This window comes from Sceloporus occidentalis, unplaced genomic scaffold (assembly GCF_023333645.1).
Source record: "Sceloporus occidentalis isolate IW3139 unplaced genomic scaffold, rSceOcc1.0.p SCAF_150, whole genome shotgun sequence".
Taxonomy (NCBI): domain Eukaryota; kingdom Metazoa; phylum Chordata; class Lepidosauria; order Squamata; family Phrynosomatidae; genus Sceloporus; species Sceloporus occidentalis.
Window position 1 is genome coordinate 63,909 of NW_028317130.1, and position 131,524 is coordinate 195,432.

Genomic DNA, 131,524 nt, shown 5'->3' on the forward strand with positions numbered 1-131,524 from the left:
CATGCAGAGATACATACAATGTTTCTGTCGTGAAGGAATACATAGCATCCGTCTGCCATACATTGATACATTGAATGCTACTCCGATGCAGGTATACATAGAATACGTCTCCCATTCAGGAATCCATAGAATGTTTCTCCCATTCAGTAATACATAGTATTCTTCGCCAATGCGAGGATACGTCCAATACTTGGCCATACAGGGATAGATACAATGCTTCTGCCATGCAGGAATACAAAGAATGCTTCTCCCATGTAGGAATATATAGATTAAGTCTCCATGCGTGAATACATAGAATGATTCTGCCATACATTGATACATTTAATGCTACTCCCATTCAGGAATACATAGAATGTTTCTCCCGTTCAGTAATACATAGTATTCTTCGCCAATGCGAGGATACATCGAATACTTCTCCCATACAGGGATACATACAATGCTTCTACCATGCAGGAAGACAAAGAATGCTTCTCCCATGTAGGAATATATTGATTAAGTCTCCCATGCGGTAATACATAGAATGATTCTACCATCCATTGATACATTGAATGCTACTCCCATTAAGAAATACATAGAATGTTTCTCCCATTCAGTAATACATAGTATTCCTCTCCAATGCGAAGATACATCGAATACTTCTCCCATACAGGGATACATACAATGCTTCTGCCTTGCAGGAATACATAGAATGCTACTCCCATGTAGGAATACTTAGAATGCTTCTCCCACGTTGGAATACATAGAATACTTCGCCCATGTAGGAATAAGCAGAATGCTTCTGCCATACATTGATACATAGAATGCTACTCCCATACAGGAATACATAGAACGATTCTCCCTTGATAGGATACATAGAAAACTGCTTCCATGCAGGGATACATAGAATGTTTCTGTCGTGAAGGAATACATAGCATCATTCTGCCATACATTGATACATTGAATGCTACTCCAATGCAGGTATACATAGAATACGTCTCCCATTCAGGAATCCATAGAATGTGTCTCCCATTCAGTAATACATAGTATTCTTCTCCAATGCGAGGATACGTCCAATACTTCTCCCATACAGGGATACATACAATGCTTCTGCCATGCAGGAATACAAAGAATGCTTCTCCCATGTAGGAATATATTGATTAAGTCTCCCATGCGGTAATACATAGAATGATTCTGCCATCCATTGATACATTGAATGCTACTCCCATTCAGGAATACATAGAATGTTTCTCCCATTCAGTAATACATAGTATTCTTCTCCAATGCGAGGATACATCGAATACTTCTCCCATACAGGGATACATACAATGCTTCTGCCTTGCAGGAATACATACAATGCTTCTACCATGCAGGAAGACAAAGAATGCTTCTCCCATGTAAGAATATATTGATTAAGTCTCCCATGCGGTAATACATAGAATGATTCTGCCATCCATTGATACATTGAATGCTACTCCCATTCAGGAATACATAGAATGTTTCTCCCATTCAGTAATACATAGTCTTCTTCTCCAATGCGAAGATACATCGAATACTTCTCCCATACAGGGATACATACAATGCTTCTACCATGCAGGAATACAAAGAATGCTTCTCCCATGTAGGAATATATTGATTAAGTCTCCCATGCGGTAATACATAGAATGATTCTCCCATCCATTGATACATTGAATGCTACTCCCATTCAGGAATACATAGAATGTTTCTCCCATTCAGTAATACATAGTATTCTTCTCCAATGCGAGGATACATCGAATACTTCTCCCATACAGGGATACATACAATGCTTCTACCATGCAGGAATACAAAGAATGCTTCTCCCATGTAGGAATATATTGATTAAGTCTCCCATGCGGTAATACATAGAATGATTCTCCCATCCATTGATACATTGAATGCTACTGCCATTCAGGAATACATAGATGTTTCTCCCATTCAGTAATACATAGTATTCTTCACCAATGCGAGGATACATCGAATACTTCTCCCATACAGGGATACATACAATGCTTCTGCCTTGCAGGAATACAAAGAATGCGTCTCCCGTGTAGGATTATATTGATTAAGTCTCCCATGTAGGAATACATAGAATGATTCTCCCTTGATAGGATACATAGAATACTGCTCCCATGCAGGGATGTATAGAATGATTCTGTCATGCAGAAATACATAGAATGGGTCTCCCATGCAGGTATACATACAATGTTTCTGCCATGCAGGAATACATAGAATGCTACTCCCATGTAGGAATACTTAGAATGCTTATCCCACGTTGGAATACATAGAATACTGCTCCCATGTAGGAATAAGCAGAATGCTTCTGCCATACATTGATACATAGAATGCTACTCCCATACAGGAATACAGAGAATGATTCTCCCTTGATAGGATACATAGAATACTGCTCCCATGCAGGGATATATAGAATGATTCTGTCATGCAGAAATACATAGAATGGGTCTCCCATGCAGGTATACGTACAATGTTTCTGCCATGCAGGAATACATAGAATGCTACTCCCATGTAGGAATACATAGATTGCTTCTCCCATACATTGATACATCGAATGCTTCTCCCATGCAAGAATATATAGAATGATTCTCCCATGCTGTGATACATAGAATGTTTCACCCTTGCAGAAATACATAGAATACTTCTCCCATTCAAGTATACATCGAATACTTCTCCCATGCAGGAATACATAGATTGATTATGCCATGTAGGAATACATAGAATGATTCTCCCTTGATAGGATACATAGAATTGTGCTCCCATGCGGGAATACATAGAATGATTCTGCCATGCAGAAATACATAGAATGGGTCTCCCATGCAGGTTTACATACAATGTTTCTGTCCTGAAGGAATACATAGAATTCTTCTGCCATACATTGATACATTGAATGCTACTCCCATGCAGGAATACATAGAATACTTCACCCATTCAGGAATACATAGAATGTTTCTCCCATTCAGTAATACATAGTATTCTTCTCCAATGCGAGGATACATCGAATACATCTCCCATACAGGGATACATAAAATGCTACTGCCATGAAGAAATACAATGAATGCTTCTCCATGTAGGAATATATTGATTAAGTCTCCCATGCGGGAATACATAGAATGATTCTGACATGCAGGAATACATAGAATGCTTCTCCCATGTAGGAATATATAGATTAAGTCTCCCATGTGGGAATACATAGAATGATTCTGCCATGCAGGAATACAAAGAATGCTTCTCCCATGTAGGATTATATTGATTAAGTCTCCCATGTAGGAATACTTAGAATGTTTCTCCCACGTTGGAATACATTGAATACTGCTCCCATGTAGGAATAAGCAGAATGCTTCTGCCATACATTGATACATAGAATGCTCCTCCCATACATAGATTGATTCTCCCTTGACAAGATACATAGAAAACTGCTCCCATGCAGGGATACATACAATGTTTCTGTCGTGAAGGAATACATAGCATCCTTCTGCCATACATTGATATATTGAATGCTACTCCGATGCAGGTATACATAGAATACGTCTCCCATTCAGGAATCCATAGAATGTTTCTCCCATTCAGTAATACATAGTATTCTTCTCCAAGGCGAGGATACGTCCAATACTTCTCCATACAGGGATACATATAATGCTTCTGCCATGCAGGAATACAAAGAATGCTTCTCCCATGTAGGAATATATAGATTAAGTCTCCCATGCGTGAATACATAGAATGATTCTGCCATACATTGATACATTGAATGCTACTCCCATTCAGGAATACATAGAATGTTTCTCCCATTCAGTAATACATAGTATTCTTCGCCAATGCGAGGATACATCGAATACTTCTCCCATACAGGGATACATACAATGCTTCTCCCATGCAGGAATACAAAGAATGCTTCTCCCATGTAGGAATATATTGATTAAGTCTCCCATGCGGTAATACATAGAATGATTCTCCCATCCATTGATACATTGAATGCTACTCCCATTCAGGAATACATAGAATGTTTCTCCCATTCAGTAATACATAGTATTCTTCTCCAATGCGAGGATACATCGAATACTTCTCCCATACAGGGATACATACAATGCTTCTGCCTTGCAGGAATACATAGAATGCTACTCCCATGTAGGAATACTTAGAATGCTTCTCCCACGTTTTAATACATAGAATACAGCTCCCATGTGGGAATAAGCAGAATGCTTCTGCCATACATTGATACATAGAATGCTACTCCCATACAGGAATACATAGAATGATTCTCCCTTGATAGGATACATAGAAAACTGCTTCCATGCAGGGATACATACAATGTTTCTGTCGTGAAGGAATACATAGCATCATTCTGCCATACATTGATACATTGAATGCTACTCCAATGCAGGTATACATAGAATACGTCTCCCATTCATGAATCCATAGAATGTTTCTCCCATTCAGTAATACATAGTATTCTTCTCCAATGCGAGGATACGTCCAATACTTCTCCCATACAGCGATACATACAATGCTTCTGCCATGCAGGAATACAAAGAATGCTTCTCCCATGTAGGAATATATAGATTAAGTCTCCCAGGCGTGAATACATAGAATGATTCTGCCATACATTGATACATTGAATGCTACTCCTGTTTAGGAATACAGAGAATGTTTCTGCCATTCAGTAATACATAGTATTCTTCGCCAATGCGAGGATACATCGAATACTTCTCCCATACAGGGATACATACAATGCTTCTGCCTTGCAGGAATACAAAGAATGCTACTCCCATGTAGGAATATATTGATTAAGTCTCCCATGCGGGAATACATAGAATGATTCTGCCATGCAGGAATACTAAGAATGATTCTCCCTTGCAGTAATACATGGAATTCTTCTACAATGCGAGGATACATCGAATACGGCTCCCATACAGGGATACATACAATGCTTCTGCCTTGCAGGAATACAAAGAATGCTTCTCCCATGTAGGATTATATTGATTAAGTCTCCCATGTGGGAATACATAGAATTATTCTCCCTTGATAGGATACATAGAATACTGCTCCCATGCAGGGATATATGGAATGAATCTGTCCTGCAGAAATACATAGAATGGGTCTCCCATGCAGGTATACATACAATGTTTCTAACATGCAGGAATACATAGAATGCTACTCCCATGTAGGAATACTTAGAATGCTTCTCCCACGTTGGAATACATAGAATACTTCTCCCATATAGGAATCAGCAGAATGCTTCTGCCATACATTGATACATAGAATGCTCCTCCCATACATAGAATGATTCTCTCTTGATAGGATACATAGAAAACTGCTCCCATGCAGGGATACATACAATGTTTCTGTCGTGAAGGAATACATAGCATCCGTCTGCCATAAATTGATACATTGAATGCTACTCCGATGCAGGTATACATAGAATACGTCTCCCATTCAGGAATCCATAGAATGTTTCTCCCATTCAGTAATACATAGTATTCTTCTCTAATGCGAGGATACGTCCAATACTTCTCCCATACAGGGATACATACAATGCTTCTGCCATGCAGGAATACAAAGAATGCTTCTCCTATGTAGGAATATATAGATTAAGTCTCCCAGGCGTGAATACATAGAATGATTCTGCCATACATTGATACATTGAATGATACTCCCATTCAGGAATGCATAGAATGTTTCTCCCATTCATTAATACATAGTATTCTTCGCCAATGCGAGGATACATCGAAAACTTCTCCCATACAGGGATACATACAATGCTTCTACCATGCAGGAATAAAAAGAATGCTTCTCCCATGTAGGAATATATTGATTAAGTCTCCCATGCGGTAATACATAGAATGATTCTCCCATCCATTGATACATTGAATGCTACTCCCATTCAGGAATACATACAATGTTTCTCCCATTCAGTAATACATAGTATTCTTCGCCAATGCGAGGATACATCGAATACTTCTCCCATACAGGGATACATACAATGCTTCTACCATGCAGGAATACAAAGAATGCTTCTCCCATGTAGGAATATATTGATTAAGTCTCCCATGCGGTAATACATAGAATGATTCTCCCATCCATTGATACATTGAATGCTATTCCCATTCAGGAATACATACTATTCTTCTCCAATGCGAGGATACATCGAATACTTCTCCCATACAGGGATACATACAATGCTTCTACCATGCAGGAATACAAAGAATGCGTCTCCCGTGTAGGATTATATTGATTAAGTCTCCCATGTAGGAATACATAGAATGATTCTCCCTTGATAGGATACATAGAATACTGCTCCCATGCAGGGATGTATAGAATGATTCTGTCATGCAGAAATACATAGAATGGGTCTCCCATGCAGGTATACATACAATGTTTCTGCCATGCAGGAATACATAGAATGCTACTCCCATGTAGCAATACTTAGAATGTTTCTCCCACATTGGAATACATTGAATACTGCTCCCATGTAGGAATAAGCAGAATGCTTCTGCCATACATTGATACATAGAATGCTCCTCCCATACATAGATTGATTCTCCCTTGACAGGATACATAGAAAACTGCTCCCATGCAGGGATACATACAATGTTTCTGTCGTGAAGGAATACATAGCATCCTTCTGCCATACATTGATACATTGAATGCTACTCCGATGCAGGTATACATAGAATACGTCTCCCATTCAGGAATCCATAGAATGTTTCTCCCATTCAGTAATACATAGTATTCTTCTCCAATGCGAGGATACGTCCAATACTTCGCCATACAGGGATAGATACAATGCTTCTGCCATGCAGGAATACAAAGAATGCTTCTCCCATGTAGGAATATATAGATTAAGTCTCCCATGCGTGAATACATAGAATGATTCTGCCATACATTGATACATTGAATGCTACTCCCATTCAGGAATACATAGAATGTTTCTCCCATTCAGTAATACATAGTATTCTTCTCCAATGCGAAGATACATCGAATACTTCTCCCATACAGGGATCCATACAATGCTTCTACCATGCAGGAAGACAAAGAATGCTTCTCCCATGTAGGAATATATTGATTAAGTCTCCCATGCTGTAATACATAGAATGATTCTCCCATCCATTGATACATTGAATGCTACTCCCATTCAGGAATACATAGAATGTTTCTCCCATTCAGTAATACATAGTATTCTTCTCCAATGCGAAGATACAGCGAATACTTCTCCCATACAGGGATCCATACAATGCTTCTACCATGCAGGAAGACAAAGAATGCTTCTCCCATGTAGGAATATATTGATTAAGTCTCCCATGCGGTAATACATAGAATGATTCTGCCATCCATCGATACATTGAATGCTACTCCCATTCAGGAATACATAGAATGTTTCTCCCATTCAGTAATACATAGTATTCTTCTCCAATGCGAAGATACAGCGAATACTTCTCCCATACAGGGATACATACAATGCTTCTACCATGCAGGAATACATACAATGCTTCTACCATGCAGGAATACAAAGAATGCTTCTCCCATGTAGGAATATATTGATTAAGTCTCCCATGCGGTAATACATAGAATGATTCTCCCATCCATTGATACATTGAATGCTACTCCCATTCAGGAATACATAGAATGTTTCTCCCATTCAGTAATACATAGTATTCTTCACCAATGCGAGGATACATCGAATACTTCTCCCATACAGGGATACATACAATGCTTCTACCATGCAGGAAGACAAAGAATGCGTCTCCCATGTAGGAATATATTGATTAAGTCTCCCATGCGGTAATACATAGAATGATTCTGCCATCCATTGATACATTGAATGCTACTCCCATTCAGGAATGCATAGAATGTTTCTCCCATTCATTAATACATAGTATTCTTCGCCAATGCGAGGATACATCGAAAACTTCTCCCATACAGGGATACATACAATGCTTCTACCATGCAGGAATAAAAAGAATGCTTCTCCCATGTAGGAATATATTGATTAAGTCTCCCATGCGGTAATACATAGAATGATTCTCCCATCCATTGATACATTGAATGCTACTCCCATTCAGGAATACATACAATGTTTCTTCTTCGTGGTCTCTGCGAATCATACAAATGGGTTTCACTGCGCCTGCGCAGTGCTGCTCGGAACCTACTGGAATCACTGGGCAGAGTTTTACTCTGCAACATATTGAAACTTTTTGGCGGTAACTCCGCCCACCCGTTATAAGGCCCCTGCCTTCCCGCTCTTTTCCCCAGTTCCTTTTTTCCGCCGCGCTAGCTGCTTCAGAGGAACCTTCGCTTGCTTTGCTTGCTTGGAATCACTTTCCTGCCCCTGGTAACTTCGGACCTTCGGACTGTTGACTTCGTTTTCGGATCTCCCATCGACTTGGCGACTTTGAAATGCCTGCGGCTTTCAAGAAGTGCGACATTTGCAAGGGCAAGATGCCCGTTCAGGACCCGCACTCCACCTGCTTGCTTTGCCTTGGTCCAAGCCACGATCCCAAGGCCTGCGCACTCTGCAGATCCCTCTCTTCCCAGGCCCGGAAAAACCGTGAGTCCCGGCTTACTTCGGCGATTGCCCTGGGGAAATTGCAAGAAAGGGGTCCGCGGTCTTCTTCTGTCCCGCCTCTGCCACCCCCCGCTTCATCTTCTCGGGCAAGTGTCTCCAGCGTGGGATCGGGGAGAGCCGCCGTCCCCAGCGTGGTGTGCGTCCCGGCCGGGACTCCTTCCACCACCTCCGATGTGGCCCGTGGCTCCAAACCGCCCAGTGCCACCGACAAACCCTCCAAGCGCCCCCATAAGCCATCGGGGACTGAGGGTACCGAACGGGCCTCCAAGCCAAAGGAGGGATCGGAGTGCCCCCGTTCCAAGGAGGCTCCCAAACCGGAGGTCCATCTCGCCTCGCCTTTGTCCTCCAAGGCATCCAAGGGATCACGGCATGCGATGCCTAGCGACCATACCGAACCGGTGCAAGGAACAAGGTCCCCGAGGCCTTCGTCATCGACACCGACTGCTGTCCTCCTGGACCTCCCGGACAACCCTTTCTTCCCATCGGAGGAGACTCCCAAGCCTGGGAAGAAGAGGCACCATGACAAGGCTGACCGTGATCCGGCCCCTAAGAAGGCCAAGCCCTCCAAGGACCGGCCCACCACCGACCCGCGGAGGGCAAAGGACAAGGAGCGCTCCCACTCCAGACAGGCCCGCGCCTCCGCCTTGCCAGCTCCATACCAGGAGCCGACGCCGGTAGACCAGGGGACCCCAGTTACATCCCTGCCTCCCCCGGCCTTGGACTTCATCCACGGGACGGATGACGCCCCTCGCTCTCCTGATCATCGGTCTCCTTCCCATCCGGCGACCGATGATGAAGGTCACTCGGCCCACATACAGGGGATCCCGGACCTCTTCTACGACGTGCAGTCGCGCCGCTACTACATGTCGGTGCCGGAGGACAGAGCCCTGAGGGAGTTCACCAGACTGAACCCCCACCCCGTAGACCGAACCGACCCGGCCAGATCGGTTCCCACCGTGTCGGTCTACGAGAGGTCATCATCGCCGCCCCGTAGACGCGAGAGGTCGCCGTCTCCACTCCGTACTCGTGAGAGGTCGCCGTCCTCAACCCGCAGACGCTCCCGATCATCAGTGGACTTCGTCCGCCCGAGATCCCAGGTCAGGGTGACGGACCCCCTCTCCTCCGACCCGGATTCTGAGGACGAACCGCTGCCACCTTCGGAGGCACCCTCGGACGAGGATGTCCTCTCGGGTTCGGCCTCCCCTCAGAGGATGCACAACCCAGGGCCGTCTTCGCCGTCGGACGACGTCAGGGCCTTCACAGAGCACGTGGTCAGGATGTCACGGGCCCTCGACATCGAGCTCGCAGCTGCGGAGGACGACGCAGAGGACCCGGTCGAGCGTAGGGTGCATGGACGGGTCCCCACTCCGCCATGCCTTCCTCTCCTCCCCTCTCTCCAGACCATCGTAAAAAGGTCCTGGGATGCTCCGGCCGCCCTATCGGCACCCTCCCGCAAGGTCCAATCCCTCTATAGGGTCGCCCCGGCGAGTTGCTCCTGGTTGGCAGAACACCCCAGACCAAACTCGGCCATTGTGGAGGGGGCCCAGCACAGCTTCGTCCCGAAGCAGGCTACTTCCCCTGTCGACAAAGAGGCAAAGAAGATCGATGGACTGGCAAAAAAGGCTTATTCGGCTTCGGCTCTTGGGGTCAAGGCCGCCAACTACACCGCCTGCATGGGGGCCTACATTCAAACCCTCATGGAACGGATCTCTCCCATGGTTCCGGACGTCCCAGATGACATCCAGAGGCAGCTGGTGGAGATCAGAGACGAGGCGCACTCCATCGGAAGCTGGCTAATCACCACTTCCAGGAACATGGCGGACTGCTCCGGGAGGTCCATGTCAGCTGCCATGGCTCTTCGGCGCCACGCGTGGCTCAGGGCCTCCGACCTCAACCCGACGGTTAGAGCGGCCATTGAGGACATGCCGCTCGACGGGACCGGCCTCTTCCACGCCGAGACCGACGACCGCCTGAACCGCAAGTTCAGGATGAAGGCGGCGGCGAAGAAGCACGGCATGTCTTCAGCACCAGCTTCTCCGTTCCGGAAGCGACAGCGCCCGTGGCAGCCGCAAGGTCAGTCACAAGGGATCTTCTCCCGGGACCGACAGCCCCAGCACCAAGGCTCTCAGAGACAGCGCTTCCCTTCGCAGTCTTCCTCCTCCTCTGGCCGTCGCACCTTCCCGCCTCGGTACCGCAAGTCCCGCCGGCAGGATACCGACCAGGGGAAGAAGAGAGCCTGAAAGGACGCAGCGCGCTTCGTCTCCCCTTCACCCCTCTTCTTTATGGACATCTTGAGGCCCTATTTTAACGCCTGGGCCTCTATAACATCGGACTCATGGGTTCTTAACATCGTCCGTAGGGGTTATGCCCTCGAGTTCCAAGAGCTCCCTCCAACTGGAGCCTTCATGTCCACTCCCCCCTCGGACACCCTTCTCGACGAAGTGCGCACCTTGCTTTGTAAGGGGGCAATCTCCCCTTTACCGCCCGACCAACATCCTCGGGCCTTTTTCTCCAGGTACTTCACCGTACCTAAAGCTGATGGGGGCGTTAGGCCCATCCTGGACTTGAGACAAGTGAACTTGTTTTTGAACTACCGTCGCTTCCGAATGGTAACCATGGCCTCCATTCTGCCTCTCCTCCACCAGGGCCTGTGGTTCGCGACTGTCGACCTGAAGGACGCCTATTTCCACATCGGGATCCGAGAATCCCACCGGAGATTCCTCGCCTTCGCTGTCGGCTCCGACTCGTACCACTACAACGTGCTCCCGTTCGGCTTGGCCACGGCCCCACGAGTCTTCACGAAGTGCATGGCGCCGGTGGTGGCATACCTTCATCAGAAGGGCTTCATGGTTTTTCCCTACCTGGACGACTGGCTGTTTGCAGCCGAATCCCAGGAAGAGCTGCACGAGGCAGTCTCATTCGCCTTGCACCTCTTCGACTCCCTTGGGCTGGTTGTCAACAGGGAAAAGTCCCACTTCACGCCGACCAGACAGGTCAAGTTCATCGGGGCCATCCTCGACTCCGACAACTGCCTAGCCTTCCTTCCTCCGGACCGGTTTCAGGCCCTGGCTACATCCCTCAGGCCGTGCATCTCACACAGAAGGATAAGAGCCAGAGACGTCCAAGTCGCCCTGGGCCACATGGCATCGACGACATTCGTCACCCCCTGGGCAAGACTGCGTCTTCGTCCTCTCCAATCCTGGTTCCTCTCCGTCTTCTCTCCGTTGACGGACCCACCTTCAAAGTGGCTCACGGTACCCAGACCTATAGCCGCTTCCCTCAGATGGTGGCTAGACGGCTCCAACGTCTGCACCGGGATGCCTTTCCATCAGCCTCAGTCACAGCTGACGCTGACAACCGATGCATCCCTGGAGGGATGGGGCGCCCACCTGCTCGACCTTGTCGTCAAGGACAGGTGGTCCGCACAAGACAAGCTCCTCCACATCAACGCTTTGGAGATGCTCGCAGTGGAGAAGGCTTTGAGGGCATTCGAGTTTGCTGTCTCAGGAAGAGTGGTCCTCCTGAGGACGGACAACACCACCGTAATGTACTACATCAACAAGCAAGGTGGTACCAAGTCCAGGACCCTGCTCGACCTCACGCTCCGCATCTGGAACTGGTGCATCCAAAGACGTGTCCTCCTCCAGGCGATTCACCTTCCCGGAGAGGACAACGAGCTGGCAGACCGCCTCAGCAGATCTCCATCGGTGTGCCACGAGTGGAGGCTCCATCCCGAGACGGTCAGCGACCTCTTCGATCGGTGGGGAACCCCCCGGATCGACCTCTTCGCGACCAGCTGGAACAGCCACTGTCCCCAGTTCTGCTCCAGGAAGCGATTCGACGGATCCCTTGGAGACGCATTCGCTTTCCTCTGGACGGGGGAGCTCCTCTACGCCTTCCCTCCGTTCCCTCTCATCGTCAGGGTGGTGTCCAAAATGACAATGGACCGCTCGCAGGCGATCCTGATCACCCCGTGGTGGCCGAGACAACCATGGTTCGCATCCCTTCTCCACCTCTCCGGGAGATGCTTCCTCCGTCTCGACCCGCGTCCGGACCTGCTCTCGATCCAGGACGGACGAATTCTCCACCCGGACATCGAGAGCCTGCCGCTGGTGGCCTGGAAGATCCGGCCCTGACCGCCTTGCCGGAATCGGTTAGGACGGTGATCCTGGCTGCCAGAAAACCTTCCACCCAGCGTTCTTATGCCCTGAAATGGAGGAGATTTTGCCTCTTCCTTGACCAGAAGGGCTTGTCTCCTGCACAGGTTTCCACTCCAGTGGTGCTAGAGTTTTTGATGGCGCTTTTGAACGGAGGGCTGTCCCTCACATCCATCAAAGGCTACCTTTCTGCCATTTGTGCAAAATATCAGTTCGGGGGGAGGGTGTCTTTCTTTAAGGATCCCTTGGTGAAGGGCTTTCTGAAGGGTTGTGCCAACCTATATCCTCCTGTGTCGATACCAACACCGGCTTGGAGCTTGGAGTCGGTACTGTCCGCTCTCCAATCCAAGCCCTTTGAACCCATGGCCTCAGCGGACTTGAGACTGTTGACTTGGAAAACCGCTTTCCTTGTGGCCATCACCTCTGCCCGCCGTGCGGGCGAACTCTGTGCCTTACGGAGGGACGAACCATTCCTGAGGTTCCACAAGGACAAGGTGGTCCTCCGTATGGACATCACCTTCTTGCCAAAGGTGGTGTCTGCTTTCCACATGTGCCAGGACATTGTGTTGCCCACTCTAGCATCCGATCCGACGTCGGACGAGGAGCGACGCCTACACTCCCTTGATGTCAGGAGGGCGCTGGCGTTTTACCTGGACAGAACTGCTGCCTCCAGCCGGTCCGAGAGACTCTTTCAATGCTACTCGGAACCGAAGAAGGGGTTGCCCGTGTCTACGCAGAGGTTCTCCAAATGGGTGGCCAGTACCATCCACCTCTGCTATGAACTGCTGGGCAAACCTCTCCCTGGCAGGGTTCGGTCACATTCCACAAGAGCTGTGGCGGCATCCTCAGCATTCCTGTCTGGGATTCCTTTGGAGGATGTCTGTAAGGCTGCTGTCTGGTCCCAACCTCTCACTTTTATTAAGCATTACAGGTTGGACACCAGGGCCATCCGAGACGCAGCTTTCGGGAGGGCTGTGTTGGTTTCAGGGTTGCATTGATTGCACTACTGATGTATTTGTGTTATACAGTTTACACTGTTTATACTGTTGAATGTTGATTTGCACAACTCCTATGGGATCGGTCTTGCATGACCTCTGCTCCCTTCTCAGGTTTAGCAAAGTTGTTGCTATTTTATCTATGCATGAACAAAAAGACTGACTCTTTATGGTTCAGGATGTTTATTTGTAATAAATATACCTTTGGTTTACCATAGCTTTGGTCTCAGGACACTCCCTCCGCCACATACCTAAGCTTGTCAGTCTAAACCCATTTGTATGATTCGCAGAGACCACGAAGAAGAAGGACAGGTTGCTTACCTGTAACAGTATTTCTTCGAGTGGTCATCTGCGAATACATACAAATCCCACCCGTCCGTCCCCTCAGTGTCCTGCTCTCATTGGCTCTCTTCCTTCGCCTGCTTGGCGGAAAAATTGCGGAACTGGGGAAAAGAGCGGGAAGGCAGGGGCCTTATAACGGGTGGGCGGAGTTACCGCCAAAAAGTTTCAATATGTTGCAGAGTAAAACTCTGCCCAGTGATTCCAGTAGGTTCCGAGCAGCACTGCGCAGGCGCAGTGAAACCCATTTGTATGTATTCGCAGATGACCACTCGAAGAAATACTGTTACAGGTAAGCAACCTGTCCTTCTCCCATTCAGTAATACATAGTATTCTTCGCCAATGCGAGGATACATCGAATACTTCTCCCATACAGGGATACATACAATGCTTCTCCCATGTAGGAATATATTGATTAAGTCTCCCATGCGGTAATACATAGAATGATTCTCCCATCCATTGATACATTGAATGCTACTCCCATTCAAGAATACATACTATTCTTCTCCAATGCGAGGATACATCGAATACTTCTCCCATACAGGGATACATACAATGCTTCTACCATGCAGGAATACAAAGAATGCGTCTCCCGTGTAGGATTATATTGATTAAGTCTCCCATGTAGGAATACATAGAATGATTCTCCCTTGATAGGATACATAGAATACTGCTCCCATGCAGGGATGTATAGAATGATTCTGTCATGCAGAAATACATAGAATGGGTCTCCCATGCAGGTATACATACAATGTTTCTGCCATGCAGGAATACATAGAATGCTACTCCCATGTAGCAATACTTAGAATGTTTCTCCCACGTTGGAATACATTGAATACTGCTCCCATGTAGGAATAAGCAGAATGCTTCTGCCATACATTGATACATAGAATGCTCCTCCCATACATAGATTGATTCTCCCTTGACAGGATACATAGAAAACTGCTCCCATGCAGGGATACATACAATGTTTCTGTCGTGAAGGAATACATAGCATCCTTCTGCCATACATTGATACATTGAATGCTACTCCGATGCAGGTATACATAGAATACGTCTCCCATTCAGGAATCCATAGAATGTTTCTCCCATTCAGTAATACATAGTATTCTTCTCCAATGCGAGGATACGTCCAATACTTCGCCATACAGGGATAGATACAATGCTTCTGCCATGCAGGAATACAAAGAATGCTTCTCCCATGTAGGAATATATAGATTAAGTCTCCCATGCGTGAATACATAGAATGATTCTGCCATACATTGATACATTGAATGCTACTCCCATTCAGGAATACATAGAATGTTTCTCCCATTCAGTAATACATAGTATTCTTCTCCAATGCGAGGATACATCGAATACTTCTCCCATACAGGGATACATACAATACTTCTACCATGCAGGAAGACAAAGAATGCTTCTCCCATGTAGGAATATATTGATTAAGTCTCCCATGCGGTAATACATAGAATGATTCTGCCATCCATTGATACATTGAATGCTACTCCCATTAAGAATTACATAGAATGTTTCTCCCATTCAGTAATACATAGTATTCCTCTCCAATGCGAAGATACATCGAATACTTCTCCCATACAGGGATACATACAATGCTTCTGCCTTGCAGGAATACATAGAATGCTACTCCCATGTAGGAATACTTAGAATGCTTCTCCCACGTTGGAGTACATAGAATACTTCGCCCATGTAGGAATAAGCAGAATGCTTCTGCCATACATTGATACATAGAATGCTACTCCCATACAGGAATACATAGAACGATTCTCCCTTGATAGGATACATAGAAAACTGCTTCCATGCAGGGATACATAGAATGTTTCTGTCGTGAAGGAATACATAGCATCATTCTGCCATACATTGATACATTGAATGCTACTCCAATGCAGGTATACATAGAATACGTCTCCCATTCAGGAATCCATAGAATGTTTCTCCCATTCAGTAATTCACAGTATTCTTCTCCAATGCGAGGATACATCGAATACTTCTCCCATACAGGGATACATACAATGCTTCTGCCTTGCAGGAATACATACAATGCTTCTACCATGCAGGAATACAAAGAATGCTTCTCCCATGTAGGAATATATTGATTAAGTCTCCCATGCGGTAATACATAGAATGATTCTGCCATCCATTGATACATTGAATGCTACTCCCATTCAGGAATACATAGAATGTTTCTCCTATTCAGTAATACATAGTATTCTTCACCAATGCGAGGATACATCGAATACTTCTCCCATACAGGGATACATACAATGCTTCTACCATGCAGGAAGACAAAGAGTGCTTCTCCCATGTAGGAATATATTGATTAAGTCTCCCATGCGGTAATACATAGAATGATTCTGCCATCCATTGATACATTGAATGCTACTCCCATTCAGGAATACATAGAATGTTTCTCCCATTCAGTAATACATAGTATTCTTCTCCAATGCGAAGATACATCGAATACTTCTCCCATACAGGGATCCATACAATGCTTCTACCATGCAGGAAGACAAAGAATGCTTCTCCCATGTAGGAATATATTGATTAAGTCTCCCATGCTGTAATACATAGAATGATTCTGCCATCCATTGATACATTGAATGCTACTCCCATTCAGGAATACATAGAATGTTTCTCCCATTCAGTAATACATAGTATTCTTCTCCAATGCGAAGATACATCGAATACTTCTCCCATACAGGGATCCATACAATGCTTCTACCATGCAGGAAGACAAAGAATGCTTCTCCCATGTAGGAATATATTGATTAAGTCTCCCATGCTGTAATACATAGAATGATTCTGCCATCCATTGATACATTGAATGCTACTCCCATTCAGGAATACATAGAATGTTTCTCCCATTCAGTAATACATAGTATTCTTCTCCAATGCGAAGATACAGCGAATACTTCTCCCATACAGGGATCCATACAATGCTTCTACCATGCAGGAAGACAAAGAATGCTTCTCCCATGTAGGAATATATTGATTAAGTCTCCCATGCGGTAATACATAGAATGATTCTGCCATCCATTGATACATTGAATGCTACTCCCATTCAGGAATACATAGAATGTTTCTCCCATTCAGTAATACATAGTATTCTTCTCCAATGCGAAGATACAGCGAATACTTCTCCCATACAGGGATACATACAATGCTTCTGCCATGTAGGAATACAAAGAAGGCTTCTCCCATGTAGGAATATATTGATTAAGCCTCACATGCGGTAATACATAGAATGATTTTGCCATCCATTGATACATTGAATGCTACTCCCATTCAGGAATACATAGAATGTTTTTCCCATTCAGTAATACATAGTATTCTTCGCCAATGCAAGGATACATCCAATACTTCTCCCATACTGGGATACATAAAATGCTTCATCAATGCAGGAATACAAAGAATCCTTCTCACATGTAGGAATATATTGATTAAGTCTCCCATGCGGTAATACATACAATGTTTCTGCCATGCAGGAATACATAGAATGCTACTCCCATGTAGGAATGCTTAGAATGCTTCTCCCACATTGGAATACATAGAATACTGCTCCCATGTAGGAATAAGCAGAATGCTTCTGCCCTACACTGATACATAGAATCCTTCTACCATACAGGAATACAGAGAATGATTCTCCCTTGATAGGATACATAGAAAACTGCTTCCATGCAGGGATACATACAATGTTTCTGTCGTGAAGTAATACATAGCATCCTTCTGCCATGCATTTATACATTGAATGCTACTCCGATGCAGGTATACATAGAATACGTCTCCCATTCAGGAATCCATAGAATGTTTCTCCCATTCAGTAATACATAGTATTCTTCTCCAATGTGAGGATACGTCCAATACTTCTCCCATACAGGGATACATACAATGCTTCTGCCATGTAGGAATACAAAGAAGGCTTCTCCCATGTAGGAATATATTGATTAAGCCACACATGCGGTAATACATAGAATGATTTTGCCATCCATTGATACATTGAATGCTACTCCCATTCAGAAATACATAGAATGTTTCTCCTATTCAGTAATACATAGTATTCTTCACCAATGCAAGGATACATCGAATACTTCTCCCATACTGGGATACATAAAATGCTTCATCAATGCAGGACTACAAAGAATCCTTCTCACATGTAGGAATATATTGATTAAGTCTCCCATGCGGGAATACATAGAATGGTTCTGCCATGCAGGAATATATAGAATGCTACTCCCATGTAGGAATGCTTAGAATGCTTCTCCCACGTTGGAATACATAGAATACTTCTCCCATGTATGAATAAGCAGAATGCTTCTGCCCTACATTGATACATAGAATGCTACTCCCATGCAGGAATACAGAGAATGATTCTCCCTTGATAGGATACATAGAAAACTGCTCCCATGCAGGGATACATACAATGTTTCTTTCGTGAAGGAATACATAGCATCCTTCTGCCATACATTGATACATTGAATGCTACTCCGATGCAGGTATACATAGAATACGTCTCCCATTCAGGAATCCATAGAATGTTTCTACCATTCAGTAATACATAGTATTCTTCTCCAATGCGAGGAGACATCCAATACTTCTCCCATACAGGGATACACACAATGCTTCTGCCATGTAGGAATACAAAGAAGGCTTCTCCCATGTAGGAATATATTGATTAAGTCTCCCATGCGGTAATACATAGAATGATTTTGCCATCCATTGATACATTGAATGCTACTCCCATTCAGAAATACATAGAATGTTTCTCCTATTCAGTAATACATAGTATTCTTCGCCAATGCGAGGATACATCGAATATTACTCCCATACAGGGATACATACAATGCTTCTACCATGCAGGAATACAAAGAATGCTTCTCCCATGTAGGAATATACTGATTAAGTCTCCCATGCGGTAATACATAGAATGATTCTGCCATACATTGATACATTGAATGCTACTCCCTCTCAGGAATACATAGAATTTTATTCCCATTCAGTAATACATAGTATTCTTCTCCAATGCGATGATACATCGAATACTTCTCCCATACAGGGATACATACAATGCTTCTACCATGCAGGAATACAAAGAATGCTTCTCCAATGTAGGAATATATTGATTAAGTCTCCCATGCGGTAATACATAGAATGATTCTGCCATCCATTGATACATTGAATGCTACTCCCATTCAGGAATACATAGAATGTTTCTCCCATTCAGGAATACATAGCATTCTTCTCCAATGCGAGGATACATCGAATACTTCTCCCATACAGGGATACATACAATGCTTCTGCCTTGCAGGAATACCAAGAATGCTTCTCCCATGTAGGATTATATTGATTAAGTCTCCCATGTAGGAATACAGAGAATGATTCTCCCTTGATAGGATACATAGAAGACTGCTCCCATGCAGGTATACATACAATGTTTCTGCCATGCAGGAATACATAGAATGCTACTCCCATGTAGGAATACTTAGAATGCTTCTCCCACGTTGGAATACATAGAATACTTCGCCCATGTAGGAATAAGCAGAATGCTTCTGCCATACATTGATACATAGAATGCTACTCCCATACAGGAATACATAGAATGATTCTCCATTGATAGGATACATAGAATACTGCTCCCATGCAGGGATACAAACAATGTTTCTGTCGTGAAGGAATACATAGCATCCTTCTGCCATACATTGATACATTGAATGCTACTTCGAAGCAGGAATACAGAGAATACTTCTCCCATTCAGGAATGCATACAATTTTTCTCCCATTCAGCAATACATATTATTCTTCTCCAATGCAAGGATACATCGAATACTTCTCCCATACAGGAATACATAAAATGCTTCATCCATGCACGAATACAAAGAAGGCTTCTCCCATGTAGGAATATATTGATTAAGTCTCCCATGCGGGAATACATAGAATGGTTCTGCCATGCAGGAATACATAGAATGTTACTCCCATGTAGGAATACTTAGAATGCTTCTCCCACATTGGAATACATAGAATACTGCTCCCATGTAGGAATAAGCAGAATGCTTCTGCCATACATTGATAGATAGAATGCTACTCCCATACAGGAATACATAGAATTATTCTCCCTTGATAGGATACATAGAAAACTGCTTCCATGCAGGGATACATACAATGTTTCTGTCGTGAAGGAATACAGAGCATCCTTCTGCCATACATTTATACATTGAATGCTACTCCGATGCAGGTATACATAGAATACGTCTCCCATTCAGGAATCCATAGAATGTTTCTCCCATTCAGTAATACATAGTATTCTTCTCCAATGTGAGGATACGTCCAATACTTCTGCCATACAGGGATACATACAATGCTTCTGCCATGTAGGAATACAAAGAAGGCTTCTCCCATGTAGGAATATATTGATTAAGTCTCCCATGCAGTAATACATAGAATGATTTTGCCATCCACTGATAAATTGAATGCTACTCCCATTCAGAAATACATAGAATGTTTCTCCCATTCAGTAATACATAGTATTCTTCTCCAATGCGAGGATACATCGAATACTTCTGCCATACAGGGATACATACAATGCTTCTGCCTTGCAGGAATACAAAGAATGCTTCTCCCATGTAGGATTATATTGATTAAGTCTCCCATATACATGGAATTATTCTCTCTTGATAGGATACATAGAATACTGCTCCCATGCAGGGATATATAGAATGATTCTGTCATGCAGAAATACATAGAATGGGTCTCCCATGCAGGTATACATACAATGTTTCTGCCATGCAGGAATACAAAGAATCCTTCTCACATGTAGGAATATATTGATTCAGTCTCCCATGCGGGAATACATAGAATGGTTCTGCCATGCAGGAATACATAGAATGCTCCTCCCATGTAGGAATACTTAGAATGCTTCTCCCACGTTGGAATACATAGAATACTGCTCCCATGTAGGAATAAGCAGAATGCTTCTGCCATACATTGATACATAGAATGCTACTCCCATACAGGAATACATAGAATGATTCTCCCTTGATAGGATACATAGAATACTGCTCCCATGCAGGGATATATAGAATGATTCTGTCATGCAGAAATACATAGAATGGGTCTCCCATGCAGGTATACATACAATGCTTCTGCCATGCAGGAATACAAAGAATCCTTCTCACATGTAGGAATATATTGATTAAGTCTCCCATGCGGGAATACATAGAATGGTTCTGCCATGCAGGAATACATAGAATGCTACTCCCATGTAGGAATACTTAGAATGCTTCACCCACGTTGGAATACATAGATTACTGCTCCCATGTAGGAATAAGCAGAATGCTTCTGCCATACATTGATACATAGAATGCTACTCCCATACAGGAATACATAGAATTATTCTCCCTTGATAGGATACATAGAAAACTGCTTCAATGCAGGGATACATACAATGTTTCTGTCGTGAAGGAATACAGAGCATCCTTCTGCCATACATTTATACATTGAATGCTACTCCGATGCAGGTATACATAGAATACGTCTCCCATTCAGGAATCCATAGAATGTTTCTCCCATTCAGTAATACATAGTATTCTTCTCCAATGCGAGGATACGTCCAGTACTTCTCCCATACAGGGATACATACAATGCTTCTGCCATGTAGGAATACAAAGAAGGCTTCTCCCATGTAGGAATATATTGATTAAGCCTCACATGCGGTAATACATAGAATGATTTTGCCATCCATTGATACATTGAATGCTACTCCCATTCAGAAATACATAGAATGTTTCTCCCATTCAGTAATACATAGTATTCTTCTCCAATGTGAGGATACGTCCAATACTTCTGCCATACAGGGATACATACAATGCTTCTGCCATGTAGGAATACAAAGAAGGCTTCTCCCATGTAGGAATATATTGATTAAGTCTCCCATGCAGTAATACATAGAATGATTTTGCCATCCATTGATACATTGAATGCTACTCCCATTCAGAAATACATAGAATGTTTCTCCCATTCAGTAATACATAGTATTCTTCACCAATGCGAGGATACATCGAATATTTCTCCCATACAGGGATACATACAATGCTTCTGCCATGCAGGAATACAATGAATGCTTCTCCCATGTAGGAATATATAGATTAAGTCTCCCATGCAGTAATACATATAATGATTTTGCCATCCATTGATACATTGAATGCTACTCCTATTCAGAAATACATAGAATGTTTCTCCCATTCAGTAATACATAGTATTCTTCACCAATGCGAGGATACATCGAATATTTCTCCCATACAGGGATACATACAATGCTTCTGCCATGCAGGAATACAAAGAATCCTTCTCACATGTAGGAATATATTGATTAAGTCTCCCATGCGGGAATACATAGAATGGTTCTGCCATGCAGGAATACATAGAATGCTACTCCCATGTAGGAATACTTAGAATGCTTCTCCCACGTTGGAATACATAGAATACTGCTCCCATGTAGGAATAAGCAGAATGCTTCTGCCATACATTGATACATAGAATGCTACTCCCATACAGGAATACATAGAATTATTCTCCCTTGATAGGATACATAGAAAACTGCTTCCATGCAGGGATACATACAATGTTTCTGTCGTGAAGGAATACAGAGCATCCTTCTGCCATACATTTATACATTGAATGCTACTCCGATGCAGGTATACATAGAATACGTCTCCCATTCAGGAATCCATAGAATGTTTCTCCCATTCAGTAATACATAGTATTCTTCTCCAATGTGAGGATACGTCCAATACTTCTGCCATACAGGGATACATACAATGCTTCTGCCATGCAGGAATACAAAGAATGCTTCTCCCATGTAGGATTATATTGATTCAGTCTCCCATATAGGAATAAATAGAATTATTCTCCCTTGCTAGGATACATAGAATACTGCTCCCATGCAGGATATATAGAATGAATCTGTCATGCAGGAATATATAGAATGCTACTCCCATGTACGAATACTTCGAATGCTTCTCCCACGTTGGAATACATAGAATACTTCTCCCATGTAGGAATAAGCAGAATGCTTTTGCCCTACATTGATACATAGAATCCTACTCCCATACAGGAATACAGAGAATGATTCTCCCTTGATAGGATACATAGAATACTGCTCCCATACAGGGATACATACACTGTTTCTGTCGTGAGGGAATACATAGCATCCTTCTGCCATACATTTATACATTGAATGCTACTCCGATGCAGGTATACATAGAATACGTCTCCCATTCAGGAATCCATAGAATGTTTCTCCCATTCAGTAATACATAGTATTCTTCTCCAATGTGAGGATACGTCCAATACTTCTGCCATACAGGGATACATACAATGCTTCTGCCATGTAGGAATACAAAGAAGGCTTCTCCCATGTAGGAATATATTGATTAAGTCTCCCATGCAGTAATACATAGAATGATTTTGCCATCCATTGATACATTGAATGCTACTCCCATTCAGAAATACATAGAATGTTTCTCCCATTCAGTAATACATAGTATTCTTCACCAATGCGAGGATACATCGAATATTTCTCCCATACAGGGATACATACAATGCTTCTGCCATGCAGGAATACAATGAATGCTTTTCCCATGTAGGAATATAGAGATTAAGTCTCCCATGCAGTAATACATAGAATGATTTTGCCATCCATTGATACATTGAATGCTACTCCTATTCAGAAATACATAGAATGTTTCTCCCATTCAGTAATACATAGTATTCTTCACCAATGCGAGGATACATCGAATATTTCTCCCATACAGGGATACATACAATGCTTCTGCCATGCAGGAATACAAAGAATCCTTCTCACATGTAGGAATATATTGATTAAGTCTCTCATGCGGGAATACATAGAATGGTTCTGCCATGCAGGAATACATAGAATGCTACTCCCATTTAGGAATACTTAGAATGCTTCTCCCACGTTGGAATACATAGAATACTGCTCCCATGTAGGAATAAGCAGAATGCTTCTGCCATACATTGATACGTAGAATGCTACTCCCATTCAGGAATACATGGAATGAATACATAGCATTCTTCTCCAATGCGAGGATACATCGAATACTTCTCCAATACAGGGATACATACAATGCTTCTGCCTTGCAGGAATACCAAGAATGCTTCTCCCATGTAGGATTATATTGATTAAGTCTCCCATGTAGGAATACAGAGAATGATTCTGCTTGATAGGATACATAGAAGACTGCTCCCATTCAGGTATACATACAATGTTTCTGCCATGCAGGAATACATAGAATGCTACTCCCATGTAGGAATACTTAGAATGCTTATCCCACGTTGGAATACATAGAATACTGCTCCCATGTAGGAATAAGCAGAATGCTTCTGCCATACATTGATACATAGAATGCTACTCCCATACAGGAATACATAGAATGATTCTCCATTGATAGGATACATAGAATACTGCTCCCATGCAGGGATATAAACAATGTTTCTGTCGTGAAGGAATACATAGCATCCTTCTGCCATACATTGATACATTGAATGCTACTCCGAAGCAGGAATACAGAGAATACTTCTCCCATTCAGGAATGCATACAATTTTTCTCCCATTCAGTAATACATATTATTCTTCTCCAATGCAAGGATACATCGAATACTTCTCCCATACAGGGATACATAAAATGCTTCATCCATGCACGAATACAAAGAAGGCTTCTCCCATGTAGGAATATATTGATTAAGTCTCCCATGCGGGAATACATAGAATGGTTCTGCCATGCAGGAATACATAGAATGTTACTCCCATGTAGGAATACTTAGAATGCTTCTCCCACATTGGAATACATAGAATACTGCTCCCATGTAGGAATAAGCAGAATGCTTCTGCCATACATTGATACATAGAATGCTACTCCCATACAGGAATACATAGAATTATTCTCCCTTGATAGGATACATAGAAAACTGCTTCCATGCAGGGATACATACAATGTTTCTGTCGTGAAGGAATACAGAGCATCCTTCTGCCATACATTTATACATTGAATGCTACTCCGATGCAGGTATACATAGAATACGTCTCCCATTCAGGAATCCATAGAATGTTTCTCCCATTCAGTAATACATAATATTCTTCTCCAATGTGAGGATACGTCCAATACTTCTGCCATACAGAGATACATACAATGCTACTGCCATGTAGGAATACAAAGAAGGCTTCTCCCATGTAGGAAGATATTGATTAAGTCTCCCATGCGGTAATACATAGAATGATTTTGCCATCCATTGATAAATTGAATGCTACTCCCATTCAGAAATACATAGAATGTTTCTCCCATTCAGTAATACATAGTATTCTTATCCAATGCGAGGATACATCGAATACTTCTGCCATACAGGGATAGATACAATGCTTCTGCCTTGCAGGAATACAAAGAATACTTCTCCCATGTAGGATTATATTGATTAAGTCTCCCATATAGGAATACATAGAATTATTCTCTCTTGATAGGATACATAGAATACTGCTCCCATGCAGGGATATATAGAATGAATCTGTCATGCAGGAATATATAGAATGCTACTCCCATACAGGAATACATAGAATGATTCTCCCTTGATAGGATACATAGAATACTGCTCCCATGCAGGGATATATAGAATGATTCTGTCATGCAGAAATACATAGAATGGGTCTCCCATGCAGGTATACATACAATGTTTGGGCCATGCAGGAATATAAAGAATCCTTCTCACATGTAGGAATATATTGATTAAGTCTCCCATGCGGGAATACATAGAATGGTTCTGCCATGCAGGAATACATAGAATGTTACTCCCATGTAGGAATACTTAGAATGCTTCTCCCACATTGGAATACATAGAATACTGCTCCCATGTAGGAATAAGCAGAATGCTTCTGCCATACATTGATACATAGAATGCTACTCCCATACAGGAATACATAGAATTATTCTCCCTTGATAGGATACATAGAAAACTGCTTCCATGCAGGGATACATACAATGTTTCTGTCGTGAAGGAATACAGAGCATCCTTCTGCCATACATTTATACATTGAATGCTAATCCGATGCAGGTATACATAGAATACGTCTCCCATTCAGGAATCCATAGAATGTTTCTCCCATTCAGTAATACATAGTATTCTTCTCCAATGTGAGGATACGTCCAATACTTCTCCCATACAGGGATACATACAATGCTTCTGCCATGTAGGAATACAAAGAAGGCTTCTCCCATGTAGGAATATATAGATTAAGTCTCCCATGCAGTAATACATAGAATGCTTCTGCCATACATTGATACATAGAATGCTACTCTCATTCAGGAATACATAGAATGTTTCTCCCATTCATTAATACATAGTATTCTTCGCCAATGCGAGGATACATCGAATACTTCTCCCATACATGGATACATACAATGCTTCTTCCATGGAGGAATAGAAAGAATGCTTCTCCCATGTAGGAATATATTGATTAAGTCTCCCATGCGGTAATACATAGAATGATTCTCCCATCCATTGATACATTGAATGCTACTCCCATTCAGGAATACGTATAATGTTTCTCCCATTCAGTAATACATAGTATTCTTCTCCAATGCGAGGATACATCGAATACTTCTCGCATACAGGCATACATACAATGCTTCTGCCTTGCAGGAATACAAAGAATGCTTCTCCCATGTAGGATTATATTGATTAAGTCTCCCATGTACGAATACATAGAATTATTCTCCCTTGATAGGATACATAGAATACTGCTCCCATGCAGGGATATATAGAATGATTCTGTCATGCAGAAATACATAGAATGGGTCTCCCATGTAGGAATACTTAGAATGCTTCTCCCACGTTGGAATACATAGAATACTGCTCCCATGTAGGAATAAGCAGAATTCTTCTGCCATACATTGATACATAGAATGCTACTCCCATTCAGGAATACATGGAATGTTTCTCCCATTCATTAATACATAGTATTCTTCGCCAATGCGAGGATACATCGAATACTTCTCCCATACAGGGATACATACAATGCTTCTACCATGGAGGAATAGAAAGAATGCTTCTCCCATGTAGGAATATATTGATAAAGTCTCCCATGCGGTAATATACAGAATGATTCTCCCATCCATTGATACATTGAATGCTACTCCCATTCAGGAATACGTATAATGTTTCTCCCATTCAGTAATACATAGTATTCTTCTCCAATGCGAGGATATATCGAATACTTCTCCCATACAGGGATACATACAATGCTTCTGCCTTGCAGGAATACAAAGAATGCTTCTCCCATGTAGGATTATATTGATTAAGTCTCCCATGTAGGAATATATAGAATTATTCTCCCTTGATAGGATACATAGAATACTGCTCCCATGCAGGATATATAGAATGAATCTGTCATGCAGGAATATATAGAATGCTACTCCCATGTACGAATACTTCGAATGCTTCTCCCACGTTGGAATACATAGAATACTTCTCCCATGTAGGAATAAGCAGAATGCTTTTGCACTACATTGATACATAGAATCCTACTCCCATACAGGAATACAGAGAATGATTCTCCCTTGATAGGATACATAGAATACTGCTCCCATACAGGGATACATACACTGTTTCTGTCGTGAGGGAATACATAGCATCCTTCTGCCATACATTTATACATTGAATGCTACTCCGATGCAGGTATACATAGAATACGTCTCCCATTCAGGAATCCATAGAATGTTTCTCCCATTCAGTAATACATAGTATTCTTCTCCAATGTGAGGATACGTCCAATACTTCTGCCATACAGGGATACATACAATGCTTCTGCCATGTAGGAATACAAAGAAGGCTTCTCCCATGTAGGAATATATTGATTAAGTCTCCCATGCAGTAATACATAGAATGATTTTGCCATCCATTGATACATTGAATGCTACTCCCATTCAGAAATACATAGAATGGTTCTCCCATTCAGTAATACATAGTATTCTTCACCAATGCGAGGATACATCGAATATTTCTCCCATACAGGGATACATACAATGCTTCTGCCATGCAGGAATACAATGAATGCTTCTCCCATGTAGGAATATATAGATTAAGTCTCCCATGCGGGAATACATAGAATGGTTCTGCCATGCAGGAATACATAGAATGCTACTCCCATGTTGGAATACTTAGAATGCTTCTCCCACGTTGGAATACATAGAATACTGCTCCCATGTAGGAATAAGCAGAATGCTTCTGCCATACATTGATACATAGAATGCTACTCCCATTCAGGAATACATAGAATGTTTCTCCCATTCATTAATACATAGTATTCTTCGCCAATGCGAGGATACATCGAATACTTCTCCCATACAGGGATACATACAATGCTTCTACCATGGAGGAATAGAAAGAATGCTTCTCCCATGTAGGAATATATTGATTAAGTCTCCCATGCGGTAATACATAGAATGATTCTCCCATCCATTGATACATTGAATGCTACTCCCATTCAGGAATACATAGAATTTTTCTCCCATTCAGTAATACATAGTATTCTTCTCCAATGCGAGGATACATCGAATACTTCTCCCATACAGGGATACATACAATGCTTCTGCCTTGCAGGAATACAAAGAATGCTTCTCCCATGTAGGATTATATTGATTAAGTCTCCCATGTACGAATACATAGAATTATTCTCCCTTGATAGGATACATAGAATACTGCTCCCATGCAGGGATATATAGAATGATTCTGTCATGCAGAAATACATAGAATGGGTCTCCCATGTAGGAATACTTAGAATGCTTCTCCCACGTTGGAATACATAGAATACTGCTCCCATGTAGGAATAAGCAGAATGCTTCTGCCATACATTGATACATAGAATCCTACTCCCATACAGGAATACAGAGAATGATTCTCCCTTGATAGGATACATAGAATACTGCTCCCATACAGGGATACATACACTGTTTCTGTCGTGAGGGAATACATAGCATCCTTCTGCCATACATTTATACATTGAATGCTACTCCGATGCAGGTATAGATAGAATACGTCTCCCATTCAGGAATCCATAGAATGTTTCTCCCATTCAGTAATACATAGTATTCTTCTCCAATGTGAGGATACGTCCAATACTTCTCCCATACAGGGATACATACAATGCTTCTGCCATGCAGGAATACAAAGAATGCATCTCCCGTGTAGGATTATATTGATTAAGTCTCCCATGTAGGAATACACAGAATGATTCTCCATTGATAGGATACATAGAATACTGCTCCCATGCAGGGATACAAACAATGTTTCTGTCGTGAAGGAATACATAGCATCCTTCTGCCATACATTGATACATTGAATGCTACTCCGAAGCAGGAATACAGAGAATACTTCTCCCATTCAGGAATGCATACAATTTTTCTCCCATTCAGTAATACATATTATTCTTCTCCAATGTGAGGATACGTCCAATACTTCTGCCATACAGGGATACATAAAATGCTTCATCCATGCACGAATACAAAGAATGCTTCTCCCATGTAGGAATATATTGATTAAATCTCCCATGCGGGAATACATAGAATGATTCTGCCATGCAGGAATACATAGAATGTTACTCCCATGTAGGAATACTTAGAATGCTTCTCCCACATTGGAATACATAGAATACTGCTCCCATGTAGGAATAAGCAGAATGCTTCTGCCATACATTGATACATAGAATGCTACTCCCATACAGGAATACATAGAATTATTCTCCCTTGATAGGATACATAGAAAACTGCTTCCATGCAGGGATACATACAATGTTTCTGTCGTGAAGGAATACAGAGCATCCTTCTGCCATACATTTATACATTGAATGCTACTCCGATGCACGTATACACAGAATACGTCTCCCATTCAGGAATCCATAGAATGTTTCTCCAATTCAGTAATACATAGTATTCTTCTCCAATGTGAGGATACGTCCAATACCTCTGCCATGTAGGAATACAAAGAAAGCTTCTCCCATGTAGGAATATACTAAGTCTCCCATGCGTGAATACATAGAATGATTCTCCCATCCATCGATACAGAGAATACTTCTCCCATTCAGGAATGCATACAATTTTTTTCCCATTCAGTAATACATATTATTCTTCTCCAATGCGAGCATACATCGAATACTTCTCCCATACAGGGATACATAAAATGCTTCATCCATGCACGAATACAAAGAAGGCTTCTCCCATGTAGGAATATATTGATTAAGTCTCCCATGCGGGAATACATAGAATGATTCTGCTATGCAGGAATACTAAGAATGACTCTCCCTCTCAGTAATACGTCTCCCTTACAGGGATACATACAATGCTTCTGCCCTGCAGGAATACAAAGAATGCTTCTCCCATGTAGGAATATATTGATTAAGTCTCCCATGTGGTAATACATAGAATTATTCTGCCATCCATTGATACATTGAATGCTACTCCCATTCAGGAATACATAGAATGTTTCTCCCATTCAGTAATATATAGTATTCTTCTCCAATGCAAGTATACATCGAATACTTCTCCCATACAGGGATACATACAATGCTTCTGCCCTGCAGGAATACAAAGAATGCTTCTCCCATGTAGGAATATATTGATTAAGTCTCCCATGCGGGAATACATAGAATGATTCTGCCATGCAAGAATACATAGAATGCTTCTCCCATGTAGGAATATATTGATTAAGTCTCCCATGTAGGAATACATAGAATGATTCTCCCTTGATAATATACGTAGAATACTGCTCCCATGCAGAATCATAGAATGATTCCGCCATGCACAAATACATAGAATGAGTCCCCCACGCAGGTATACATACAATGTTTCTGTCGTTAAGGAATACATAGAATTCTTCTGCCATACATTGATACATTGAATGCTACTCCAATGCAGGAATACATAGAATACTTCTCCCATTCAGGAATACATAGAATGTTTCTCCCATTCAGTAATAGATAATATTCTTCTCCAATGCGAGGATACATCGAATACTTCTCCCATACAGGGATACATAAAATGCTTCATCCATGCACGAATACAAAGAAGGCTTCTTCCATGTAGGAATATATTGATTAAGTCTCCCATGCGGGAATACATAGAATGATTCTGCCATCCATTGATACATTGAATGCTACTCCCATTCAGGAATACATAGAATGTTTCTCCCATTCAGTAATACATAGTATTCTTCTCCAATGCAAGGATACATCGAATACTTCTCCCATACAGGGATACATACAATGCTTCTGCCCTGCAGGAATACAAAGAATGCTTCCCCCATGTAGGAATATATTGATTAAGTGTCCCATGTAGGAATACATAGAATGATTCTCCCTTGATAGGATACATAGAATACTGCTCCCATGCAGGGATACATAGAATGATTCTGTCATGCAGAAATATATAGAATGGGTCTCCCATGCAGGTATACATACAATGTTTCTGCCATGCAGGAATACTTAGAATGCTACTCCCATGTAGGAATACATAGAATACTTCTCCCATGTAGGAATAAGCAGAATGCTTCTGCCCTACATTGATACATAGAATCCTACTCCCATACAGGAATACAGAGAATGATTATCCCTTGATAGGATACATAGAATACTGTTCCCATGCAGAGATACATTCAATGTTTCTGTCGTAAAGGAATACATAGCATCCTTCTGCCCTACATTGATACATTGAATGCTACTCCGAAGCAGGAATACAGAGAATACTTCTCCCATTCAGGAATGCATACAATTTTTTTCCCATTCAGTAATACATATTATTCTTCTCCAATGCGAGCATACATCGAATACTTCTCCCATACAGGGATACATAAAATGCTTCATCCATGCACGAATACAAAGAAGGCTTCTCCCATGTAGGAATATATTGATTAAGTCTCCCATGCGGGAATACATAGAATGATTCTGCCATGCAGGAATACTAAGAATGACTCTCCCTCTCAGTAATACGTCTCCCTTACAGGGATACATACAATGCTTCTGCCCTGCAGGAATACAAAGAATGCTTCTCCCATGTAGGAATATATTGATTAAGTCTCCCATGCGGTAATACATAGAATTATTCTGCCATCCATTGATACATTGAATGCTACTCCCATTCAGGAATACATAGAATGTTTCTCCCATTCAGTAATATATAGTATTCTTCTCCAATGCAAGGATACATCGAATACTTCTCCCATACAGGGATACATACAATGCTTCTGCCCTGCAGGAATACAAAGAATGCTTCTCCCATGTAGGAATATATTGATTAAGTCTCCCATGTAGGAATACATAGAATGATTCTGCCTTGATAGGATACATAGAATACTGCTCCCATGCAGGGATACATAGAATGATTCTGCCATGCAGGAATACATAGAATGCTACTCCCATGTAGGAATACATAGAATGCTTCTACCATACATTGATACATGGAATGCTTCTCCCATGCAGGAATACAAAGAATGCTTCTCCCATGTAGGAATATATTGATTAAGTCTCCCATGTAGGAATACATAGAATGATTCTGCCTTGATAGGATACATAGAATACTGCTCCCACGCAGGTAGACATACAATGTTTCTGTCGTGAAGGAATACATAGAATTCTTCTGCCATACATTGATACATTGAATGCTACTCCCATGCAGGAATACATAGAATAATTCACCCATTCAGGAATACATAGAATGTTTCTCCCATTCAGTAATACATAGTATTCTTCTCCAATGCGAGGATACATCGAATACTTCTCCCATACAGGGATACATACAATGCATCTACCATGCAGGAATACAAAGAATGCTTCTCCCATGTAGGAATATATTGATTAAGTCTCCCATGCGGGAATACATAGAATGATTCTGACATGCAGGAATACATGGAATGCTTCTCCCATGTAGGAATATATTGATTAAGTCTCCCATGCGGGAATACATAGAATGATTCTGCCATGCAGGAATACTAAGAATGATTCTCCCTTGCAGTAATACATGGAATTCTTCTCCAATGTGAGGATACATCGAATACGTCTCCCATACAGGGATACATACAATGCTTCTTCCACGCAGGAATACAAAGAATGCCTCTCACATGTAGGAATATATTGATTAAGTCTCCCATGCGTGAATACATAGAATGATTCTACAATACATTGATACATTGAATGCTACTCCCATTCAGGAATACATAGAATGTTTTTCCCATTCAGTAATACATAGTATTCTTCGCCAATGCGAGGATACATCGAATACTTCTCCCATACAGGGATACATACAATGCATCTACCATGCAGGAATACAAAGAATGCTTCTCCCATGTAGGAATATATTGATTAAGTCTCCCATGCGGGAATACATAGAATGATTCTGCCATGCAAGAATACATAGAATGCTTCTCCCATGTAGGAATATATTGATTAAGTCTCCGATGTAGGAATACATAGAATGATTCTCCCTTGATAATATACGTAGAATACTGCTCCCATGCAGAATCATAGAATGATTCTGCCATGCAGAAATACATAGAATTAGTCCCCCACGCAGGTATACATACAATGTTTCTGTCGTGAAGGAATACATAGCATCCTTCTGCCATACATTGATACATTGAATGCTACTCCCATGCAGAAATGCATAGAATACTTCTCCCATTCAGGAATACATAGAATGTTTCATCCATTCAGTAATACATAGTATTCTTCTCCAATGCGAGCATACATCGAATACTTCTCCCATACAGGGATACATACAATTCTTCTGCCATGCAGAAATACAAAGAATGCTTCTCCCATGTAGGAATAGATTGATTAAGTCTCCCATGCTGGAATACATAGAATGATTCTTACATGCAGGAATACTAAGAGTTATTCTCCCTTGCAGTAATACATAGAATTCTTCTCCAATGCAGGGAAACATCGAATACTTCTCGCATGCAGGGATACATAGAATGCCTCTGCCATGTAGGAATATATTGATTAAGTCTCTCATGCAGGAATACATAGTATTCTTCTCCAATGCGAGGATACATCGAATACTTCTCCCATACAGGGATACATGCAATGCTTCTGCCATGCAGGAATACAAAGAATGTTTCTCCCATGTAGAAATACATAGAATACTTCTCCCTTTAAAGTATAGGTCGAAAACTTCTCGTATGCAGGGATACATAGAATGCTTCTGCCCTGCAGTTATACATAGAATTCTTCTGCCATGTAGGAATATATAGAATGCTTCTCCCATACATTGATACATGGAATGCTTCTCCCATGCAGGAATATATAGAATGATTCTCCCATTCAGGAATACATAGAATGTTTTTCAGTAATACATAGTATTCTTCTCCAATGCGAAGATACATCGAATACTTCTCCCATACAGGCATATATACAATGCTTCTGCCATGCAGGAATACAAAGAATGCATCTCCCATGTAGGAATATATTGATTAAGTCTCCCATGTAGGAATACATAGAATGATTCTCCCTTGATAAGATACATAGAATACTGCTCCCATGCAGAATCATAGAATGATTCTGCCATGCAGAAATACATAGAATGAGTCCCCGACGCAGGTATACATATAATGTTTCTGTCGTGAAGGAATATATAGCATCCTTCTGCCATACATTGATACATTGAATGCTACTCCCATGCAGGAATGCATAGAATACTTCTCCCATTCAGGAATACATAGTATTCTTCTCCAATGCGAGGATACATCGAATACATCTCCCATACAGGGATACATACAATGCTTCTGCCATGCAGGAATTCAAAGAATGCTTCTCCCTTTTAGGAATATATTGATTAAGTCTCCCATGTGGGAATACATTGAATACTTCTCCCTTTCAAGTATAGGTCGAAAACTTCTCCCATGCAGGGATACATAGAATGCTTCTGCCCTGTAGTTATACATAGAATGCTTCTGCCATGCAGGAATACACAGAATGCTCCTCCCATGTAGGAATACATAGAATGCTTCTGCCATACATTGATACATGGAATGCTTCTCCCATGCAGGAATATCTAGAATGATTCTCCCATGCTGCGATACATAGAATGTTTCACCCTTGCAGAAATACATAGAATACTTCTCCCATTCAAGTATACATCGAATACTTCTCCCATGCAGGAATACATAGAAATATTATGCAATGTAGGGATACATAGAATGATTCTCTCTTGATAGGATACATAGAATTCTGCTCCCACGCAGGTAGACATACAATGTTTCTGTCGTGAAGGAATACATAGAATTCTTCTGCCATACATTGATACATTGAATGCTACTCCCATGCAGGAATACATAGAATACTTCTCCCATTCAGGAATACATAGAATGTTTCTCCCATTCAGTAATACATAGTATTCTTCTCCAATGCGAGTATACATCGAATACTTTTCCCATACAGGGATAGATAAAATGCTTCTGCCAAGCAGAAATACAAAGAATGCTTCTCCCATGTAGGAATATATTGATTAAGTCTCCCATGCGGGAATACATAGAATGCTTCTGCCCTGCAGTTATACATAGAATTCTTCTGCCATGTAGGAATATATAGAATTCTTCTGCCATACATTGATACATGGAATGCTTCTCCCATGCAGGAATATATAGAATGATTCTCCCATTCAGGAATACATAGAATGTTTTTCAGTAATACATAGTATTCTTCTCCAATGCGAAGATACATCGAATACTTCTCCCATACAGGCATACATACAATGCTTCTGCCATGCAGGAATACAAAGAATGCATCTCCCATGTAGGAATATATTGATTAAGTCTCCCATGTAGGAATACATAGAATGATTCTCCCTTGATAAGATACATAGAATACTGCTCCCATGCAGAATCATAGAATGATTCTGCCATGCAGAAATACATAGAATGAGTCCCCCACGCAGGTATACATACAATGTTTCTGTCGTAAAGGAATACATAGAATTCTTCTGCCATACATTAATACATGGAATGCTACTCCAATGCAGGAATACATAGAATACTTCTCCCATTCAGGAATACATAGAATGTTTCTCCCATTCAGTAATAGATAGTATTCTTCTCTAATGCAAGGATACATCGAATACTTCTCCCATACAGGGATACATAAAATGCTTCTGCCATGTAGGAATACAAAGAATGCTTCTCCCATGTAGGAATATATTGATTAAGTCTCCCATGCGTGAATACATACAATGATTCTGCCATACATTGATACATTGAATGCTACTCCCATTCAGGAATACATAGAATGTTTCTCCCATTCAGTAATACATAGTATTCTTCTCCAATGCAAGGATACATCGAATACTTCTCCCATACAGGGATACATACAATGCTTCTGCCCTGCAGGAATACAAAGAATGCTTCTCCCATGTAGGAATATATTGATTAAGTGTCCCATGTAGGAATACATAGAATGATTCTCCCTTGATAGGATACATAGAATACTGCTCCCATGCAGGGATACATAGAATGATTCTGTCATGCAGAAATACATAGATTGGGTCTCCCATGCAGGTATACATACAATGTTTCTGCCATGCAGGAATACATAGAATGCTACTCCCATGTAGGAATACATAGATTGCTTCTGCCATACATTGATACATGGAATGTTTCTCCCATGCAGGAATATATAGAATGATTCTCCCATGCTGCGATACATAGAATGTTTCACCCTTGCAGAAATACATAGAATACTTCTCCCATTCAAGTATACATCGAATACTTCTCCCATGCAGGAATACATAGAATGATTATGCAATGTAGGAATACATAGAATGATTCTCTCTTGATAGGATACATAGAATTCTGCTCCCATGCAGGGATACATACAATGTTTCTGTCGTGAAGGAATACATAGAATTCTTCTGCCATACATTGATACATTGAATGCTACTCCCATGCAGGAATACATAGAATACTTCTCCCATTCAGCAATACATAGAATGTTTCTCCCATTCAGTAATACATAGTATTCTTCTCCAATGCGAGGATACATCGAATACTTCTCCCATACAGGGATAAATACAATGCTTCTGCCATGCAGAAATACAAAGAATGCTTCTCCCATGTAGGAATATATTGATTAAGTCTCCCATGTAGGAATAGATAGAATGATTCTCCCTTGATAGGATACATAGAATACTGCTCCCATGCAGAATCATAGAATGATTCTGCCATGCAGAAATACATAGAATGAGTCCCCCACGCAGGTATACATACAATGTTTCTGTCGTGAAGGAATACATAGCATCCTTCTGCCATACATTGATACATTGAATGCTACACCCATTCAGGAATGCATAGAATACTTCTCCCATTCAGGAATACATAGAATGTTTCATCCATTCAGTAATACATAGTATTCTTCTCCAATGCGAGGATACATCGAATACTTCTCCTATACAGGGATACATACAATGTTTCTGCCATGCAGGAATACAAAGAATGCTTCTCCCATGTAGGAATATATTGATTAAGTCTCCCATGCGGGAATACATAGAATGATTCTACCATGCAGGAATACTAAGAATGATTCTCCCTTGCAGTAATACATAGAATTCTTCTCCAATGCAGGGAAACATCGAATACAGCAGCCTCACTTTTGGTTTTGACTATTGCTACGTAAGAAAACCAGGTATGCCTGTCCCCAATCAGTAAAGTAAATGTGTTACCTCCTACACTCTTTCCTTGAAGTGGCCCTGACAAGTGTACCACCTGAAAAGGCCTTTGGGTTACGCATTTGCTCACCTTTTGTACAGGACTTTTACCTTCTTACACTCAGCACAGTCAAGGTAACTATAACAGTTCTCTATCCTGAACTCTGGGCATATCTTTTCCTAGTTTCTCAAACCTTTGAAAGTCATATGGCCCATAACTCGATGGAAGTAATGTGCACAACCATCATGGCTTATTTGTTACATTCCCACACTGCCCCTTTGCCACCATGTGGTAAATATGGTTTTTCTTGATGGCTTTACCACACACTACCCCCTCTTTGGATACAATCCCTTCATTCCCTTTGAAAAGGATCTCATACCCATCAGAGGTAAGAGAAGATACATTTACAAGGTTATTTAGCCGTTTTGGTGCACACAGTACATTATGAAAAACCTTTTTCAAACCTGGGATTAACACAGACCCTTGTACCTCCACATTGCCAGTCACCATCTGCAAACACAACAGTGTCCACTGTTGCTGGCCTTGGGCTCTGTAGTACATCCCTGTTAGGGATGCACTGTCCAAAATTCAGACAGACTGATCCTTTTTCCCACTGACTAAACTCCCTCCACAGAAGTAACAAGCCCTCTCCCATCTTGGGCTTATTCTTATGTGAAGTCTGTCCTTTCTTTGCCACAGAGACCTCCGGACAGTTCTTTCTCAGATGCCTGGTCTCTCTACAGGAATAACATCTCCGTGTCCTCCAGACAGCAGCACTCCCCTCCTCGGGCAAGGACGTAGGTTGGTTGGTTGGTTGTCGTCTCCAGCTGGTCGCTCCCTTGAAGCTCTCCTCAGAGTCTCTCCTCTGTACTTCCTCCAGGATCCGAGATGCAACAAGGTCCACATTCAAATCAGCTTCAGCTGCTCCCTGAAGGTTATACATTAGAAATTCCCAATCATTGTTTAGACTACTCAGAAGTATGTAGGCTTTCTGGGATTCCTCTATTAGGATGCCATGCTCACTGCACTCTGCAAGGTTATCCTGCATTTTCTTTAAATGCACAAGCACAGATTCACCTTCCTGTTGCTTGCAGCAGTATAATAAATAATAATAATAATAATAAATGTTTTATTTTTATACCGCCCTTCCATAGATCAGGGCGGTTCACAGCAAATATCAATAAAACAATTAAGAATACATAAAAACACCCCTCTCTCACTGACCCCTCCCCCCCTGGTAAAAAGCCACCACAGCGGCAAGATAGTCCTCCGCAGTTCTGGGGAGCTTCTTCCCAGGTGACATGGGGGGGGCAGCGGCAGAAGTAGTCCTCCACCAGCTCTCAGGCAGTCCCCGATGTTGCTGGGTCTGCCTGATGGCTCCCTCTGAGGCCGAGATGACAGTTGAAGAGGGAGGGGCCTCTTCCTTCAGGCAGACCTTGATGTTGCTGGGTCTGCCTGATGGCTCCCTCTGAGGCCGAGATGACAGTTGAAGAGGGAGGGGCCTCTTCCTTCAGGCAGTCCCCGATGTTGCTGGGTCTGCCTGATGGCTCCCTCTGAGGCCGAGATGACAGTTGAAGAGGGAGGGGCCTCTTCCTTCAGGCAGACCTTGATGTTGCTGGGTCTGCCTGATGGCTCCCTCTGAGGCCGAGATGACAGTTGAAGAGGGAGGGGCCTCTTCCTTCAGGCAGACCTTGATGTTGCTGGGTCTGCCTGATGGCTCCCTCTGAGGCTGAGATGACAGTTGAAGAGGGAGGGGCCTCTTCCTTCAGGCAGACCTTGATGTTGCTGGGTCTGCCTGATGGCTCCCTCTGAGGCCGAGATGACAGTTGAAGAGGGAGGGGCCTCTTCCTTCAGGCAGTCCCCGATGTTGCTGGGTCTGCCTGATGGCTCCCTCTGAGGCCGAGATGACAGTTGAAGAGGGAGGGGCCTCTTCCTTCAGGCAGACCTTGATGTTGCTGGGTCTGCCTGATGGCTCCCTCTGAGGCCGAGATGACAGTTGAAGAGGGAGGGGCCTCTTCCTTCAGGCAGACCTTGATGTTGCTGGGTCTGCCTGATGGCTCCCTCTGAGGCCGAGATGACAGTTGAAGAGGGAGGGGCCTCTTCCTTCAGGCAGACCTTGATGTTGCTGGGTCTGCCTGATGGCTCCCTCTGAGGCCGAGATGACAGTTGAAGAGGGAGGGGCCTCTTCCTTCAGGCAGTCCCCGATGTTGCTGGGTCTGCCTGATGGCTCCCTCTGAGGCCGAGATGACAGTTGAAGAGGGAGGGGCCTCTTCCTTCAGGCAGTCCCCGATGTTGCTGGGTCTGCCTGATGGCTCCCTCTGAGGCCGAGATGACAGTTGAAGAGGGAGGGGCCTCTTCCTTCAGGCAGACCTTGATGTTGCTGGGTCTGCCTGATGGCTCCCTCTGAGGCTGAGATGACAGTTGAAGAGGGAGGGGCCTCTTCCTTCAGGCAGACCTTGATGTTGCTGGGTCTGCCTGATGGCTCCCTCTGAGGCTGAGATGACAGTTGAAGAGGGAGGGGCCTCTTCCTTCAGGCAGTCCCCGATGTTGCTGGGTCTGCCTGATGGCTCCCTCTGAGGCCGAGATGACAGTTGAAGAGGGAGGGGCCTCTTCCTTCAGGCAGACCTTGATGTTGCTGGGTCTGCCTGATGGCTCCCTCTGAGGCCGAGATGACAGTTGAAGAGGGAGGGGCCTCTTCCTTCAGGCAGACCTTGATGTTGCTGGGTCTGCCTGATGGCTCCCTCTGAGGCTGAGATGACAGTTGAAGAGGGAGGGGCCTCTTCCTTCAGGCAGACCTTGATGTTGCTGGGTCTGCCTGATGGCTCCCTCTGAGGCCGAGATGACAGTTGAAGAGGGAGGGGCCTCTTCCTTCAGGCAGTCCCCGATGTTGCTGGGTCTGCCTGATGGCTCCCTCTGAGGCCGAGATGACAGTTGAGGAGGGAGGGGCCTCTTCCTTCAGGCAGACCTTGATGTTGCTGGGTCTGCCTGATGGCTCCCTCTGAGGCCAAAATGACCTTTCTGCTACAGAGCATCTTAGACAAGGCTCCAGCTGGCTGATTAACTCTTTCCACACATCAAATGCTGACCTCTTATTTCTGATGTGATTCAGTTAGTTTGGCTCTACAGCTAAAACAATTGCTGCTGTAGCCTTTTCTTCACCAGCTAACTTGTCTTCATTAGTAGGATCTGGCTGTTTCTTTACATAGTCCCATAAGTCCTGCTTTATCAACAAAGCTTTCATGTAGACTTTCCAGGTAAAATAATTTTTGTCATTTAATTTTTCAAATCTGATGGCCGTTTCCATGTTGTGCTGTCGGCGATTTGAACAGACGCAAACAAACACACCAAACAGACTGATAAGAGCAGAGTCCGTGAGTAGACACACTTAACTCACTTCTCTTCAGGACTTTTTCTAGCGCTCCAATAAGCCAAACACAGCTCACCAGTTGCAGAACTAGATCTCCCACAGCTTCTCTAGTGTTGTCCACGTGGCTACTGGGCCCGTAACCCTTGTTGTGGCCTGTGTGCTGCACCCATAGCCCTTGTTGGGGCGTATGTAAATGACGCGCAGTGTCCACCACGACCACCTGCAGAGTTCAACCACATCGACAGGACACCAAGAAGAAGGAATCTGTAAAGATGTCTTCAACTAATAACGACTCTTACAAGTCTTCAGTCTAAACGAGGGCTTTAATCTTCCTTTGCAGTATTTACAACATAGATATACACAGTGTATTGGATATCCGTCTCTGATACACACTGTTTACACCAACCAACAATAATAACACAACCTCTGAGGCAGCCACATTAACACACAACCATCTCACTGCCTCTCAGTAACAGACACAGCCCACTCTCTGAGGCACCAACGGTCTCTCTGTTCTTCAGTGACAGTTGAGCACTGACAGTTGACAGTTGCATCAACATTCTGATGATGCCCTGTTTGAATGCTGACACATTAGCTGCCACTGGAGCTGTAAATCATCTGCACAACAGCTCCCCCTTGTGGCCACACCAATTTCATTTCCTGACATTCCCCTCCAAATGACATGTGGCATGTCCCATGTGTCATTTACACTAGTTCCATGTGTGTTTCCATGAAGCTTCCCGTTCCACACATTACTTGATCTTCTGGATCTTTTCCACCCCTCCTGCTCAGTGCATGTCCCCCTGAGCTTTTCTTGGGTGTTCACAGATCTCTTAAATGTTTGATCTTTTACTGTCACTCCTTTTTTGTTTGAATTACCCCGTATTCCATTATTTAGTATTTCCAATGTTATAACAAAAAAATAATGGGGATAATGGACATTCCCATCTATTTCAAAAAATTGAGATCTTTCATTATTTATCAGTAATTGTGCTCTATTTTCTATCCAGTTAACAAAATTTAGTCCCATATCCATTCTTTTAATAACTTCTTATAGAAATGTCCATTTTACCTTATCGAATGCTTTTTCTGCATCTAACAGTACCATTGCGAGTTTTTTTTCCATTGTGGCATTCAAAGTATTCTATTATATTTATTACTGTTCATAGATTATCTTTGATTTGATGATTGGGTATAAATCCATTTTGATCATTATGAATAATTTGCTGTAATATTTTCTTTAGTCTTCCTGCTATTTACAGTCTATCCTGTAAATATCTTATAATCTGTGTTTATTAGTGATATGGATCTATAATTGCCAATCTCTAGTTTATCTTTCCCTTCTTTGGGGATTAATGTTATAAAGGCATCTTTCCATGAATCAGGTAGTCTGTTCTTTGATGTCTTTTAGCACATTAGTTATTGGTTCCACTATCACTTCTTCTATTTTCTTATAATAATTAGATGGTAATCCATCAGGTCCAGGTGTTTTGCCTGCTTTCATATTTCTAATTGTGTCAATTACTTAATTCTTGGAAATTTTTCAATTAAAATTATCTTTTTGTTCTTCATTCAGTTTTATTATTGTTTGTTCATCTAAGTAAGCATGTGTTTCTTTGATATCTTTTTCTTTCTCTAATTCTCCTAATTTATTCCCATATAAATTCTCAAAATATTCCCGAAATATCTTATGTATTTCTTCTTGGTTTACTTGATTTTCTTCATAATAAATTTCTGTTATTAATTTTTTCTGTTTCCTTTTTTAATTTATTGGCAAGTAATTTACCTGCATTGTTTCCATATTCAAAGTGTTTCTGTTTACAAATTCTTCATTTTCTTTGTATTTCATTAATTGCTATTGATTTTAGTCTTTGTTGTAGAATTTGTACTTCCATTTTAAGTTTCTTATACCCTTTTTTCTTCCATTCCTCTTCTTTTTCCTTTAATTCTTTCATAATTTCCTTCTTTTTTTGTTCTTCTTTTCTTTTTTCTGAATTTATTTTTATTAATATCCCTCTAATAAAAGCTTACATATATAGCTACTTTTTTTTTTTTGGTTTCTGTGGTTGATGTAAAACATTGTCCTAGCTTGGAGTTTCTTATGTATATGATTTCTTTATTCCTTATTTTGATTTCTTGGATATAGGTGATGTCTCCTTTTAGTTTTTCTAGTTGATGGAATATTATGCTTCATTTATATTTAGAATTTATTCCTTTTACGTTCCATAATAGGATATTTATCACCATTTTTCCGAATTATATTATTTTCCTTGTTATTATTGTTTTTTATTTCTATTTTTTTCCACCCCTATGGAAGGAAGTTCTGAGGGTGATACTCAGGAGTGCTGCTTCCTAGGGAAGAGGGGGATCCTACAATAAAGCAGGAAAAAATGAAATGCAGAGATACAGAATGAGTGAAACCTAGCTTGACAGTGCATGAAAAAGGATCTAGGGGTCTGAGTAGATGAGAAGTTAAACTTGAATCCACAGTGTGATGCAGCAGCTAAAGGAATTCAAGACAATTGTAGGCCCAGAAGGGTAGTGTCCAAATAGAGGGAAGTAGCAGGACCTCTCTATTATGACTTTATCAAACTTTACCAGGAATATTATACCCAGTTCTGGGCATCATGGTACTTGAAGGGTGTGGACAAGCTGGAATGTGTTCAGAGAAGGATGACCAAGATAGTAAAATATATAAAATCCAAACCCTGTGAAGAACAGTTAGGTATCTGGAAAAGACAGAGAAGTTACATGATAGCCATCTTTAAATATCTGAAGGGATCATCCAAGTATAGCCGTGTTAGCCATATAACAGATCAAATAACGTCAAAAATCTACTAAATGGTGATACCTTTATTGAGACAACCAAAATGCACAATACACATGTTGCAAGCTTTCAAAGCTCCACTGGCTTCTTCACCAAGCAAGGTGTTAAAAACCATACAAGAGAGAAAAAAAAATTAAGATGTTAGTCATAGGCCTGCATTTTGCTGTTTTTGTTCTTACTTCAGATGGTATGGAGGGGTATTTCTTGCAAGCTGGCAACTTCTCCCTCTGGCCATGTGGCTACTGGGAGTGGCTACTCAAAGTACAGGAAATTTAACCTCCATTTGCAACACAAAAAGATACTTCCTTTGCAAATCTGAAGGGATGTCATGTAAAAGACAGAGCAAGCTTGTTTTCCACTTACTAGGATCCAAACTTATGCATTTAAACTGCAAGAAAACAGAATCCATGGTGTTTATTACATGAAGGTTTTTGCAGCTTTTTGCAGCTCAGATCAGACGTGACTGTGGGTCCCATGATGCGAATTAACGTGATAACATAATGTATTATCACGTGATTCCTTTCTATGGGGGCTCCTTCCGTGGCGCTTCTGCAATGATTCCAAAGTGCCCCCCATTTTGGTGAAATTGGTAACAAGTGAATTCACAGAAATCGCTTCCAAGCTCACTCCAATTTCACTCTGAATTGGTCTGGTGTGGAATGCAACTTTGCTTCTGCTCTGGTACACCACCGCATCCCCCCTGGGTTGCAAATTTCCCATGATATAGCGCTGCAATTTCCCCCCATTTCCTTTCGGTGGTCCTTTCACTTTCAGGGCAAGTTTCAGGGCAACTCATTTTTTGGGAATATATATATATGTGTGTATGTGCGTGAATGTGAATATACAGATATGTATGTATGTCTATCTGTCTATCTTTGTGTGTGTTGAAATTGCTGAAATGGAAGGCGAAATTAAAAAAGGGGGATGAAGACGGCACAGAAATATTCATGAGACAAATATTCATGTAATCATGCAATTACGCAAAAGAGGAAACAAGAAGTTGCACCCCAGAAACAATAAGTTTTCACCCCAAGTTCATCATGCGTTCAGACTACCACTGAGTATGCACAAGGTTGCCGATTCGAATCATTGAATCCGCATGATATGCACCAGTGTGGTAATACAATTTGCATTTACTCCGCTTTGCGTGAATCCGCATCACGTGACTTGCCTTGGATTTGATTCCCCCTCAATTCAGAAGGACAACAGAAGGGCAACCAGGTTTGATAACACATTCACATTATAACGTGAATTCACATTGCTGAACCAGGAGTCACCCCGGATCTCAGCTGCAAAAACCTCCGTGTGATAAACATCCATGTAAACCTTAGGAAGAACTTAATGAGAGTAAGAGCTGTTCAACAGTGGAACAAATTTGCCTCAGAGGGTGTTAGAGTCTCTTTCTTTTGAGCGGTCATCAGGACAGGAGTCCTTTATTTGTGTCTTCCTGCACAGCAGAGCAGGACTAGATGCCCTTGCAATCTCTTCCAGTTCTACAGTTCACAGATTCTAACATGAAGGGGCTGTTGATAAGGTGCTCTCTGCCTGATAAAGTGATACTACTCATCCTGTTGTACTTTAGTTTAGTTTTACTTGGTTTTCCAGCTCTGTCCCTACTTGGGCAGAGACAGTTTGGCTTCATTCAGGCAGAGCAGTAGGGCAGAGGTGGGCAACATGTAGCTCCCAAGGCTTTTATTCCTCTCAACCCTTTCAGACTGCCAAGGCTGGTGGGTAACCTACAAACTCTCCCAGAGACCTCCAGCAGTGGCAAATAATTATTTAAATATGTTTTTGTGTTTTTTTTGGGCTCTGTCGCCATGTTCTAGAAAAGTTTTATTCCTGATGTTTCACCAGCATCTGTGGCTGGCATCTTCAGAGAATCAAGAAAGGTCAGGAACAAACTCTTCTAGAACATGGCTGCACAGCCTGAAACCCCCACAGAAAATACTATGGATGGTGGCTATGGAAGCCTTCCACTTCACACATCTTTGGAGACATTTTTCATTAGTATTTCATATCATAGAATTATAGAGTTGGAAGAGAGCAGAAGGGCCATCCAGTCCAACCCCATTCTGCCATGCAGGAACTCTTCTAAAAAAAAGGAAGAGGGCTACTCATAGGAAGAGCTATTGCTAAAGGTGCAGTAGAAGGGATGGGAAGAGAGATGGGGAAATAGCGGTGATTTCCCCCCTTCCCCCCTCTCTTCCTAAACAGAGGAAAAAGACATTTCCAGCAGTCCTGCAGAACAAAGTGATTTAACGTGTTTTGATAAAAGCTGCCAATGAATGAATTGCACTCTCAGCGCGGCCGGGGAAGGGAAGTGAAGGGCTGGCTCCGCTTCGAAAGGGAGCCGAGCGGGAGTCCCTCCTGGGCCGGCGAGGGCTGCCTGCGGAGGGGCCAGCTGGGGTGGTCTTTCCAGGGCAGAGTTCCCTCCGAAGGATCCACTCCAACTCAGGAAGAGTGGGAGGCGGGGAGGCCGGCAGAGGGGCGACTCTTGGCCTCCCGCCGGAGGGCTCCAGCGCCTCCTCGGAAGAGGTCTGGGACCCGCTCCCCAAACCCCAAAGGAGCCGGAGACTCAGAGGCAGCGGGGGGGAGTGGCCCGGAGCCATGCTGGCAGCGTGACCCGAAATGAACCCTGCCCTGGGTTTCTTTTTACCCCTGATCCCCCAAGAAAGCAGCAACCGGCGGCAAACACAGAGAAAGCCACGGCGAAGTCCGGCAGCATCTCCCTTCGGCCACGGCCCCGCTTTCCTTCCCCTCGGCTCCGGAAGGAAGGAGGGAGGGAGCTCCATCGAGCTTCGGGCTTCGGGAGCCAGGCAAGGAAGGAAGAGGAGAGAAGAGCTCAGGGAGGGAGCCCCGCGAAGGCCTGCTCCAGAGGACCGGGAGCAGAGCCTCCTCGGACCACGCTCGCCCCGGCGGCCCTGCGCCTCTGGGAGGGAAGGCGGGGGAGGCACCCCGGCGGCAGCCAAGGCCCCTCGCCTCCTCCTCCTCCCCCGCCTGCTTTCTCCGGCCAAGAGCCCCAGGAGGCGGCAGGGAGAAGCCTTCTTCCCCCGGAGGAGCAGCGCAAGGGGCGCCTTCCCTCCCGGCAACTTTTCGGGCGAAAGGAGGCGAGGAGAGGAACTCGGAGGAAGAGAAGAAGCAAGGGAGGGAGGGAGGGAGGGAGGGAGGAACAAGGAAAGAAGGGAGGGAGAGAGGGAGGGAGGGAGGGAGGGGAAAGAGGAGGGAGGCGAAGGCAGAGGCAGCCAGGGTCCACCATCCGCCAAGTTCCCGGGAGCTGAGCCTCCCGTCCTTCAGGGCCTCCTTCCCCTCGGAGCCCCGCAGCCCCAGGACACCGCCTCCGCCGGGCATCATCAGTTCCTGGAGGGAGCCAAGCGGCCGAGGGACCGGCGCCTTCCTTGCCTCCCTCCAGAGGCGGACCAGTGGCCTTGGCAGTGGCCGAGGGAGGAGCGAGAGAGCCCTGGCTGCTGCGGAGGGAAGGAGTCGGGAGGCGAGGCCTGGGCTGAGGAGGGGGCTGCGGGGGGCGAGGCTGGCCCCAGACCCTTCGGCCGCCGGCTCCTATGGGCATGAAACATTCCTCCCGCTGCCTGCTCCTCAGGAGGAAGATGGCGGAGAACGCCGCGGAGGGCGCCGAGGTAAGAAAGGGACCCCAGAGCCCTCTTCCCCAGAAGAGCCTCCGGAGCCGGGCAGGCGAGCCTCCGCTGGTCTTGGGCCAGAGAGAGACGGGGCAGAGGGCCGCGCAGGCTGGGTTTCCTGGCGGGCTGCCCAGGGAGAAGCAGGCATTCTCCAAGGACTCCCTGCAGGGAAGGCTATGCTTTCCCTCTGGGCAAGTACTCCCCAGTGATTCCCTCTGGGCAAGCCCCTTCCCTCGTCGTCGTGTCCTGCTCCTGGGCCTCTTTGGCGCCGCCACAGGAGCTGTCCAAGGTGCTGCTAGTGTCCGGCGAAGGAGAGCCGGAGGAGGCAGGCAGGCAGGCAGGCAGGCAGGCAGGCAGGCAGGCAGGCAGGCAGGCAGGCAGGCAGGCAGACCGGAATCACTGGCAAGATTCATCACCCAAATATCAACATCCACATGACATTTTGACACTAAATGCAAGCTTGCAAGGGAAGTGCTTAAAAGATTCCTTTGCCTGTGCCTCAGATATGACTGAAACAAATGTACAGCGCGCCTGGCTTGAGCATACGCGCTCAAGCCGTGGGGCGTGCGCGGGGCTGAAGGGGCGGCGCATCCCATTCAATTGAATGGGCGTGCGCTCCCATTGCGCCCTGCGCGCCACCGCGGCCACCGTGCACAAGCCCCATTGGAAACAATGGGGCTTGAGCATAGGCGGAATTCGCCTTACGCGGAGGGATCTGGAATGGATCCCCGCGTAAGGTGAGGACGCACTGTATTTACACTGAGGAAGATAATCTGAGACTTTACTTGTCTCTGAATTTTTGGCTGATCTGTGTTAGAGAAAGTGATGTCTATCATCCAGGGCCAGTCTGTGATTCAATAGATCACAGTCCATGTCATGTTTCCAGGAAACTATGATAATATTGTCAGGAAATGACATTTGTGTGGCCACTAGGGGAAGCTGTTGTGCAGATAATTTACAGTTCCAGTGGCAGCAAATGTGTCAGCATTCAAACAGGGCATCATCGGAATGTTGATGCAACTGTCATCTGTCAGTTCTCAACTGTCACTGAGAGACAGTTGGTGCCTATGAGTGGGCTGTGTCTGTTACTGAGAGGCAGTGAGATGGTTCTGTGTTAATGTGGCTGCCTCAGAGGTTGGTGTAAATAGTGTGTATTAGAGACGGATGTCCAATACACTGTGTATATCTATGTTGTAAATACTGCAAAGGAAGATTAAAGCCCTCGTTTAGAGTGAAGACTTGTAAGAGTCGTTATTAGTTGAAGACATCTTCACAGATTCCTTCTTGGCGTCCTGTCGACGTGGTTGAACTCTGCAGGTGGTTGTGGTGGACACTGCGCATCATTTCCATAGGTCCCAACAAGGGTTATGGGAGCAGCACACGAGCCACAACAAATATAATAATAATATGGCACAAATATGGTCCCAGCCTCTGACACATGGCAGCAGGGAGCCAGGTTGCCACAATAGAGTAGTTTGAGAAACATTAACTTATATTAAAAGTAATGTGTTGGGTTTCTGTTGCTGTAGGGAGGGAAGAGTTGAAGCCTAGAAATAAATGTTTTGAAATATGTGGTTGACTTCCATTAAAAAGAGAATTCTGGCTGTGCTTCACTTCATACTGGGAAGTAGAGACTTAAATAGCTTTTGGCCTCTATCTTGGCTTACACAGAAATACATGAGTGGATAGAAACAAAGTTGCTGCTCCTTCAGCCCACAGAAATTATGACCAAGTTAAAAATTAATTGCTAGAACCAAAACAAAATATAGGCAAACATTAGCATGACCAAACACTCTTCAGCATGTTTCCAAGTTCTCAGGTAGGGGATTTTTGATAATCTTAATTGCTTTCTTTCTTTCTTTCTTTCTTTCTTTCTTTCTTAACAGAAATTCTGGAAACTAAATGCTGATCCATGGGATTAAACATTGTTCCAATACAAATAATGGTAGTAATTGTAACTCAAGTCAAATATAATCAGCCAATATCTCCCAATAAATAAAGACCATAGCTCACATTTATGAAAGAAATTAATGCTACATATTTTAACAGTTCTCATGTTTGAGAAAAAAATTACAAATACACTATAACTGCAATCCTATATCCACTCATATGGGTTTATAGCCTGCTGAATCTTTCCTGAGTTTTAACTAAAGGTAATTTAGCTGGATGCCAGTAGGTAAGCAATAGCTCTATTTCTGATTTGGATCCTAAACATTCAGGTGTTTGAGGGTTATTGTTGGGGTTTGTTTTTTCCTTGACAAAGTCAAGGTGTGTACTATTCCAAGTGGAAGCAAAAAGCTCCATCATCATCAGGATGCATTTTGACAAAGGCGTTTGGAGATGACAGCGGAAAAAAGTCATTCCCAGGATGTGGTTGGGTCCTTAGTAGCAGCATAGTTTGCACTCTCTCTAATCACTTTGATTGGATGGCTGCAGTTGCACCACTAAGGGTATGAAATGCTGAGATTGGTAGCCCCAGGTCTGTCTGACAGAGGAGGCTAAATGTCTCACAAAACTACAATTTCCAGAATTCCATAGGCTAAATATCTCATTAAACTGCAGTTCCCAGAATTCCATGGCATTGTGCCATGACAGTTAAAATATTGTCAGTCTGGATTATTTCTACCGTGTGGATGTAGCCTCAGTTATGGGCAGAGTTGAATGAATTACATCCCCACATTACAATAGAAATGAGGGTGCAGTGGTAGTGAGAACTGATTCTGTAGATTATAGAATTGTCTCTACACACTGATCATTAGGAAAAGATCAATGGTTGATAGTTCAATGCTGATTTTGGGGTGGAAATAATAAGACTAAAGCTTAAATGTAATAATAAGTTTAAAGTGTGGCAATTAACCTCAAGCAGTCTGGTAAGTTCTGGTAAGTTCTGCTAAGTTCCTTCTTTCTCTCTCTTTTTCCCTCCCCCCTCTTTTTCTGTTCCTTAACATTATTGGAGCTAAACATATCATGAGCAAGTATCTCAGTCTGTAAAGAGCTTTATTGGAGGATGGGGAGACAGTTTCTGTCTGGTGGGATGTAGTCTAATAACACTTTGCCTAGATATCATGTAAAATATTTATATTTTTGTTTAAAAAATACTAATTTCCATCTGTTCTTATCAGATGGTAGCATGTTCAGGATTGTCTTCTCAAATGGCCAGTAGAGAAGATTGGCAGTAACTGTGGTTGGTTGCCATGGAGATGGGAGTTAATATGTCAGTCAACGTTTGGTAGTTATGACAAAGGAAGGGAAAGTGATGAAAGGTAATATTTCAGAAAGAGAAGTATTCCTTTCACATAAGGTGAGTTGCGAAAAAGGCTCATGTTATTTTTAAAAAGCTGTCTTATGCCTCAGAATTCTACTGATCATACAAAATGATGTCAGATGAACTAATAATTGGACACTTACTGTCACGTACAACTTGCCAAATCTCATCAAGAACACAGATCAGTACCCCTTTCTCCTTACCGCTGTCAGCAACAACTACACTGTGAAAAAATGAGGCTACCCGACTCAGCAAGGCGGCCCAGCTGCCGTGCTGGGAGAGCCGCAGCTGCAGGCTGGATTCCGGCAAGGCTCTGGTCCCAAGCAGCTCTTTTGGAGGGCTTCCTGGACAGCGATTAGCTGGCTGGGGGGGTGGCACTTCTGGCAGTGGGACTACATGTCCCAGGAGGCTCTGGGGCTGGATGTGCTTCCCAATTGGGCTTTGCCAGCCCTGCAGTCACCCAGGATTGGTTGGGAGACCCTGGAAGGCGGGGCTCCCACTCCTTCCCGGGCTCCCATTGCACAGTGGGCTTATTTAAGGCCACATGGGCTGGGTCCCGCTACCATTCCTTGCTCAGCTCTCCCCACCCACCCACCCTCTTTTCAGTTACAGTGAGCTTCCTGTCACAACTTTGGGGGTGGTTGGCGGTTGCATAGGTCTTGGATCTGTTGGGAGTGGTTTCCAGAGCTGTGTAGCTCTTGATCAAGAGTCCAACGGGGACACGGCGGTGCTGAGATTGCAGCAGTGTTGCCATTGCAGGGGCTACATTGATTGAGTGTCCCCCGGTGATAAGGGGCAGAGATGTGCACATACAAATAATTGGTTAGCATAGGGTGGCAGACGTTGTTAACCAGTGGCCTCTTGTCATCCTGAAGCTTAGCCATGACTAAGCAAATGGGTTTCATCAATCAATCAGGGATTGATGGATGACAGATCCAGACCTCATGTAGTGGAGCCAACCCTACGATTTGTTATTGTTGTTGTTTACTAAAGTTGTGGCTTTTATTCTTCCAAATTTGGTGTCTGTGGTCTTTCTGCAGCGACTCCCATACGTCTTTGGCAAAAGCACAGTGTGCTGGATTAAGAGGTCTTTGTGATTTACTCAAGGTCACCTAATTCAGTGCTCAACATATAACACCAAACTAGCTGTACCTTCCCTTAGTCTGTAAGGCTGTACTAGGTGCCTTCCCTTAGTCAGCTAAAGTTGCATAATCCATGCAAAAGAGAAATATACCAACCAGAACAAGTCTGACTCTGTTAATCAATTACTGTGGATTACAGTGGCATTGGTGACAATGGCATTGCTGCTATTATATGCATGTCCTGCTTGTGGGCTTCCCCATAAGCAATGTTTTGGCCATTTTAAGAAAGATACTGACAAACTGTAACAGAAAGACTATTTTCCTAGTAGCCATTCACCTTGCCTCATTTGGTGTGAGCAGTTCAGCGAGAAGGGCAAGAAATGATTTTAGCATCCAGAAAGGTATAAAGAGGAACACCACTCCTTGGCAAAAGACTGGGACAAAAGATTGGGACAATAAAATACATTACATTTTTGGTAATTCAGATCAATGACTAGTATTTGGCTATGGAGGCAGAGGGAGGAGGTGGGGAGGGGAGAGAAGAGGAATGGAACTCCCACCTAGCCAAGCACAGAAGATACGGCCCCCAGCAAAGCACAGAGATGTCTGTGACACTGGGGATGGCAGCAGTGGTGGCAGTCAAAAAGGAGAGCAGCAGAGAACAGCAGAGGCTAAGCCAGTACCTGCAACAGTGGGAAGCTAAGAAGGGTGAGGAAGAGAGCAGGAAGAGAAGAGAGGAGTGGAGGCCATGCTCACAGCAGAGGCAAGCAGAGTAGGGAGAGGAAGAGTGAGCACCAGAGACCAAGCTAGCCATGGTGGGAAATGCAAGACAGAAAGGAGAGGAGTGGAAAAGGAGGTCCATCTGGTTCTAAGGTCCACTCTAGGATGGAAAAGAGGGAATTGGAAGTGGAACTGGAGAGGCATTTTAGGTATGGAAAGGAAGGCAATGGCAATGGAGGCATTCGCCCTGAGGGGGCAGAAATGAGGGAGAGGCCATGAGGGAGAATGTAATATTTTACACCCGTTAAATTAAAAGGGGAAAAGAGTACTCACACTTAGTTTAAACAACACTAGATGTTTTAGTTGAAACAACACTAGATTTTGGCCAACATATAAAAAATACTATAGCACTTGAAGCATTTTAATAAATTGGAGATGTTCAACCATGACCCTACTCTTTTTAAAATGCATATCAGAAATTATAAATAAAATGAAGCTAAATTTGGAGATGCTCTTTATTTCCCAGAGGCTGTAGCCTAGATTCACAAGGAGGACTACTGTACATTTCTTTTTTTTTTCTTTTTTTATTACTCACAGACTTCAGAGCACCAGCAAGCAATAAGATAAGAATGCAAATCCTTCAAATAAGTTATATTGATATCCTAGCTCACGTTGCTTTCAGACTTCTCAGTTGTCCATAGACAATAATTGTTGGACTGGTTGGAAGTCCCAAATATGCCTAACTTGATGTTCTCTGAAATAAAACATGGTGTGCTGCATCTTTTCCAGAATGCATTAAACTTAACTGAGTAAACTAGTAATATTGCTGAACTCCTGTAATGGTCCATCTAGAACAGGGGTAGGCAACCTTTTTGAGCCGGGGGCTGGGTTGCTGTCCCTCAGACAACTGGGGGGGGGGGCGAAGCCAGGGGTGGAGCTTCCAACCTCCGGGGGCGGGGCCGCATGCCAGGGGCAGAGCTTCCACCCTCTTGGGGCGGAGCCACACGCCAGGGGTGGAGCTTCCACCTAAGCCCCACGGGGAGGAGGAGGCGTGTGCCCACCCTCTCCTCCTTGGTCCCTTTCTGGCCAAACACCCCCAACCTGCATTCCAAAACACACACAACAGCACATTTGTGCATTTCACATGGCTTTACTTAACGTGGCCTCTTGCATATTTCAGAGGCTTATTCCATAACCAAACCCCTTGGGTTTGGCATGGTTTAACATGGCTATGCATATTGAACATGTCAAGGTGGTTTCACCGTTCTTGCACCAAGTGTACTTCTCAGAAGTGTGTACTTGGTCAAGGGACTTTGGCTTTTCTTCACTGTGCATGAGTTTGTAAAAATCACAGCAATTTACATTGGCCTTGCCTCAGAGGCTTGCTGATATCAATATCACCATTAAAGAACCAAAAACACACAGAAAAGGCACTTTGGAAAGTCACACTCTCTTGGCTTCAGAAACAGTGTGTGCATGCCTCTCAAGCTGACTCATATCATCATCATCATCATCATCATCATCACACTATCACTGTCAAAACAAGAGAGACTTGTTAGCATTAAAAGCATCCAAAACACACTTTGGAAGGTGTTATCTAAATTTTCCACTCATGGCATAACAACAGTTGTCTTATTGCACAAAGGTGCAGTCAGGAGAAGGCAAACTCTCATCCCATCATCCTTATCTATCAAGACTCTTACAAGTGCCTGAAACAGTGCCTGCATGCCTCTGAAGCTGACTCATATCATCATCATCATCATGATCATCATCATCACACTATCATTGTCGAAGCAAGGGAGACTTGTTAGCACTTAAAGCATACAAAATAACATTAAAAAAAACCTTGAAGCCTCTGGCCACTCACCTCCTCCTCCTTCTGCTCCCCCTCCATCTCTTCCTCCTCCTCCTCTTCCTTCTTCTCCTCCCCCTCCTCCTCTTCCTTCTCTTCCCCCCTCCTCCTCTTCCTTCTCCTCATCCTCCTCTTCCTTCTTCTCCCCCCCCTTCTCCATGCGCCGCGCGGCCTGGGGGCGGGACAGAGGAGGCAGAGGAGAAGGAGGTGGGCCGCGCGGGGCCACGTTGGGAGGCAGGAGGGCAGCGTGGGGCCGCGTGGGGAGGCAGGGAGGGCGGCACGGGGCTTCCCCCTTTGCCTCCTCTGCCCCAGGCTGCACAGCCCTCCTCTTCCTCCTCCACGTGGTGGTGGAGGAGGAGGGCAGCACTGTTGTGCGGCCTAGGAGGAGGTGAGGAGGAGGCGGCGGTGGCGGTGGCAGGACCGGGCTGGGGGCTGGTCCTGCCACCTCCGTGGGCCGCCTCCGGCCCGTGGGCCAGGGGTTGCCGATCTCTGATCTAGAACATGGATTTCCTGAGTTTGTAGAACATGCCTGTATTCTTAATATGCAATACCATAGTTCTCCTTCTGCTGCAAAAGGAAAACGTTTCAGCAATTGTTTTACTTCTTTTTAGTAGCATTCAATAAAACTATTGTAAATCACATTGGTGATCCAAATGTTTTCAGCATACACTACAGACCATTTTCTCTAAGGGTACCAGTACTCTTTGGGGTAACTGTTTGACTAATGCAAATTATACTTGTCAAATTCACATGGTTTTGGCACAGACTTTTTCTATATTTTTCTATATGCTTGTGTAGAAAAAAAAATTGTTATACAGGCAAGGATATAGAATTAAATTTCTCTAGGGAAAAAAAAACAATGGTTTTTGAGAAGTTGCTCCCCAAAGCTATTAATGATTTCTGTGAAACTATGCAGGAAACCTATAGTCTGTGAAATTTTTTCTCAGACTTCCTGGGGAAAATTGCCACCTGAAGCAAAGTAAAATAAATTCAGAAAACACTGTCCTCCCCTCCCCCACAACAAATGGAGAATGCTCAATATTAAATATTCTCAACCACAGACTACGCAAATGTGCCGTGCTGGTGCCGATTTTAGGGTTAGGGACCACGCAGCAATTGCATGGTCCCTAACCCTAGCACGGTGGTGTAACAATTATGGCATCCTGTGTACACGGGCATCGCCTCTGCACAACACCACGTGTCGCTTACGTTGCGATTGCACCTTTGGCGCATGCATGATGTCCGCCCTGCAGCACAGAAATAACCCAGTTTTTCCAGGTCCGGAGGGAAGCTGCATGGTTTGGCACCTGTGACTTCCCTCTGGAGGGAATTAGGCCACTGGCAGGCTGCCCTTTTGGGGTGGTCTGTCCCACACCATAGAATCATAAAATCAAAGAGTTGGAAAAGACCTCAAGGGCCATCATGTCCAACCATTTGCCATGCAGGAATGCACAATCAAAACACCCCTGCCAGATGGCCATCCAGCCTCTGTTTAGAGACCTCCAAAGAAGGAAACTCCACCACACTCTGAGGGAGTGTGTTCCACTTCTGAACAGCTCTTACACTAGGCCTTACTGTTAGGAAGTTCATCCTAATATTTTGGTGGAATCTCTTTTCCTGTACTTTGCATCTATTGCTCTGTGTCCTAGGCGTCATGCAGATGGGCTGAAAGTAGCAGTGTGAGGCTGCACCAGTGCCAATCATGCTACACTGGTGCAACTGCATGGGCCCACTCCAGATGCAGACTGTCATCGCAGTCCTGACTCAGGCCACTAGCAGGAGTGGATGATATCCACTCCTTTTTGGCCTGGTTCTTTTTAGTTGGTGCTGCCTCAGTGCAGCTTCAGGCCACGTTCAGGAAATGCATCATCTATACACCACACCACCAATGCACCTCAAAACTGTGTCATTTTGCCTGTCTGTTTTGGGCCCTTGTCTCTGGAGCCACAGAAAACAGCTCCATATTCAATATGGCATCCTTTCAAATATTTAAACAGGGGTATCATATCACAACTTAACCTTTTATTCTCAAGGATAGCATACCCAGTTCCCTAAGTTGCTTCTTAAATGAAAGGATGTCATATTGAGGAGGGAGCTAATTTGTTTTCTGCTGCTCCATAGACTAGGACCCGGAGCAATGGACGCAAGAAAAGAGATTCCACCTCAACATTAGGAGGAACTTCCTGACAGTAACAGCTGTTTGACAGTGGAACACACTCCCTTAGAGTGTGGTGGAGTCTCCATCCTTGGAGGTTTTTAAACAGAGGCTGGATAGCTATCTGTCAGGGATGCTTTGATTTAGATTTCCTGCATGGCAAGGGACTGGATGGTCCTTGCAGTCTCTTCCAACTATGAGTCTATGATTCTAAGGGTACTAAATGGTCAAGGGGAAAAAACATACACAAATTTATGACAGCTAGTTGAACCTTCCCAAGAATATCAAAGGGTGCATGCAGTCCATTCTCTATATACTTACTTGGGAAATAAGTTATACTGAACACATAGAGTTCACATTGTACTTTGCCTTCTCCTGACTGCACCTTTGTGCAATAAGACAGCTGTTGTTATGCCATGAGTGGAAAATTTAGATAACAGCAAGAGATAGAATATCCTGCTTTCAATGACAGCAGGAAACATCTATTCTCTCTTTAAAAGAGTTATTTCACTGAGCTAAAACTGGGATTACATCCTAGAGCAGGAAAACAGGGAAGCAGCTTTTATTTGTATGCTAGGGAACAAACTGGGGGGGGGGGAGTCTGCAACAGAATTGTGACATAAGGGTTGTCTGCATGAATGAAAAGAGTAGTTTCATATGGGTCAGAACCCAATGCAGGAGGAACTCTGCACAGCTGAGGAATACTGGGTCCTCTGAAAGTGATACTGGGAGGTGTGCAACCATAAACCATGACTTACTTCAAGGACCTCAACATCCTCTGCAGAGATGCCACCATACGACCCAAGTGTGCCATTTGGACAGGCGTCCAGCATCCAATAAGGGAATGACACCACACTTCCAAAGGGCTTCCAGGAGCTCTTCGACAGCACCCCAGGTACCATGCACTGAGATCCATGTTGTGGCTCGTGTGCTGATCCCATAACCCTTGTTGGGACCTATGGAAATGACGCACAGTGTCCACCACGACCACCTGCAGAGTTCAACCACGTCGACAGGACGCCAAGAAGAAGGAATCTGTGAAGATGTCTTCAACTAATAATGACTCTTACAAGTCTTCACTCTAAACGAGGGCTTTAATCTTCCTTTGCAGTATTTACAACATAGATATACACAGTGTATTGGAGACACAGTGTAGTGTCTCTAATACACACTATTTACACCAGCCAACAATAACTCAACCTCTGAGGCAGCAGCATTAACACACAACCATCTCACTGCCTCTCAGTAACAGACACAGCTCACTCTTAGGCACCAACTGTCTCACTCTTCCTCTCAGTGACAGTTGAGAACAGACAGTTGACAGTTGCATCAACATTCCGATGATGCCCTGTTTGAATGCTGATACATTAGCTGCCACTGGAGCTGTAAATTATCTGCACAACAGTTCCCCCTAGTGGCCACACCAATGTCATTTCCTGACAATCCAACTATAAGATTGCTTAAACAAATAACAGTATGCTGAAATCCTCCTTCATGTATGGGCAGCAAAAGAGATTAAATTAGTCAGTCAGAAATGTGACCCAGATGGTTTCTTGGGTAGCTCCAGTTGCCAGATTGAAAACTGGAGAGGGCCCTCTGTACTTTTAATGGTTATGTAGAAGGAATTTCATCAGGTGTTGCTTACTAACAGGTTGTATGACAAGCAGCACTTTCTCACTAGCCCATTTGTTCTGGATAGAACTGGGCAGATCTAGTTCCCCCCAAACTAGATCTGCCCAGAAAGAATTTCGTACTACCCTTTACCTTGATCTATTCAATTTGCCTCTGAAGTTCACATTTGCAGTACCGTTTTAAAAAGGAGCCTCCTTTGTTGTCAATCAATTTCACTTCCACTTTCGTCAAAGGTGACATATCCTACAACCATTGGCCAACTGAGTTGGTTCTTTTCCCCCTCCTTTTTAAAAAAAATGACGGCAGTATGCACATATTCTGTCAAATTTAAAAACCTCTAGGTGAATGTGTGTTGTGTGTATTTGGGTCATTACAGATTATGGTAACCCTAAAACGACCCCATCCTGGGGTTTTCTTGGCAAGATTGGTTCTGAGGAGATTTGCCATTGCCTTTCCCCTGAGGCTGAGAGAATGTGACTCCCCCAAAGTCATGGGTTTCCACAGCTTTTCCTCTGAATGCCAGCCTCTAGCTTCCCCTTCGCTTCCAGCCCAGCATTTCCTCCTCTTTGGAACTTCTTCCCTTCCCTTCCCTTCCCTTCCCTTCCCTTCCCTTCCCTTCCCTTCCCTTCCCTTCCCTTCCCTTCCCTTCCCTTCCCTTCCCTTGCAGTCCAATGTCACCTCTGAAGCCTTTGCCTCCCACCCATGCCAGCTTCTTCCCTTCCCTTCCAGCCCAAAGCATGCACATAATCGGTTACAACAACAACAACAACAACAACAACAACAATAATATCTCAGAATGCCATCTCTGCATCCTCTTTCTTTACTTTCTGTCCGATTGCCACCCCAGAATGCCTTGCATACACATATACATATGTAGCAAAAGCATTCACACATTGTATCAATTTGCCAAAAAGGAAACATAAACATTCACATATTCTGTCATGCACACACTAAAAATAATTTTAAAAAATGCCACTTGCAAAGTGAGGTGCCATGCCAGCAGCAAGCAAACGAAAGGGAAATGTAGCACAAGCAGACACATTCCATCAATATGTATCAACCTGTAGAACAAGCATTCACATAATCTGTCAAAAATAAAATTACCAAAAAAATAAATAAAAATAAAAATAAAAAGAGTGAGAGAAAAAGCTGCCTGCAAGAGGGGAGGCATGTTCTGCCCTATGCCCTCCCTCTGACCTAAATCCCTCTCCTGAACTTGACCCGATCATGACTGGGGCCAAGTTCACATTTACTGGCAGCAGGGAAGAAACAGGTTTTCCTAAAAGACATGGGAAATAATCCTCTTTTGGAAAAATCTCTCTAAAGGGGATTTGCCCTGGATCGCGTGTGAAAGACTCTAATTCTGATGTGTTTAAACCGGTGCCAATGGGAACTTCCAACTTTTAACCTGGGTTACAATTCGGTACAAAAGGTAGTCTGAATGGCCCCTTAGTGAAGTTCCCTCTTCTCCACAACCATTAACTGTACAAGAGCCCTCTCCAGTTTTCAGTCTGGCAATCTTAGGAGCAGTAGTTTTTGTGAAAAGTTCCAGGTATGCTAGGGAAAGAGTTCAAGGAATGAGGAAGTGAGTGCCACTAAATTATGATGCTATACAGATGGGTGCAATGGGGCACCGTCATCACGTGCCAGGGGTGGTGCTTCCAGACGCCCCTCGCCCCTCACATGTGATGAGGGCATCAAAATGGTGGTGCCCTGTACAGATTGGCGCCGCCATTTTGACGCAACGGATGCTTAGCATCCACACATCGCAACACCATTGTGACATCGCAAGTGCACCATTGGCGCACTGCGGCATCACAATGGTGCTGCAAAAAGAACCCACTTTTTGCGGGGGGTTTTTTCAGCGCGAGGAAGCCATGCGGTTTGTCCACTGCAGCTTCATTGCACAGCAAAACAAGGCGCGGGCAGACCACCCTTTTTGGGCGGACTGTACCCCGCCATTTCTAGGCAAGGTGCCAATGGAGAGTAGCCTTCTGTGGCAGTTACTGTGGGGGAAAGGTATGAATGGTGTGAGGCTAACCATAAGGGAGACATCTTTCCTGAATGAATGGTAGGAACCAGTGAGACTAAGTGCTAGAAAGCAGAAGAAGCTCTTCCAGAAAGAATAACAGGATCATAGAGTTGGAAGGTAACATGAGGGTCATCTAGTCCAACTCCCTGCCATGCAGGAATGCACAACTAAAGCACCCCTCTGTTCAAAGACTTCCAAGGAATGAGAGTCCACTACCCTCTGAGGCAATCTATTCCATTGTCAAACAGCTCTAAGAGTAAAAATGTTCTTCCTAATCTTTAGATGAATTATCTTTTCTTGTAATTCAAATCCATTCTTTCATGTTCTACTTTATGGGCCAGCAGAAAAAAATTGTTCCATCTTCTACATGATGTCCTTTCAGATATTCAAAGATAGCTATAATAATAATAATAATAATAATAATAATAATAATAATAATTTCCTGCTTCTCCCTGCAGATCGAGGAGGGATTACCTCAATAAAAATACAATTCCATATAAAATACAGTCAATAAAATCTTAACAGTACTATTAATTTGATAAAATAACTATATCAATATCTAATTTCATATAAACATACTTAGAGTGGAGTGTCTTCTTATGATCTCTTATAGAAGATCAGGACGGTAGGCCCACCAGAAGAGATCCATCTTAAGTGCCTTCTGAAAGGCATGTCACTTCTCAGTCTTCTCTTAGCCAAGCAAAATGTACCCAATTCCCCAAGTGATTTTTCATAAGGCTATGTTTCCAGACCTTTTAACATCTTGGTCACTCTTCTCTGGACATGTTCCAGCTTGTTGATACCCTTCTTGAACTGCGGTACCCAGAACTGGACATCATATTCCAAGTGAGATGTGACCAAAGCAGAATAGAGTGATAGGACTACTTACTATGCTCCTGTTGATACAGACCAAAATTGCATTGGCTTTTTTTGGGTGCCACAGCATACTGCTGACTCATGTTTAGCTTGTCATCTAAGAGTTTTTAATTTTGAAAAAATCATGTAGAAGATGGACAAATGGATGCAAGCTACAGGAAAAGAGATTCCATCTCAACATTAGGAGGAACTGCTTAACAGTAAGGGCTGTTCGACAGTGGAAGACACTCCCTAAGAGTGTAGTGAAGTCTCCTTCCTTGGAGGTTTTTAAACAGGGGCTGGATGGCCATCTGTCAGGGATGCTTTGATTGAGAGATCCTCTATGGCAGGGAGTTGGACTGGATGGCCCTTGTGGTCTCTTCCAACTCTATGGTTCTATGGTTCTATGAGTCAAAGAGTTTTGAATTAATTTTTTTTTTTTAATTTGGAAGTGTGTGCCAGAGAAGCATACCTCAATCCCCAATCTTTTTTCTCTTTGTATTATCATTCTGCTTGATCCCACAACAAGGCTGCAGTTCTCACATATGGCCCCAAAGTTTGTACACACATGAATGCATTCTTATAAAAGGTAGCAGCAGGATCCTCAACATTATCCCTTTCCTACTGCCATTAAATCCTTGTAAACCTGATCATGGGGTGGTGATGAAAGCATTCCTTCTCATCCACTGCACCACTTGTTTGAGCAGCCCTTGCTACTGGTTTCCTAACAAGCAGCCAAATCTCTCAACTTTCAGTTCTTACACAGTAGGCTGCTCTTATTCCATTGCTAGAAAAGGCACTTTCCTGAGGGTTATGCCAGCCACAGCTTCAAAGGCATGGAAAGGAAATCCTAATTTTGGATTTAATGAAACCTTTCTGTTTACACCTTTCCATGAAAACTCTGGTAATTCTGCAGTTCTAGTCCCTACATTCTTTCATCCTGGCTTCAGAGACACTTAATTTCTGAGTCTGGAACATCAGAGAGAATAGACTGTTATATTAATTGTAAGTAAGTTTTAAAAATGTAAGTAGAGATTTTATTTTATTTGTTTTTTTAAAACATACAGTTCAATGGGTGGGAGGGAATGCAAAGGAAGGGAATGCAAGGGAAAACTGAAAATTGACTAAGCTGGGGCGCAAACACTGTTGTGACTATTAACCTCCATAATGTTGCCTTTCTAGGTTTGCAGTGGTCCTTCTGAGCCTCTTCAGCCTATAGTCATTCCAAAGCCTGTTCAATCCATCATTCATGTTCCTTTGCAACCGAGTTGCCCAGGTCGAGGAAAGATGGCAAAATTCTTGAATCCAGAAGAGATGACATCAAGGGATTATTACTTTGATTCATATGCTCACTTTGGAATTCATGAGGTAATGTATTAATATAATTTAAAAAATGAATTGTATGGCGCATACTTAGGTATTGATATATGAGATTTAAATTGTTTGTCTCAGCTTACACTAAGACTGGGAAGTTTCTGAACACTAGACTGGATTTGAGACAGGAAGTACTTGCAGTGAGAAAGTCCAAGCTTTGAAATTTATCATGATTTGTAAGAAGAGATGACTGGGATTCAAGGTGTTTCTGTAATACTTGGAACATGGGGAAACTTACAGGTGAACTCAAGGAGCAATTCAACTTCCCTTCATCAGATTTCTGCAAAATGACAACTCCACAAAGTCTTTTATCTCTCCTTTCTCTGTTTCATTGTCTCACACTCTTAATCTGCTAGTGTAGAAGATTGGCCAGTTGGAATCTCTGGTCATGCCATAGCTGCCTCGTCACCTTTGAGACCAAGTGGCAGCTGTAGATAGTTGTCACCATCAAGCAGTACCAATGATAGCAGCTCTAGAGACACCAGCAGTTCTACCTCCTTGGAAGAATCAGTATCTCATAGTCATCAAATCATAGAGTTGGAAGATACTTCAAGGGCCATCGTCCAATCCCCTTAAACCATTCAGGAACACACAGTCAAAGCACCCCTGACACATGGCCATCCAGACTCAGTTTAAAAACATCCACAGAAGGATACTGCAACACACTCTGAGGGAGTGTGCCCCACTGTCAAACAGCTCTTACTGTTGAGGGGCCATTAAGCACTTGAGAAGAGGGAACGAGAGATGGAGGAAGAAATGCAGTGAGAATTGTGAAGGAAGGTTTTCATGGCCGACATCCATAGTTTTCTATGGGTTTTTTGGGCTATGCAGCCATATTCTAGAAGCATAGCCAAAAAAACCCTACAAAAAGCAATGAGAATTATTCAGACTTTGAGGGAGTGGCAGGTGAATCATCCGGCAAGGACTGGGATAGGGACAATAATTGGAGGGTGGCAGCTCATATCCCAGGTTTACCTTCTTGGACCATTAGATGCAGAAAACAAGGGACTTCAGGACCTGGGAGGGGTGGGAGACTGAAGATCATTCTGACTGCATTCACTCTCAGAGAGTGATGGAATCTCCTTCTTTGGAGGCTGTTAAACAGAGGCTGGATGGCCATCTGTTGGGGGTGCTTTGATTGTGTGTTCCTGCATGGCACCGCAACAGGGCCGCAGCAACTACATGCTGCAACCCCTATCCTGGCCTTTCCCTGATGCTAAAAGGAACAACAAACTGCCACTCCTTTTCATGCTGGGGAAAAGGCTCCTTTGCCGCCGCCACACTTTCTTGTGCTCCTTTTGGTGCTGTGTCATCTGGACGCAGCACCAAAGGAGTGCTATGATGCTGCCTGCCATACTGTTGGGCATCCAGCTTGACAGCGGTGTCAGAGCAGCATTGGGGTGTGTGTCATGAGGATGCCATGCCCCCACTCTGCCCCGTGGCCAGCGTATAACTCTGTACAACCTATCATTTTGTGTATCTTCTCCTTCAAAATGTTCATCTACTTCTCCCAAAGTTTAGCAGCAGCAACTATTAAGATGAAATATACTACTGTTTTTATTCTTTTACTTGTGTTACTGCAACACCCCTGAAATGGGGTGCCCAAGTATTTTTCTGCAGTTGAATTTGGCTCCCTATTTGAAAGCAGTTTCTCACACATTGACACAGGAACAAGTAATACCCAGTGCCTACAATTTTCAGGGATAGTGCAGTATTTTTTTTATACTTTTCAGACGCTGGTCAAGGGTGCAGAAGTATGTTGTGCTGCACACATGGATCTGTTTCTGCATGTATGGGATCTACTATCAATTTAGCCACATGCTATTAGCAGTAGCAGCTTCACAGTGGTGGAGCACAAAGTACATTTTAGTTTGACATATAAACAAGTTTAGGTTTGCAGTGATAGCACTATGCTTTTGAGATTTTATTTTATACTATTACAGTGCTATAATTATATAGATAAAGGCTTTGAAACATGAACACTTTGGTATTTGTTTTCATGTCCAATTACATATTAGGTTAACTTTGTAGATATCTTCTCTCCAAATTTCCATCAAATATTTCATTTGCCAGCTAAAATGTACAATGTTTTCCCCCCAAACCAATTGAATCCTGTTTTCTTCAAGTAAATATGTGATGCCTTTTTCCAACACAGGAAATGTTGAAGGATGAGGTGCGCACATTAACATACAGGAATTCCATGTATCACAATAAACATGTGTTTAAGGATAAGATTGTATTGGATGTTGGAAGTGGCACAGGGATCCTCTCAATGTTTGCAGCAAAAGCAGGAGCCAAGAAGGTGTATGGGGTAAGGAGAATATTTTCTATCAATCCACTTAGCTTTTTATCTTGGGTCCCATTTTGGGGAGAAAGGCGAGATATAATTTCAGTAAATGAATAAATCTATATTTTTACAATTTAGAAACAAGATTGCCCACTTTTGATATCAAAATTTACGATGCCTGGCCAAAACTAGAGAAAGAAGTCCAATAGACTCAGGTTGCAGAAACTGTTCAGGGAGGTAGGTGTGACAGTTATCTTGGCTACCCACCTCTTTGCTTCAGGTATTTTTCACTGTCTTCATCTACTCTGTTTTCTCAGCTTAAAAGAAACTGTGTGCACTGCTAAACAGAAACATTGAAATCTGGCACATCATACCAATGTGGAAACATGGAAAGCTTATACCCATCATAGTTCATGTTTTAACAATACATTTTACTAAAATAAATTCTGGGATCAGCAGGAATTTCTAGATATAACATTGTATTTTTGTAACATTGTAACACTGTATTTTTGTGTACTTCAAATTTTAAAGTGAAAATTTGAAGGAAACTGAAGTGGTGGGATAAAACATGTCTTGAGGGCAGTTGATATCAACAATCCATGAACTTTACTGGAGATAAGTTCCTAACCTTCAGCAGAGCTTTCACACAGTCATTATGCTCATTCCTGTGCCTAAACTCCACTCCTGCAATGCACCTTGTTTGTGCTTCATATCAATAACTACCTTCACCTAAACAAGAAAAGAAACACATAACCCTGTTGCAGTTAAACTTGGCTTCGACATGCACGTGAGCATATCTGTAAGATAGATGTATTGAGAAGCACATAATTGTTGCTATCAGTAATATGGGCTGAGGTCATGCGTCAGACTCAAAGTTGCACCAAGGTGTAAATATATCTCCTTTCATGCTTCCAATCCACTGACAATATTAAAACTCATTAAGATTCATATAGGGATTGAGTCTGGACCTAAGCCATATAGGGCTTTATACAGGGTGACCAGATGTCCTCACTGTAAAGGAGGACAAGACACTGAAAAATATAGGATATTTGTGGAAAATGTAGTGCATTACCAAATAAAAGCTAAAAACACTCATAGAAATATAAATGCATACTTGTTAGACATGCTCAAAATGGAGGACATTTTGAAATTCCTCCCTAGACAGAAAGTTGAAATGAAGGACATGTTCAGGAAAAGGAGGACATCTGGTCATAACCAGCAATTTGAATTGTGACAAGAAAGGGATTAGTAAACAATGAAACTCAGTGAGGGTATTATGTGTTGCCTGTAACTATCCCATTCCTGAATTATGGACCTACTGAAAAATGTAAAACATTTCTAAAGGCAGTCCCATTTATATTTTTCAAAATGTATGAATTACTTTAGAAGTAGCTGTAAATGTATATCTATTTCTCAGTATGAATCATGAATTAGCCTATCATGGAAAGACCAGAATAATTAATCCAATTGCTGTAAATTCTGGATAATACCTATGAAATAGCAGAGTATGTCCAATGGGAGATGGCCCATTTCAATTCTTTATTAACCATAAAAATATATCGCTGTACTATATATATTTTAAGTGGTCTAATAACAATATAAAATGGTTTTAGATAAGTCTTTGACCAAATAATTGCTCTGCCTCATTTACAGAATTTTATACCAGTGTGTCTCCTAATGATGTTATTTTCCACTCGCCTGTGTTGTCTCCTTGCTTTTTCCCCTAACCACTAAACAGTAAATAAAGAAGGAAACACTGAAAACAGTGACACAAAGTGTTTGTCAGTGGTAGGAGCCTCCCATCTGTACCATTCTTTTTCTCCTTGCAGAAAAGATGGAGGAAATTATTTGTCTCTCCATACCAAAGGCCTGCCATTGGTACCAACCACTCAAACCATACAGAGGAGATGCAAAAGGTCATTCTCGCCATACTGCGGCTTGATAATTCGATACTTACTTATATTCTCTCCATACAGAGGAAACAGAAGATGTGATTCATCCCTCTGTACCAAGGGCACATCACTGGTACCATCTTCTCTATATGGAGAAAACACAACATGTCGGTCCCTCCATATTAAAGGCCAATCACTAGTACCATCTTCACTGTACAGAGAAAACAGAAGACAATTTCAGCACCTCCATACCAAAGGCTGATTGTTGACGCCATTTGTCACCCTATATAGTTCTTCTTTATCATACATTGATAACTGGGTATTGCTCCTCTGCTCCATACAGAGGAAACTTGATAGGAAACTTAGGGGCAAAACTGATGACCCCGAAGGGGCAGTGTGACACCGCTCCTGAGAGAGCTGGATTGGGGCTGCAGCAACCGCACACCACAGCTCCAATCCAGCCAGTGTATGCCCCAAATAGGAGTGGAAAAAGTCAGCTCCCATTTGGGGTGGAAAAAAGGTGCCCCTTTGCATCTAGAGCTGGCTTTTTGCTGGCTCTGAGGCGAATGGAATCTGAATTCCACACCCCCATGTCACCCAGAAGCTGGCTGGCATATAATCTCTGGCACAGCTTCCAGATGAGGCAGGGGTGTGGTGTGTTTAACCGCCATGCCCCCAAGCCAGCTAGAAGCTGGCTTTACCGGACTGTCTCTTTCAGCCCTGAGTCTCTCCATACTAAAGGCCTATTGTCAATACAATCTTCTTACTCCATATGGGGACACAGACAATGACATTGGTTCCTCCATACTGCTGTCTGATCTTTGGTACTGTTCTCTTCTCCATACAGAACAAACATAATAGTTTTGTCCCTCCGTACCAAAGGTTTATCATTGATACCATAGTCTAATTCTTTCCAGAAGAATCAGACCAAGGAGGTTAATCCTTCCATGCCTGGGTATCATAGTCTTCCATGTTTTTCTACTCCACATGGAGAACATATTATGAGAAATCAATCCCTCAGTACCAAGGGCCAGGTATTGGTACTTTTGCTCTAGTTCCTTACAGACCATGTTTTAATGTGTGAATAATTTTTGATGGTGGTGGTGGGGGGGTTATGGGAGTCTTACTTTGAGGGTGGGGGAGGTATGGGAGACATTTCCCTTCTCCAGGGGGTTATTGCAAGGGTGTGACCATGCTTCTGCTGATCGCCACTGTGGTCCCTGATACAGGTCTGTATGCCATCTGCTTCAGACCATGAACTCTGCTGTTCCATCTAACTCTACTTAACTAGTAGTTCATTGGTTCATTAACTTTCCCACTGGTTTTCAGCACCTATTCAGGCAGCAGGCACCTATTGGTACCATCCACTTATGGAAAATTAGATGTGTTCTGAAACTGGCTGGATACTACATTTTCCATAAGTATCAGAAATCCAATCGTTGTGGATGCTGCCCTTTCTGAGAACTCTTAAATAACACACTCTGCTTTAGTTGATAAAAAGATAAACAATTGGGTTGTCATGCAATGAAAGATTATTCTGTTGCTTTCTTGTTGTCATGGATTGTTGACTATGCTGTATGTGTGAGCATTTATCAGATCTCTCTATGGGAGAGGGTTTCTCCATGAAGAAAGTTTTTCCCCATCTTTTGTAAGGTGTTTGTGATTTCATCGCAAAATGGGAACCCTATGCAAGTTACCAAAATTGCTCAGGGAAACCATTGCTAGTACTACTGTAAAGGCCATGCATTCTTGATTTCCTTTTCTTTTGGAATGTATGTATCAATGTGTCATAACTGCTACTGTCTTATTTTTGCAAGTTAACACATTCCCTCTGCATTACCGACTGGTGCTGTGAAAAAATATGCTTCTCAGGCATATTGAAATGAAATGAAATCTGTTTTTAGAGGTATATTATTGAACCTATGCTGTTCTCTCGACCCATTTTCTCATCTGCATTGAGTATTCACTACCTCATCATGTTAAGAAGGATAGATGTTAATTCCCAGGACTGAGGCCCTTCCAAAAGTTTTCATCAAGTTCCATAGATGGTATGAGTTAGCCCCTTGCTGGGGAATATAACTGAGACTGCTTCTGGGTCACCCTTGGGGTGAGTGTGATATAAGGGTGAGGGCCTGGCCTGCTGGTATGAAAGAAATTATTACCTGCTGATCGATACTGCTTTGTGAAGATAAACAACTGACCGTCCATGTGGAGAGAGATTTGCTACCAGCAAAGGGAGGGAGGTGATGGTACTTAGGGATCAGCCATTCATGTTATACAGGATAGAGGGAGATATGGAAATGGGAGACAGTTGCAGTGTCTTGGGGGCAAAATTTACAATAGAGTGTTAGTCACCCCCAAATGGCCTCCCATCCCAAATAAATCAGATAGCCATAATAACAGCCTTAATGCTCCTTTATGCCAGGTTGTTGAATTCTACCATCCTGGATTTGATCCTGGATGAACATGCCGAACAGGTATGTGTTACAGAGTCTTGGTTGGATAAAGCAGGGAGTGGGGAGGGTAACCTTTCTCATCTCTGTCCACCAAGATTCTTTGTGCAGCAGCAGGCAAAACCTGGGTGTGGGGAGGTGGAGTTGCAGTGATTTATTGGGATAGTATTCCCCTGACCAGGCATCCTCTCTCAGTCTGCAGGGTTTGAGTGTGTTTATTTAAAGGTGGGGAACTAGGAAAGATTAGGGATTCTATTGGTGTACCATGCACCCCACTACTTAACAGTCTCCTGGGTTGGTGTTGGAGTCTCTGCAACCTGTGACGACTGAGGAGTTCAATATCCATGCTAAGGCTATCCTGTTAGGAATGTTTCAGGACTTCATGTCTGCCATGATAACCATTAGTCTGTCTCAAGTAGTATTTAGCCGCACTCATGTTGCTGGGCACACTCTATACCTTGTTTTCTATATGTGGGGGATGATTTTGATCTGGAATGGAGGAGCTTTCTACTGTAGTTGAAGATTTTCGCGGCTAGCATCCATAGCTTTCTATTGTTATATTGTCATGGACAGCACTTCTTGGTCAGGTTTAAACTTACTGGGATTCAGAACCTCCACAGTCATGGGGCACCCATTAAGATGGTCTACCCCGGGTGCCTTATGGATCCAGATAGATTCCTGATGGCTCTTGGGGAATTTCCTACTACCTCGGCAGGGGATCCTGTCAAAGTCCTGGTTGAATTTTGGAATAGGGAAATGATCAGGGTGGTTGATACAATTGCTCCTAAGCATCTTGTCTCGTGGAGTAGAGATAAACCTGCCCCCTGGTTTTCTAAGGAGGCGGTAGCAATGGAACGAGTGAGATAGAGACTAGAGTAGCAGTGGCAGCAAACTCAGTCTGACTGAAAATTGGCTAAAATTTGATGGCTTGTAGTGGGTCAATAAAGGCAGCAAAAAAAAAAAAGTTTCTTTCTAGAACCATTGCAGCTGCACAGAATCATTCAGGAGATCTGTTTTGAGTGATCAGGGACATGTTACTACCTAGTCCAGAGAAGAATGTTAACCACTCAACAGCTTATTGTGAAGAATTTGTCCACCATTTTCCCCATAAAATCACTCAGATTTACTCTGATTTAGACACCAGAGTTGGTACTGTTCCAGTGGATGTAACCTTGGTCCCTGCTTGTTCAGTAATGATGGATACTTTTTAATTTGTGCAGCCTGAGGATGTGGAGAAGATCCTTGGAGAAGTGTGTTTCTCACTTGCATTAGACCCTAATGAAAGACCCTAGAAGGGTTTTAGTCCTTCTTGGCTAATTAAGCATGCTAGAGGAGGACTGGCAGAGTGGGTCAGGAAAGTGATTAATTACAACAAGGCAGGGTCCCAACAAGCCTGGAAGAGGCTGTGGTAAGACCTCTTTTGAAATACCCTTCCCTGGATACTACAGTAAACTATAGGCAACATCTCATTTTGGGTAAAGTATTGGCTTCTTTTGAGCTTGTATTGGCTTCTCAACTCCAGGGGTTCCTGGATGAGGTGGATTATCTTGATCCATTTCAGTCTGATTTCAGACCAGGTTATGGGACCTTGGTCACCTTGGTAGACGACCTGTGCAGGGAACTGGACAGGGGTAATGTATCCCTGTTGGTTCTTCTGGACCTCTCAGTGGCTTTTGATACTATTGACAATGGTATCCTTCTGAGTCGCCTCTCTGAGATGGGGCTTGAAGGTACTGTTCAACAGTGGCTCCTTTCTTTCCTGGAGGGGAGTTCTCAGATGGTGGTACTGGGGGATTCCAGTTTGGATCCTTGGCCTATCCACTATGCTATGTAACATCTATATCAAACCTCTGGGAGAGGTTTCCAGAGCTTTGTGATCAGGTGTCATCACTATACTGATTATACCCACCTATATTACCCCTTTCTACCTAATTCTAAGGAAGCTTCTGTACTAAATTAGTGCCTGGCAGCTGGAATGGACTGGATGAGGGCAAACTAACTGAACTTCATCCAAACTGAACAGGTGCTCCTGTTCACTCAAAAGATAGATTTGGGAATGAGGGTTCAGCCTATGTGAGATAGAGTTACACTCCCCCTGAAAACACAGGTTCGTAGTTTAGGAATACGTACTATTGGATCCAGCACTGAACTTGGACAGCCAGGTCTCAGTGGTTATCAGGAGTGCTTTTGTGCAGTTAAAGCTAGTGCATGAATTGTGCCCTTTCCTGGACAAGCCAGATCTGGCCATGGTGGTACGTGCCTTGGTTACATCCTGTTCCGTTGGGCTGCATTTGAAAAGTGCTCAGAAATTTCAGTTGGCCCAAAGAGCAGCAGTGAGGTTGTTAACTGGATATGGCTACAAGGAGCACACAATCCCCCTTTTGTGGCAGCTGCACTTGACTGCCTGTCCATTTCTGGACACAATTCAATGTGCTGGTTTTGGGTCCAAGTTATATATGGCTTGAGTCTAGGTTATTTGAAAGACCATATCTCCCTGCATGAACCCACTTGGGTTTTAAGATCATCGTGAGAGGCCTTCCTCTCCCATCACCTTCTCAGGCTTGTTTGGTAGAAACTGGGATACGGCCTTCTCAGTGGCTGCTCCCTGACTTTGGCCCTCCCTCCCCAGAGAGGCCAGATGCCCCTGTCCTTGCTCCTCTTCTGGTGACAAGTTAAAACATTTTTGTGCCACCAGGCATCCACAAACAGTTGAGGCTGTGCTCTTAATGCTGTGTGGTGGTGATTTGCAAAGTTTTAAGAATATGTATAAAGTTGTTTTATATATTTTATATATTATTTTATTATTATTATTATATATATATATTTTCTGTTGTTTCAATGTGCTTTAGTATTTTAAATGTTTTAAAATATACTTTTAAAAGTGCTTTTATGTTCTGATTGCATTTTATTCTTTTACTGAGTGCTGTTTTAATATTGTATTAGTTTAATGCTATTTTAATTTGCACTTTTGTGTGTTTTTAATTATACTATTTTAATTTGTAAGCTGCTTTGTGTCCGAATTTTGCAGTATATGATTAAATGGGTGCAAAACTGGCTATAATATTGAATTAGGCAAGATTGTAGTAGAAAGTTTAAACTAGTTAACAGTCTTAAGGAGAATTGTTATAAAATGATGTTTAGTTGAAAAATAAATGCTGGAAGTGTAATCTGTAAGAAGATTTGCTCTACCATATGCGGTGGACATGTAAAAAGGCAAAAGAATATTAGAAGTTAATCCATGATGTGATACAGAAGGTCTTCAAGACAGAAGTGAGTACTTTTTATTGGGGATAACAGATGAATAAATTAAGAAACAACAAGAAAAGATGTTTCCATATATGATGACAGCAGCAAGGATAATATAAACCCAGAGATGGGAAAGTATGGAAATCCCATCACTAGAGAGATAGCAGAGATATCTAGCAGAGATAGATAAATTGACCAATCTATTGAGGGAGAAATCAGTGGATAAATTTGTAAAAGAGTGGGAACCTTTCATACAATTTATATGTGAAAGAAGGAAAAAGATTACATTTGTTGGTTTTGAGATTTGTGAGCTGATGGTTTATTCTTCCAAATGAAGGGTAGAGGTACGTACAACATTTCACTAGTTAAATGGAAAGATACCTGTCCTATGATAACACCAATGTTAAGAAAGTAGGAAATCAAGTCTAGTTTAATGTTCCTTAATGTGGGTGTGGTGGGTGTTTATTGTGAAACTTGTTTTTGTTTTTTGGAGGGATGTGTCATTGTGCTATATATGTATATCCTGGTTGGGATGTTTATTATTCATATACAGTATCAATTAAAAATATTTTCAAAAACTGTATTACCAGTTTTTTCACAGCCATTAAAATCTGTATTATAAAACTGCACAAGCTTTTCCCTCAGTCTTTTGCACATGCAAGGCAGCCACCCACAGATAGCTAATATTTCCTTTTTTGTTTGTTTCCTAACTCAGAGAGAAGGTAACATAAAAATTTATCGACATAGATAAAAGTACTTTTAAGTGACTCCTATTACACTCTGTAGGAGAAAGAACAGCTAAATATGCTTAATGGGAAAAAATAATGAAGAATCTAGACTACAACCTTGTTAAAATTGTATGTAATAGTAATGGACACAGAGGTAAAATGGCTATGATAGCTGTTCACTTGTAATATGGTTGAACTGCTAGACAGCCAGTTATAAAACATTCATTCCAAAATCAAGCAAAGTGATGCTGCTAAATATGACGTAACTTTGAGGCAGACGCTCAGAATGTAAATTCACTCCTTTGAAGTGAATTTCACTCCCCTCCAACAAACCCACTCTTACACACTATCAAATCCTTCCTTACTTCCTCACTTCATCACATTGCCCAGTCGTGAATGTGGCATGATCCTTAGGTGAGAGTGATCATATTCTGCTGGAATTTGATATACAGTGGAAAAAGGGAAGCCAAATATAGTCGGACATTTATTCCAGACTTTAAGAAAACTGATTTCAGTAAACTTAGGAAAATAGTGACAGTGATGCCATGGTTATGAATGCTAATAGTGAAGGGGGTTAATGAGGAATGGGAGTTTCTCAAAAGGCACAATTTCTAACTGCTCCAACAAAGAGGAAAAATTGGAGGTGTCTCAAGAAACCAGGATGGATGACTAAAGAACTTTTCAACCGAGCTATGGCTTGAATGGAAGATGTATAAGATGGAAAAGGGGGGAAATCACCAAAGAGTAATTAAAACAAATAGCTAGCACATCTTGGGGTAAAATCAGAAAAACTAAAGTCAATGAGCTCAGGCTTCCTAACAACAATAAAAAGGGTTTTTTTTTTTTGGTTGTGGCTGTAGCAAAAGAAGAATAAGGAAATGGTAGGGATGGTATGTGGAGAAAATGGCAGAATGCTAACAGGGAACTGAGAAAAGGCAGAACTGCTTAACACCTTCTTCTCTCAAAAGGAGATCTGTGCTCAACCTGGAGAAAATGGAGCAGGTAATGCAGCACAGATTAAGCAAAGAGGTAGTATAGGAATACCTAGCCACTATAAATGAATTCAAATCTGCAGGGACAGATTAACTCTATCCAAGGGTATTAAAAGTGCTGGCAAAAGTAATCTCAAAATCTGGCAAACAGGAGAGATCCCAGAAGACAGGAGGAACACAAATGTTCCCATCTTCAAAACAGGAAAAAAGAGGACCCAAATAATCTTGACTTAGTCAACCTGGCATCAATACCAGGAAAGATTCTAAAGCAGATCATAAAACAGACAGTCTATAAGCATTTGGAAAAGAATGCTATGATTACATAGGGCCAAAACAGATGGCCACAAATGCCATGGGCCCAAAGGTGCTGTCAGAACCATGCATGCATGGATTTTGTCAGAGTTTTGATGGGGAATGGTTTTGTAGATGTTTTCTTTTCAAATGATAAAATAAGTTATATGCTTGCTTGCTTGTTTGGGGCTGATGGGTAGGCTAATAGTTGCTAGTTGGCATAGGGGGGCTGGGAAGTGTGCAGGTGGTTAGGATAGTTTTGGGAACAATAGGTTTGGAATGTGTGTGATGTGGGCTGCGCTGGGTTGGTGTCTGGTAGTAACAGAAAGGCGGTGGATGATGATGTCTGTCTGAAAGAGTTGGTGAGAAGGTTTAGAAGAGGGAATTGGACTAAGCTATGGGAATTGGAGGTGGGTGCTAGTTTTGGCGCCAAATGGAGGTGGGGTGGAGTTTGGATTTCTGGGGTTTAATGTATTGCTTGGCTGTGGGGGGCTGTTCTGGTTTAAATGCTGACTGGTGAACTTCTGACTAGGTGTATGCAATAACGTTCTCTGCTGTTTCAAATCGCTAGACTCTTTGATACTCATTGGTTTTGAGTTTGCTCAAGTCTGACAGATGCCCTCCACTGTTGGCCCAAATAGGAGTGGAAAAGGTTCGCTCCTATTTAGGCTGGTTTGGGGCTGCCTCAGGGGGCCCCAGCACAACCCCCGGGCAGCTTCTGGGTGCTCTGGGGCCATGCATTGTGAAAACGCCATGCCCCCCGAGCAGCTTGAAGCAACGCCAGTCTGATTGGTTGGTTGGGGGGATTCCTGGTGTCTTGGGGGAATGTGCCATCAAAACACCGCATCCCCAAGACACCCAGCAGCTGGTCTATTTCAGCCCTAAAAGAATGGGTTTCTCAAAAACAAGTCATGCCAGATTAATTTTATGTCTTTTTTGACAGTGTCAGCTTGGCAGATGAAGGGAATGTTGTGGATGTACTGTATCTTGATTTCAGTAAGGGTTTTGACAAGGACCCCCATGATACCTTTGAAAACAAGCTAGTAAAATGTGGGACAACACAAGACATGTGAGGCAACGTAAGATATGTATTGGATATTTTATAATATTTAGTTAAACATGAAAAATGAGCTGCCTTGATATTTTTGGATGCAGAGAAAGCATTTGATAACTGGCAAATTATGTTTGATGCTTTGGGAAAGATGGAGATTGTGACTGACTCCAAATGTCTCAAATTATATTCTTTATTTCTCATCAGCTTTCAATAGGAAAAACTCTTTGCACCTTAAGCTTTTATAAATTGTATGAGAGAGTGCAACAAGACAAGACAAAGATGATGCAATAAATACAGTGTGCCCTTCCTTTACATGGTGGATCCGTTCCAGACCCCCCCCCACACGTAATGGAAAACAATGGTTCTCGTGCCCATGATGCGACACAGCACGCGTGCCAAACGCACACGCATAATTGCCTCTCTTGGCACGTGGCTTTCAATGTATGGCGTGACCTGTATGTACAAAAACCTTTTCGAAAACACCTAGGGGAAGGGGATATCAAGCAATGTGCTTGATTGATATGGCAATCTGACTTGAGAATAGAAAATAGAAAACCCAGAACCTTTGTGTTTGCACATTTGGTCCCCTTACAAATCATGTTCAACTGCAGTAAAGGAGGGGGTTCTTAATCTCTGTTAATAATACAAAATAAATACAAAACAAGATTATGCCTTAAAAAGGCCTTATGGATTTCACCCCATGAAGCTTTATATAGAAGAGAAATAGTATTTAGAGATATGTGGGTAACCTGACAAGATCTTTTAATGTTTGATGGGAGACATTACAGAATGAAAGCAAATGAAGAATTGAAGCTTGAGGGATATGATTTCAAGAGTAGTTAGTAGTACTAGATAGACATTTGAGGGATTTATGATGGAGAGGAACTTACATGGTTTCGAAGTAACAAAATCAGAATTTGAAATTTAGATGTGTACAGATGATGATAATTTGCCAAAATGTTTAAGCTTTTTTTGAGATGGAAATAGAGAAAGGAAAGGTTAAATGTCCAATTCTATTCCTTTATTTCTTAATGCTTGAACCAAGGATTCTAGGGAAATAATGTATAGGAGTGAAAATACTGGGTATCCCTTTTTAATACCAGAAGATAATGAAAAAGACTAGAGAATCACAATTGTAGCTGCCAAATATAACTTCTGTATACCTTTTTTAAAATGTTACCTGTGTTGTATTTCTCAAGAACTCTAAAAAGACAATCAAAAAAGCCTTGAAGGTATCTAATGTATATATTCCACATGGTTTTCTGTAAAGCTTGCTATGTGCCACAATATTGAACATTCACCTAATTGGGTCTGAAATATGCTAATCATTAACAAAATCTGACTGATCAGAATGTACATAATAGGAATGAAACTCTCAGCTGTTTCATTCATGATGCTACACCTCTAGTTGTCTATAGACTTTTTATATGATGTTTGTTTATATTTTTCTACTAGTTTTTCTATATCTCTTTGATTCTTCATATGTGCCAATTTGCATTTATGTTATATTTAATCTTCTTTTAATATGACACCCCTAATAGTAGCCTTCATAACCCAAACAATCATGTAATCCATATCAAGGGTTTCATTAACTTCAAGTACAATTTTAGCTCCCTTGCTATATTACCACTAAAGCACTTATTGTTTAACAACTCTGTTAAAACGCCAAATAGTTAGCGTAGGAGGCCTAGTTTTAAATTGAAAATTTGTCACCACAGGTAAGTGATCAGATATATACAGTAAATTTGACTAATGAATGACTGGCATATCAAACTCTTTAAAGATGTGGATGCCAAAAGAAAATCTATTCTGGAAGGAGAGGAGAATCTCTTAGAATAAAGCATGCAATCTTTAGTTCTCCATGTATCTAACAGGAAAATGGATTCAAGAACTTGAACCAGATTATTTTTGTTATTTCTATCCTTCTGTGCCATTCCTTGAAAATTGCTCCAATCTTTTTAGGGGTCCAATACTATATGTAAGTCTCCCCACAATATAACATCCCTTGTTGCAAATGTATGCAATTTGTTTTATAAAGGAAGTGCTGTTGCCTCACACTAGGATAATACAATAAGCCAAGTATAACCTGCCTCAGTAATGGCCTTTAATAAACAAAAAAAATTCTTCTGGTTTTGTACAAATAATGTCCACCTTAAACTGAAAAGCTTTCGATTCCCTACTAATACATTCTTAACCTGTCATGTTAACATCCTTTTTTATATATTAAGAAAGGGAACGAAAAAGAGGAAAATCTGAAAATGTGAAGTCGAAGGCTTTCATGGCCGGCATCCATAGTTTTTTGTGGATTTTTTGGGCTATGTGGCCATGTTCTAGAAGATTTTCTTCCTGACATTTTGCCAGCATCTGTGGCGGGCAACTTCAGAGAATGCTTGCCTGAAAAAAGTGGGTGTATATATATATATATATATATATATATATATATATACTGTGTGAGCCTGGGAATGCAGGAGTGATTTGCATGTGTATTGTTCTGTGCTGATGGCCTCAAGCTGGAAGGCTAATGCGAAAGAGGATTAGTGTCTGCTAATGGGTGATCATTATCTGTTGGGAAAGCCCCTGACTCTGAGTGGTTTCCCATTTGCATTTGCTGAGTCCTTGTTTTGTTATTCCTCAGGACTGGTAGCCAAATTTTGTTTAAGGATTTCTTCTTTCTGGTTGAAATTATCCAGATGTTTGTGGATTTCAGTGGCTTCCCTGTGCATCCTGACATGGTAGTGGTTGGCATGGTCTAGAATTTCAGTGTTTTCAAACAGTATTTTATGCCCAGGTTGGTTTGTGGCATGTTCTGCTACTGCTGATTTTTATGGATGGCCCAGTCTGCAGTGTCTCTCGTGTTCCTTGATTCTTTGCACACTGTGTTTGGTGGTCCCTATGTAGACTTGTCCGCAGCAGTATGCGGTAAACTCCTGTGGCTGTGAGAGGGTCTCTCTGGTCCTTGGCTGAGCGAAGGATTTGCTGGATTTTCTTCGGCGGTTTCTAAACCATTTGCAGGTTGTGCTTCCTCACCACTTTGCCTATTCTGTCTTTGACTCCTTTGATGTATGGTAAAAATACCTTCCCTTTGGGTGGCTGCTTGTCTTCACTCCTCTGTGTTTTCCTGGACCTGACAGCCCTTCTGAGTCTGAGCTGGAATAACCATTACCCTGTGGAGCCCGGTCCAAGTGCTTCAGTTCATCTTCCAAGAAGTGGGGTTCACAGATGCATTTTGCTTGGTCTACAAGTGTTTTGATTGTGCTTGTTTTTTGTCCTGGGTGATGGTTGGAGTTCTTGTTCAGGTATTAGTCTGTACGTGTGGGGTTTTTGTATACTATGTGACCCAAATGTTGGTTAGGTTTGTAGATGACTAGGACATCCAAGAATGGCAGTGTTTCTTCCTTTTCTTTTTCCATAGTGAATTGGATGTTGGGGTGGATGTTGTTCTGATGGTTCAGGAACACAGCCAGATCTTTTTCTCCATGACTCCAAATGGTGAAAATGTCATCCACGTATCAGAACCAAGTTGTGTGCTTTTTCGGTGCTGTTTCCAGGGCTTGCTTTTCAAAGTGTTCCATGTAAAAGTTTGCTATCACAGGGCTTAGAGGGCTTCCCATTGCTACCCCATCTCTCTGTTTGTAGAATCCATTGTCCCACTGGAAATAGCTTGTGGTGAGGCAATGTTTGAACAGGGCTGTGATGTCTTCTGGAAAAATCTTTCGGATGAGGATCATGGTGTCCATTATGGGGACTTTGGTGAACAGGGAGACCACATCCAGCCTCTGTTTAAAAACCTTCAAATGAGCCTCCACCATACTCCCAGGTAGTGTATTCCACTGTCAAACATCTTTTACTGTCTGAAAGTTTTTTCTAGTGTTGAGGTGGAATCTCTTTTCTTGTAGTGTAAATCCACTGCTCCATGTCTTAGTGTGTGTGTGTGTGTGGGGGGGGGGGCTTGCGCACCCTGTGACATATTGGACCCATGTGGCCACACTTCAGGTGTGAGTTACAAACTTGCAGACACGTGACTTGTATGCACTCAAACTTTACTGAACTCTTTCAACTTAACAATAACGCCACAACCCTGAACATAAACACAGTCTCAAAACAACTTTCTTTCCTCATGGTGATTCTTCTCTCGGCTCCACTCTCAGCCCGAAGCATTTTTCCAACACCTCCGACTTGTCTCGGTCTGTGGGTACTGGGGCCTGCTCCCAAAGTTCTCCCTTCGGGTCCCACCACTCACCTTCCATGGCCTTCTTCTTTCTTCCTCCACTCCCCTTCATGGGGATAGCAAAAATCCCCCTCTTCTTTAGGGTCTCTTAATTTTACCTCCACATGAGGCCCGACTCTCTCTCCTTGGGCTCCTGGTTACTTTCTCTTTCCCTGCTCCAACCGCCTCTCTGCATCCTGTTCTTCCGCGTTTTCCCTTCCACCATGTGCTCACTTCTCCCTTACCTTTTATACCTCTCCCCAAATATCTCTCCTCCTCCACTTCCTCTTCCCCTGGGTCCTCCTTTCCCCCTAATTGTGGCTCTGCCCGACCAACCCTCCCTTCACCTTCCCCTCCCTTACTACACTTAGTCTCTGGACTTGCTCCATCATCAAGATGACATCTTTCAAATATTTTAAAGATGGCTATTATGTTACCTCTTAATCTTTTCTCCCAAGCTAAACATACCCAGCACCCTCAAGTGCTCCTCATAGGGCATGGTTTCCAGATCTTTCAACATTTTGGTCACTCTCCTCTGGAAACACTCCAGCTTGTTAATAGCCCTCTTGAACTGAACTGTAGAATAGGGAATAAAATACTTACAGATCCCAAGATCCCTGAGGATGGAGTCATGAAAGTTAAAGTAACATCACATTGATGTCATTTTCCTCAGCCTGCCATGAGCAGTGAGGTATGGGCACAGAGAGAATGTCCTTTCGTTTGTGGTGTCCTGTTTTTTAAAGATGCCTGAAGAACTTGTATTTGGACAAATGGTTCACATATTTTATCACTGGAATTATTTTTATTTGCCTTTGCATTTTTACTAGTGTTTAAATTTAAGTAAGCCACCCTGAAGAGAAGAATAAGAATTGCATAAAACAAATTAATAAATAGCTTCACACTCACTTTTGCCATTCTCTTAATTTCACTGTGTTATCTAATGTAATTTGTATATTCTAACTTTCATGGCCATAGGCTGTAGCAATATCAGAGTACAAGCTCTACAAAAGCCAACCCTCTGAAAATTAAATCAGAAACATTGCCATATAGCTCAGTGAAAAATGACATAATGAATATGTGTATTACAAAATTAAGCTAATTAGTTCTGATTTACTGCTGGAAAAATGATGCGTAAGATTAGCCACCATGGATCTCTATCTGAATTCTTGTCATGGACATTAAGCCTTGACTGGTGAGATTTGAAGAGACCAGAACAATTTTACTGAAATTAATATACAAAGATACAAATGCACAAATATTTTGGTCTTACAGTCTTATCACATTACAAAACAAACCCAACATGCAGTGACAAAGAGGTGTCTTTCTACTTGTTTCTCTGCATGATGTTGAAGCATTTTCATTCTCTTCAGATGGTAAAAGTATGAGGAGGGGGTTGTAAAACCATCCCTTTTGCCAAATAGGTTTTTCCAGCATGACAAAAGGGATGGATTTATGACTGGAATAGAATGAAAGTGCTTAGATGTCATGCGAAGAAGCAAACAGAAAGTCACTACTCTCTCATTGTGTGTTCGGTTTGTTTTGTAATGCAGTAAGGATCTTGGATTTTTGAAGGAATGGGATGCCTTTGAAAACACAGTTCTATATAGGCAGTTGATCACCCTCACAAAACACCCTCACTGTACATCTTGCCATTGTAAGCTCTGCTTTACTCTTATGAGCTGTCAGAACCACAGGTAAAGTTCAACCTAAGCATGTCAGATGTGTGTCAGTTATGAAGTTTTAACTGTATAACTTATGAATTCTCACATTCACAAATTCCAGCTGGAATTGTCAGAACATTGAGATCTGTATTCACTGGCTTGAAATATTACTTATTTGTCTTGAAGTAGAAAAAGAGAAACTGGAGACAAGTAAATCTGCCTCAGGGGGCATATATATTTATATATATACTACAGATATATATAAGTTTAAACAGTCATTCTCTTCTCTAGTCAAATATGTTCATATGCCTTTCTTTTTTGTCTCCTGTAATTGGTTGTACTATTATCTATAGATATGTTTTTCTGTACAGGCTCTGAAATCAATACAAAACACTTTCACTTTCTCTCCCTCCCCTGTATCCTTTAGATTGAATGTTCCAGTATATCTGACTACTCAGAAAAAATTATCAAGACGAACCACTTGGATCACAGTAAGACTTATCTAAGGAGATTGGTTGTATCTGCTGTTTTTGACTAATTTCTCTTTACTTAATTTATAATCAGTGACATATTGTTCATATTGCTTTGGGGTTATTTGGCATTTTAAAACACACATAAACACAATTATCACATCAAACCATCTGATGATAATTTAAGAGTTACTACTTTTACAACAATCTTATGATATTGTAACAGCATTTGTATAAAAGAAAATACATGAAAGAACATAGTTCATCTTTTTTACAGCCATAGCATAACAAAGAACATAAGAAGAATAAATCTAGTCTGTGAGTAGCGAAGTCCTGGCTTAGGAGCTATATGCAGCTGTTTGCACTGTCAGCACCTACTGAAGTTAGAAAAGAATTAAGGGCTTATAAATAGCCACAATAAACAACTCACATAGTTTCAACATGGCATAAAAGATGGATCTACTTATTGTGCACCTCAACTAGCCAGTTCTCTGGCTCTGTCCACTTGCTTGCTCGTGTGGGAGGTAATAGCTCTGGGGCCTTACCATTGCATCGATCAGTCACATCAGTCCTTGCCATAGCCTGGGTATGTACCTAGTCTGCCATATACCTCAGGCATCACCCCCTGAATGATATTTGAGCTGGGCTGAAGTTCTAAGCCTGAATGCTATTGTTAATCTAAGGACTTTATTGCACCACCTTTCCTCCCACACTAGGTGCGGGATGTTAACAAATAGGTGCATTTTATCACACACACTCATGCCCAAGCAGTAGGCATCCTGTACCTGATCTAGGATTCTCCTACACCTGTTTTAAAAATGAGGAAATCTTGTTATTTAAAAGGTATGGGAGAAGCCCAGTTCAGATGCAGGAAGCCCAGATCGGGTACAGGATGCCTGGGCATGCTGGTATGCAATAAAATCTGTCTATTTAAGTTTACATTGTTGTGGCATGTGTGTTGTGCCCATAACCCTTGTTGGGGCATATGGAAATGACGCACAGTGTCCACCATGACCACCTGCAGAGTTCAACCACGTCGACAGGATACCAAGAAGAAGGAATCTGTGAAGATGTCTTCAACTAATAATGACTCTTACAAGTCTTCATTCTAAACGAGGGCTTTAATCTTCCTTTGCAGTATTTACAACATAGATATACACAGTGTATTGGACATCCGTCTCTAATACACACTATTTACACCAACCAACAATAACACAACCTCTGAGGCAGCCACATTAACACACAACCATCTCACTGCCTCTCAGTAACAGACACAGCCCACTCATAGGCACCAACTGTCTCACTGTAACAGACACAGCCCACACTCAGGCACCAACTGTCTCACTCTCCTCTCAGTGACAGTTGAGAACTGACAGTTGACAGTTGCATCAACATTCTGATGATGAACTGTTTGAATGCTGACACATTAGCTGCCACTGGAGCTGTAAATTATCTGCACAACAGCTCCCCCTAGTGGCCACACCAATGTCATTTCCTGACATACATCCCGTGTCTAGAGGAATTAGGTGTGATAATTTCCTTAGCTAGAGTAGGTCTATTGCATAAATAGAATTTATGCATGTATCCATTTACCAAGTTACTATTGATTCATTGGGTCTATTTTAAGTCATAAGACCCACTCCAATGTCCTTCATGGATATATCTTTTTAGGAGTGGGGTATCCTCCACCCGCTTACCACTTCAGATGCATCCTGCACATTGTCCACAATGTAATTCTATCAACTCTGGGGAGAGAGGCAGGCTAGCTCCAACTGCCTGCCTGAAGAAGAAAAGCCCTCCCTTCAGCCACCATCTTGAGGGGAGAGAGGCAGGCAAGCTCCAACTGCCTGCCTGTAAGAAGAAAAGCCCTCCCTTCAGCCACCATCTTGGGGGGGGGGGGAGAGAGGCAGGCAAGCTCCAACTGCCTGCCTGTAAGAAGAAAAGCCCTCCCTTCAGCCACCATCTTGAGGGGAGAGAGGCAGGCAAGCTCCAACTGCCTGCCTGTAAGAAGAAAAGCCCTCCCTTCAGCCACCATCTTGAGGGGAGAGAGGCAGGCAAGCTCCAACTGCCTGCCTGAAAGAAGACAAGCCCTCCCTTCAGCCACCATCTTGGGGGGGGGGGGGGGAGAGAGGCAGGCAAGCTCCAACTGCCTGCCTGTAAGAAGAAAAGCCCTCCCTTCAGCCACCATCTTGAGGGGAGAGAGGCAGGCAAGCTCCAACTGCCTGCCTGTAAGAAGAAAAGCCCTCCCTTCAGCCACCATCTTGGGGGGGGGGGGGGAGAGAGGCAGGCAAGCTCCAACTGCCTGCCTGTAAGAAGAAAAGCCCTCCCTTCAGCCACCATCTTGGGGGGGGAGAGAGGCATGGCAAGCTCCAACTGCCTGCCTGTAAGAAGAAAAGCCCTCCCTTCAGCCACCATCTTGGGGGGGGGGAGAGAGGCAGGCAAGCTCCAACTGCCTGCCTGTAAGAAGAAAAGCCCTCCCTTCAGCCACCATCTTGGGGGGGGGGAGAGAGGCAGGCAAGCTCCAACTGCCTGCCTGTAAGAAAAAAAGCCCTCCCTTCAGCCACCATCTTGGGGGGGGGGGGGGAGAGAGGCAGGCAATCTCCAACTGCCTGCCTGTAAGAAGAAAAGCCCTCCCTTCAGCCACCATCTTGGGGGGAGAGAGGCAGGCAAGCTCCAACTGCCTGCCTGTAAGAAGAAAAGCCCTCCCTTCAGCCACCATCTTGAGGGGAGAGAGGCAGGCAAGCTCCAACTGCCTGCCTGTAAGAAGAAAAGCCCTCCCTTCAGCCACCATCTTGGGGGGAGAGAGGCAGGCAAGCTCCAACTGCCTGCCTGTAAGAAGAAAAGCCCTCCCTTCAGCCACCATCTTGGGGGGAGAGAGGCAGGCAAGTTCCAACTGCCTGCCTGTAAGAAGAAAAGCTCTCCTTCCGACCACCATCTTGGGGAGAGAGAGGCCTGGCCTGAAAGACTAAGAGCCCTCTTCCGACCACCATCTTGAGGGGGAGAGAGGCCTGTTATGTTTGTTTGTTTGTTTTTTTACTTTGTATTGTACTTCCTGTTGTACACCGCTTTGATCTAATTTGGAATAGCGGTATATAAATAAACATTATTATTATTATTATTAGTAACTCAACTCTACCAAACTTGTTGAAGCTGTAAATGGTTCTACAGTGTAAATGCAGTCAAATCTCTTAGTCCCTACCAGTGACGTGGATGCTGTTATGTCCTAATGATTTGGGTTGTTTAAGGAAAATGCCTGGATGTTGCACTACCAATTCCCTACCTCCACCCCAACAATATTGATAATTTTCCATAAAACTCTATCTACCTTCTAGACCCAAGGCTCTCAGCCAAGCCAAGCGATTTTGTGGTATAGGAAGTAGCCAAGTAATTTTGTAAAGTTTATTTTGGAGGAGTGAAATCTTTCTGTTTGCACACTCTATTTTCACTAGCTGGCACAAGTTTTCTCATAACATGCCACATTTTCCCCCCAGTTATGATGAGAAATGAATTATGCTCTGCTCACATTTTCACACTGCATTGAGGCTGCCTTTTAAAAGTTAAAGGAGAGAGATTTTTGATACAGGAATCTGCCACCCACCACAGGCAAATGTAATTCCAACAGACTGCTTACCTACCCATTGCTTAAATGGTTAAACATTACCTTCTCTCACTTCTTCCCTCTTATTTGAAAAGACAGAAATGCAGTGCCAGCTACGGAGCAGATCATGGACAGAGGAAATTAAGTCAATAACACCAGCATTACTGACCAATCCCAAGTATCCAAAACTCCTCCAGGCAGGGATCTATCTTGTTCCTTGCCCAGGTTACCAATGGTCAGAAGTTCTCTGAAGATGCCAGCCACAGATGCTGGTGAAATGTCAGGAAGAAACTCTTCTAGAACATGGCCACATAGCTCGAAAAACTCACAAAAAACTATGTCAGAAGTCTGGGAAATGAAAAATTGAAGGCAGATGTTAGGTGAAAAACATAAGATACTTTTCAAATAAAAAGGTCTTGTTGGTGACTAAAATTGTAGAACCAAATTTTACCTTCTTCCTGAGCACATTTTGTCATATATAAACTGCCATCAAATAGGGAAGAATTCAGAGAAGATGAGATCCATGCTAATGTCCTGAAGTATCCTTTGTTGGGGCCATGAAATAAAAATTATGTCATGAAAATAAATCTTAGGCTGATTACCCCAGAGTCCATCTCTCAGTCATTCATCTTCGACCCTTGATATCAAATTAATATCAAAAAGGGATGTCTTAGGCAGGTACCCAAATGGAAGCTCTCCAGCACAGAAAACCAGTTATACCATATAAGAAATACAGATGGCTCAACATAGGAGAAGTCAAAAGCACTTAGCCAAGATGTGATCACTCAGAATTGACGTTAATGGTGGCAAGGAGGGAACTTTGGCTTATTGTGCTGGTGGCCAGCTATCGAACTGGAGACTAAAGCATAGAAGGCCATCTGTATTCAAATTGAGGTGTCACAAAATGATCCCCAGTTCCCTCGGCACTCTGAGGGTTTTATGGGTCTTTCTGGGCCACCTCAGTTTTGCCTGCAGAGTACAAAGTTCATCTTTTGTAATGTTACAGCACTGTGGAGAATGTTCAGCTAGGTACTATAGCATTATGAAATGCTTTTCTGGCAACTGAGTGGTGCATCAACTGTGTCAGGTTGGGTGCCTAAGTAAATCTGTTGTGTAATGGACCCCTGCTTTGTCTGTTCTAAAGACATACCTTGTTTGTGTGCCAAAACCTCAGACATCTAAAAATTATTCTGGGAATCAGTAGAGGCAGGTGACCTAGTGCAAGGATATCAGCCATAGTGTCCTAGCCTGGCCTTGATCCTAACATGTACAAGCCTATGGTTACTAAACACAGTTTGTCACACAAGATATTCCACCTTGCCTTGGCCTCATTGTAGTCCTTGGCAACATTGGGCCCATACAGATAGGCCAAAATAAAGCTGCTTCAGGTCACTTTGGAGATATGCTGTTTAAATGATATGTGTGTCTTAAGAGTCTGGAAGCCATGCCAAAGCCATGCTTTATTTTGGCCTGTCTGTACGGGGCCAATGTCTTTAAGCAATTACAACTGCACTTACATCAGAGACTGGCACCTCTTGTTACAAGACCTGGAAGTGCTAAAAAATTAAAATAAAACCCAAAGTAGCTTTTGGTGATGTTTAACTGACATATTGAAAAATCAGAAACAAATCTACATTTCTGGAGTAGTTTAATATGGTTTTTTAATACTTTATTTATTAGAATTTTACAAATATATATAAAATAAAAGGTTACATAGAATCAAAGATCAATATCATTACCTAACAAAAAGCACATTCACTCTATCCTTCATTCATAGACATAGGCAGTTTATTTTCCCCCCCAGTTATTTTATTTATTATTGAAATAATACAAATACATATGTAATATTTAACATAAAATCTCTCTTATTCCAAACGATCTTGCACCCTGATATTTATACAGAAAGCTTATTTTCCCATAGTTTTGCAACCTCTTTCCATTTTGCTTTATATTGCTGAACTGTTCTATCATTTTTGGACATTGAGATCATGTCCAAGATTGCTAACTCATTCAATTTCAAAATCCATTCTTCTAAGGATGGGATAGAGTTCGCTTTCCAGTATTTGGCAAATAATATTCGAGCAGCAGTTATTGCATATAGTAAAACACTCAACTCATCTTGAACTAGATTGTCCCAAGTTCCATCAGTAATATTTAACAGAAATAACTCAGGGGTAAATGGAATATTTTTCCCCATTGCATTTGTTATAGATCTGTGTATCATGATCCAAATTTTTTTTAGCCGATTTGCACTGCCACCAAAGGTGATATAAGGTGCCTCCTTTTTGATTACATTTCCAACAGTAAGAAACGCCGTGTTTAGCCAATCTAGCAATCTTAATTGGGGTCAAGTACCACCTAAAAATAACTTATAATAGTTTTCTCTTAATTTAACACATTTAGTAAATGCGAATACATCTGTGAATACATACAAATGGGTTTCACTGCGCCTGCGCAGTGCTGTTTGGAAACTTCTAGAATCACTGGGCAAAGCACACTTTGCAACATATAGAAACTTTTTGGCAGTAGCTCCGCCCATCCCTTATAAAGCCCCTGTTTTCCTGCTCTTTCCCCAGTTCCGAAATTTTTCGCCGCGTAAGCGACATGAGAATGAGCCAATAAGAGCAGGACACAGAGGGGAGGATGGGCGGGATTTGTATGTATTCTCAGATGACCACTCGAAGAAATACTGTTACAGGTAAGCAACCTGTCCTTCTTCTTCATGGTCTCTGCGAATCATACAAATGGGTTAGACTGACAAGCTTAGGCAAGTGGCGGAGGGAGTGTTATGACACCATAGAACCAAATACCTTTGTCAGTCAATTTGTACCAAACAACAATATATGGTCATGAAACCAACACACTCCCTGTGTGAAATAGTGTATTAACAGGGAGGTTCACCCAACCCTTGAGCCAACAAACAGTTTTGCATAATTGTGATGTTGACACAGTATAGGCAATGATCACCATGGTCAGATAGGGTTGGCCCACATTGGCACAATGGTAACAGAACGGATGAGACAACAATGCAGTATCCATGACATTCATGGAATAGACCTCATTCAAAGTCATTCAATCCCAAGCCCAACAACTCAGCATGGATGGTCAGTGCAATATCAAAACCATAGGAATAAACATATTCAAGGTTTTATAATCCAAGATACAAGTAAACTCAAGGCACATAGCTTAACTTAGTCAGTGCAACCCTGAAACCAATACAGCCCTTCCAAAGGCTGCATCCCGTTTGGCCCTCACATCCAGCCTGTAATGTTTAATAAAGGTCATTGGCTGGGACCATATGGCAGCCCTACAAATGTCTTCCAAGGGAACCCCCATCAAAAAAGCGGAGGATGCTGCCAGCGCTCTGGTTGTGTGAGAGCGAACCCTAGCTGGGAGAGGTCTGCCCAACAGTTCATAGCAGAGATGGATGGTATTCGCCACCCACTTGGAAAACCTCTGCGCAGACATGGGGAGTCCTTTCTTCGGTTCCAAATAACATTGGAACAGTCTATTGGAACAGCTCGACCTCGCAGTCTTGTCCAGATAGAAGGCCAAGGCCCTCTGAACGTCCAAGGAGTGTAGGCTGCGTTCGATCTCGGTGGTCGGGTTGGGGGCTAGGGTCGGTAACACAATGTCCTGACACAAGTGGAAAGCCGAAACTACCTTTGGCAAGAAGGTAATGTCGGTACGGAGGACAACCTTATCCTTATGAAAGATAAGAAATGGCTGGTCCCTCCGCAAGTCACAAACTTCGCCCGCATGGCGGGCCGAGGTGATAGCCACAAGGAAAGCCGTCTTCCATGACAGCAGTCTCAAGTCAGTCGTGGCCATCAGTTCAAACGGCTTGGACTGCAACGGAGACAACACAGAGTCCAAGCTCCAAGCTGGGGTCGGGACCGAAACAGGGGGGTGGAGGTTGGCACACCCTCTCAGGAAACTTTTCACCAGTGGATCTCTGAAAAACGAAGGTTTGCCCCCAAACTGGAAATGAGAGCAAATCGCCGATAGATAGCACTTAATAGAGGTGAGGCATAACCCAGCCTCCAAAAGTGCCATCAGGAATTCCAGCAATATCGGTGTCATCACCTGGGATGGGGATAGATCCTTTTCAGCTAAAAAGGATAAAAACCTCTTCCATTTTGAGGCGTAGGACCTTTGGGTGGAAGGCTTCTGTGCCGTGAGGACCACGGCCCGCACCGAGTCCGGCATGCCACCAAGGGCAGGTTCTCGATGTCCGGGTGCCTGATCAATCCGTCCCGAATCGTGAGCAGGTTGGGACGAGGGTCGAGTCTCAGGAATTCCCTTCTGGACAAGTGAAGTAGGCATGGGAACCACGGCTGCCTGGGCCACCACGGGGTGATGAAGATCATGTTCGGGTTGTCCGACAGCATCTTGGACACCACTCTGGTCAGAAGCGGGAACGGTGGGAAGGCGTACAGCATCCCCTCGGTCCAATCGAATGTGAATGCATCTCCTAGGGACTCGACGGAGGGCATCCGGGAACAGAACTGGGGACAGTGGCTGTTGTGTGCCGTCGCGAAGAGGTCCACCTGAGGGCTCCCCCACCGACGGAAGAGGTCCTCCACTACTTTGGGATGGAGCACCCACTCGTGACATGCCGAGGAAGACCTGCTGAGCTGGTCTGCCACACATTGTCCTTCCCGGGCAAGTAGACTGCCTGAAGCAGAATCCCTCGTGGGATGCACCAATCCCAGATTCGCAGGGTGAGTTCCAGTAAAGTTCTGGACTTCGTGCCACCTTGCTTGTTCAGGTAGTAGTACATCACAGTGGTGTTGTCCGTCTGAAGAAGAACTACCTTGCTGCAAAGCAGGGACTCGAAAGCCCGAAGAGCCTTTTCTACCGCCAACATCTCCAGCGCGTTGATGTGGAGGGTCTTGTCCTCCGAGGACCACCTGTCCCTTACCACAAGGTCCAGTAGGTGGGCGCCCCAACCCTCCAGGGATGCGTCTGTCGTCAGAGTGACGTCCGGGCGGGGTGGAGAAAAGGGTAAGCTTCGGGAGTCTAGCCACCAACGCAACGAGTGGGTGACCGATCTCGGAATGGACAGAAGCTTTGAAGGGTGGTCCGTCATTGGGCAAAAGGTCGACAGAAATCAAGTCTGGAGCGGTCTGGAACGGATTCTCGCCCATGGAGTGACGAAGGTCGTCGAAGCCATATGTCCCAATGCCACCTGAATGTCCCGAGCCCTCACTTTTCTTCAGGACAAACAGGCCAGGACGGCAGTTCTCAATGCCAGGAATCGATCCCGCGGGAGGTAGGCGATGCAGTCCTTGGAGTTGATGACGGCACCGATGAATTTGACCTGTCTTGATAGAGTAAGGTGAGACTTTTGCATGTTGACCACCAGTCCGAGGGAGGCCAGGAGACCCAGGGTGAAGGCGGTCGCCTCCTGTAATTGTTCTTGGGACTCTGCCGCCAGCAGCCAGCCATCCAGGTACGGGAAGACTCTGAAGCCCCTCTGGTGCAAGTAGGCCACTACCGGAGCCATGCACTTCGTGAAGACTCTTGGAGCTGTCGCTAGGCCGAAGGGAAGCACGTTGTAGTGGTATGCGTCGGAACCGATGGCGAAGGCGAGGAACCTCCTGTGGGAGTCGCGAATCCCAATGTGGAAGTAAGCATCCTTCAGGTCGATGGTCGCGAACCAGAAGCCCTGGCGCAGCAGAGGGAGAATAGAGGCTAGAGTTACCATACGGAAGCGCTGATAACACAAGAACTTGTTGAGGGCCCTTAAGTCCAATATGGGCCTGATACCTCTGTCAGCCTTGGACACTGTGAAGCACCTAGAGAAAAAACATCGGGGAAACAATTCGGGGTCGATTGGTGATATCGCCCCCTTGTCCAGTAACGAGCGCACTTCGTCGAGAAGGGTGTCCGAGGGGATGGTTGAAATGAAGGCTCCAGTTGGTGGGAGCTCACTGAACTCGAGGGCATAACCCCTTCGGACTATTTTAAGGACCCACGAGTCATTTGAGATGGAAGCCCAGATGTTAAAGAAGGGGCGCAATTTGTCTAAGAAGAATGGATCAGGATGGGCGAAGTGCGCAGGGAGGCTTCAAGATTTCTTCTTCGAATGGTCTGGTTCCTGACGTCGGGGTTGCGTTCCGTTGGCCCGACGAGGATGAAGACTGTGAAGGGTAGCGCTGCCACTTGGATCCCTGCTGCTGTCCTGAGAGGTCCTGATAGAAGGGCCTCTGTTGAGGGTGAAACTGCCAGGGCCGGTGTCTCTTTTTGAAGGGCTGGGCGGTAGTGGAGGACATGCCGTGTTTCTTTGCCGCAGCCTTCATTCAGTATTTCCTATTCAGGTGCTCTTCGGTTTCTGAATGGAAGAGACCGGAGTCATCCAAGGCCATGTCCTCGATGATAGCCCTTACATTCGGGTTCAGGTCAGAACCCCTCAACCAGGCATGGCGACGCAGAGCGATGGAGGCAGTCATGGAGCGACCGGAGCAATCAGCAATGTTCCTGGAAGCAGTTATGATCCAGCTTCCGATGGAGTGGGCTTCATCGTGGATCTCCACCAGCTTTCTCTGGACCTCGTCCGGGACATCAGGAACCAGTGGCGAGATGTCTTCCATGAGGGCCTGTATGTAAGCACCCATGCAAGCCGCATAGTTTGAGGCCTTTACTGCTAACGCCCAAGCCGAGTAGGCCTTTTTGGCTAAGGCATCAACGTTCTTAGCCTCCCGATCCGCAGGTGAAGTGGCCAGCTTGTGAGTGGAGGTCAGCTGTGATCCCTCCACGATGGCGGAATTCTGTTTCGGATGGTCGGCCAGCCAGGTGCAGTGGGCTGGGGAGATCCTGTAAAGAGACTCTATTTTCCTAGACGAGCCCACCAGCGAAGGAGAGTCCCAGGTTCTTTTAACTATGGCCTCAAGTGACGGGAGAAGTGGGATGGACGGAGGTGTAGGAACCCTGCCATGCACCCTTCTGTCAACCGGGTCCTTGGCACTCTCATCTGGGTAAGACAGCTCGATCCCCAAGGTATTAGCCATCTTGATGACGTGCTCGTTAAACGAGCGCACGTCGTCGGTAGGCGAGGCTGGTTCCAGACGGTGAAGTTGTTGAGGCAAAGCCGGGGGGGACATCTCCAGGTTGGAAGCGTCCGCGTCCACGGACTGGTCGTCCACGTCAGAAGCCGAGTCGAGATGAATGACCGACTGCTGAGGGCTTGGGACCGATGCCGGATCCGGGGCTTGCTTGGAAGGTGGCCTGCCCGGGGTCGGTGGAAGAGGCCGTGGAACCAACCTAGATGGTATAGACCGGTCTCCCCGACTGTGGCGGCTTGCGGTCGCGAAGCGTTGGAGGGCGTCCTCCCTCGAGACTGAGACATAGTACCTGTCGGTCTCAGAGTTGTAGAGGAGGTCCGGATCCGTCGCGCAGATGGAGCGTGGCACAGGGGTAGGTGAGCACCTGTGAGAGTCAGGGCTCCGTTCCGGCTCGGTGAACGGGACCGTTGCGAGGATAGACGCACGGGGCTCATCCGAGGCATCTCTCAGCTTCCGCGACGGAGTCGGAGGGCCAGACCTCACACGCCCTTCGGAGGCGTTCGAAGGGGTACCATGCTTGGATCCCTTAGAGCAGGCCTTCCTAGGGCCGGTCGATGGATCCGGTGATCTGGGGCGCTTCTCGGGCCTGGGCTCAGTTCCAGAAGCCGCTGCTGCACCCGATGTCTTGGAGTGCCTGTCCGACGTCTTGGCATGCTTGTCTTTCCTGGAAGGTGTCGATTCCGACGGAGTAGTGGCAGCCTCCCTCGTATCCAGAGTCCCAGCTGGGGCCCTAGGCTTCTTCGCTGAAGGCATGTCAGCCGTTTCACCAGTGGCCTGTCTCTTGGACTTCTCTGGGACCTTGGGTGCCGAAGATTTTGGTTCTCCTGCCGGCTTGTCTTTAGCCTTGTCCTTAGCCTTTTTAGAGGAAGGCTTGTCCTTAGACAGCTTGTCCCCCACGGCTGCGGTCCTGTCAGAGGACACAGAGGCTGAGCTAGGGGTAGGTGCCTCTGACCCGCACAGTCTGTGGGGGCGTTTGGAGGACTTAGCCATAGCCAAGGGCCTCATCGAAGGCAGAGCTGGGCTCAGCTGAGCCACGCTCCGGGTTGGCACTCGGCGCTGACATCGAAGTGAAGGGACTCCCACTGGCCTGGACCGGGACGTCCGTTGCTGGAACCACTGGCGCAGAAGACGGACGAGAGGTGTCTGACCTAGTCTTGACGGTCCCCTGGAGAAGAGCCGAGGTCAGCCGGGACTCCCTATTTTTCCTGGCTTGCGAAATCATGGACTTGCATAAAGGGCAGGCCTTGACATCGTGGTCCCTTCCCAAACAGAGGAGGCAGGAAGAGTGGGGATCTTGAATAGGCACCTTACCGCCACAGATGTCACACTTCTTGAAGGGCGCCGGAGACATGGTGATGGCAATATCAAGAAGGACGTAACAATCGAAGTCAAACGGTCCAAGGTCGAGAGCCGAGGAAAACGAAGTAAACGTAGTCAAAACGGTCTGAGGTCGAAACACACGAGAGAGACGGAGCGGTCAAAGAAACAGTCTGGGTCAGAAGGGTAAAAGCCAAAGAATGGTCAAATTCAGTCCGAGGTCAATACCAGTGATCCGTTAGAAGCTATTAGAAAGCTAGCAAAGTTCCCTCACAGCAGCAAACGAGGCAGAAAAAAGGAACTGGGGAAAGAGCGGGAAAGCAGGGGCTTTATAAGGGATGGGCGGAGCTACCGCCAAAAAGTTTCTATATGTTGCAAAGTGTACTTTGTCCAGTGATTCTAGAAGTTTCCGAACAGTACTGCGCAGGTGCAGTGAAACCCATTTGTATGATTCGCAGAGACCACGAAGAAGAAATGTACTTCCCTTTCTGGCCAACCCCCCCCCCCCCATTCCAAAACACACATGACAGCACATTTGGGCATTTAACATGGCTTTATTTAACATGACCTCTTGCATATTTCACAGGCTTATTCCATAACCAAACCCTTTAACATGGGTTAACATGGCTATGCATATTTAACATGTCAAGGTGGTTTAACAAGAAGTGGATTTGCCCGCAGTTTCAGGTTTCTTACACCAACTGTACTTCTCAGAAGTGTGTACTTGGTCAAGGTACTTTGATTTTTCTTCACTGCTCATGAATTTGTAATAAGAGCAACTTACATAAGAGCAACTTACATTGGCCATGCCTCAGAGGCTTGCTGATATCAATATCATCATCATCACCATCACCATCATTGTCACAACAAGGCAGACTTATCTTAGCATTAAAAGCATAAAAATACATCAATCTGGATTAGATATCATTCACTGGAAATAAAAGTGTCCACAGAACATTAGCATTGAACCAAAGGCAGTCCCTTGTGCCATGCAAACTACATGTTCCACACTTCCAAGCATTCTTAGCATTTGAAACAGAATAGGCAGTCCCTTGTGCCATTGCAAACTACATATCCCACACACACTTCCAAGCATTCTTAGCATTTGAAACAGAACAGGCAATCCCTTGTGCCATGCAAACTACATGTCCCATTCCAGGCATTCTTAGCAATCCCCCCCGCCCAAAGGCCAAAAAGGCTGAAAATGGCACCATGGGGCACCAGGAATAAGGGCCCTTTCCTCCCGCCCCCTCCCAGCGGCCTACCTGGACAGTGGGCTACTGCTGCCAGCCTGCCTGCTCCTCCTCCTTGCCTTGCTGCAAGCCCATGCACTGGCACAAAGGAGCAGAGGCGAGTCCTGCCTGCTCCTTGAGGGCTGGCCAATAGGGGGCAGGGCAGACCAGCAGAGCCCACCCCCTGTCAGCTCCAGTCCTGCTGTGCTCCCTTGGCTCAGCACTATAAAAGGGAGGCATCAGGGCCGGGAGCCTGGAGCCGGCCAGCCACCCGGGTACTGAGGGAGGGCAGGATGGGACCATGCCCACCTCCCAGAAAGTGGGACAGTCCCGCCAGTTCCCGGGATATAGCAACCCCATGAGGAACCCATCCTTCACTTTCTGTTTCTATAGAAAATGCAATGAGGGGTGGGTTGCATTTGTTAGCAAACCCCTTTCATCCTTTGTGTTTTTTTCACCTGAATCATCTGCATATCTTGGTGTCATGTGCCTCATTCATGTACTACCATTTTTGGTGTTTAAAGTTCATTGCAGGAGCCAGCATGGTCTAGTGGTTTGAGTATTGGACTACATTTCCGGAGACGAGGGTTCAAATCCCCACTCTCTTTATTGCACTTGATTGCTAATTTTGGCTCTGCTTTTGTCTTTGCTACTGCTTTTAGCTTTTTGTAAATTAGTTTCAGTGAATGGTCACTGCTTTTATGTTTTCTATATTTTTGTAAGATGCTTTGAATAACCTCATTTCTTGGGGTGGAAAAGTAGGGTATAAACATCTGTCACCCAGCAATGGATGACAAAACACAGATATTAAAAGGTGAAACAGAAAAAGTAGAAGAAAGAAGAAAAGAATTTGAAAGAGTAGAAGAAGAAACAGAAGAGCAGTAACAGATCCTTAAAGTAACAGAAAATAATAATGAAGTTCCTATCTTGGAATGTCAAAGGAATGAACTCACCACATAAAAGAAAGATAATATTTCATGAATAAGAAAACAAAAATGGGACATATGATGTATTCAAGAAACACGAATAAAGAAAAAGGACATTAAATATTTGAAAACCCCCAAAATGAATGAAACATCAGTGGGGGACAAAAAGAAAAATGGAGTAGCAATCTCTATTAAACATCAAATTCCAGCAAAAGAAATAATAAATGACCCAGAAGGAAAATATATTGGTATAGAAATTATGATGAATGGGGGAAAAAAATTTAGTGACAGGAATATATGGCCCTACAGAGAAAAAAGCTTCATTTTTTAAGAAACTAACAAAAAAGATTATGAATCTAAAGTACGAATATCATATATTTAGGGAGATTGGAACTGAGTGTTAGATCCACTAATAAATAGAAATTCAACAAAGAAAATTACCGAAAAGCACGGGAAATTACCAGAAAAGTTTTTTTTGATATGTTAGATATATTGACGTTATTAGATCCTTGGAGGAAAAACAATGGAAACCTCAAAGACTACACTTTTTATTTGATACCCCACAATTCGGCGTCGAGGACCAACATGTATTTTGTCTCAACAGAACTATTCGGTGAAGTTAAAGAAGTTAAAATTAAGGTAAACAAAAATTCAGATCACAATCAGATATGGCTGGAATTTCTCCCTCCCAAAAACAAATATAGATGGAGATTAGATACGACACTATTGAAAAACAAAGGCATAGAAAAACAAATAAATGAACAACTGAAATTTTACTTTCAAGAAAACAGGGAATGGGAAACCAAAATAAAAACAATATGGGATGCCTCTAAAGCAGTGATCAGAGGTTTTTTGATGAAGAAAAAATATGAAAGAAATAAATCACACAAAAAAGAAATCCAAACAATTTCAGGGAAAAAAATCAAGAAAAAGAAGAGAATAAGATGAGAGATCCACAAAGTTAAAAAAAAATAGAGAAAGAAACAATTAAATATAAAAATGTCCGAAGAGATAAGCAAAAAAATGAAATTCATAAAACAAAGATATTTTGAACATGGCAATAAAGCAGAAAAACTCCTAGCATATAAGGTTAAGAAAATGAAAGAAAGAAGACAAATTTTGGAAATAAAAGAAAATCAAGTACTGCTGATGGAACAATCTAAAATAAGAAAAGTATTTCACAGATATACAGTTATACAGTTTGATTTGTAACTTTGAATTAGAAGACGAAACAAGAAAAGAATATATGATTAAATGGGCAGTAGATTTAAAAGAACCGATACTATTGGAACACTGGGAAAAATTATGGAAAACTAAAATAAAATATACACCAAGTGTGGAAATGAGAGAGAACGTTTATAAATCCCTATTTAGATTGTATATAACACCCTTTAAATTATCGAAAATGTTTAACAAAAATAAAAACACCTGTTTGAAATGTAAAAAAAGAAGTAGGGACATATCTTTGTTGTTGGTGGAACTGTAGAAAATCAAGAATGTATTGGAAGAAAATACACAATGAGATGAAAAAAATGTTCAATATTAAAGAAAGAGCCGACCCAAAAATGTATCTTCTGAATATAACTGTTTCCATTAAATTGGAGACTGGAAACAAAAAAATATTATTTTATATGATTGTCGCGGCAAGAAGTGGAAATCAGAGGACATCCCCACAGTAGAAGATTGGAAATTAAAAGTAATGGATTACTTTGAGATGTACAAATTAACTATGTTGATGAAAAAGGGTGTGTTAGAAAATTTCTATAAAGAATGGGACCCCTGGGTAATGTGTATACAAAGGTGAAAAAAGAGAGAATTGTATACTGTTTCTTTAAAAGAACAGATTAGAAGAAAGGTGAAGGATATCTTAAGTTAAATACTGGTGTGGCAAAAAATAATTGGCTTGAAAGAGATAAGGACTTGAACATTGATCAGTTATTATATAAGAGAAAGACTCTAATGGATGAGGCATATAGAATCAAGATAAGAGTTAGTAATTTAGATATATATAATAAATGGGGAAAACTTAGAATATTCTAGGAAGTCTATGTAGATTAGTTAGAGATCAGTTATTGGTATTGTTGCTTAAGAAGAGGATGGGGTAGATAACAAATTTGTATGTAAAAAATTTGAGAAAGTGGATTACGTTTGAATGTATTGTTTCAAAAGTTAAATAAAGATTTTTTTTTATATACAGTACATCAGAAACAGAATAGCTTGGAAGGCAATTAGATCTTTGTAGACAATTGACTTAAATATTAAAGGAGGGAAAGCAGCTAAATAAATTCTGTTAATCTTTCTTCACTGCTGATAATAGGGAACTCACCCATCTAGATTGACCCCATGATATGGAATGATATGATGTGTACTTGTTACAGCCATCCTCCATGCACTTATAATTTTCTCTGGTCTTTCTGGTGCAAAATCACAAGAAGCATAGTGCACATAGGACCAGCTAGGAGCATTGCTAAAGAAATAATTTTGTGTGGTAAAGTACCCAACCAGGACAAGGTGTTGGGTTTAAATCTGAAGACTAAAGTCACAAAAGCTGCAGTATAATACCTATCAACAAACATTTACTTGTTGGTCCTAAGATTATACAAACTCTATTTGTTTTTGGGCTCTTTTCTCAGTAATCACCATATTTAAGGGCAAAGTGGAAGAAGTTGAATTGCCTGTGGAAAAAGTAGACATCATCATCAGTGAATGGATGGGTTACTCTCTTTTCTATGAGTCCATGCTGAACACTGTCATCTTTGCTCGAGATAAGTGGCTAGTAGGTATTTTTTTATATCCTGCTTTTTCTGGAAGGTAGGACCAAAATTTGATACTCATTGTCTTCTCCTAACCAACACCATTTTACTAACTGAGAATGTGACATGTGAGATTCTGCAAAAAGACCAGCATAGAGGATGGAATAAAGGGGGAAAAAACCTTACATTTTAAAGCCAAAGCTTTGTATTATAGTTATAGCTGTCACTTTTCTATACATTAGATATATACCTAATAAGGGCCAGCATCATATACTGGTCTGTTGGACTATGACTCTGGAGACCAATATTTGATTCTCGGCTCAGCCATGAAACCCACTGGGTGACCTTAGCCAAGTCACATGCTCTCAGCCTCAGGAGAAGGCAATGTCAAAACTCCTCTGAACAAATCCTGCCATGAAAACTCTGTGATAGAGTTGCCATAAGTCAGAAATGACTTGAAGGCACACAACAACAAAATATCTAATGATGTTGGAGTACAGCTCAGGCTCTTGAAAGACAGGAAAATTAATATCAACACATAGCACAGCAAGCTAATAGAATACAGTGGACCCTTGTTATACACTAGGGTTTGGTTCCAAGATCCCCCGTGAATAACAAAATCCGTGTATGCTCAAGTCCCATTAAATATAATGACATAGCAAAATGGTGTCCCTTATTAAAAATGGAAAATCAAGGTTTGATATTTGAAATTTATACTTTTTTTGAACATTTTCAAACCGTGTATGCTTGAATCCGACTGTAAATGACATGGAAGAGGATAGTGGGGTGTTTCTCTGGTTTTTGGATGTACAGTTCAAAAATATGATGTCTTTGTTAGGTGACTAGATTAAGAGATCCATTTCCACACAATTCATCAACAGAAACCTGGAGGGCTTATGTTTCCAGACCGGGCTGCTTTGTACATGATGGCAATTGAAGACAGGCAATACAAGGACTTCAAAATTCACTGTAAGTAAAGATAATACAGTCTTTCTGTACCCGTCATTCAATCACATTTGTTGAAATCCTACTTCATGCTTGCATATAGTTATGCTACACCACTCTTCTGCTGGATGGTGACATTGTGTAACTGACTGTATATTTGCTGGTGTGAAGGCAAATGCACAGTGACTGTTTGGCCAATCCCAGATCCTGCATTGAGCAGGGAGTTGAGCTAAATGGCCCATGAGGCCCTGTCCAACTCTACAATTCTATGATTTGATGTAGATTGAAAGAACTTTTCACAAGAAAATGTGTAGAGAAACAGATGAAGTGAACAAATCTTTAGCCATGTCAGATTCAAAACATTTTGGTCTAGGTCCATATTCTATACTTTAGTCTATGCAGTATGTTAGGATAGCCTGCCATCTTCAATCCCAAATTAATATTTTCAGAAGAACAATATTTGCTGAGTCTGATGAAGCTTAAATGTAGTGCAGTTTTTAACTATCAAATGCTAGTTGGGATCATGCTGGGAATACAGAAAGCTCATCCAGAGCTCTATGGCTTTCTTTATTGTCTTTTGTAGGGTTCCAATTTATGTCACTTGCTTTTGTGCTTAATATTATTTAGAAATGCTCACTTTACCTTCAGAACCATTCTTTTACTCTCCATAAACTGAGTACATTCTTGTTAACGTTCTTATTTTCTTTTTCATTTTAAATTTAATGAGGCATTCTGTGCTTTAATGGGATTTGACTCATTTGGTATAGATTTTTTTCTTTCTTTCTGAAAGGGACAGGTATTTTTAAGCTATCCATTCTTTGTGTTTCATCACGAAAGTACAGAGCTAGTGTATGTTTCCCTAGGGGACTATTTGTTCAAAGATTGACATTCAGCAAGCTGAAAAAGCACTTAGTACAGTCTTTAAAAAGCTTGAAAGAACCAGTGAGTGCAACTCAGCTTGGAAGCACTTTGTAAATGTACCATTTTGCAGTGATGTATTTGCACTTGATGCATTGATCCTCTCTAACTTTGTAGCTGCTACTGAATTTGCCAGCTTTGCAGGTGTTTGTCTGCATCAGCACTTATTCCATATAAAGGTTTCATAAGAATGCAGAGAATTATTTTCCAAACTGAATCTATCCAATGGAAGTAAAAAACAGATGAAATAGAAAGTAGAAAGACGTCTAATAAAGTTTCAATACTGAGAGAAGTACAAGTAGACAGAGAAGACAGAGTTTAATGGTCAGAGTTAAAAAGTAGAGACACCTAGGCAAAGTTTTCAACACAAAAACAGGCTAGATCTTGCTAATGCCCATGCAATCTTGATCTGGAAACATATGTCACCAGCCAATGGCAAGAGGAGCCAATGGCTGCATCTGCACTGCAGAACTAATAATAATAATAATAATAATAATAATAATAAATTTTATTTATAGACCGCTATTCCGCAATGATCATAGCGGTGTACAGTAAAATTGCAATACAATACAAAAAATTGCAAGGCCTCTCTCCCCCTCAACATGGTGGTTGGAGGAGGGCTCTATCTTCCAGGCCTGGCCTCTCTCCCCCTCAAGATGGTGGTTGGAGGAGGGCTCTTTGTCTTCCAGGCCTGGCCTCTCTCCCCCTCAAGATGGTGGTTGGAGGAGGGCTCTTTATCTTCCAGGCCTGGCCTCTCTCCCCCTCAAGATGGTGGTTGGAGGAGGGCTCTTTATCTTCCAGGCCTGGCCTCTCTCCCCCTCAAGATGGTGGTTGGAGGAGGGCTCTTTGTCTTCAATGCTATGGAATTCTGGGACTTGTAGTTTTGTGAGATACTCAGCCTTCTGTGTCAGAGAGCTCTGGTGCAACAAACTACAAATCCCTGGATTCCATAGCATTGAGCAGTGTAGTGCAATGCAGAGACAGCCAGTATGTTTTTTTTTGGTCTGGAACAATGCTGAAACCTAGATGGCTAATTTTGTCTCCAGAAATTTCTCAGTTTGATACCTGGTTGAATTTGACACTGAGACAAAGAGAGGTTATGTATGTTGAAAGTGTAACACCAGGCAGTTACACACTAGTAACCAGAGTAGAGAAGGGAATGTATTAGATTTCCATTTCCTTACTGAAATATACAATTTGCACCTTCCAAAATAGGCATTAGAGTGGAGCTTCCAGTGCATTTCTATGGGATGGGGAAAATCACACAAAACTATGCATCCATTTGAGAAATATGCTTGACCAGAAATGCATGTATTTGAAAAATGCACATACATAGATTTGTCAACAAAAAGTACATACAATTTGAGAAACTGCATATAGAAACACACAGAGATTCCTGATCAAAAAGGAAGAAAATAATTATCAGAGCTTAATATACTAATGGGATGGGACTAGAATACAGCTGGAATTCCATGAAAGGCAACAACATTGAAACTGGCAGATTTTCACACCCCTAAGCAAGAGAATGGAGTTTTCACTGTTTTATCTATACATCTTAAAAGCACTACTGTAATACAAGTGTTTTTCACTTAAAAAGTTCTCATTTAATTGGGAGAGGTGGGAAATATAAATAAAAATTATTATTATTATTATTATTATTGTTGTTGTTGTTGTTATTGGGACACTCAGTGGGCTGAATTATACATAACTTGAATTATATATTAGCAGTGACTGTTATTTTTATAATCTCCAGGTCAAATTCCAACGTGCACTGCTGACTTTTATTGACAGAATTTAGGCTGAATATTTATAAATATTAAAACAATTTTGAGTATAGAATTTTAACTTGTATTTTTATACTGAAAAAATAGTATTTTAAATTCTTGACTCTTAAATTACTTTCTTGACATGCATCACTTTTGAAACTTACATGCATTGTATCAGAACCTGAAATACTATCTAGAGCCTTAATTCTGATTGAGACCATACAGGGAATGGGAAGGGTCAAAGCTTCTTTCCAGACTTTTATTTCAGAATTTATCTCCCTGTCATGTGGGAGATCCCAGTTGATTTTTTTTCTCTTCCTTTTTTTAGCTACCACATGAAGGACAACACATTGACATAAAAACTTGCTGAATGCAATGTTTTAATTTCCCCTGTCCCTGTACAATGATCCTGGTCAAGATTGGGGTTGTATGCATTTAACGACATTGTAAAAAATAAACTGAAAACATACTATAGAGTTTGTAGCTTTAGATCTGTGGAAAATATAAACAAAATTTAATATTTTTTAATTTTATTTTTGGATTATTTTTCCCCTTTGGATTATAGAATCATAGAGTTGGAAGAAACACAATGGCCATCCTGTCCAACCCTCTGCTATGCAGGGATACACATTCAAAGTACTCCTGATAGATGGCCATCCAGTCTCTGTTTAAAAACCTCCAAAGGAGATTCCACCACACTCCAAGGCAGCATATTGTCCAACACTTTGTTCAACATCTCTTACTGTCAAGACGTTCTTCCTAATGTTTAGCTGGAATCTTTTTTCCTATAGTTTGGATCCATTGTTTCTTGTTCTAGTCTCTGGAGCAGCAGAAAAGAAGCTTGCTCCTTCTTCAATTTGACATCCTGTCAAATATTTAAGCATGACTATCATGTCAACGCCTAATCATTTCTTCTCCAGGCTAAATATACCCAGCCCCCTAAGTCGCTCTTCATAGGGCATGGTTTCCAGACCCTTTACCATTTTGGTTGCCTCCTCTGGACATGTTCCAGCTTCTTATTCTTCTTCTTGAATTGTGGTGCCCAAAATTGGGCAGAGTATTCCAGGTGAGGTCTGACCAAAGCAGAATAGAATGGCACTATTACTTTTCTCGGTCCAGACACTATACTATTATCTCGATCTAGAGTCTAGATACTCTTCATGCAACTTAGAATTGCATTGGCTTTTTTATTTACCATATCACACTTTCGACTCATGCTCAATGTGATCTACTGAGGAGATTATCAGATGGGAGACACGATGTCCTTGTCCCGTCCTTTTCTTGTCCTTCTCCCATCCTTCCCGCACAATTACGGGAAGGACTTTCGGAAGATGTTCCACTGATCCAGCCATTGTTCCATCTGGGAAGAGCAAATGACCACAATCATGCAAAAGACTTTCAAATGACGTCACACTGATCCTATCATTGTCCCGTCTGTGACGTGGAACTGTCCAATGTTTGCCTTTCATTTTGCATTAATAGAAGAACCTGTTAATGCAGTTACACTTCACTGACAGTTTAATGATTGAATCAGTGCAAATGTGTGAATGTTTTTCATGTGATCTCTGTCAAGGATGGGATAAGGATGGGCTTTGCTCCCATCCTCCATATGAGAATTTCCTATGAGTCCTAGATCCTGAGATTCACATTTACTGTCGTCAAGCCATGTGTTGCCCATCCTATATCTGTTCATTTTAATTTTTCTGCCTAAGTGTAGTGTCTTACATTTCTCCCTGTTGAAATTGTTGTTAGTTTTGGCCCAGCCCTCTAATCTGTTAAAGTCATTTTGAATTCTGATCCTGTCCCCTGGGGTATTATCTATCATATCTAATTTGGTGTCATCTGCACATTTGATCATTTCTAATATTAATGTACTGTGCAAAATCATTTATGCAAACTGCAAATGTTTCTCTTTTAGTTTTGACCCTTCCATTTTCTTTGCTAGGGTGGGAGAATGTGTACGGCTTTGACATGACCTGTATGAGGGATGTTGCCATGAAGGAGCCATTGGTGGACATTGTAGACCCCAAGCAAGTGGTGACCAACACTTGTTTAATAAAGGTTTGGCCATTTTTAAAAGTGTGAACATACGCAGCTTTCCTTCAACAAATAGAGAGATTTTCAGGTTGCAATATTTTATGTTAGTCCCTTGACTTTTCACATTGTCAGTAAGCTGCACATGTTCATCTATCTATCTAATCAGTATGTTGTCACACTACAGTGGCAGAAGGCAAATATGCCAGGTGAGGGGGGGCAACCTAAAGCAGCTGCCTATGTACTATTTTCCCCTCCAGCTATTTGATACACTAGCATCCTTCTTGTTGTCCCTGCAAGTACAAATTTCTGCTATTAAATACCATGTTAAGAAATGGAAAGACAATTGCTTGCTGGCTGGTCTGTCAGAAACATATCTAGATAAAGTGGGTTGTATAACTCTCTCAGATGTGTCTTCCAGGATACTGAGTGCAACAACTGTCTCAGAGGAAGATACTGGTAACTGTATTCCATAACATTTCCATTTCCCAACTCAGATACTTCATCAACCATTATGGAATTATGTACTTTGTGTTGGCAGTCTGGAGACAAGATTCAGATTCTGAGAGCTACAGATCAGTTAATAAATCTTTGAAATAAATAGAGAAAAATTAGTAATTAATATACTGCCCAGATAACACTAACAGACCTCCTAGCAAAGCTGGAGAAAGTTGTCCCAGAAATAGTGTTGAGGGCCCTGCACCTTTATATCTTGGGAAAAAGCAATCTTATCTGGTACAACTCAAGATTTCATTGCTGTCATGATAACAATGGATGGCCTGTCTCAAATTATGTCAGGTAGGCATGCTTTAGATTTTTTTTTCTATACTGGACTGGAGAAAGGTGATCTATAGGTGGAAAGGTGGCAATGACTTTAGAGAGATAATTTATCTGACCAGTTTTGGCATCCATGCTAATTCTGAACACTGTTTTAATTACTTACACTTACACATCCAGATAATTTCCTAAAGTTTCATTCAGTTTTTGGCTGGTAGCCCTGCCAAGATCCTGGTCTCTGCTACAAAATAGGAAATGACTTGGATCAAGGTCACCATTACATCCAAACGAACTTGGACCTATGAACATATTGCTTGCTCCATATAACTTGAAGATGAGGGCAATAAAATGGTTGGGTTGGCAACTAGAATATTGAATCACAGTGATCAGTACAAGGGACCATGCTTTGAGAAGAACTTTCATTTCCTGGAACCCAGGATAGTAAAGGGTCTGGATGACAAAATCTTTAAGAAATTATTGAAAAGGCTTAGCCTGGAGTAGAAAAGATTTTCAAACACCTCAAGGATTATCATACAGAAGACAGAACACACTTGTTCTCTGTTGCTCCAATAGGTATTCTATATTACTCAATATTTACACTTGTTTTATGTTGTTCAAGGACACAAATCTGTTGATGGAAATTGCAAGGATGTAGATTTGGACTAAACTGATGAGAAGTGATGACTTATCTTTTGTGGGAAGCATTCAAGTAGAGGCTGGATGTTTACGGGGAGTGGAACAGCTCTTTAGGATTCAAAACTGTGAAAGACTTGAGGCAATTTTGAGTTTTATGCTACAGTATACTTTTTCTCAATATCTACTTCATCAATTCAATGTATAATTTTATTCTGTTATGTCTCCATTTACTCACTTTTTATCTGACCTAAAAAGCCCTGAAAGGCTTTCCTTATAGAGGGGTTGTTCTAGTCTCACCATACAAACCTGCTAGAGCCCTAAGATCCTCTGGGGAAGGCTCTCTCTCGGTCCCTCCACCGTCATAGGCTCGCCTGGTGAGGACACGAGAGAGAGCTTTCTCAGTGGTTGCTCTTGCCCTCTGGCCTTCCATGAGAAGCAAGGCTGGCCCCCTCCTTGTTTGCCTTCTGTCAGCAGGCAAAAACAGCTCTGTTCAGGCAGGCTTTTAAGGTCTAGTCATGGGATGGCTTTTATATGGGATGGGTATTGTGATTTTATTGTGGTTTTAATATTTGTAATTTTATATTAGAAACAGTTGTACATGCCCTGGTAACCTCTCGTCTTGATTTCTGTAATGCGCTCTACATGGGGTAACCTTTGTGCCATGTCCGGAAGTTTCAATTGATACAAAACATGGCAGCCAGACTGGTCACCAGAAAATCTAGGTTTGACCAAATTACACCTATTTTAAAGTCATTACACTGGCTGCCTATTAGCTTCCGAGCTCAGTACAAGATGTTGGTTGTTACCTACAAAGCCCTACATGGCCTGGGTCCAGTCTACTTGAAGGAATGCTTCCTCCCATATAATCCTTCCTGTACACTCCATTCCTCCAGGAAAAACATTTTACATCCAAAAAAGACTAGATTGGCGTTGACCTCCCAGAGGTCTTTTTCTACTATGGCTACTAAAGCTTGGAATGACCTGCTGGAAGAAATTCGCCAATTATCCTCATTGGAGGCTTTTAAAAAAGCGACAAAAACCTTTCTCTTCTGGCAGGCCTTCCCTGAGTGATAACCACGCAGAACCAATTCCATCTGTCCTTCCTATTATATCTCCTCGTCATAATCTTGTAGTGTTTTATTGTTATATATTTTAATCATGTTTTATGTTAATTTTATAGTTTGGGAGAGAGGGCTGAGTCAGGGTTTTGTGGGTTTTATTGTTTTTATATTGTGTATCATAAACTCTGTTGTTACCTGCCTCAATGCCCAAACGGAAGAGGCGGGATATAAATAAATATTTATTATTATTATTATTAAACCAGAAACTCAGTAAAAAAAAAAAAAACAACAAGAAAGAAACAGCACCTGCAGATTAAAAACTCACCAGAACAGTAAGGCAGTTTAGTTGCTAAAGACTTGCCTGAATACAATTGTATTTGCCAGCTGACAAAGTAGGAGTGGACCTCCTATAGCTTCCCTTGGCATGCCCCATAGATATTCCAAAAGCTGGGAGCAGGCACCAAGAAAGCCATCTCTCATTTGCTACCAGGTAGGTATCTGAAAACTATAGGATACAGAAAATGGCTGAGGTTGTGCAACATCCATAAAAGATATGCAACAAATGCATTTAATCTGCATCTTTAAAATTTGATTTTGAATATATATTGTATTATAAACTGAAACAAAGTCTCCTTCAGTCCCTTTTAATGTAGTTTTCCCAAGAGACCTTCCCTTAGATTGTGCTGTTCTAGCAAGTAAAGTATATTTTAAAATATTCCTTAGCCTAAATATACTAATGGTGATTTGTCTAATGCTCTGTTTCCTTTCCTATCTCTCTACCCACACAGGAAGTGGATATTTATACAGTGAAGCTGGAGGAACTGGCATTCACTTCTACATTTTGCCTCCAGATTCAACGTAATGACTACATTCATGCTTTGGTCACATACTTTAATGTAGAATTTACCAAGTGCCACAAGAAAATGGGATTTTCTACAGGTAAAACCTCACTTTACTTTTCAACGGTGCTTTCATACTTTTTATTTATGTCACTCATACATGATGTGCAAATTTTCCTGGACAGCCACAGAGGTTAAATTCAATTTTATTTCTTTATTAGGACTTAGTATGACAAGCAGGTAGGGAGCCTGGATAAAAGGAATGTTTAACAATCCCAGTTGTGGGAAACATAGGTCTGATTCAATTTACAGATGGCATTATAAAAAGATACTTTCCAAAAGGAAAATGAAACTTTAAAGTATTATTTTCATTCTTAACAACATGAGTTGGCAAGGGAAAAAGTAGCAAAATTCTTACACTATATCAATCAATATATCACTTGCCATGCTAAGTAAAATACATAGGTAGGTAGGTAAATATGTGGGTGGGTGGATGTGGGTGTGTATCAAGTCTGATAAGAAACAAATTCAAAAATTCAGGCTTCAGTAGTGAAAACTATAGAACCAGTACAGAAAAATGCATTGTCAGAACTAAACATCAATCATTAACATTGCCTAATTAAACTGTACACATAAATACACAGTGGGTTTAATTTGCACTCATAACAATTACATTGTTAGAAAGCTAACAAAATTAAATTCAACATGGAGAAATGTAAGGTACTGCACATAGGGCGTAAAAATGAAATGCACAGATATAGGATGGAGGACACCTGGCTGAAAGGTGTGTGAAAGGGATCTAGGAGTCCAAGTAGACCACAAGTTGAACATGAGTCAACAGTGCGAATATTTAAACAGGGCTATCATAACACCTCTTAACCTTCTCTTCTCCAAGCAAAACATCCTCAGCTTCCTAAGGTGTTCCTCACAAGGCATGGTTTCTAGACCCTTCACCATTTTAGTCTCTCTCCTTTTGATACGCTCCAGCTTCTCAACATCCTTTTTGAATTGTGGTGCCCAGATCTGAACAACAAAGCAGAATAGAGTGGCACTATTACTTCCCTTGATCTAGACACTATACTTCTATTGATGCAACCTAAAATTGCATTGGCCTTTTTAGCTGCCGTATCACACTGTTGACTCATGTTCATCTTGTGGTCTACTTGGATTTCACATGTAGTCTCCATAAGCCAGGTGTCCCCCATCCTATATCTATGCATTTCATTTTTCTTCCCTAAGTGTAGAACCTTATATTTTTCTGAGTTGAATATCATTTTGTTAGCTTTGGTCCAGATCACAGCTGGAAGGTTTGTTTTCCCTAACTGAATATTATAAATCATTTCAACTAAATTAATCCTCATTATACAGAATGAGTCTTCAGTCCCTTGAATTTCTGTGGAACATTTTCCTCAGTATTCCTAGTTATGGGCAATCCCTTTTCTGCCATCTGGGCTTTGTAAACTGATGGAAATGTTTATCTATTTTAAGGACAAAGAATTATTATAGTGTGGTAATCTATCTTAAAATTTAGCAATGCACAGTGCCCTTCCTGTCATTCTTAGATCATCCTCATTTCATAGATCTAGACAAATATAAACAGCACATATTTGGGGGGGGGGGGGTTGTACAGAATATGGCATTTATTATTTGCTAACTGAAAGCTTTTAGATTCTTTAGGCATTGACTCTAAAAGCATTGTGATAATTGACACCTGAACTTCTAAGACACTGAAAAATTTCCGAAAGAAATTTCCTTTTATAGCCCCGGATGCTCCTTACACACACTGGAAGCAAACAGTATTTTACCTGGAGGATTACCTAACTGTAAGGAGAGGTGAAGAAATCTATGGAACCATATCCATGAAACCAAATGAAAAAAATGAGGTAAATAAGTATTTTATATTTGAAAGTATATGCAGTGGCTCTGAACAGCCTTTTAACTACTATTTTACAAGCATAAAATTAATGGATCAAATGTACTTGAAATTATATGGGGACTGAATGCATACGTTCAATTTCTATTGCAGCTGTCTTTCTTGGGAATATATGCATTCCTAAATTCAGCATACTGCTGTGATCATTGTCACTGGGTAGGATTATATGTTCTAGACTAGGACTCAGTTAGCTGTTCTAAGATGTAGTAAAATTGGTATGGTGCTTAGCAGAATCTGTATAGCAGTGTTGAAATAGTTAAAATAAAAACAAAATAGACAATGTGTGTTTGTGTGTGCACGCACATATATTTGACACACACAGTTCGTCTGAAAATCTGACATCAGTCATTTGATTTCAGTACAGCCCTGATTTGATTCAGAAAGGGAAATACAGGTGGACTTCATAAAAGGTCTGGAGGCTCTCAGTGAGGTTGTTCCAGACTGAAACATGATAATTCAGACAGGTTGCTGCTGCACAAATTATTGGTGTGCATAGGTTTTCTCAGTCTGGTAGGCAATCCTGGGTTTTGGATACTGTTAGACTGAACACAAGGCTGATTAACTCATCACTCCAACCTGCCACTGTGAAGGAGTCCATCATGGGATATTCTAAAGTCTGTAGAAGGCTAAGAAGAAGACTCTTGGAACCTAGCAATCCTCCTGGCAGAAGTAAGAATATTGGGCTTTATATCCACATTTGCAGTTCAGCTATTCATAGAACCATAGAATCATAGAATAATAGAGTTGGAAGAGACTGCAAGGGCCATCCAGTCCAACCCCCTGCCATGCAGGAAATCCAAATCGAAGCATCCCCGACAGAGGGCCATCCAGCCTCTGTTTAAAGACCTCCAAGAAGGGAGATTCCACTACACTCCAAGGGAGTGTCTTCCACTGTCGGACAGCCCTTACTGTCAGGAGGTTCCTCCTAATGTTGAGGTGGAATCTCTTTTCCTGTAGCTTGCATCCATTGTTCTGGGTCCTGTTCTCTGGAGCAGCAGAAAACAAGCTTGCTCCCTCTTCAATATGACATCCCTTCAAATATTTAAATAGGGCTATCATATCACCTCTTAACCTTCTCCAGGCTAAACACCCCCAGCTCCCTAAGTCATTCCTCGTAGGGTATGGCTTCCAGACCCTTCACCATTTTAGTTGCCCTCCTTTGGACACGCTCCAGTTTCTTGATGTCCTTTTTGAATTGTGGTGCCCAGAATTGGACACACTATTCCAGGTGGGGCCTGACCAGAGCAGAATGGAGTGGCACTATTACTTCCCTTGATCTAGAAAGTACAGGTTGCTCACCTGTAACTGTGTTTCTTCGAGTGGTCATCTGTGAATTCACACAAATGGGTTTATTCTGTGCCTGCGCAGCATCTCAGGATGGTGAACTTGTCCGCCGTGCAGCAACAACAGGTCGGGCCAGTATTCCAAGCGGAGATGTTCTTGGGCTTGCCGTAGGAGCGGGTCGAACCAAGGCTGTCTGGGCCACCATGGAGTTATCAAGATTGCATCCGTCTGGTTGGCCAGCATCTTTGAGAATACCCTCGTGATCAGGGGGAACGGGGGAAAGGCATATAGTAGGCCCTGAGACCACTTGAGCTGGAAGGCGTCCCCTTCTGATCCTGGCTCCTGGGTCCGTGAGCAAAACCTCGGGGTGTGAGCGTTTGAGAGGGAGGTGAACAGGTCCAGCAGAGGGGTTCCCCAATGGGCAAAAAGTCTGCTTACCATGTCCGGATGCAGCCTCCATTCGTGGCAAGTGGACGACGACCTGCTCAGTTGGTCCGCCAGGTCGTTCAGGTCGCCGGGCAGATGGATGCATTGTAGCAGTGTCTTGTGTTGTATGCACCATTCCCAAATCCGAATGGTGACAGATAGCAGGGTCTCTGATCTTGTGCCTCCTTGCTTGTTGAGGTAGTACATAACGGTGGTATTGTCTGTTAGCAGGAGCACCACCTTGTTTGAAAGGACTGTCTGAAAGGCTCTGAGTGCCTTCTCCACGGCCAGCATTTCCAAAACGTTGATGTGAAGAGCAACCTCGGCGGGTGACCATCTGTCTTTTATAGTAAGGTCCAGAGTATGGGCATCCCAACCTTGCAGGGAGGCGTCCGTGGTCAAGGAGAGATCCGGTTGGGGGGGGTAGGAACGGCACCCCCACGCAGACATTGTCGAACTGGAGCCACCAGTGTAAGGATCTCTGTACGGTCCTCGGGATGGTGAGCATCTTGGAAGGAATGTCTCGAACGGGGTCGAACACGGAGAGGAACCAGGATTGAAGAGGTCTGAAATGCAGCCTCGCCCATGGGGTGATGAAAGTAGTGGAAGCCAAGTGTCCCACGGCAACCTGTACTAGTCAGGCCCGTAGACGTCTTCGATCGAGGCAAGGCTGTAGCGCTGAGCATAGGGCCTGGAACCTTGCGTTGGGAAGGTATGCCCTTAGCGTAACGGAGTCCAATGTGGTTCCTATAAAGTCGATGCATCTGGTTGGGATCAGATTCGACTTGCTGAAGTTGACTTGTAGACCCAAGGCGTAGAGAAGGGAGAGTGAAGAGGGTGTCTTTGGATGATGCCGTGAAGAGCCAGTCGTCCAGATATGGGAAGACCGTTATTCCCCTCTGGCGCAAGTAGGCCACTATGGGCGCCATGCACTTGGTGAACACCCTTGGGGCTGTAGAGAGGCCGAAGGGAAGGACCTTGTACTGGTAGACTTCTGTACCGACAGCAAAGGCGAGGAACCTGAGGTGATCTTTCAATATGGAAATATGAAAGTAAGTGTCTTTCAAGTCCAGTGTCACAAACCAGGAGTTTTCCTGTAAAAGTGGCAGAATAGAGGCAAGAGTTACCATTCTAAATTTCTTGCAAAGGATGAAGGTGTTCAGGGCACGTAGGTCCATTATTGGTCGGAGGCCTGAGTCTCTCTTAGGTACAGTGAAGTTTCTAGAGAAGAAGCACCGTCGAACCTGAGAGGGACAGATGCGTTCAGTAGCGCCCTTGTCTAAAAGAGTGCGCACTTCGTCGAGAAGGGTGTCCGAGGGGATGGTTGAGATAAATGCTCCGGTTGGTGGGAGCTCACGAAATTCCAGGGCATAACCCCTACGGACGATGTTAAGTGCCCAGGAGTCATTAGTGATAGATGCCCATGTGTTGTAAAAGGGTCTTAATCTATCCGTGAAGGTGGTGACGAGGTGCGCAGGGACACATCAGAACCTTTTCCTGCCACGGGCGTCCTTCTTCTTATAACCCTGCTGGTATCTGGGTTGGGAAGGCTGATGCCTGTCTGCAGGAGGAGCAGGAAAGTGGGGCGAGCGAGCTTGAGAAGGCCTGTCCTGAGTATGGTAGGGCCGATCCTGTGGCTGGAAGCGATACTGGGAAGCGGGGTACCAGGGGCGCTGGCCTGCATATTTATGTCGTGGGGATTTGGCAGAAGAGGTCGACATACCGTGCTTCCTGGCTGCAGTCTTCATACGATAGCGGAAGCTAAGCTTCTCATCGGTGTCTTTATTGAAGAGGCCTGAGTTATCAAAGGGCATGTCCTCAATCGCCGCCTTAGCCTGGGGGTTGAGCTCGGATGCTCGCAGCCACACGTAGCGGCGAAGGTCTATGGACCCACACAGCACCTTGGATGCACAATCCGTGGAATGCCTGGTGGAGATAATCTGTTGACCGGCCATGAGATGTATCTCGTTTTGCAGTGCAATCATCATGCACCTCCTGTCCTTTGGGAGGCCAGCGATGGTGGGGTCCATTTTCTCCACTAGGAACTGGATGTAGGCTCCCATACAGGCGGCATAGTTTGCAATTTTCATGTCCAGAGCTGCTGAGGCATAAAATTTCTTTGCCAACCCCTCTAGTTTCTTGCTGTCCTTATCCACAGGTGAGGAGGATGGTCTGGGAGCAAAGGTGGACTGGGCTCCCTCCACTATTGCTGAGTTTGGCCATTGGGAATTTCAATGTATAAGTTGTTGTTGTTCAACACTGTTCTCCAACTGTGATTAGGGTGATTGGAGAGCCAGGACAGAGCCAACGGAGTGACTCGGTACAAGTTCTCAATCCTGCGGGATGTAGATGGGATGGTAGCCGGTGCCTCCCATGATTGCTTGGCTATCTTCTCCAAGGACAGGAGGTAGGCCAGTGCAGGTGGAGCTGGTGCCGCCCCATGGATCTTCCTTTCCACGGGGTCGAGGGCGTCGTCGTCGGGATGGGCAACCTCCAATTTGAGGGCGTCGGCCATTCTTATGACTCTGTCCACTAAGGCCCTGACGTCGTCAGTGGGCGATGGTGCTGCTGGCCCTTCGGGGATGGACGGTAAGTCTCTACCCGAACAGGGTGACACCGAACGAGAGAGTGACCTTGAACGGGATCTGGAGCGAGAACGGCTCAAGCGCCTTGCAGGGGAAGACTCATCCTTGCCGCCGCCATCAAATCCATGGGTCACATCCACGGGATGGACAGGAGGACGCATCCGTGTAGGGCCTCGGATACTACGACGCAGATGAGAAGGTGCCACCGGGAGTAGGTACTGTCCCATATGGTGGTCATAGACGAGGTCTGGATATGAGTCGAAAAGATCCTGATCCGGCTCGGTCCTGTCAAGCGGTTCATAGGCCAATGCTTCGTCAGCCTCCGCACTGAGGGCGCCTCTGTCCTTCTGTGGAGGAGACCGTGTCTGTCGCCTGTCCCGGTAGGGAGAGCGTGATCTAGGTTTCGGCCTCTGGGAAGGCGAACGGGACCTTGGTCTTGGCCTCTGTGGGGAGAGTGGTGCATCGGAGTCTGGGAGTTCCCCCTCCGATTCAGACTCCAAGTTCACTATCTGTAGGCTGTCTGCCGGTACAGAGAGGTGGCTGGCGAGGAGGACGTTGGGCTCCAACGGCACTGGGAAGGATGCTAGTACAGACGGCGTCGGGGTCGTAATTGACCCAATGTTGGGAGATGGAACAGCTACTGGCCTCGACTCTGGTGGAGGCACTGAGACTGTGCTCGGAGGGCCTTTGCACTGGGTTTTGGCGGGCGGCAAGGTTGACCGAGCCCGTTTCTTGTCCCGGTCGGGACGGGAAGACTCGGCGGCCTTCTGCTTGTCCCCTTGTTTCCTTTTTGAGGACTTTGAGGCTTTATCTTCTCCATCTCCGGAGGCCCCAGAAACGCCTGGCTGGCTCAGAACTCTCTCATAGAGTGCAGCCTTCAATGTCCGGTCCCTGTTCTTAAGGGCTTGGGCGGACATGGCCTTGCAGTGAGGGCAGTTGCCCAGGACGTGGGTCTCCCCCAAGCAGAGCACACATTTGTCGTGGCCATTGGCCATGGGGATTTTCACCCCGCACTTAGTGCACCTCTTGAAAGAGGCCATGGTAAGAGAAGTCCGTTACCAGTCCAAAGTCAAGCCGTTCAAGTCAGAGGGCCGAAGGAAAGTCCGAAAGAATGGTCAAGCTGAAAACCGAAGTCCAAAGCCAGAGATTCCAATGATAAAGAGCAAGCGAAATGCTAGCGAAGTTCCTCGAGCTGCTTAGCGTGGCGGAATGAAGGAACTGAAGAGGGGCAGGCCACCAGGGGCTATATATATATGGGTGGGCGGAGCTACCGCCAAAATGTTGCAGAAAGATACATTGCATTCTGCCTGGAGATTCTAGAAGTTTCCGAGGATTGCTGCGCAGGCGCAGAATAAACCCATTTGTGTGATTCACAGAGACCACGAAGAAGAACTATACTTTTATTGATGCAGCCTAAAATTGCATTGGCCTTTTTAGCTGCTGCGTCGCACTGTTGACTCATGTTCAACTTGTGGTCTACTTGGACTCCCAGATCCCTTTCACATGGCTATTGTAAGGGTTGTGCAATATGGCATGTTAACATCACAGGTATACCTCAAATTAACAAAGTAAATGAATTTCTAAGCATTACCTTTTTAACAGAAAAACTGGTGCCAGAGGCAGAAATAAGTAGGAAAAGATAGTGATAGGTTCCTACACCACAAAAAAGAAGAGAGGTACATTTTTTTCAGTTTCAGATAACATTGTACTTAAAACTAACAAAATGCACATGTGAAATGAATCACCTAAGGCAGATAAGCCTCGCATAAGTAAATAAAAACATTTTGAACCTTTTAGTTCATTCAGGGATGATTTTTTTCCACCAGCTTATTATTTCCATATTGGTGGCCAGATGTTTCTATATGCCTTTTAATCTATGCTTTTTTAACATTGTGAAGTGGTTTTTGTGTGGTTTTTTTGAGCTATGTGGCCATGTTCTAGAAGAGTTTATTCCTCATGTTTCGCCAGCATCTGTGGCTGGCATCTTCAGAGACGTCAGGAATAAACTCGTCTAGAACATGGCCACATAGCCTGAAAAACTCACAAAAACCTATGAATGCTGGCCATAAAAGCCTTCAACTTCACATGCTGAAGTGGATGACAGCTGACAAGGTAGGCTTATCTGCTTTCCTCTTTTCTTTCTGTATTGCTGTTCAAGTACTGTATGCTCAAGTAAGAGATTCAGGAGGCAACTGTATGCTTGCCTTGGATGTAGGGGGCAGACACACACACCTTCAGTAGTATCAGCTGGGGTAGAATCCCTTTCTTTTCCAACTCAAGTATTATTGCATTGTTTGCTGCAGGTGTACTGTACAACCTAATACTGAAAGTTTGTGTTTCTCCAGCTCTCTATCACCATCATCCCAATTCAGATACACCTAAAAGACTACCAAGTATACAGAAGTGATGGAGGGAAAGGTGGGGTTGGACACACCTCAGAAACTTTGGTACACACCGGCCATTAAGGCCAGCTTGGTGGCGGAGTCCTTACAACGCATGCCCAACTTTGTCCCCCAGGGCGCCTTGATGCCATGTGCCTCCCCACATGGCATGTGGTGTCATGGCGTTCCTCCAGAATTGTGTCCATATGACTCAGTGCCAAAAGAACACCGTATAGCCACAGCAACATGGCTATGGCGCCCTTTTAAGAGTGCAAAAAGTGGTTGGTTTTTGCGGCTCCTTTTTGCGCTCTCGAATGGCTAGATTGGGGCCATGGTGTGAGGTTGCTGGTACCCCAATCCGGCTAGGAAAGTATGTACAGCCCCTTTCTTTTCTTTTTAAAATCTTATGTAAGAGGCTTTGTTAACTGAGGCATGCCTGTTGTATTGGAACAAAAGACCTTTCTGTTTCCACTTTTTTTTCCTAAGAAAAAACTTAAAATGTATTGTTATTCCATAGCACTTAAAACGTACTCAAATATTCACAGCATTTCACACAAACTATACAATAACACTCCTTTGAATACACATCTGTGTTTTCCCATTTTGTAGATGTGTCCACACAAATTTAAGGCCAGTTACTGAATACATACTAGGAGCAAGCTCTGAACCAGAATCTTCCTATTTCGTAGCCTTCCTAGTTCACTACAATAGGTCAGAACTGTCTGGGAAAAAACTTACACCTAAATCTTTATTACAGCGTGACCTGGATTTCACAATAGACTTGGATTTTAAAGGGCAGCTTTGTGAAACTTCTGTGTCTAATGAATATAAAATGCGCTAGCAATCAGCTCTCTTCCAAGGAGAAGAAAAGAACAGCACTTTTGTATCTGTTCAATGTCAGCCAGAAACAGTTACTTTACAAGAATCCAGAAGGGTTTATGATGTTATTGTGATGGAAAGTTGGTAGACTTTTCTTCTTGCAGCACAAAGTGCCAAGTGGGTTCTGTTTGTGTTTGTATGTGGGCTAACATGAATGTATAGTATTATATACATATAGTTTTTGCCAAGACAAACTATAGGAACTGTCCTTTCTTATTAGCTTTAGGGTGTGATAAAACAAATTAAAAAATCCACATGAAATATGGATATAGAGAGGGACGTGTTAAATTACTATCAAATTTATTTTCCCCCAAGCTTTGCATGCTATTTTTCTTACTAGAATGACCTCTTAGGACTGTCTGTTGTGAATAAAGGAGTGGATTATATTGAGTTTTAAAATAACATTATACCTTGTCTTTCAGAAAAATCTGTATTATCTAAAAACAGGAATTTATTTGTGATTGTTTTCCATTTATTTCTAACTGGGGCAGCATTGATTGCAGTCCTCTTCACACATTGTTTTGAAATCATTAGAAGGTACATAAGCAAAAGCCAAGGATGTTGCTTTTACTAGACATTTTGGGAAATACTTATTTCTGTAAAGTAGGAGGTAATTTAAAATAAATAAGACTTGATCTTAGCTAAACTTAAGGAATGTATCCAATCTTTGATCTCTAGTCTTTTTCTTTAAATGTTGATTTTGGTTTCTGATTTCATTACAGTTGATAACTGTCTCTCTCTCTATACTTGTCCCTCCATATTTGCTAGGGTTAGGGGCACAAGACCCCAGTGAATATGGAAAAACCACAAATAACAAAAACACAATGTTTTTACCTAAGAGGACACCTCTCTAGGAATCTCTAGGTCCTCCAACGCAACTCTGTGGTCAGCGTCCAACAGACGCTGACCATAGAACTGAATATAGAGGGATGAATGTATAGCTATCTAACCTGTAGGTGAGCCTTTTGGAAAATGATAATAACAACAATCAAACCATTTACATCATTATAATTTGTTATGACTGGAAATTGCATGGAACTTTCTCAGCCCCACTGTCTGGCATTTAAATATTACATGCATACAAAGAGTCCTGCTTATAAAAATGGAGTGTTACTTTTTTGCTGTATATTTCTTGATAAATAAAAGAGCTTTGTACTTATTGATCAGTGGTATTTTGTTTATTTTTCTTCAGAACAACAACAAAAATGCACAATTCTCCCCAAATCACCATGTTGAAATAGAATGCAAAATTCAGCTTTCCTTGATGTAGTTTGAGTTGGCTAACAACATTTTAAGCTAATAGATAGCAGACAGAGAAGACAGAACTACACAACACCTTTTTTGCCTCAGTCTTCTCACAAAAGGAAAAGGGTGCTCAACCTGAAGAAAACAGAGCAGAGGGCACACAATAGGGGAAATGCAGCACAGAATAAGTAAAGGGCTAGTACAGAAATACCTGGTTAATCTAAATGAATTTAAGTCTCCAGGACCAGATTAACTACATCCAAGGGTATTAAAAGAACTGACAAATGTAATCTCAGAGCCACTAGCAGTAATCTTTGAGAACTCCTGAAGAACAGACTGTTTCCATCTTTTTTTTTAAAAGGGGGGGATCCCAACAATTACTGCCCAGTTAGTCTGACATCAATACCAAGAAAGATTTCACAGCAAATATTAAAATTACTGGCATAACTAATATCAGAGACACTGAGGTTGTCTGCACTGGCCAAATAAAGTTGTTTCAAACTGCTTTGAAGCCTAGCTGTTTAGAATACACATGAAGCAAAACCAGGTAGAAAGCAAAACAAAGCCATGCTCTAGGGCTAAAAACCAGAACAAAAAGCTCTGATACTACAACAGAATGCAGAAAATGTGCATCATCACACTAGCATATAAACAGCCTAGCACCAGTACAGAATTGTAGCAAAGAAAAAATGTAAAAAGTATGTCAAATGGGGCAGCTTGTCAATAATGCTAGATATAATTAAAATATACATAAACCACAGTCCAAAGGGGGGCATTGGGTAAAGGGGGGGAAAGAGGCATCTATGGGGGGGGGGCCTCCATGATTGTACTTTGCCAATGTATCACTGGGTACACTGAGGCATCAATATGCTGTACAGGCAGGGCATCACACATACAACTGTGGTCTACCAAATCAGCAAACGACCTATGAAATGGCATCTGGATGGGAGGAGGGAGGTAATTAGAGGTAACAGGTGGTGTGTTTGTGCAAAAGTGTGCATGCATGGCGGGGGAGGTGCCAAAAAAATAACTGCACAGTGTAGCTTGATTCTGCATGATGTGGACAGACTATGGGTATTGAGCCTGCCTTGGGAGTGGGCTATGAAGAAAGGGGGTTTCTACAACCTTTCAGAAAAACCCAGATCGAGCTGCTTTGTCCTGCCCATCTGCTCTGGCCCACTGTCAATAATCTTTAAGAATTCCTGGAAAACAGACATCTCAGCAAACTGGAGGAGGGCAAATGTTGTCTCCATCTTCCAGGGGAAAAAAAGGGAGGGGAGGACTCAAACAATTATCATATAGTTAGCCTGACATCAATACCAGGCAAAATTCTAAAGCAGATCATCAAACAGGGAGTCTATAAGCATTTAAAAACGAATGTCAGTGTGAGTTTCTCAAAAACAAGTCTTGCCATATTAAGTTTATCTCTTTTTTGATAAAATTATCAGCTTGGTAGATGAAGGGAATGCTGTGGATGTAAAATACCATCATTTCAGTAAGGCCTTCAACTAGGTCCCTCATGATATTCTGGCAAATAAGATAGTATAATATGGGCTAGAGTCTAGACAAAGCAACTGTTACATGAATTTGTAATTGGTTAAACAGCTGAACCCAAAAGGTACTTCCCAATGGCTCCTCTTCATCCTGGGCAAAATTAACAAAATGAATTTCACCAGGGAGAAATGTAACGTTAAGCAGAAGAAAATGAAATGCAGATATAGGATGGAGGACACCTGGCCTGCCAACAGGACACGTGAAAGGGATCTAGGAATCCTAGTAATAAATCACAAATTGAACATGAGTCAATAGTGTGATGCAGTAGCTAAAAAACCAATGCTATTCTAGGCTACATCAATAGAAATACAGTGTATAGATCGGAGGAAATAATAGTACCATTCTATTCTGCTTTGGTCAGGCCTTACTTGGAACACTGTGTCCAGTTCTGGGCACCACAATTTAAAATCGCTGTTGACAAGCTGCGACACATCCTGAGGAGGATGACCAACATGGTGAAAGGTCTGGAAACCATGCCCTATGAGTGTGACTTAGGGAGCTGGCTATGTTTAGCCTGGAGAAGGTTAAGAGGTGATATGATAGTCCTGTTTAACTATCTGATGGGATGCCACACTTAAGATAGAACGAATTTGTTTTCTACTGCTCCAGAGAACATTGTGTATTCCAGCATGGAAGGGGGTTGGACTTGATTTCTCTTGAGGTCTTTCCCAACTCTATTATTATAGCAGTTAAATGCCCTATGGACAATTCATATGGAAGGAATGGTAATGAAGTGCAGCTCAAATTTTATGTGGTAGAGTATCTGCTTATTCTAATTCCATTTGATACATATTAATTTATTACCATTCCTTCTGAATTGTCCATAGGGCATTTAACAGTGGTTGCATTTGAATAAAAACATCTGTTATAATAATAGAGTTAGAACAGATCTCAAGGATCTTTATTTAATCAGTTATGAGATCAAGACAACCAAAGAGTTTGGGATAGAGTAGGGTGTGGAAGGAGACCTTGGGTACTAGGAGACAAATTGACTTATTGCTTTAGGCTACCAGACTTCTTTGTGACCTTCAAGAGGAAATCCACACGGCAAGAGGGTTCGGAATCAGCAATATTAATAGCCATAAAGTTACATGTATCCCTTCCACATTCCCTGTGGTCTATGTGGCCAGTCATCATTACCTCAACTTTTATGCATGTTAAACATTTCTATTGAAGAGGGAAGATCCCATGACCACTTTACATGTACTTCCCTGATTTAACATAATCTGTACCTGCACAAGTATGTGTGATACACATACAAGGTAATATTTTTAAACTGCTGTTATATCCACTACTTTTAATCCAAATCCTACTGAAGCTGGCTCCCTTAAAGGTAACAGTATGCCAATTATGCAGATTTTAGTTTTGACAGAATCCTAGATTGGAAGAGATCACAAGGGCCATCCAGTCCAACTTCCTACCATGCAGGAAGACATGATAAAAACATCCACCTTCATCCAGCCTCTGTTTAAAAACCTTCAAAGGAGACTCCACCATACTCCCAGGCAGTGTATTCCACTGTCAAACATCTTTTACTGTCAGGAAGTTTTTCCTAGTGTTGAGGTGGAATCTCTTTTCTTGTAGTTTAAATCCACTGCTCCATGTCTTAGTCTTTGGACTTGCTCCATCAAGATGACATCTCTTCAAATATTTTAAACATGGCTATTATGTCATCTCTTAATCTTCTATCCCAAGCTAAACATACCCAGCACCCTCAAGTGCTCCTCATAGGGCATGGTTTCCAGATCTTTCAACATTTTGTCACTCTCCTCTGGAAACACTCCAGCTTGTTAATAGCCCTCTTGAACTGAACTGTAGAGTAGGGAAGAACTGTAGAGTCAGGAATAAATTCTTCTAGGACATGGCCACAAAGCCTGAAAAACCCACAAAAAATGATGAACTGTAGAGTATGCCAGTTGACGTCCAACCAAAGCAGAATAGGGTAGTACTATATCTTCCCCAGCTTGGGATCATATTAGCATTTAGCTGCTGTGTCACATTGTTAACTCATGCTCTGCCTGTGATCTGCTAAGACTCCCAGATCCCGTATGCATGTACTGTTACCAAGCCAGGTGTCACCCATTCTACATCTGAACCTTTCATATATTTTTTCTGCCTAAATGTAGTACCTTACATTTCTCCCTGTTGAAATTCATTTTGTTAGTTTTGGCCCAACTGTCTCATCTGTTGAGGTCATATTGATTTCTGACCCTTTTCTTCTGGGTTATTCACTACCCCTCCTAATTTGGTGTCATATGCAAATTTCATAACCATACTCTCTATTTTCTCATCCAAGTCACTGATAAAGATGTTGAATAGCACTGGGCCTAGGACAGAACTTGTGGCACATCAGTCACTTCTCTCCAGGATGAAGAGGAGCCACTGATGAGCACCTTTGGGTTTGGTCAACCAACTGCAGATTCATCTAATGGTGGCATTACCTAGCCCACATTGTACTAGCCTGTTTGAGAGGAAATTATGGGGTGCCTTGTGAAAAGCCTTACTGAAACCAAGATACACTACACCCACAACATTCTCTTCATCTACCAAGCCTGTAACTCTATAGAAAAAGATGTAAGTTTACTTTGGCATGAACTGTTTTTGAGAAACCCATGCTGACTTTTAGTGATCACAGGGTAGAAATTAGCCAGGAGTGTGGCTGCTGTAAAAGGACATAATTTGAGAAAGTGTGTTGAAGTATAGCTTCTATGAAGGGACCTAAGTAGGCTACACCTTGCCAGAATTTGTTCCTTTTTCTTTTTTATCAACCTTTTTCCTTTTCGCATCATAGATATTACAGTATTACGTTTTCCAAGATAGCCTTGACATTTGTTTACATTTCTGTCCAATGCCTAGCAGAAGGGAGGAATCTCTTCCAGCCTATAAACCCAATCTAGCATGTAAGTCACTTGCTTGCCCTCCCCCTATTGGAAACCTTGCACCGTCTGATGAAAAATGGGTCTCTATGGCCTTGTTCCCCACTCATCTTCCTAAAACTGAGAAGGGGGTAAAAAGTGCAATCAGCTGATGCTTTGGGAGGTGGCTGAGTCCCACCATGTAGGAAGGGCTGGGAGCAGACAGAGCGGAAAAGCTGTCTTACTCCTGGAGTTTGCCAATTTGCAGGGAGAATCCAGGCTGCACCTCTGGATCACACTATGGTTAGACAACTGACACACAGTCTGCACTGTCCCCCTTTTGCTGAGAGAAAGGACCAGCCATAGTGCAGCATTCATGTTTGCAAGTTGTGCAGCACATTTTTCACAGACACTCCACTCCCACAATCACTCCCATACCACCCAGACGCCAGCCCACTGGACGACCTGCATGAACGACTGATGCATATGGTGCATTAGTGTGCTCAGTGTCACATCAGCATGGCACAATCATGCTGCCCCCTGTACATACCCCCTTTCTCCCCATCCCCTCATGGCCCATTGTTGGACTGACCAGTTTGTTAATGTTTTTATTAAATCCATTGTATTGTTGGTAACCTGATGTGTTCATTATCGTTTGACTCCACAGGGTATGTACTATGCAATGGGTCAATAGTGCAGTTGCTCACTTGTGTGTTTGTGCAGTGGATTTGTCAGTAGGCAGCAAAGAAAATTAGGACCAGCAATAGCCCTGGTGGTTCACCTGTGGGTACCTGCGCCTGTTTCCATACCAGAGCACAGTCCACATGCCAGTGTCACAGTTTGCTCTTTCCAGCTTGAACTGGAGCAAACCAGGATTTATTTTGCTCTGGTGTTAAGCCCCAGGGCACAGATTTGGTCTTATTTTCTCCCGTTTTGGTCATTTGTGTCATCTAAACAGGTGAGTTCTGAAATGGGGTGGGGCCATTTCTTTCAGCCTGTGTGGACAACCACAAGGGCAAAGAGGAAGTGAAGTAGCATTTGCTTGTCAATATTTCTGATGAACAGTGGGAACTCCATCTGGGCCAGGGTCTGTGGGGTGAGAATCCAGCATGCCACCCTGATCAGGATCCCCACATGGCCTAGAAAATATTCATCATTTATAACAAGCCCCCAAAAGCATGACCTAGGTTGCCGCAAACTGGTAACACAGAGGAGAAGTGCATAAAAGCAGGATTCTCTTTACACAGTGGGAAAATCTGGTTATTCTACCACAATTGTTCTACCACAACGATGCTTTCTGAACATTTTACTCATATTAAAATCAATAGTATATGTCCTAATTTCAGGAAACTTCTTATAAAGACATTATGTTTTGTGCTAATTCCAGCTTTTTAAATAATAAACAGCTGTTTGACTGCTGTAGTAGTCACATAATTCTATAATTTCTAGCATTGTTGTTGCTGTGTGTCTTCAATTCATTTCTGACTTATAGGGACTCTAAGGCAAATCTGACATGAGGTGTTCTTGGCAAGATTTGTTCAGAAAGGCTTTTGGCTTTGCCTTCTATCCTCTATTCTGTAGTAGAAATGAAGCAGGAGAACAACTGATAGAATTTTGTGAGGTCAATAACCTATTAATTGCAAATACCTTCTTCATACAACCAGAGAGGAGATTATACACATGAATATAACCAGATGGTCAAAACAAAAATCAGATAGATTATATAATCGGAAGCAGAAGATGCAGCAGCTCTATTCTTATGGCCAAAACTAGATCAGATAATTAATGAAAAACCTTTTCCTGAGTGCAGAAAAATTTAAGGAACTTTATTTGGGCTTGCAGGAAATCAAGGATCAAATGGAAGACACTGATGGGCAGCAAATGGTGGCCATCCAGATTTGAATATATATATATGGACAGGTTGCTTACCTGTAACGGTATTTCTTCGAGTGGTCATCTGTGAATACATACAAATGGGTTGTACTGTGAATGCACAGTGCTGCTCGGAAAACTTTTAGACTCACTGGGCAAAGTTAACTTTGCAACTTTTTGGCGGTAGCTCCGCCCATCCCTTATAAACCCCATGCGTTCCCGCTCTTTTCCCAGTTCCGAAATTTATGCCGCATGAGCATCATGAGAATGAGCCAATGAAAAGCAAGACACTGAGGGGAGGACGGGTGGGATTTGTATGTATTCGCAGATGACCGCTCAAAGAAATACTGTTACAGGTAAGCAACCTGTCCTTCTTCTTCATGGTCTCTGCAAATCATACAAATGGGTTGAGACTGACAAGTTTAGGTCAGTGGTGGAGGGAGTGTCATGAGACCCAAGCAAGGTTCAAATAAAGGTGTGTTTATTAATCACAATAAATTGTCTGAACCAAGAACTGTGTCAGTCATTCTTTGGTACCATAATAAATAGCACTCATCAAGTGCAAGACACAAGGCACATAAATAACACATTGAAGGAAAGAACACGTTATTAGTACTTCAATAAACAATACTTAAACCTAAGTTTGAGGACATAAGCAGAAAACCATATATTAGGTCATGCGGGACCTATGTAAACCACATAAATGATGTAAACCTATCCAATTTGGCCAAAGACATTCATTTCAGCAATGTAAACCAATAGAATGTAGTACAAGAACATTCAAGTCAACATGTAAACAGAAGAATGCAGTGCAATCAATGTAACCCTGAAACTAACACCGCCCTTCCAAAGGCTGCGTCCCGTTTGGCCCTGGTGTCCAGTCTGTAATGTTTAATGAAGGTCAAGGGCTGGGACCAAACAGCAGCCTCCAAAGGGACCCCAGTCAAAAATGTGGAGGATGCCGCTACCGCCCTAGTTGCATGGGACCGAACCCTGGCCGGGAGTGGTCTGCCCAACAGTTCATAGCAGAGGTGGCTGGTACCAGCCACCCATTTGGAAAGCCTCTGCACAGTCACAAGCAGTCCCTTTTCTGGTTCCGAGTAGCATTGGAAAAGTCGCTCGGAATGGCTCGAACCCTCAGTTCTGTCCAAATAGAAGGCCTCAGCGGTCGGGTTCGAAGCCAGGGTAGGTAGAAAAATGTCTTGACACATGTGAAGGGCCGACATCACCTTAGGCAGGAAGGTAATGTCCATGCAGAGGACAACCTTATCCTTATGAAACCTAAGAAAAGGCTGGTCCCTCCGCAGGGCACAGAGTTCGCCCGCATGGTGGGCAGAGGTGATAGCCACAAGGAAAACAGTCTTCCAAGTTAAGAGTCTCAAGTCTGTTGTGGCCATGGGTTCAAAGGGCTTGGATTGTAAAGCAGACAGCACAGCGTCCAAGCCGGTGTCAGTACCCCCGGTCACGGTACTGACACCGGCTTGGAGCTTGGACGCTGTGCTGTCTGCTTTTCAGTCCAAGCCCTTTGAACCCATGGCCACAACAGACTTGAGACTCTTGACTTGGAAGGTTGGGTGAAGATTGCAACAACCTTTCAGGAAACTCTTCACAAGAGGGTCCCTGAAAAAAGATGGTTTTCCATCAAACTGGAAATGGGAACAGATGGCAGAAAGGTAGCACTTAATGGATGTGAGGCACAGCCTCGAATCCAAAAGTGACATCAGGAACTCCAGCACCACTGGCGTTGTCACCTGGGTTGGAGAGAGGCCTCTCTGAGAGGAACAGAAGAAATTTCTTCCACTCAGAAGCGTAGGACTTCTGGGTAACCCGTTTCTGAGCAGCCAAAATCACTGTCCGTACCGAAGGAGGTAGCGAGGCTAGGGACGGAGCCTCCAAGCTACCATCGGCAAGCTCTCAATGTCCGGGTGCTGAACCTGGCCATTCTGGAGGGTGAGGAGGTCAGGACGGAACTCGAGCCAGAGGAAGTGTCTCTTGGAGAGGTGCAGTAGGGACGGGAACCACGGCTGTCTCAGCCACCAAGTGATCAGGATGGCATTCGAGCGGTCCGCTGTCATCTTTGACACCACCCTGGTGATCAGTGGGAACAAAGGGAAGGCGTAAAGCATCTCTCCTGACCAAGCGAAGCTGAACACATCTCCAAGGGTGTTCTTGTTGCGCGCCCGGGAGCAGAACTGGGGACAATGGCTGTTGCGAGCGGTTGCGAAGAGGTCGACCCGGGGAGTTCCCCACTGACTGAAGAGGTCAGTGACCGTCTCGGGACGGAGCCTCCACTCATGGCAGATGGTGGAAGACATGCTGAGCTGGTTGGCCAACTCGTTCTCCTCCCCTGGCAAGTGGATCGCTTGGAGGAGAATCCGCATGGGGATGCACCAGTCCCAGATCCAGAGCGTGATGTCCAGCAAGGTTCAAGATCTGGTGCCACCCTGCTTGTTAAGGTAGTACATGACAGTGATGTTGTCTGTCAATAACTGAACTACCTTTCCAGAGAGGCTGGTCTCGAATGCTCTCAGGGCCTTCTCCACCTCCAGCATCTTGAGAGCGTTGATGTGGAGAGATTGCTTGTCCAGGGACCACTTGTCCTTGACCAGTAGTCCCGACATGTGGGCTCCCCAACCTTCCATGCAGGCGTCCATGGTCAAGGTGACCTCGGGCTGAGGAGGCGAAAAAGGCATGCCGACGCAGACGTTGTGGGAGTCGAGCCACCACTGAAGAGAGCAGGTGGCTGGCCTCGGAATGGTGAGCCACTTGGAAGGCTGGTCCTCCATGGCATCGAACACTGACAGGAATCACGATTGGAATGGTCGAAACTGAAGTCTTGACCATGGGGTCACAAACATCGTTGAAGCCATGTGACCAAGGGCCACCTGGACATCCCTGGCCCTCACCCGTCTGTGTGCTAGACAGGTCCTGATGGAGGAGCAGAGAGCAAGGAAACGGTCTCGATGGAGATAGGCGACGCAATCTTCGGAGTTGAGAATGGTGCCTATGAATTTGATTTGTCGGGATGGAGTGAGATATGACTTCTCCAGATTGACCATGAGCCCGAGGGAGGACAGGAGCAACAAAGTGAACTTGACATCTCTTTGGAGCTCTTTCACGGAAGGTGCTGCAAGGAGCCAGTCGTCCAGGTAGGGGAAGACCCTGGAGCCCTGCTGGTGGAAGTATGCCACGACTAGGGCCATACACTTGGGGCTGTGGAGAGGCTGAAGGGAAGGACATTGTAGTGGTACATGTCGGTACTGACAGCAAAGGCCAGGAACCTCCGGTGACTCTCTCGAATCCCCACGTGGAAATAGGTGTCCTTCAAATCAATGGTCGCAAACCACAGTCCCTGGTGCAACAAGGGCAAGATAGAAGCCAGAGTTACCATACAGAACCGACGGTATGACAAAAAGCATTGAGAGATCTTAGATCGAGGATCGGTCTTATGCCCCCATCAGCTTTAGGCACCATGAAGTATCTGGAGAAGAAGCATCTAGGGGCCTCATCAGAGTCAATGGGTGAGATAGCGCCCTTGGACAAAAGAGTGCGTACTTCATCGAGAAGGGTGTCTGAGGGGGTTGTGGAAACAACAGGTCCAGTTGGAGGGAGCTCTTTGAACTCGAGGGCATATCCCCTGTAGAAAATGTCTAGAACCCAAGAGTCGGAGGTGATAGAGGCCCAGGTGTTATAAAAGGGCCTAAGTCTATCCAGGAAGGTGGAGGGTGGGAGGACAGAGCACGCAGAAAACCTTCAGGTTCTCTTTTTCCCCTGATTATTATCCTGACGGCAGCTCTTACGGTACCGAGCAGCAGCCTGGCGATGGCCAGAAGAAGTTGAGAACTAAGAAGAAGGGTAGTGCTGTCTTTGCTGCTCTTGTTGGAACGGCCTGCTGGAACGGCCTCTGATCTTGGCCCTGCCACTGCCGATAGCATTTCTTGAAGGGAGGCTGGGAAGGGGTAGACATACCGTGCTTCCTGGCCGCAGCCTTCATCCGGTACTTGTAACTGAGCCACTCATCAGTCTCCTTGTTAAACAAGCCACAATCATCGAAGGCCATGTCCTCGACCATAGATTTGGGGCAGGGATTGAGGTCGGAGGAATGGAGCCAGGCACGCCTCCTGAGCGTGATGGAAGCCGCCATGGATTTCACCAAGCAGTCCGTGGAGTGCCGGGCCGAGGTGATGAGCCAGCCACCAATAGAGTGGGCTTCATCCCTAATTTCCGTGAGGACCTGCTGGCAGTTGTCAGGAACATCAAGGATGACCGGCAAAATCTTCTCCATGAGGCACTGGATGTAGGCCCCCATGCACGTGTTGTAGTTAGCCACCTTCAAGCCCAACACTGAGGCAGAATAGGCCTTCTTGGCCAGGCTGTCGATCTTCTTAGCCTCATGGTTGACATCTTTGGGGTGAATGCCTGCTGGGAACCCTTGACGATCGCCGAATTCTGCTTCGGGTGGGATGTGAGCCAGGAGCACTGGTAAGGTGAGATCCTGTATAGGGACTCGATCTTCCTAGATGATGACATCAGCGAGGTCGGAGTGTCCCATGAGCATTTTGCAATGCTCTCCAGGGAAGGCAAGAGTGGGATGGAGGGGGTGTCAGCACTTTGCCGTGAATCCTCTTTTCCACTGCATCCTTGCCCTCCTGCTCAACGTGAGAAAGTTGCAACTCCAAAGTGTTGCCTATCTTAATCATGTGCTCCAAGAAGGTGCGGACAGAGTCGGGATCGATGGCTACCTGAGTTTGGTGCGAAGGAGTCGGTACCGGAAGAAGCGGCCTCGAAGTCAGTGCAGGCGTCTGACCCATTGGTGGAGTGGTGGCTATGCGCGTTCGACGGGGAGCAGTCATAAGCCCTGGTGATCCAGTGGATCACGCTGGTAATCCCTTGGAGACAGAAGTCTGCATTGGGGGCACAGTGGCTTAGATGACAGACGGGAGTAGGCCTCGTCCCACCTGACAGCGAGGAAATATCCATTGGTCTCGCTGTCATAAAAGCAGTCCGATCCTCCCTATGATGCACCTGGGCCTGGTGTAATTGGACCTGAGGAACAGGTGTCGGAGAGTGGTGCCGAGGCGACGGAGAAGCAGACCGAACGTCGTCATTGGAGCGATGGAAAGCCAATGTTGCAGGCAAGGTAGATGCCGGGATCGAGGCTGGTGCCAAGGTGGTCCCTGGAGAAGCGGGGATTGGAGGCACCGGTTCAACTTGTGGAGGTACCGAAGCAGATGGAGAAAATACAAGGTCCCTGGGAGGTCGAGGAGTCTCTGAAGACTCTCGGTGGGTCTTCTTCCGAGACGAGTCCTCAGACGACTTCGAGTGGGCTTTTTTATGAGCAGGCGTTACCGAGGCCTTGGTGTGGGCTGAAGGTTTAGCCTTCTTGGTCGACACGTGAGGGGATCCATTTCCCGCATCTGAGGGAGCGTGCCTCTTCTCGGAGGAGGATTTTGAGCTCGTGTCCTTATGGGAGCTCACCTCCTGGGCCGAACTCTTGTCAGAGCCTGACTCTTTGGTTCTAGCCTTATCCTTCTCTGAGGACTTCAGCTTTGAACTGGCTCCATCGGCTGCTTGCTTTTTCAAAGGCTTTTCGGCAGTGGTACTTGGCTCAGTTGTGGAGCTCTGGACCACAGTGGCAGTAGGCTTAATCTTGGTGCCCTTGGCCACACACGCAGGAGCGGCTGGTGTCAATTCTGAAGTCGCAGGCACCGAACCCAGCTGGTCAGTATCCAGAGGCTTAAGGACACCTTGATAGATGACTGTAATCAACCGAGAGTCGCGGTTCTTTCTGGCCTGAGGGGTGAGGGCTTTGGTGTTGTGATTTTTGCACAGGTAGAGAAGCGGAAAGAAGGAACTGGGGAAAGAGCGGGAATGCAAGGGGCTTATAAGGGATGGGCGGAATCACTTTGCCCAGTGATTCTAGAAGTTTTTTGAACAGCACTGCGTAGGCGCAGTACAACCCATTTGTTTAATCTTCATTTTGGGTGGCATGTGTACTTTTGATATGGGAAAGACTTGGAACAAATACTAAGAAAAGTTAAAGAAGAAAGTGTTAAGGCAGGCTTGCTGCTGAAGATAAAGAAAACAAAAATGACTATGGAATGACATAAATTCAGCCTAGACAATGAGGAAATTGAAATAGGAGGAATTCCCATACCTTGGATCAAACATTGATCAGAACAGAGACTGCAGACAAGAAATAAGAAGACAAATAATGGGAAGGGCAACAATGAAAGAACTCGACAAGATCCTAAAGAATAAAGATACACAATTAGTAAGGTACAACTGTCCAAACCATTGTATTCTCCATCACCATGTACTGATGTGAGAGCTGGACAATGAAGTAGGTGGATATGAGGAAAATCAACTCAGTTGAGATGTGGTGCTGGAGAAAAGTGCTGAGGATAAAAATCAAATTGGGGCTGTCGTACTTTGACCATACCATGAGAAGGAATAATGCTGGGAAAGACAGAGGGTGGTAGAAAGAGAGGAAGACCACATGCTAGATGGACAAACTCAAACAGGGAGGGCATGGGTCTGAATCTACAGGACCTAAGAAGAGCAGTGGAAGATAGGGAACCTTGGAAATGTCTCATCCACAGGGTCACCATGAGTTGGGGTTGACTCGAGGGCACTTAACAACAACAAATTCTGTAGAATGTATATTTATATAAATATTTAACATGCTGGTATAAAAATAGATTTATAAAACGCCTGGAAATTCAAAATAGCCCTTCTAAA

At 43.3% G+C, this 131,524-nt stretch overlaps 1 protein-coding gene across 2 annotated transcripts; it reads left to right on the forward strand.

Moving 5' to 3' along the window:
* Positions 1 to 47,278: 47,278 nt before the first annotated feature.
* PRMT8 (protein arginine methyltransferase 8) lies at positions 47,279 to 118,171 on the forward strand. Of its 2 annotated transcripts, none has more exons than XM_089500213.1 (10): positions 47,279 to 47,652; positions 62,428 to 62,613; positions 64,775 to 64,930; positions 81,858 to 81,921; positions 98,674 to 98,816; positions 99,675 to 99,762; positions 104,368 to 104,483; positions 107,719 to 107,869; positions 109,531 to 109,652; positions 117,136 to 118,171. In XM_089500213.1, exons 1-10 carry the CDS (start codon positions 47,578 to 47,580, stop codon positions 117,217 to 117,219), a joined length of 1,185 nt encoding a protein of 394 aa, XP_089356339.1. In that variant the 5' UTR covers positions 47,279 to 47,577; the 3' UTR covers positions 117,220 to 118,171. The 2 variants fall into 2 exon arrangements, with proteins under 2 accessions (XP_089356339.1, XP_089356340.1); XM_089500214.1 differs by lacking the exon at positions 117,136 to 118,171 and adding an exon at positions 116,988 to 117,127.
* Positions 118,172 to 131,524: the final 13,353 nt, after the last annotated feature.

Excerpts from the sequence above, each read along its gene's own strand:
- PRMT8 (XM_089500213.1), top strand. The coding sequence starts at position 47,578 with ATGGGCATGAAACATTCCTCCCGCTGCCTGCTCCTCAGGAGGAAGATG. Across the intron at positions 62,614-64,774 it reads CTCACTTTGGAATTCATGAG|GAAATGTTGAAGGATGAGGT; the intron begins GTAATGTATTAA and ends TTTCCAACACAG. Across the intron at positions 109,653-117,135 it reads AACCAAATGAAAAAAATGAG|CGTGACCTGGATTTCACAAT; the intron begins GTAAATAAGTAT and ends TCTTTATTACAG.